This window comes from Adiantum capillus-veneris, chromosome 20, assembly GCF_014529385.1.
Source record: "Adiantum capillus-veneris isolate H3 chromosome 20, ASM1452938v2, whole genome shotgun sequence".
NCBI classification, from domain to species: domain Eukaryota; kingdom Viridiplantae; phylum Streptophyta; class Polypodiopsida; order Polypodiales; family Pteridaceae; genus Adiantum; species Adiantum capillus-veneris.
Window position 1 is genome coordinate 91,256,365 of NC_140950.1, and position 144,179 is coordinate 91,400,543.

The following is a 144,179-nucleotide window of genomic DNA, read 5'->3' on the forward strand; positions in this document are numbered from 1 at the left end:
GCACATCTCCTCCTACTCAGGGACGCCTCGTACTGACACTGGTTGACCACTGCCTCCTTAATTTGGGGTTCAATGCAAGCAGCTTCCCAAAAGTAATGTTAGCCTTCTGATTTTGGACATCTCTTACCATATCATATTCAGGATTACCGCGTCCCAACTAAAAATCCTTCTGTGTAATTCTTTGTCTTCGCCTTCTTTTGCTTGGCTTTGGCTGCTCTCTACCTTTGTTCACCTTCTCTTTACCCTTCTTTGCTCTAGTTCCATGTTCCATCTCAGTCTCTCTTTTGCCTCTTGCTCTTTTGTTAGTCATAATATCAACCTCCTGTCGGTCAACACCAATAATATTAACCCGTTGCACTTCATCATTACCTGAAGAAGCCACTTGTGCTTGGTTTTCTACTGCTTGCTGCTCCCTTTGACCATTAAACTGCACCTGACCCCCGCCACGACCAAATAGAGGATATATGCCACCCCTTTCCCTCGGCAGGTGAGGGAAATCTGGAGAATAGTGGCCCTCCTCTCCGCAATTGTAACATCTGCCAGGCAATGGCCTAGCCCTGCCTCTTCCTATCCTTGCCTGACCTCTGTCCACAAACGCAACTCTTGCATTTTCTCAGATAAATCTTGAGTTGTATGTACCCACCATTATTGAGGAACGGTTGCTACCCCTCAATTAGGTTAATTCTCCATTTGAACTTCATCTCTCGTACTCGAGGTCGGATTGGGAACCATCACGTCATATCCCAATGTACCTTGCTCAATCTTATTTTTAATTTTTCGGCTCTTAGATCGTGCAATAGCAATGGCCCTGTTGTAATTCTTTGGGCCCTCAAAATCCACCTTTTTTTGAAACTTGGGATGGAAACAAGCCATAAATTTTTCCAATTTAAAGTACTCATCACCATTAGCCAATTGCATGGCCACTGCAAAGTCCCTCCAGCACTCTTCAAAGCGAGCGAGGAATACACCTAACTCCTCGTTCACATCCTGCTTCAAATTCTTCAACCTTGCATCGAGATCAATAGGAGATACTTCTTTACAAAAATCCTACAAAAAAAGTGCCCACAATGCCGGTTACATAAGTCTTGTCTCTCCTTCCAAGGCACAGAACTATGTCTTTGCTCTTCCCCACATCAATAGTGGAATCGTTTGCATTTTTCTATTTTCATTTTCCATATGCAGTGATAGCATATACAGCTTGAAATCGGCCATCCACTCTTCCGGATCTTCTTCTCCGACGAAAACTGGTCCGTAACTGTGTGCTACCATCTCTCCTTGATGGCAACAACTGTCCTTGATCAAAACCGATAATCAATCGGTTGATCCTCCGTGGGGGCACAGAAGATGGAGAGGGGGAATAGGGAACACACCCGACACACAACACAAAGCCTCCCTACAGCTCAGGCTATTCACAGAACCCCTAACCTCTCAAACAAAACCTTCAAATTGGCTAATTTTGCACTAACAGATCCACCTTAGCACACAGAAAAATTATCTCATACCTTGCAAAAACACCTTGCAGCACAAATGCACCCACACTGCTCAACTCACCCTTTCCAACTCACAAGACACCCCGATTCTGCCCTCTTGGTAACACCCTTCAAGCCGTAGGCATACCCTCTGCAAGTACTGGCAAATACACAAAGAGCGAGAGAAAAGGAGGGGGATGGGGAAAAGCAACACGAGAAATAGGGGCAAATGCTTAGTAGTATTACATAGGGAGATAGTACAATCAAGTATGTAGCTCCAATGGCCAGCTTGCAATACACAAGCTTGCAAACCTCCAATAACTATTTCTGGCAAAAAAGCCCTCAAAAAATCACTTCTATGTCCTTTTATAAGGCTTGGCTAAGGCTAAAAAAAGAAAAAAAACAAGGACCTATCTAGCTCGTACAATCAACTGAAGCTTTTTTTAGAATTTTCTCTACATTGCCACCACTTGGCTCACTTTTGATTTTTTTGGTATCGCATGGTGCACCCCTCTTGGCTCTTTGTCCACTCAATTTGGCCACCATTGCACTTGCATTTTGGACTCCTCTTGGATTGGTTCTCTCCCTCCCCTTGCTTGATCTTTGTGGTGGGCGGGATATGACCCTTTGCATTTGACCTCCCCTGTTTGCTATGCCCGTCTCCTCATCCTTGCGGAACTGCTCCCTTAACCATGCACCACGGAGGGGGGGCATTAGCGAGGTCGGTATTGCCCTCCCCTCTTAACTCCAAAAGATGGGCCTCCAAGACCGTGGGAACGGGCCCCTGGTGGGTAGGCCACATCACCACTAGGGATCAACCTCCTTCGCCAACGCACGCCACCTGCACCGAACGTCGACGTCCACACCATATAAAACTGTTGCCTAGATGGCAGCGTTGCCGCGCAATGGCCGACCAGAGCCAAGAACGCAGAACCCGCAGGCGACGCCATAGCCAAGGCACCACGCCAAGAAGCTTCTCTCCCTCAACACACTACACAATGGGCTAACGCCCCAGCCCTTATACCCTTCCATCTGGTCTCCATATTGCGCATATGGGGCAATGTGGTGCCATGTGGCAGTTACTGGTGGGTTGGCTCCAATAGCTTGAAACTTCAAAAAAGCTTTTCCTCAAAAAAAAAGTCCCAACTCTTTTTTTTTCCAGTGCTTGCCCTGCTTGCCAATTAGTCACTGGTGGTCCATCTGTCGAGCCGCAAAAGCCGACCGCAAACTCACTGAGCCAACTCTGACTTCCCCCAACCTTGCCGCACTTCGCAATTCCGTGAGCCCCTGAAACGAGGCCGTAAATAATCCAATTCTCATCTGTAATCAACTTCAGACACACGCACCCAATCTTCAGACTTCTGTATCTTTTCGCTCCGGGCTTCCTTTGACATGCAATCAACTGTTAGCTCCATATGATGCATACCCTGCTCTAGAACCTTGTCAAGGCTCTAAAGACACCAGATGGCACACCTCCCCATGCGATTAGGTGGGCACCAAGCTAGCCCCCAACAAAAATTCAATCTGCCATAAATTCCAATCCGTGGTTCCGATCTGCAATCTAAAAAGACAGGTAGGCTCCATAAATAGAGCACTACACACCTATACCCTGACTTCCGGTTGGACCATCTGTCCTCGGCTGACCTGTCCGGCACGAATCTGCAACACTCTAAACCTTCAACCTTCAATATCTTGGACTCCATAGCTCTGCTTGATGAGCCTTCTGGACCTACTCCTTCAGCACTTCAAGCTCTACATTCTTGGACCCAAAGCTGCACCTCGCATCTCCTTCACCTGTTACCCCAATTAGCCCCTTATGGAGCCCTTCTTGGCTTATAAACTGCATCAATCATACATCTCCGCTGTTATCTGTCAACCCATGATCTTCCTAGCTGCTCTAGCCTCTTGCTAGCTTCTGCTAGCCTGCACATATCTACCCATGCCACCTTCTATGGTCGACACACTTTGGTTGTACCAGCGATGTGATGCCAAGATAGTGTGATTCAGCAGTGGTAGCTAAGCCATATGTGGTACAAAGAGAAGTGCAAGTGCAAGAAGAACCAAGGGTTCTTTGGCTATAGAGAGACAGAGTGGTTCCTATGCCAAAGATATCGGCTAGAGTGGTTTCAATTGTGGAGGAAGTGCAGGTGGTTGCAAAGGGGACAAAGGATGTGCTGCCAAGTTTGAGTGCAACTATAGAAGCTCCATTGAAGGGTGGTGAGACCAAAGAGTGGGGTTTGCAGATGAGGTCAAAGCGATGAAGCTAGAGGATATTCTTGAGCTAGAAACAAAGGAAGAGAGTGGGTCGAGTGATAGTAGCTCTATGGATGTGGACACTAGTTGGAAGGCCGAATCGTCTCAATCTAGGTATGATGAATTTGACCTCTTATATGTGAGTGAAGAAGCAGTGAATGTGTGAAATGTTAAAGAATATGATGTTAAATAATATGTCCATTGTGCTATGGGCGGCCGGACACTGTCTATACTATGTTGTAAATATACTTTGGATAATAGTTCAAAGAGAAGAAGAGAAGAGCAGCTCGTTGAATGGCTGTTGTAGGGTAACGATTGTGTGTGTGTGTCTCGATGTGTGTTGGTGTGTGTGCGTAGTCTTATTTCCTACCTTCTCCATCACCTGCGTGCTCTACAAAGTGGTATCAGAGCTCAGTTTAAGGAGCTACAGTCAATACACAGGTTTCCGCAGCTCTGGAAAACAGCAAAAAAAGAGAGGTTTTTTGGTCATAACTCCCTCACCCGAACTCGGAATACAGTGATCTAGGAGTCTATCTTTATGTTTTTGGGCATTTCGGACGCATTGGCATACTCAGATTTGCCCAAATCTGCAATTTTTTGCAGCAAACAGCCAGCTCACACAAGCATAGGAGATGTCCAATTTTGCACTCAGCAGTAGATTTACAGGTTACAGGTGAAGAATTCAGCATTTACACAAGTTTTGGAGAGCGACATAGAGCTTTTGCATCATGATATTGTGTTATCGAAGATTATGTTTGGTTGTTGTGGGTCCGTTATGGACAGCCGCCTATGTAAGAAAGGTTGTGGGAAGAAGTTGAGGCGGTTATATTGTCAGATTGAGTACTTTGTGGTTATGTATGGATATGCGGTCAATGTATTTTGAAAAACTGCAGCCTTTGTGAGGGTCGAGTGAGGTTTTTATGAAGCCTTGCCTTGGGAGCTTTGGTACCTTGGCAAGGTGGATTAGGTACTGGAGCGAACCCCCGACTGGCCCCGCGAAAGACCTCATATGTCGTTTACGACTATGGGAAGAAGGTGGATGTATGGATATGTGGTACAGGACAGCGTATGGATTGCATTTGCATACAGGTCCATGTGGACATTGTTTTAGAGTATTTATGCATAGTATTGAGTCAGTTTGTGGCAAAGTGAGTCAGTGGATTTTCCCTTGGCAGTGAGAGATTTTCTGTCAGTGTTTATGAGCACTTTGGTTGAGATTTTCACTTGAGATATTGTCCAAATACAAACGAAACTCTGCCGAAATTTTGTCAAAATCCTTTGGAAGAAATTGAGAGAGTGAAGATGGCAGAAAGTTCAACTCAAGTCACAGATTGTTGGAGAGAAGCTGACCAGAGAGAACTACAGCATATGGTCTTACAGGATGGAGAACTTTATCATGGGCAAAGGTTTATGGGATTATATTACAGGTGAACAAGAGTGTCCCGAGGTTGGTTTGGAACCAAATAGAGAGAATGTTGAAGCACATAAAACATGGCAAGCAGGAGTAGAAGCTTACAAGAAGTGGATCGAGAATTCAAGGAAAGTGATGCATTGGATTTCACTATGCATTAGTGACTTCTTTATACCACATGTGAAGAAGGCTCAATCTCCAAAGGAAGCATGGGAGATACTAGCAAGAATGAACATCTCCAATACAAAACCACAAAAAGTTCACTTGAAGCAAAGGTTACATTGCGTATGGCAAGGAAATAGATCAATATCAGATTATGTGACAGAGATAAAGCAAATACAGGAAGATCTTGCGAGCATTAATGTTGAAGTTCCAGATAATGACTTAGTTTCAGTGACATTGAATGGTTTGGGACTGGAATACAAGTCATTGGATACATCTATATCTGTTCGAGGACACATGACTGATTTTGAAGAGTTAGTAAACCTTTGTTTGCAAGAAGAGATGAAGTTAGGCAAGTCAGGTCCTTCTACATCAAATAACAATTCCAGAGATCAGGTTTTTTACTCTAGAGGTCGTGGAAACAATAGAGGTGGAAGAGGAAACTATGGTCGTGGAAACAATGCTGGAAGAGGTCAATGGCAAAACCAACAAAGTCAAAGTTACAATGATTATAGCCAAAGAGGCAGGGGGAGAGCTCGACCTCCTGGATGTGGAGGTGGACGATTTGTACATCCTCAAAGAGATGGATATTGTAACAGATGTGGCATTTATGGTCACTTCGAAAGAGAATGTTACACAAGGCTAAATCAAAATCGTGATCGTGGTGGAAGAGGCCGAGGTTATGGCAGACATGGAGGAAACTTTGCTGGATACAATCCTCATGATCAAAATATATATGACAATAGATCAAGTGGACATTTATTTCCTATGGAGCATGTTGTTGGAAGCATGGTGGAGCCACATCATACAGATGATTGGTATTTAGATAGTGGTGCCACAAATCATATGACATATCATGGTGAATGGTTTGACAAAAAAGAGAAATTAGAAGAGGATGAGTTTGTCGCTACAGGTGATGATACTATGCATCGGATTACACATGTTGGTTCAGTTCCATTGCTAGAAAAAGACGGGACATACAACACATTGGGAGATGTTCTATATGTGCCTTCAATCACAAAGAATCTAGCATCAGTTGGACAAATGACAGATCAAGGGTTGCAAGTCCGTTTTAATCGGTATGGCTGCTTCATAGAGGAGTTTCACAAAGGCAGACCAAGCAAGATATTGGCACGTGGAAGAAAGAAAGGTCGCTTGTTCTCATTGGAAGCTGGAGATCCATGTTTACACAGCGGCATGTATGCAAACAAATCAGCCACTCAAGATAATTGGGCAGAGTTATGGCATAAGAGGATTGGTCATGTCAATTTTAGAAGACTAAATCATATGCAATCAAATCAAATTGTACGTGGATTACCAAAGTTTGGCAGATTGAATTTTGATCATGTTTGTGAAGCTTGTCAATTTGGAAAGCAATCTCGTTTACCATTTCCAAAGAGGGGGAGAATTAGCCAAAGTCCTTTGGAAATTGTTCATTCAGATATTTGGGGACCTTGTGATCATGCTACGCCAAATGGTTGTCGATATTTTATCACATTTACGGATGATTACAGCAGAATGACATGGGTTTACTTTCTAAAGGCAAAGTCAGAGGCATTTGAGGTATTCTTGGAGTTCAAAGTTATGGTTGAGAAAGAGAATGGTTTTCAAATTAAATGCCTACGTACAGATGGAGGGGGAGAGTACATGTCACACATTTTTGATGATTACTTACATGAACAAGGCATAAGAAGACAGATTACTTGCAGATACACACCACAACAAAATGGAGTTGCTGAGAGAAAGAATAGAGTCATAGCAGAGATTGCAAGAGCCATGATGAATGAGATGAATATGCCATTAACATATTGGGCTGAAGTAGTTCATACAGAAGTACACATTATGAATCGAACACCAACAGCTGCCATTCATGAAATTTCAAGATGGAGCCAAAGGCAGTGTATATTCTTGGGCTACCCAGTTGAAAAGAAAGGTTACAAGTGCTATGATCCTACGACAAGACAAGTTTAGGTCAGTAGAGATGTCAGATTTTGTGAGCATGAACCATGGTATAAACCAAAGCCAATGATGATAGAAGATGAGTATGAAGAGCAAGAGAATGTACGTCATGTTGTTGATAAGCCAAGACCATCAACAAGAACTATTTCAAGACCACATATGGCAGAGGAGAGTACAGGAAGTGTCAACCCATGGAGTGGTCGTTTGATAGATAAGAAGCAAGATGAGAAAAGCAAGAAGAAAGTGGTTGAAGAGAGTTATGGAGATGAAAGCCTCGATGAAGATCATGGTTTACCACATTTGAGGACACCTGACAGTAAGCATATTGAGAAATATGTACCCCCATATGCAAGAGTTGAAGAGAAGAGTGCACCACATTTGAGAAGATCAGAGAGGGTGCGTTATCCAGTTGATAGATTGACATACAATAGTTACATGCATACACATTATGCATACATGGTTTCACGTGTGCAACATAAAGAGCCTACATGTTTTCAAGAGGAAATTGGAAAATCAGAATGGGAGTCAGCTATGGATGATGAGATGGATGCTCTTGTGAAGAATGACACTTGGGATTTGGTTTGCTTGCCAAGTAGAAAGAAAGCAATTGGTTCAAAATGGGTATACAAAGTCAAGTGCAAGTCAGATGGTAGTGTGAAAAGATACAAAGCGAGGCTTGTTGCTAAAGGTTATGCACAAACAAAAGGTCTTGATTATGATGAGACATTAGTCCAGTTGCAAAGATGACAACAGTCAGATTGGTGATAGCAATGGCAAGTATATTCGGTTGGAAGTTACGGCAAATGGATTTGGATAATGCATTCTTGAATGGTGACTTGGAAGAAGAAGTTTATATGATACAGCCAAAGGGTTATCAACATCCAGAGTTTCCATATTATGTGTGTAAGTTGAAGAAAGCATTGTATGGTTTGAAGCAAGCATCTAGAGCTTGGTGTGAAAAGATAATCAGATTCTTGAAGAAGATTGGATTTAAACAATCTACTGCTGATCACTCATTGTTTTTGAAGCATGTTGATGGAGAGATCGTCGTTATTGTTATCTATGTTGATGACTTGATTCTCACTGGAAGTCATGATGAGCAAATTTTGCATGTCAAGAAGAGTTTGTTGAGAGAATTCAACATGAAGGACCTTGGTGAGTTGAGATATTTCTTGGGAATTGAAATTGTCAATACTTTATCAAGAATTTGGATTATACAAAGACAATACGCGTTGGATATGCTTGAGAAGTATGGAATGACAGCGTGCAAACCGGTTGATACACCTCTTGATCAAAATGTGAAGTTGTTTGATGATGGACATTACATTGAGGATGTCACTATGTATCGCAAGATGGTTGGAAGCCTTATTTACTTGACAATAACAAGGCCAGATTTGAGTTATGCAGTGGGTCCTGTGAGTCAATTCATGCAAAAGCCATGTAAAAGTCATCTTGATGTAGTGAGACGGATTATGAGATATGTGAAAGCCACTGTCAGTTATGGAATGTTTTATGAAAAGAATGGGATTTGGCAAAGAATCCAGTTTACCATGCTCGCACCAAACACATTGAAGTACATTATCACTTCATTAGAGAAAAAGTTTTGGCAGGTGAGATTGATTTGGTGTATGTGAAGACAAATGATCAAGTTGCAGATATATTCACAAAAGTTCTTGGAAAGGAGAAGTTTTTCTACTTTCGTGAAGCATTGGGAATCCATCATATGCAAGCTCACTCTGAGCTTGAGGGGGAGTGTTAAAGAATATGATGTTAAAGAATATGTCCATTGTGCTATGGGCGGCCGGACACTGACTATACTATGTTGTTAATATACTTTGGATAATAGTTCAAAGAGAAGAAGAGAAGAGCAGCTCGTTGAATGGCTTATGCAAGGTAACGATTGTGTGTGTGTGTGTCTCGATGTGTGTTGGTGTGTGTGCGTAGTCTTCTTTCCTACCTTCTCCATCACCTGCGCACTCTACATGCAGGAGCAGCATGAAGTGCAAGTCGAAATGCCTAGGGAAGACCAAGTGGAACGGCCTAGGCCTACATGTGACGATGGGCAGGTAAAGGTGGTGTGTTGCACCATGCTAATGACCATGTTGGTGAAGGTAGTTGTGGAATATTCCATGGTGGTGCAACAGGTGCAGAGTTTTGCCAAGAGGGATAGAGCAGTTGTGCCCGTGGAAGAAGATGAGGATGATGCAATAGAGTACGAGTTCCTCTCTTCCTTGGTAGAGCTTGATGGATGATGCAGTCGACAGGCAGGTGGTGTTGTCTGACCTTGAAGGGTCAGTTGAAGAGGAAGAGCTCAATGATGCTGGAATTGAGTGCATGGCAGGTGAGAAGGGCAGTGTGGAATCAAAGATAGAGGTGCTTCATATGCAGTCAGTGCACTTTATGGTAGGTGATGCAAATTCCAAGGCGGTGTCCAATCTTTCCAAGGATCTTTGTGAGTGGTGGGGTTGAAAGGGATGCTAATAAAAACAGCTGTGCAGTGGGCTATTGAGCAGGTGCAAGATTTTCTAGATGAGGATCTAGCTTTACATGGATGAGAGGGTAGGTCAAGTATGTCAGAACTATTTGGTGCAAGCGATGGTGCAAGTATGTTTTTGGATGGTGAGCATGATGATACTCTATTTGGTGTTCTTGGAGGTGCTTTGTTGCGAGTGGATAGTTTGCAAATGAGTACTTGGAGTGGTAGAGGTATGATGCTAGCAATTTGGCTATGTAGTTGGTTATGTGCCTTGGTGTGGCACTATGCAAGGGTGTTGCAGGTGGACAAAAGAGAACAATGCAAGGTGTTTGACCCAGGCGGTTCATGACAGGTAAAGCTGGGGGTTGGGCAACCCGCATGAACAAAGACAGTGGGTGATAGATGCCAGGTTTTGTACATATTGTAGGCTACAGAGAGTTTGTTTTGGGTGTGCAATTTTTTGGTGCAATAAGCCTATGTGTGGTTGAAACATAAATGTTCAACAAGGGGGTGGGAAATGATGGTGCAGCCAAAGTTGGTCCGAGCTAGAAAGTGGTCAATTCCAGGCGAAGGCTACAGGCAGTTTCAATGCAAAAGGCTAGGGTAGGTATGGAGTCCCTGGGTAGCCAAAGGGTAGCGGGAATGTATGTCTTAAGCGGTTTTTTAGGCCAAAAGATCTAAAGGATGGTCCAGATGGGATGACAAATCAAAGTGCCCGAAGTGCCAAGTTAGTGCTCTAGAAGGTAGTGTTTGATGTGCTCTAGAAGCCGGTCTAGATGGCTCGTCAAACGGAGCCCCAGTGTGCTAGATGTTGAAGTACAAAGTTAGAAGGTTTGGTAGATCCCTGACGGGTAGACCAACTGGGGACAAATGGACCATGCAAATGTCAGCAGCAGATAGACCATACAGCTTGAATTATGGAGCATGCATGTCTTCTTGAATTGCCAATCGGAGCTCGGGATAGCAAGTTATAATCAATTGAAGATTTTCCACGGGCCATGTCTATGCCCACTTGCCCGTATCGGAGGATGCACCATCTGGTATCTTCTTGGCCTTGCCAAGGTTCTTAGTGATAGTATGCATCATGTGGAGCTAGCACAAATTGACAGCTCTTCAATTGGATCCTTGGTCAGTTAGATATGGCGAGTCAAAATTGGCGGCAGGTGCTAGGGAGGACAATGTAGGTAATTTTCTTGGTTTCTTGGCGGCCTCGGATAGCAAGCTCAAAAGGGTCAAAAGGCCATGAGATTGGCACGTCCCTGGACTGACACAATGAGAATCTAGCATAGTTTTGCAGCACGGCCATCGGGCATGGGAGCACTAAAAGGGAGCATGGGGAAGGAGGGTCCAAAAAAGGCTATACATGAAGTTTTTTTTGGAAAATTTGTAAAGCCTTTAGAGGCTTAGTGTATCCAGTGGATGCTAGGTGGCACAGATAAAACCCACATGCACTGATAATGAGTAGCAAGGAAGGCTTTATAGGCTGGGTTGTGAGCTCCAGTTAGTACACAAAGGGGGAGAGAGGGGACCTCCCTCACCCCGTGGCAATGGCGGGCCCCGAGGGGCGCTGCAGGTTGGCGTTGCCAAAACCGCATGTAGTGGCGTAGGCGGTTTTGTCGTGGTCGGAGATGGTGCACGATAGTGGCCGTAGGTGGCCTATAGTTTTGGTTTGGCAGTCGTAACTAATGACATGGCAGACGCCCGAAACGTGCCCGTTCTCGCGGCCAGCCCTTGGAGGCCCCATTTTTGAAAGCTAGGAGGGAGGCAATAGCAACCTCGCTAATACCCCCCTCCATGAGGCATGGCAAGGGGATGGTCCTCCTAGAGAGAAAAGAGAGAGAGAGAGAGAGAGAGAGAGAGAGAGAGAGAGAGAGAAAGAGAGAGAGAGAGAGAGAGAGAGAGAGAGGATGTAGCCAACCAGAGCAGGAGGTCCGAGTTGGGTCAAAGGGTCAAAGGGGAAGGTCCCATGGAAAGTGAAAGAGAGAGAGCATAAAGGAAGTTTGAGGTGAAGTCAAAGGGGAGATGGCACGGTGGGTCCAAAGTGAAGGGTGAGGGGGAAAAAAGACAGAAAAGAGTGTTAAGTATGGAGCCTGATTTACCCCTTGTAATTTTTTGTGGTAAAAGCGCACATTCGTAAGGCCCCTATTATGAAGAGAAGCCATCGTGTGTGAAGGAAAATCACTCGCCAGATACCAAAATTTTCACGGCCAAAAATCAGGGGCAAATTTAGGGGCCTCGGGGGCGGAAGCCCCCGAGACTTTTTTTTTTTTCCCTCGTCAGAATATTCCTTTTTGCCGGACTATTATGGCCGGACGGCGGCCAGAAAGTGGTCGGAAATCGACTGGTAGTCAATGGCCGGTGGCCGGTGATCGGAAGTCAATGGCCGGTGGCCAAATTCAAAAGCGGATTTGTCTACACAAGGGCAGCCACACATGGGTGGATTGGAGGGTCCGATTTGGACTTATTCACACAAGGACGTCTACACATGGCTGCCTCTCATGAGAGAGGGCAGCCCTTTTGGCCTATAAAAGGAGGCCATTTCTACACACATTTTATAGTGTGAAGTTGATGCAACAAGGTGGGTGTGAGGTGGTGAGAGTGAAGCAAGGTGGGAGCTCTATTAAGGGTATAATCCCTTTGAAAACTACTTCTTGTTTTGAAGTACTAAAGCCATTGAGTGGCTGCTTTCCTATGGACGTAGCCCACATTGGGTGAACCACGTATATCGTGTGTACTCTCTCTCTCTCTCTCTCTCTCTCTCTCTCTCTCTCTCTCTCTCTCTCTCTCTCTCTCTCTCTCTACTCTATAATCTCTTGTGTGTGAAATCTATCTCTCTCCATTAAGTAATCTACTCAAATATCTATTTAGCTACGTCTTATTTCCTAACAAACAGGACTCGTGGGATCCGGACAAAGGTGGTCAAAGGGAAAAATCAAAAGGAGAGTGCAAGGCTAAGCTCCCCAAAGGGGTAAAAAATAAAGAAAAAGGAAAAATAAAAAAAGGCAAAGGGGCATTAGTGATGTCTCTAATGCACCCCCCCTCAAGTGCAAAAGAAAGAGAAAGAGAGCAGAGGAGAGCAAGGTGGCTACCTCCCCCAAAGTTACCAAATGTGGATGCAAGGTGGACCAATCAGAGCCTAGATGCCTAGATTGAAAGGGGCACCCCTATATAAACCATTTTTTATCCATTTTTCATGCTTTTTTCCAGAGTAGGCTTCCTACTAGGGCCTTGAGCTGGTGAGCCTGCAGACAGCCAAGATAGAGAGTGTGTGTGAGTTCTTGGGTTGGCTTTTTTGTGCAGAGGTGTGTGCCCTGCAAAGCCCCAAGTGTGCATTTTCTTGCCTGGCGACCATGTGGGTGCACCGTTTGATGTAAATGAGCTGTAAAGAGTGTTCGGGCAGTGGTGAAGCCTCCATTGTGTTCTCTCTCACGTCGTGTCCCCTTCCCCCCTTCTCTTTCTCCTGCTCTTTTGTTTCCCCTCGCTGCCAACAGTGTGGATGTGTGTGCCTCCCCGGACCAACAGTGTTTTGTGTGAGAGTGAGATTGAGCGGCTCGGTGCATGTGCAAGGGTGGAGATAGACAGTGGCAGTAAGTGAGCATTGTGTGGTGGACTTGTGGATTGTGTAGCCTTGGGAAGAGAGCAAGCAATGATCTGCTGGTGAGGAGTGTGTTTTTGAAGGTGTGTTCAGAGAGGATAGGGATGTTCTTGATATCCTGAGCTATGAAGAGGCCCTTGTGTTTGTGTCGGGTGTGTTCCCCCATTCCCCCTCTCCACCGTTACTCATGCTATGTATTTCATTATCCAAAAACTTAATAATAACTTACAAAATTGGCTTTTATACCTTAGCCAATGGTTTTGGTGGTCAAAACTTATAATTTGGGAGCTCTAACTAAAGATGGGTAATGACAGGTTGATACAATCAGGAAGCTTGTAGCCCCGGCTCATCTATTACAAAGTTTATCCAAAAAATAGGAGTTACAATATTCCCAATTTATCAAAATAATAAGTGTTTTACAATGAGAGCTCCAAAAATGGTATTTGAGTTAGCTTGCTGCTAACTTCCCCCCCTCCTCACCTGTGTCATCCCTTGACACAGCTTTATGGGATGAAGTAGTCTTTGGGTTGACGACAGGCCAGGCGGTCTTTAAGCACATTTAGTGCCTTTTCATATTTGATCTTCCTCTCTTTATCTGGCACTGCAAAAATTGCATAGTTACTCTGTTTTTAAGCTCCACTACTGAGTAGCCTACAAATCTTGATGTTAGGTTGCTAATAAGTGGCCCAAATATCTTAGTTCGCCAAGTGAAAAACCTTGTGTAGAATGCTTCCTCAAACGCCAGCATATTGTGAATAGGTAAGAACATACATCTGGCGTAGAAGCCATAGAGGACTTCTTTGAAAGGTTGGCCACTGAGATCGTATCATAAACCTTTATTACCCTCGAGGAATGACATCCACGGGGTGCCTGCTTGCTCTGGTTCATGAAAAACTTTGATGCAAGTGAGCAACATTCAGAAGATTTTATATAGCATTGCACATGAAAGATCCGGTAGACTTTTGAAGAATGACATGGCACTCGTTAGGGTTTTCACCATGTATTCTTCTATCGGTGGTCCCTTTTTTGAAGCAAGCAACCTCGGGTAGTTCAGCTAGGTTGGCCGCTTCTTTGTTAATGCCTCGTGCTTGCTAGGTCCTACTCTTCGTACAAGATAAAAAGTAGGATCCTTTTGTAGGGCCACAGGTGCTCTTGTGAACAAAATCAAATACCTTGGATTCTTGTTCAACCAGCTCAACCTCCACTTTGGGTGGTCTTGATCTGCACCTTCTACTTGCATGTCTTTGTAAAGCCTTTCTTTGACATGGAGCAACTCTACCTTTATCAAAGGATAGGGCAGGGATTGTTGGTGCCATTGCGCATTGATTGGATTGCAAGTGAGTTGAGTAACATTGACGAAGTGAAGAACTCTCAACTCCCAATCCATCACTACCTTCCACTGCTCATCTTCCTCTTGTGTAATATTTTCTTTCAATGCATCTTCCTCAGCTTTTGACATCTAGACCATTGGCACTGTATCAGTTTCTATTATTTGTACTTGAAATTCCTCCTTTCCACCTAGCTCTTCTATTGGTTGTGTCTCCATCTCAATGAATGAAACTGAGGGGATTTCTATTTGTGGCTACTCTGAAGTTCCCACCTCTTCTTGTGTTTCAGGTCGTCCCTCTCTCAACAGCTGGTTGACTCTTTTAAGCTTAGCTATTTCTTTTAGCATCTCTTCTTCTTGTTGCACTCGCATTAAAGCCAGGTCTCTTCGTTGAGACTGCTCCAGTTTAAACTCTAGCTTGAGGTCTTTATTCTTTTTCTCTAATGCTTTGTAGACCTCGTTTGTTAGGGTTGGAGGCAAGATGGGGTGGAAAGAGCACCTAGTGAGGCAAGAGTTTGAAACTCCAAAGCGTGCATGGGAACAATAGCTCGTGGAGCTAAAATGGGCAAAAAAAATGTTTAATGGCCTTTCAAGCCCAAGTGGTAAAAGATTTGGAGCATGGAGCATAATAATTACCCTTACAGACCCAATCTGATGTTCAACCAGAATTGAGTGTTGGTTTAGAAATCTATGCTTGACTAAAAATAGTCTTAACCCACCCACCCACCTCCCCCCCCTCCCCCCCCCCCCCCCCCCCCCCCCTGCCCTCTCCCCCATTGGGGAAACCCACTAACCAAGAGGGCAATGCACTTTTGTGTGGTAATTCTCCCAAGAGATAGAAACTTATCCTTGGCTCTGTAGTGTGGACACACACATAAACTCACATACACACGTGAATCAAGCTAGAAATGGCTAATTTGTTTGAAGGATTTCCCGACCTCATAACGGAAAGATTGAAGGCTCTATGGAAAGATCAAGTAGAGGTCTTTCTTCTCACAAAGAAATCCTTTCAACAATGGACAAGGGGATGGAGTAATTGAGGAAGAAAAACCATGAAAAATTGGCACCAAATGCACTCGAAATGAATGTAAATTTGAATCAATTGATTGGATATGGAGAGAGAGATTTCAGGGCTTGTTGTCTTGTTAAATGCATGTTGGTGTGTGGAGCCTCTAAGAAAAAAAATTCATTGAACCAATGGGCTAGGTTGGCTTGTTGCGTCTATTTGATTAATCAAATTTTGGATATCAATAGTATATGAGTACAGAGAGTGGCCATTCTGCTTCAAGTTACTTAGAGAATTCAAAATATATGTTGCAATTGACTGTCAATAAAATGTGCCAAAAAAGTATTTTTTCAAATCAGTGTAAGTGTTTAGGCCCATATAGAATGTAACCGAGTCTATGAAGGTACAACCATGGTTGTGGTGATGTAATTTTCATTTGCAACACTTTGACGGTTGTGAACATGGTAGCATTGGTAGGTGGGTTATTCTGGTATTAAGTTTTTTAAAACTTAATGCAATAATCATCCAATTTGGGGTCGTCGAGAACTTAGGGTATATAAATTGTTTCATTCTAACTGGTGGCGAGTGCACCCAAATGTTTGTCAAGGAGACGATTCGAGATCTTGCAACAATGCTGTCATGATACTTCACATCTATGATGTGAAATATTGGGGTAGAAGTGTTATAGAATTGGTTTAAGTTTGGTGGATTTTTCAGGGGGAGGAAAGAATCATTTGTGACTCCTTGGCAACGTGCCATCTAAGGAGTCACCAAGGACTCGTTCCTCCCCCTGAAAAATCCACCAAAGTTAAACCAATTCTATAAAAGCATTAAATTGTGGTGCTTGCAAACTTTTGGAGTTAAACTCTTTTGGTGCCTCCTTAGAATTGGTTAAATTTGGTGGCTTATATCTACGTAATCTCATTAATCTTGTTAAACGCCTAAGAGGACTTGTCAAGGTGTTTCCCAACTAGATTTTGAATATGTTGTTGATAAGATCCCTTTGAATTACTCGATTCTTGGTTTTGGGTAAATCTACAATCCTTGGTTCCTAACTTATTTACTGTTCATCTATAGTTAGTTAAATTCTACATTAAATAGCATTTGTACACTCTTAAGTCTTGTAGCCAAATGTCTCTCACACCCAGAGGCCCAGTGCCTACCCAAGCCCTTTCTTGACATCTTTTTGGTGAACCTGACGTGAAATTAACTAGGATGAGAAGAGTAAGCCATGTCAACCAGTAAACAAGAAAATAGTTTGCATTAGATTATGTCTTAGTTTGTATACTTTTTAATTAGCAGCATCTATCAATAGGTGGAAAACAAGAGGTGAGAGTGTGTAGATGGAGACTCAAGAAGAGACGATAGACTATTCAAGGAATGTTAGAAACAACCATGACATGTACGTCAAAAGAGTTTTTTATGATATCAAATCTTCCAAAAAAATTCAATCAATTAAACCTTTTTGATTGAAGATGAGGTTGCAATGATAGAGTGGGAGCAAATAGATGAAGGAGAGGAAGCAACATTATATGCAATACTTGAGAAATATGTTTGAAGGTTATGATCCATCTAAAAGATATCATGCATGCTACGCATCAGAGATGAAGATGAAGGAAATATTGGATGATTAGGTGATCTCAAACTTTGTGTGGTTGTGTACTTGTGTGGGAAAGTTCAAGAGCTTTCCAAACCATATGGAGAATATTGGGAGGGTTCTTGAGAATAGTTGTTCTACAAGTAAGCAAGAAATATGTTTGAAGGTTATGATCCACCTAAAAGATATCTTGCATGCTACGCATCAAAGATGAAGATTAAGGAAATATTGGATGATTAGGTGATCTCAAACTTTGTGAGGTTGTGTACTTGTGTGGGAAAGTTCAAGAGCTTTCCAAACCATATGGAGAATATTGGGAGGGTTCTTGAGAAGAGTTGTTCTACAAGTAAGCAGGCATTATATGGACTTGGAAATGGAGTGCGTTCATAGAAGATTCTCGACATGGTGGTGTTGATGCATAAGTTCTTCATGAGTTTCATATTGCAATTATTGTGGGAAATTAATGTATATGCATCTTGAGAATATGGGTTTGGTGTTCATGGCTAACTATTCGGTCTTGCATTGAGAAATGCTAGGACTAGACATCCTATGTTTTCTTGCTTTTGAATTTTTGTGCTCAAGCTTGTGAATAGGTTATAAAATATGCATGGATAGGTGATTATGGCTATGGTCCTGCAACTTGACTTAAGCTTTTGACTAGAAATTATACACTACCACATGCCTTGAGATTGTGATCATGTCGGGTTAGTGTGCTAGAATTTGGATTGATGGCTATATGTGTTCAGATGATTGTGGATTCTTACATGATGTCTCATAGCTACAATTTGTGGTTGTCATCGTGTGGACTATAGATTGATGTGGGTGAGATGGTGATTTGGTATGTGGTAACTTATAGTCCAATACGGAGTTCATTTGTGGACATCACGCATGTGTGGGTGTGGAAATGTAATGGTAGATTTCATTAAATTCTTTTAATGTGGATTTTGATGATGCTTTGATAGGTAGATCTTTGCTCATGCGATGGGCTGCTTTTCATGACAATTTAGAGTGCATTGCCATAGGCTAATTTGTTTTCATGCAAGTGTGGGTTGCCATGGACTGATTTTGTATGTGTTCTAAGCTTTGTTTTACATGAACCACTTGAGATAATCGTGCCAAGCAGGTGTGGCACTCCAAATAGGGCTTCTCAACAAACAATCTTGGAACATATGTAGGCTACTTTGGGTCATCATTTCAACCTAGTTTTTCTTTGTTAGGGGTTCATAAGTGGCATTGTAAAGCACTCATTGCAAATTGATTTGCTAGCCTCTTGAAAGAGTTTTAACACGAGGTTGATAATGGGACACTTATGTGTGCTAAGACACTTTTATTCTATGTTAAGAAATTTATGTGAATTACTTGAAGAGTTTCAAAAAAAAATCAAGTTCTATATCCACAAAGTCGGATTATGAGGTGAAAACACTTGTCATTTTAGGTTTAGGTTATAGGTTAGGTTAGACTATAGGTTAAGTTAGAGCTAGCGACAAATAGTAGAAAAAACACAAACTGACTTTGAAGATAACTCGTGTACTTCAAAAAATGCAAACGGACTTTGGTTAGGTTAGGTTTAGGTTATAGGTTATGTTAGGTTAGGTTAGGTTTAGGTTATAGGTTAGGTGAGATTATACGTGAGGTTAGAGCTAGCAGCAAATGAATATTAGAAAAAATGCAAATGGACTTCAAAGATGACTCGTGTAATTCTAAAAATGCAAACGGACTTAGGTTAGGTTTAGGTTATAGGTTAGGTTACGATAGGTTAGGTTAGGTTTAGGTTATAGATTAGGTTAGATTATAAGTTAGAGCACAAATAGTAGAAAAAACGCAAACAGACTTCGAAGATGACTCATGTACTTTCAAAAATGCAAACGGGTTTCGATTAGGTTAGCCTATAGGTTAGGTTTAAGTTATAGGTAAGGTGAGATTATAGGTTAGGTTAGAGATAGCAGCAAATGAATAGTAGAAAAAACGCAAACGGACTTCGAAGATGACTCGTGTACTTCTAAAAATGCAAACGGACTTCGATGAGGTTAGGTTATAGGTTAGGTTATGATAGATTAGGTTAGGTTTAGGTTATAGGTTAGGTTAGATTATAAGTTAGAGCTAGCAGCAAACAGTAAAAAAAATGCAAATGGACTTCAAGAATAACTCGTGTACTTCAAAAAACACAAACGGACACTTGGGTTAGGTTTTGTTATAGGTGAAGTTATAGGTTATGTTTAATTTGGTTATAGGCTAAGTTATAGGTTAGGTTAGGTGCACACAAACTTCAAAAACACTAATACATAGTCATTGACCCTGTGGTCCTAATCTCCGTGCACCTCTAGACCAAGGTGTACGGGGATCGGACATGGCTAGAGGTGAGATTGTTAGAGCTCGAGCTAGCAGCAAATAGTTGAAAAAATGCAATCAGACTTCCAAAGTGCACACAGACTTCAAGAACCTTAATATATAGTCATTGACCAATAAAGACAAGATTATTATCTTGTGGTCCTAATCTCCGTGCACCTCTAGACTGAGGTGTGGCCTGGCTAGAGAATGTGAGGTTGTTAGAGCTAGCAGCAAATAGTTGAAAAAACGCAATCAGACTTCGAAAGTGGACACAGACTTCAAGAACCTTAATATATAGTCATTGACCAATAAAGACAAGATTATTACCCGGTGGTCCTAATCTCCATGCACCTCTAGACCGAGGTGTGCGGGGATCGGGCCTAGCTAGAGAATGTGAGGTTGTTAGAGCTAGCAGAAAATAGTTGAAAAAATGCAATCGGACTTCCAAAGTGCACACAGACTTCAAGAACCTTAATATATAGTCATTGACCAATAAAGACGAGATTATTATCATGTGGTCCTAATCTCCGTGCACCTCTAGACCGAGGTGTGCGGGGATCGGGCCTGGCTAGAGAATGTGAGGTTGTCATGTATTGTCATGTACTTAGTAGTGTGTAGTTATAACAACTAGAGTGTTTTAATTATTTGTTGCATCATTGGTAGATAAAGTATGGACGATAGGATGGCGTGTCCTTGTGCGCATTGCAAGCATCAGATCTTTTGAAAACAAAAAATCTGCGACCAACACATACGCAATCACGATCTCTTTTCGATTGAGCAGCTACAAGACCTGCGTTATCGATCTCATGGTCTAGAGACTAAAATTCAAACTCCACAAGTAGATATTGCTCCAACTTCATCCCAGAGTAGCCATCGACTGAGTCCTCCCAACCAATACATGATGTGGCATTTTAAGAAGAGAGATGGAGCAGATGTTGGACGTGTTCTTTGACATGGATTCCATCATTGAAAATATAGAAGACGACAACATTGAACGCAATACTACGGACCCACCTCAGTCATCCCGTTCATATCGACGGCATGATATCAACGATAAAGAGGGCGAGATGATTCAAAGTCTTGCAAGCATGCCGCTTTACAGTGGTGCAAAAATCTCAGTTCTCCGTACCGCATTGATAATTTCTTAATTTGCAGTCTGTCTATGGTTGGTCCGACGCCTCAGTCAAACCCACAAGGCTTTTCAAGTAAATAGCATTGTATCCTAAGTATGATAAACTGTAAATTACAGTTCAATAACGTGATCAAGGGTCTGACTTGTTCATGTAACGACAGGTTGCTCAATGAGCAAATCTTGCCAGAAGGGAATCACATGCCCCTACCCGTCTAGCCGCTAAAAATCTTCTTACTAATTTGGGCTTAGATTATCAGAAAATACATGCATGTCCTATTGATTGTATACTTTTTCGCAATGAGTATGCAAATTTGGAACAGTGTCCCAATTGTGGATCAAACAGGTACAGGGAGGACAAAAAAGGAAAATTTATCCCTGCAAAGGTCCTTCGACACTTTCCTATCATTCCAAGAATAAAGAGCATGTTCAGGTGCAAGTCCATAGCTTCTTTGATGACATGGCACTCAAATACTAGATTGGCAGATGATGTGATGCAGGTACCTGCTAACTCTCATGCATGGAAGCACATAGAGGAAAGTTGGCCTACATTTAAGAACAAGACTTGATATATCTGCTTTGGTATGGCAATGGATGGAGTCAATCCATTCAGATTACGGAGTTTTTCATGGAGCACGTGGCCTATTTGTCTGGTTAATTATAATTTTCCACCATGGCTAGCTATCAAGAAGGGCCATTTGTTGTTGTCATTGATCATCCCAGGAAAGTACAAAGCAAAGAACATGGATGTCTATCTGGCACCACTGATAGAAGAGCTCCAAATCTTGTGGACAGGAGTCGATGTGGTTGATATGTCCCAACCAATTGGATGAAGGAATGTACATGTGCAAGGCATTCTCATGTGTACCATGCACGATTGGCCAGGCTTCGTTGAGTGCTTAGGTAAGTGCCTTTGAAACCCTCACACACATGTGATTCCTAGCTATGCCAATGCTTTTATATTTTGTGATGTTTAAGGCTTGAGTTACTCGGACAATCATGCATGTCCAAAATGTGGTCCTCGACATGGCTTCTGCCGCTCAGAGCATTTGAGCAAGACAGTTTACGAGGAGCATGGTAGATTTTTTTCTGAAGGACATGAGCTATGTGTACCAAACATATGCAAACATGACATGCATCCACTGAAAGCGAGCGATTGGAAAAACATGTGGCTGGAGAGGGGAGATTGGATGCCACATGGAATGAAAAGACTTTCTATTTTCTATGAACTCCCGTATTGGAGTGACCTACTGATTAATCATTTGCTTAACCCAATGCACATCTTCAAGAATGTGGGGGAGATCATATGGAAAACCATCACTGGAAAAAGGGAGAGCAAGGCCTAGAGAGATGACCTGCAGGTTGTGGGTCGAATGCCAGAGATGTGGCCTTGACTTAAACCCAATGGAAAGTTTGTGAAGGAGTACAAGCGGAAGTGCGACGTGAGAGAGAGTGCGAGAAGAAGAGCACGACGATATGGTGAACTCACTCTATTGTAATGTGTAGAGCATAGTGAGTTCTTATTAGGTTTTAACAAAAGAATATGTGTACATACCTGGCGGCCCGCCCACTTACCTGGGCGACCACATTGGGCTTTATACCCCAACAACTTCCCACTTAAAGTCCAATGTGGTACTTTAAGTGTGAGAGAAGCTACTATACAAGCTAATATACAAGAGATGTAGAGAAGTGATGTACTACCCTACACCTAACTACTTGAAAAAATGCGCAAAGCTCTCTGAGGGAAGTCCTTTTGTAAGTAGATCAGCACGATTTTTTGTGGTGTGAACTTTGACAAGCTGAAGTTGCTTATCCTCGAGCATTTCCCTGATGAAATGATACTTCGCATCCACATGCTTTGTCTTTGAGTGATAAACTGGATTGCGAGCCAATTCTATAGCACTTTGACTATCACAATATAACACAGGCATCTCTTCTTTGATTCCCAAATCTATTACTAGTCGATTAAGCCAAATTGATTCTTTGCATGCCTCTAATGCTGCAACATATTCAGCCTCTGTAGTAGATTGAGTAACACAATCTTGTAATCTAGAACGCTATGATACTGCTCCATCAGCCAATGTAAAGGCATACCCTGACGTAGACCTTCGGTTGCCTAAGTCACCTGCATAATCTGAGTCTGTAAAACCCTTTACACTTAGCTCCTGACTCCCATAGCATATATGCATACTCTTTGTAGCTTTCAGGTATCTCAATATTCCTTTCACTCCCACTGCAAATGCAATGTATGGGTGAGTAGCAATCATTGCATACATCAAACTACCCACTACAGACGCATATGGAATCTTATCCATTTCAGCCTATTCTTCCTCAGACACAGGACAATTATGTTTGCTAAGTTTCACATATGGTGGCAATGGAACACTCAATGCCTTTCCCTTCTCCATATTGAAACGTTGAAAAACCTTGTCACTATACTCTGTTTGAGATAACCAAATCAACTTCTTTGATTTGTCTCTCTCTGTTAGGAAATAAGACGTAGCTAAATAGATAATTGAGTAGATTACTTAATGGAGAGAGACAGATTTATATACACGAGATTATAGAGTAGAGAGAGAGAGAGAGAGTACACACGATATACGTGGTTCACCCAATGTGGGCTACGTCCACGGGAAAGCAGCCACTCAATGGCTTTAGTACTTCAAAACAAGAAGTAGTTTACAAAGGGATTACACCCTTAATGGAGCTCCCACCTTGCTTCACTCTCACCACCTCACACTCACCTTGTTGCATCAACTTCACACTATGAAATGTGTGTAGAAATGGCCTCCTTTTATAGGCCAAAAGGGCTGCCCTCTCTTATGAGAGACAGCCATGTGTAGCCGCCCTTGTGCGAATAAGTCCAAATCGGACCCTCCAATCCGCCCATGTGTGGCCGCCCTTGAGAAGACAAGTCCGCTTTTGAATTCGGCCACCGGCCATTGACTTCCGACCACCGGCCACCGGCCATTGACTTCCGACCACCGGCCACCAGCCATTGACTACCGGCCACCGGCCAACCGGCCGGTTGTTTTCCGACCACTTTCCGGCCGCCGTCCGGCCATAATATTCCGGCGGAAAAAAAAAGTCTCGAGGGCCTCCACCCCCGAGGCCTTTAAAGTTGCCCGTGATTCTTGTCCGTGAAAATTTTGGTTTCTGGTGAGTGATTTTCCTTCACGCACGATGGCTTCTCCTCATAATGGGGGCCTTCCAAATGTGCACTTTTACCACAGAAAATTACAAGGGTAAATCAGGCTCCATACTTAACAATCTCCCACTTGGAGACTGATCTCCAAACCAAACCTGTGACTGCTTTCCATTCTGGCTTCTTATCCTTGAATGCCGATTGAAGATGAGCAAAAGCTCAACTTCTCCTTGTTGACCACCTTTGTAAACATGTCTGCAGGATTTTCACTTGTATGCACCTTTCCTAGCTTTAGTTGTCCCTCTTCCAAAAGAGTGCGTATGAAGTGATATCTCACCTCAATGTGCTTTGTCCTTGAATGAACGGCTGAGTTCTTCGCAAGATGGATAGTGCTTTGGCTATCACTGTACAAGACACAATTGTCTTGTTTGAATCCAATCTCTTCTAAGAATCTGTGAAGCCACAGAATTTCTTTGCTTGCCTCCGTCATTGCTACATACTCTGCTTCCGTGGTAGAAAGTGAAACCACTTTCTGCAGCTTTGAAGCCCAACTTACTGTTGTGCCTCCAACCGTGAACACATAGCCAGTAGTGCTCCTTCGAGTATCTTTGTCACCTGCCATATCTGCATCAGCATACCCTTCTAGAAAAATATCAGTTCCTCCAAAATACAAAGCATTTGTTGTTGTCCCTTTTAGATACCTAAGTATCCACTTCACAGCTTGCCAATGCTCTTTACCTGGGTTGTCCATGAACCTACTCACAACTCCCACTGCATGTGCAATGTCTGGCCTTGTCCAGACCATAGCATACATTAGAGAACCTACCGCTGCAGCATATGGAACTTTAGACATATAGGCTATCTCCTCTTGTGTCTTTGGACACATATCCTTCGTTAGTTTAAAATGACCAGCCAAAGGTGTAGAAACTGGTTTTGCATTTTGCATTGCAAACCTTTCTAGTACCTTCTTGATGTAATATTCTTGAGATAGCTTTATTGTCTTCTTCGTCCTGTCCCTTGATATTTTCATACCAAGTATCCTCTTTGCAGCACCTAAATCTTTCATTGAAAAAGATTTGGACAGCTCCTCTTTTAGGTCTTTGATGTCCTGCATGTTAGCACTTGCAATCAACATGTCATCAACATACAACATTAGGATGATGAATTTCCCATCTCCCAAATTCTTCGTGTAGACGCAGTGATCCGAGTTGCATCTTGTGAATCCATGATCCCACATCCATCGATCAAACTTCAAGTACCATTGTCTTGATGCTTGCTTTAAACCATACAAGCTCTTCTTTAATATGCAAACCATTTTCTCCTTACCTTTTACTTCATACCCCTTTGGTTGAAGCATGTAGATTTCCTCCTCTAAGTCACCGTGAGGGAATGCCGTATTTACATCCATTTGCTCGAGATTTAGATCATGACCAGCCACAAGGCTTAAGACAAGCCTAATTGAGTTCATTTTTACAACATGAGAAAATATTTCATTGAAGTCAATACCTTTCTTTTGAGAAAAACCTTTTACCACAAGCCTAGACTTGTACCTTTTCTTCCCACCTTCTTCTTCCTTTAGCTTGTACACCCATTTGTTTTGAAGTGCCTGCTTACCTTTAGGCAACTCAACCAACTCCCATGTTTGGTTGCGATGTAGTGAGTCCATCTCCACTTGCATGCTCTTCGTCCATTCTTCTTTGGATTCATGTTGCATAGCTTCTTCATATGATTCCGGCTCTCCAGAATCTGAGATCAAGGGATGGTTGAAGGAAGGAACAAACATTTCTGGAGGTCTACTTGCTCTTGTAGATCTTCGGGGAATAGGTTGAGGCTCCTCATTTGGTTGACGTTGTTGCACATTGTCACCGTTTGCAGTCCTTGAGTCTTCACCGTCCTCAAGCTCCATGTACTCATCACCTGTTTCTTTTGTTTGTTTTCTTTCCAAGTAATCTTTGTACATATTTTGTTCGTTAAAAATTACATCCCTACTCCTTAAGGTTTTACCATCTTCAGGATTCCATAGGTGATACCCAAAGTCTCCTTCACCATAGCCAATGAAGAAACACTTTTTGGACTTTGCATCTAACTTTGATCTTAGGCTTCTATCTATGTGCATGAAAGCCTCACATCCAAACACTTTGAGAAATTCATAATTCACCGGTTTACCTGTCCATGCCTCTTCTGGAACTCCCCCATCCAATGCCGTTGAGGATGAACGATTGATTAAGTACACAGACGTACTTACAACTTCCGCCCAAAGCTCAAGCGGTAGGCCTGCATGTAGCCGCATGCTTCGTGCTCGTTCCATGATTGTCATGTTCATCCTTTTCAAAATCCCATTTTGTTGAGGTGTCCTTGGGGTTGTCCTTTGCCTCCGAATGCCATTGCTAGCACAAAATCTTTCAAAAGCTTGGCTGCAATATTCGCCTCCATTGTCGGATCTGAGGCATTTAACCTTAGTACCTGTTTCATTCTCCACAAAGGCTTTCCACCTTTGAAATATGGAAAATACATCGGATTTATTCTTCATGAAAAGAACCCATGTTTTTCTAGTCGCATCGTCTATGAATGTTACATAGTACAATGAGCAACCAAGTGATGGTGTACTTGCAAGACCCCAAACATCAGAATGAACCAACTCAAGTTTTTTATTTTTTCTTTCATTTCCTGATTTTTGAAATTTTACCCTCTTTTGTTTACCATAAACACAATCTTCACAAAACTCTAAGTCCACTTCTTTCAAACCCGGTAGAAGCTTCTTTGTTTGAAGGATTTGCATTCCTTTGGCACTCATATGCCCAAGTCGGTAGTGCCACACCGCACTGTCAACTTCTGTAGTTGCTGCACAAGCTGAAGGTTGCGTGCTAACAGTACACAAGTAAAGTGTACCGACTTTTTCACCCTTGGCAACCACCAAAGATCCCTTTGAGATCTTCCACCGTTTGTTTCCGAATGCAATGTTGTGACCTTCATCGTCCAATTGTCCTGTAGAGATCAAATTTTTGCGAAGAGAAGGAACATGCCTAACATCTTTAAGCTTCCATTCATTTCCGTTAGCAGTTTTGACAGAAACTGTACCTTTGCCGACAATCTCACAAGCTTCATCATCTCCCAAGTATACATACTAAAAATTACCTTTGGTGTAGTCTTGGAAATGTTGCTTGTGTGGTGTCGCATGGAATGAAGCCCCGGAATCTACTATCCAGGAATTAGACACATTGTCTAATGAGAGAATTAGAGCATCTTGCTCTACTTTACTTGCCACATTGGCCTCCGATGTTGGCTTGTTGTCTTGAGACTCTGTCTCCTTCTTCTTCTTGGACCAGCAATCCTTCTTGACGTGGCCCTTCTTGCCGCAGTTCCAACATTCAAGAACTGACTTTGTGCGTGACTTGCTCCGCCTTGAGCGATCACGACCCTTTTGGTTTTTGAACCTCTCCTTAAGCATTCCTCTTGTTTCCACTGATAGTGCAGCACTTGATGATTCTCCTGTGATTCTCCTTCGCATTTCCTCGCTTAGGAGAACACCCACAACATCATCAAACTTAAGAGTATTTGTGCCAGAGATAGAATTACTTACAGCCATCACAAGGCTGTCCCAACTATCCGGTAGAGATGATAGTATAAGGAGAGCTCGCACTTCGTCATCGAAATTGATTTTCACTGATCGAAGTTGACTTATGTTTGTGTTAAAGTCATTTAGGTGTTCTGCAACTGAACCATTCTCTGCCATCTTTAGATTGAACAAGCGCTTCATAAGAAATACCTTATTGGATGCCGATGGTTTCTCGTAGAAGTCGTCAAGTGACTTCATCAAGTCCTCCGTGGTCTTCATCTCCGAAACATTGAAGGCCACCGTTGACGCCAAGCTTAACCGGATTGTTCCCAGTGCCTTTCGATCAAGGACAATCCATGCTTCATCTGCCATTGTTGCGGGCTTCTTCGCAAGACCGCCTAGTGGCAAATAGAGGTCCTTCTGGTAGAGATAGTCTTCAATCTGCATCTTCCAATGTTGGTAGTTTTTGCCGTTGAACTTCTCAATCTTGAGCTTCCCTTCCTCTGCCATAACTCCCACTCAATTCAAGGAATCCTTTCCTTGAGATAATTTAGCTACGAGAAAACCTTGCTCTGATACCCGTTGTTAGGAAATAAGACGTAGCTAAATAGATAATTGAGTAGATTACTTAATGGAGAGAGACAGATTTATATACACGAGATTATAGAGTAGAGAGAGAGAGAGAGAGAGAGAGTACACACGATATACGTGGTGCACCCAATGTGGGCTACGTCCACGGGAAAGCAGCCACTCAATGGCTTTAGTACTTCAAAACAAGAAGTAGTTTACAAAGGGATTATACCCTTAATGGAGCTCCCGCCTTGCTTCACTCTCACCACCTCACACTCACCTTGTTGCATCAACTTCACACTATGAAATGTGTGTAGAAATGGACTCCTTTTATAGGCCAAAAGGGCTGCCCTCTCTTATGAGAGACAGCCATGTGTAGCCGCCCTTGGGCGAATAAGTCCAAATCGGACCCTCCAATCCGCTCATGTGTGGCGGCCCTTGAGAAGACAAGTCCGCTTTTGAATTCGGCCACCGGCCATTGACTACCGGCCACCGGCCAACCGACCGGTTGTTATTCGACCACTTTCCGGCCGCCGTCTGGCCATAATATTCCGGCAAAAAAGAATATTCCGGCGAAAAAAAAGTCTCGGGGGCCTCCGCCCCTGAGGCCTTTAAAGTTCCCCCTGATTCTTGTCCGTGAAAATTTTGGTTTCCGGTGAGTGATTTTCCTTCACGCACGATGGCTTCTCCTCATAATGGGGGCCTTACAAATGTGCGCTTTTACCACAGAAAATTACAAGGGTAAATCAGGCTCCATACTTAACACTCTCAATGCGCATACCAAGTATATGACTTGCCTCACCCATGTCTTTCATGTCAAACGATTTTGCCATCATTGACTTCAAAGCTGAAATTTCTTCCAAGTGCTTGCCAGCAATCAACATGTCATCCACATACAAAATAAGGATCATCCAACTGCCATCCTTAGCCATCTTTGTATATAGACAGTGATCGAACTCACTACGTTTGTAGCCTTGAGAAAGCATAAACTTGTGGAACTTATGGTACCATGCCCTCGGTGATTGTTTTAAGCCATAAAGACTCTTTAACAACTGGCATACCAAATCTTCCTTGCCTTTGTCAACAATCTGGCTGTTGCATGTAAATTTCCACATCTAAATCACTATGCAAGAACGTTGTCTTGACATCCATTTGGTGCAACACCAAATCTAATATGGCAACCAATGCAAGAAAGCATCTCAATGTAGTCACCTTGACCACCGGAGAGAAGACTTCATCAAAGTCAATTCCTTGTTCTTGCTTAAAGCCCTTGGAAACAAGCCTTGCTTTGTACTTTGGTTGACTATCATGAGTGTGATCTTATACCTGTAAACCCATTTACAAGGTAGAGTCTTTTTGCCCTGTGGTAATTTAACTAGCTTCCATGTCTGGTTTTTATGCAGAGCTGTCATCTCTGACTGCATGGCAAATTTCCAATTCTGGAGTCCTTCATTTGCACTGCTTCCTTGTAACATGAAGGCTCATTGCAATCAGTCAACATGACATAGTTCATAGAGGGAACAAACCGATCAGGAGGTTGTGAGATCCGTCCCAATTTACGCAAAATAGGTGGCTGAGGCTCAGCCACAACCTGTGGTTCCACTCTATCCTGTCCTTTCTCCTCTTGAGCCCTGACATTTTGTCTTACACATGCAGGTCCATCTTCTTGGAAGACAACTCTTCTAATCTCCTCAACCCTCTTTGTTTTAGAATGATATTTGGCTTCATTAAAGTGAACATCATTGCTGCGGATAACCTTTTTGGATTCGGGATCCCAAAGTCTGTACCCCATCTCACCAGAATTACCATAGCCTAGAAAGATGCACTTTCTACTCTTTGGCTCAAGTTTGTTCCTAAATTCCTTTGAAACATGAGTATATGCCTCATAGCCAAAGACTCTGAGATGCTTGTATGAGGGCATTTTGCCTGACCATACCATCTCTACCACCACTGAATCCTTCTGAAAACCTTGCTAGGAGATCTATTTATAAGATGAACAGATGTTGATATAGCTTCAGCACAAAACCCATTTGGCAGTTGTGCATTAGACAACATACTTCTGACCTTCTCTTGTATGGTCCTATTCATCCTCTTAGCAACACCATTTTGAGGAGGATTGTAAGGAGCAGTAAGTTCACGTTTTATACCTTTTGACTCACAAAAGTCCTAAAAGGCCTTTGAAACATACTCTCCACCATTGTCAGTGCGTAAGCATTTAAGCTTCTTGCCCCTCTGATTCTCCACAAGTGTCACAAATGTTTTGAAAACACTAAACGCTTCATCCTTGTGCTTTAGAAAGTAAACCCATACTTTCCTCGACTAATCATCTATAAATGTCATAAAGTAAGAAGCTCCCCCTAGAGATAGGTTAGGCATAGGTCCACACAAATCACTATGAACAAGTGCCAACTGTGTATCTCTTCTACTGCTTCTATGCTTATGTGGCTGCTATGTTTGCTTACCATACAGACAATGTTCACAGAATTCAAAATCATTAAATGAAAAGCCAGGAAAATAACCAGAACGAGACAAGATTTCCATTCCCTTCTTGGACATATGTCCTAACCGGCTATGCCACAAAGAAACGTTCGGCTGCTCGGTTACATTGATTACATTTTTAGAGACATTTGATACATAAATCATGTAAAGTCCTCTAGACTTTACTCCATGTGCTACTGTCATAGAACCCTTGGATATCTTCCACATGTTTAGTCCAAAAGTGGTGACGTAGTCAGCATCATCAAGTAAACTTGTTCTGATCAAGCTCTTTGTAATTGCGGGAACATGTCTCACATTCTTCAGCGTGAAAGAAGATCCATTCTGAAACTTCAATTGAACATCTCCAACACCTAAGATCTCACACGTCTGCCCATTGCCTAGCCGAACATGATCTTTAGTGGTCACATAAGAGGTAAACCACTCCTTGTTTGGAGACACATGAAGTGATGCCCCTGAGTCTATAATCCAGTCACTCAGTGAATTTCCATCAGATGCTGTAAGAAGAGCTGAGTCCATTGTATTCTCCAAGAAGTAGATGTCTCCTGACACTAGACTGTCATCCTCTGCAAGAGTGTTTGTCACATTTATTTCTTGAATCTTCACTGAGGACTTGTTCTTCTCACCATGGTCTTCAGATTTCTCTTTGCCTTTTTCTGCTTTCCATTCTCTACAGTCTCTTTTCATGTGACCCTTCTTGACACAATGGTAGCATTCTATGTCACTGTTGCCTTTAGCACTGCGGGACTTGCTACGAGACTGATTCCTGTTTCCACCTTTGTACTTTTCTTTGGTCCTTCCCCAACTAAGGTTGTTCCTTTGCCTTTGTCCATTGTCTTTCTGTTGGTTTCTTCAGTAAGTAGACTGCCTTCTACACCTGTTATGGTCAAACCATCTGGAGGTGCAGAATTACTCAAAGCTGTGCGAAAAGTGTCCCAACTTTTCCGGCAATGTGATTAACAGGAACATAGCTCTAACAGGTTCATCAAACTTGACACCTTGAGCTGACAACTGACTGTAGATGGTGTTGAATTCATTCAGATGATTGGACATAGGTGTCCCTTCTTTCATCTTCAAGTCAACAAGCTCCTTAAGCCAGTATACCTGTGAAGATGCACTCTGCTTCTCATAAAGATCACTCACCTTTGTCCATGCTTCATAAGCCGACATCTCGTCTGCTACATTGAAGTAAACGCTTTCTGCCAAAGTCAGCATAATGGTAGAAAGTGCCAATTCATCCATTTCGCTCCATTCATCTTCGTCCATATCTTCTGGTTTTATCCCCTTGAGCTTTATAGGTTTTATCTGCTTCTTTTGTACCAACACGTGCCAAATCTGCTTCTTCCACAATGGGAAATTGGTTCCATCCAGCTTCTTGATATTGTAAAGAGCAGTGTCCTGTGATCCAGCCATAGCTACGCTTCACAGTAGTTTACTTTCCTGGGGAAAATTCGGCAGAGTTTCCCCTGTAAACTGACCTCTGAACCAATATCAACCTGTCAAATGAACCAAGAAAGCTTCAGATTCTGCAAAAATTTTGGCAGAGTCTCCTTTGTAAAATGGCTCTGGTGTACTCAAAAAACATACCAAAAACAGCTCAAAAAACCACTGTCTCTCTACCACTGTAAGCTGTGGGTAAACCTGTCCTGCACCTGTATTGTCTCTCATTGTCTTGTCATTGTCCTGTAATCGCATAGACTGCGACAATGCCTCAACGGCAGTAAAGCAAAGATGCAATCCCAACTGTCTAACTCACAGTCAATACATCCTAGCTGCCAATCTAAGGGTGCTCGAGGGATCTCTCCAAGACCTGTATCACCGAAAGGATCTCAACATTCGAGAATCCCCCAGCTCAATAAAACCTCACTCGACCCTCAACAAAGGTTGCAGTAAATCTGATAGTACATAGACTTCCCACAAAGTCATACATCCACAAATTTCCCATTGTATGCTGTAACCGTTGCGGTGGTTTTTTGTTGCGTGACTCACAGCCAGCAAACCCTCAACAGACATACATCATCTCTGACAATACATCCCATGTGGAAGTATCTGCAATGTCAGGATGAAATCTGGAATATCAAGCAGCAAACAGAAGCTACCTGATGAACTAGTGGATGTCGCCTACAGTCTGTGTGTAGGTGCGCCCGTGTCGTATGTGACACGCCTCTAAGAACTGTGAGCCATCCTTCGTTGTGTAGACAGCCACAAATCAGCACTCTGGAAGTGCAAATATCCTCAGCACTTGCAGTCGTAGGCCGAAACCCCAAATTTGCAGAGTAGGATATGCACCCGCCGAGACCACGTAGTCGAAAATGGCCTGCGTAGAACTTTGTCGAAGCCGAACGGTGGTCGAGATGACCTCAGAATGAGCTGTGTCTTCGCCTTTCAAATCTCACTCCAATCTGAGCAGGTGAATCTGGCTACCTGCAAATGCTGCCCCGAGCCTCAATCTGAGCTCTGATACCAGTTGAAGGAGTACGAGCGAAAGTGCGACGCGAGAGAGAGTGCGAGAAGAAGAGCATGACGATATGGTGAACTCGCTCTATTATAATGTGTAGAGCATAGTGAGTTCTTATTAGGTTTTAACAAAAGAATATGTGTACATACCTAGCGGCCCGCCCACTTACCTGGGCGACCACATTGGGCTTTATACCTCAACAGTTTGCTATACCAAAAGGTCCATGGGTTTTGAGTCTTGCAGAAGAGCAACAAGTGAAGAAGACTAAATCTTCATTCAAGACTCCCACAGGGTGCATGCGATGTTTGAAAACGGCTTTTACGAGAGATGACAATCTCAGTGGTCGTAAGTCCCACAATTGGCACAAATTTTTACAGTTCATCTTACCAATTTCCATAAATGTTTGTTTGACATATGACATTAGAAAAACAATCTACAAATTAGTGAGTTGGTACGCTGGATCAGTTCAAAAGAGATAAGAGAAGACACCATCGATGCAGCACGCTTAAATGCTACTTAAGCAGTGTGCATGGTGGAGAAGTACTTTCCAACAAACATTCTTACCATCCAAATGCATGTACTTGTGCATGTGGTCGATGAAGTTGCAGTTGTTGGGGTGGTCCATAGCAGATGGATGTTCTTCTTGAAGAGATTTATGAAGACTTAAAGGGGTTTGTTCATCAAAGGGCTCGCCCCGAGGGTAGCATGGCCGAAGGATGACTTATACAAGAGTCTCTTGTCCTCATCAGTGAATTTTTTGTCTCGATTGATCCAAAGATGCCCCAAAATGTGGACTACTAAGGTCAACGTCAAGCTGATAGGGGATGAGCCACAGGGACAAGGCATCGTTAGGAAGATAGGCATCACAATGCGAGAAAATGTTATGAGATTTTGCCTTCTCAACTCAGACATCATGCAAAAGTGGCTAGAGAGGTTCAAAGGGGAAAAGCAACAATTCTTGATAGATCACCTGCAATTCAAGCGCAATCGTGCCACTAGAAACCTTCTTTTTCTAGATCATCTTCAAAAATTGCTTGACTTTCCAACTGGGTGGTGGTTAGATGCGACAATCTCAGAGGCAAAGAGGAATGGAGTGCTAATTACTGAAGAGAAAGAGGAGATGTCCAGGGGTTACAATTGGCATGTATGTTTTCACAACTTCCTATTCGAGCTCCACATGATCACATTGCTTTAATAACTTTTAGTATGTTTCAATTTTGTGGCTGCAGTATCACAAATATGGAGCTTTGTGGTCGCATGGGAAACACTTCAGAGTGCAATGGATTGACAAACAAAGGGTCACTTTTGACAGTGGTGTTAGGGCAAGCTTCATCCAAGAAAGTAGGAGTAGTGCCAGGGATGAGAACACAGAGACTAGACAACTTGAATACTTTGGCTACATCCAAGACATCTTGAAGATTAGCTTTATAAAGTTTGATATGTTTAACTTTGATGTCAAGTGGTTCAAAGTTATTACCATCATCCCTAATGCAACTGAGAGTAAAGACAAGAGTGGATTGATTCAAGTGAACTCTAGGCGGGTGTGGACAGATATGCGAGATACATTCGTACTTCTGCAGCATTGTGAGCAAGTTGTGTTCATACACAATCCACTATGGATAGAAAATTATGCGAATGATCTGTCTAAACCCTGCTAGCTCTATGTCGTTCAAGTTGCTGCTTGGAGCAAGCAAGTGTGTGAAGGATTGGACATTGAGGTCGAAGAGGTGGTTCATGAACAAAGCGCAGGACCGACGGAAACTTTAAGTTTAGATTTTGAGGTGGATGTCAGCAGTGAACAATTGTTTGAACCTAGAGATGAGGTGTTAAAAATATTGAAGCTGATGCGGAGAGTGACCAAGAAGTAGAGTTTGATGACGAAGATGCAGAAGTACAGATTGGGATAGACATCTTTGGTGCATCAGATCTCATAGAAAATGAGAGATTAACTAATGATTTTTGTTAAAAACTTTTTTGTAAAACTCTTTTTATTAGTCTACTATACAGTTTAGATTCATTCATTTGTGTTGAAATTTTGTTTATTTGTTATTTGTATTGATTAAGCGTTTCTTTTGTAAACTAACATATTTTGTGGGTGTTATTTGTGTATGATTAGCCATGGCCGATGATGATGAGCCATACTCTCTTAGTTTTAGTTTTCCTATCACTCCGGATAGCATGTCACCCGAGAAGATGAGCTCGTCTTTGTCTCAGTTCACACCAGAGAAGATCGCGATGGCACAGCACCTTTGGGAAGCAGGTCCCTCTAGACCTACTATAGCAGACCCTACGCCCAAGACTAGTGTGGTCCCTACAACAAGCGGCCCCACACCTCAGTCTAGTGTGTCCCCTACGCCTAGGACTCATGTGCCCCCTACACTGATGGGTGGTTCATCCTCGAGACGAGGTAGGCATCGTTATGGAGGTGGTTGTTGTGGTAGTGGTTCTACTGATGTGCCCACACCACCGAGAGAGCATCCACCACTCTCTTCAATAGATAGTTCCCCAATTGGCACACCACGTACACCTTGGGGATCACACAAGCATGATCCTAGCAAGGTGTACAAGAGCAGAGATGGGACTGTTGTGGCGGATAGGGTCGGAAAGGCCATGCGACAGAGGATTCGGCAGCTCTGTACCATTCAATTTGGTCACTCTGTGATGGAGGTTTGGGATAATCTCGATCTTGAAAGAAAGAACTACATCGTCAAGGCCATTCACAAAGAGTACAGGCCGGCAGAGGGGTACGATCCAGTCTCGAATCCCTGGATTTTGAGCGTGGCAAAGGCCACATTGTCACACCGTTGGTCAGAGGTGAGAGACAAATACAATGCCGGTAGTCCAAAGCTGGCATGTTTGGATGCAAAGGAGTGGGTGGGGATTGCACGAGAGACACAAGACAATCCCGAGAGATTTCGACAGCAGAGAGATGTAGCCAGAGCACGTTCAGAGTCTATTGGAGCATCACATCTTGGGAGTAGACGCTACGACACGCTTCGACATGAGTTTGTAAGTATTATACGTATGCTTTAAATTATTGAAAATATATATGTTATTTGAAGATTTATCTAATGATTAAATCATTATTTCGTAGGAAGTTTCCGTGAAGCGCCCTCCAACACGCCGAGAGCAGAAATATGGGTACAAGCATGGACTTGTGGCCCTTTTGACACAGCTCCAGGAGGAGGGAGAGGACGTCGACTGGGAGGCATTACCATGAGGGTCTTCTTGATACAGTTTTACAAAATCATCTTTATACATTCTTCTTGGTATAATCTTTTTTGTAGTTGTGGCCTTCTTGATACAGTCTCACTCAGTCATTGTTTGCATATGTACAATTTTGTACTTCTATGTTTATGGTTTATGGGTATGTTTATGGTATGGCACAGATGTTATGGTTAAGGTTTGGTAGTCAAGATAAGGTTATGGTTTTTCTATGATGGTATGGCAATCATGTGATGGTTATGGTTGTGCAATGATGGTATGGCTGTTATGGTTATGGTATGGCAAACAGGTTATGTTTACGGTTTTGCAATTTTTGACTCATGTTTTAATTATGTTTATAAAATCTTGATGCCGTTATGCCATGATCAAGCTTTTGATTTTGTAATTATGTTATTTTTACAATTTTGCTAATTGCCATACACTCGCTCTTTAGCGTCAGCTTGTAGGTGGAGTGTGGTTGCTTGTGCACTCTTCCTTTGGGCAGAAAGGGCTGTTTTCTTTTGTTGTAGTACGTGCAGCATCAATTCCCAGCCCTCTTTGCCCAAAAAAAAATTGCAAGTTTCGTCGTCAGTACAGGCGTCGGTATAAACTTCGGAGGATGCGTCGAATATCCTTTATAATTACCCACGCCTATTTCTAAGCTGATTTTGACGTAAAGTATACCAATGCTTATACCGACGACACGAAACCGGCGTCTTTTTTGAGGCCTATTTCGGTGCTTTTTAGTTTTGAAAATAACTTTATTTCTTCGGTATATGTGCTGATTTTTGCACGACGTGTTGTAGTGCAATTTGCTGGATGCATCTATGAGGGCAAAAAGAAGATATGGAATCGTAGAACTACAGAAAGGGAAAAAGAAGAAATTAAAGCAAAATTCAGATTCTGAGGAGGAGGAATTTCATGATGGTGAAGATGATTATGATTCAAAATTGAGAGTGTCATGCAAGAGAAAGTTTTTTTCAAAGATATGAACAAACCACTGTCACAATTGAATGTAGTGCTCTTGGTGAAGGAATTTCCATTTGGGGATGCGGAGGAAGAGGAGCACAAATCCAAAGATAAGGAATCAAAACCAAGCATGATTTCACCAGTAGTGCAAACCTTAGTCATTAAAAAATTTAAAGCTAAGGGCAAAGCTAAAGTGGTTGGCCAAGGGGATGCATTGAATGGACCTCTTGATCTGGAATCCAAAAACAACATATGAATGTGAGTGTTAAGGAGATTCAAGAAGCACAAGGAAAAGATAGGAGAAGAAAAGAGATGGACTTGAGAAAAGATGAATTTGATGTTGAGAAGTTGGGGGAAATAAACCAAGGAACCTAGTAAGTATAGTTCCTAATTCAGGGAGTCCTTCTTGATGAAGGGATGACACCTGAAAAGAGGAAAAAGATAGCTTGGAGAAGGTCATTTTCTATGGTCCTAGGAGTTCTCTATGTAAGAGGATTGGATCAAATAGGTGTGTTCCAAGGGGATGCATTTAATGGACCTCTTGATTGGGAATCCCAAAACAACATATGAATGTGAGTGTTAAGGGAGGAAATCCATACACCGAGCATAAAAAACCGAGCACAACATTTTTTCAAGAAAAAGTAAAGAGAATTGTAACACAAAAAACATTTTTGTATTAAGCCCTACCATAATGTCAAGTGCAGGCAGTCCAACAAATTGGTCAAGGTGATCATTGTGACAATATAAATTCCTAATTGATTGATTAACATAAGCTATTGAATCATTGCAAGTACAAGTATAATAGGTACCCATCTTGCGATGGAAATTGCATGGAATTCAAAAAAATAGTCAATCCATAGAGGACCATAAAACTTAGGTCAAAAAGCCGATGCTATGTTAAAATTCTGGCCCCACACAAATTCACAATCCCTAGAACATCTCTACTTTTGTCAGTGCTGCTTGATGCACAAACTCATGAGCTACAGAATCCAACCCAAGGACTTCAAAATACACAAAGTACATGTGTTTGCAAGGAAGGTATGTGAGACGCTTGGTTGCTGTCACTTTTTTGGAAATCCTCACAAGTACATCGAGGAAAGTCTGCAATGCAACACATTAGGTACCAATATAACCTCTCTCACTAGCTATGCTTGCATGCTTTGTCCCAATGCTATCCTCTCATTAAAGTCTTTGGTTAATTTTGACCTCCATCTAACATGCTTTCCATCTTTGAATCTAGCACAAAAAGAACTAGGATGTGTTCCACATTGCCCACTATTTAGCTCTGGACTTGGTATTTGCATTTCCAGAAGTGTTGATTGAGATGTATCAACAAGTTTTCTACTCGATGCAAAAACTGACTGATTGTTGATAAAGCTGGCTACTGCCAAGTCTACCACAATGGTCATATGGATGATTCAACATAAAATATTGTGCTAGAATTTGTTACATGCACCATCTCAACATGCAATGAAGTGTGCAAGGACGAACTCAAATAGTTATGGAGAATAGGACATGCTATTTTGGATGAGATTCCAACATTGAAAACTTGGTTGTCATGGTGAAATGTTGTAGTGCCACACTGAGGAGACATATTTGTTGCTCAAGACAAGTGAGGTGCTTTTGTCCCAAGAACAAACAATCTTTTCGAGGCTAAACATGCAAGTATGTGTGCTTTTGTTGGTTATAAAAAAGACATTGTTCTTTATGAAGTCACTTGTGCAGATGTGACACTAGTAGTTCTTTAAAGTGTGAATTACAACACCTACTCAAAGGGCATGGAGCAAAACAAAGACCACTTTTTACAAACCACAATCTCTTGGAAAAGACAACCATCGGTGTTTTTTTATATGTGCCACGCTCTTCAAGATACTAAGTTTGAAAAGTTCAAAACCTTGGGAGAGAAAATTTCAAGGGGTTGTGTTTTTTTCCCCAAACCTCAATCGACTACACCTCTCTCAACTTATTCTCTGGTTCAATTTTCCTCCATAATGTTGATGAACTACACCTCTATGCTCCATTTTCCTCCTTATCTGTATTTTCTCAACTTATTATCATTAAATCTTCTTCAATGTCTCAAGCTACATCTATGTTATTTTCATCTAGTCTTGAAAGAGCTGCAATTTTTTTCCAGCCCTAGCCATTGATAGCCTTTTTTTGGCTCTCCGTAATTGCCATAGTGAGTTACCCCACCCTACCAAAATCACCTAAACACTGTGGCTATTCTTACCTTTTCATTGTACATAGGCGTGTGTGAGTTAGGGGGCTTTTCCCATATCTTCTTAAAACCCTCAGCTAGCTAGTCATGGGCTAGTTGAGCCAAAAAAATTAAAAATTAAAAAATAAGATACATTATGGCCCATTTGTGTGTAAATATTTCATTGTATATAGAGCCTAAATATAAGAAATTTTCATAATTATTTTGGTATTTATTTAAATATTTTTTCCTAGGTGTGTGTTATTTGTCTATGTATGCTATGTACATTGACTCACCATTACCACAATTTTCTTACCATTTTGCATGCTCTTTATTCCTTATAAAAATATCTTCACACAAGATTCTCTTATTTTTTGTGTGAATCCACTCCTAAGAAAAAACCACAAAAATACTTTCCACCATCAGTCATTGCCTTTCACTAAATTCCTATTTCTTACAGGTATTTTTTCTTTCCTCTGGTAAATAAATATACATCAATAAAAAAAATGAGGGCCCTCTTCATTTGATTCCCTATATTTTCATATATTTATTTTTTATATATTTATAGCCCACACTATTCTAGATTCCATAAATTGTTTATATATACTAGCCTGTCTTTTTTTATCATATCCATGTATTATATTTATGCATAATCCACAACCATGCACATTTTCAAACCCCTAGGAATCAATTATGTCATGCTCTCATGAAAGGAGAGGCTCACATTTGGAGCCATATGCAAATTCAACAAGAGGGGGGGCACTGAAGACTTTTTGTGAAGAAAAAACAGGTCTTTTGGTGGGATTTTTAATATCCATCTCCACTCCGAATTTGAAGTGGTAGTCAAAAGAGAAAATGTGGACCAAGAGCTGAATAATCACCTCAAACATTTTGGTGATTTTTGGAGCAACCATTGGTAAGCTAGGATTTTTTGAGTGGATCCCAATCTACCCACTTTTCTCACAAGTAGCCCATAGTCTTCTCTCACCTCTTTCCACACTTCTACACACACACACACTCATTCCTCTCAATACCTCACTCAAACCTGCACCTTTCATGGTTTCTCTCACCTTCTTCACCATTAACCTCTCCTCTTACTCCCATAGCTCTCATATGAGCTCTCCATGTGCATACACCATATCTATGCCTCTCTCTATTATTTCCAAAGTACAATTCCATCTTACCCCTTCTCTATATATATAAAATTCAGCATATAAACCATGCTTAGCCTCTGAAAATTAAGAGATATCATCAACCAAATTTCCAGTTTCATCAAGATTATCAACCTTGGCGGCGGTGGCATAAAGAAGAGAAGAAGAAGAAGATGATCGATAGTCATTTTGGGAACCTACACAAGTAAGTATTTCTTCAAGCTTCACCATCACAAGGATTTACTCACTTCATTCAACCATCTTACTTCAACCATCCACCCCATTCTACCCATTGTAAATATATCATTAACTTTCTAGTGATTACTAACACTAATCACTAACATACTAACACAAAATAGCCATTGACCTAACCATAAAAGACACCTCACCTCAAGACATGTGCATAGTAACTCTCTCACTCTCTTTCTCTCTCTCTCTCTCTCTCTCTCCCCTTACTTAAAACTCTACTTTCACCTTATCTACCATCAATAATGCTCTCTTTTGAGCCCACATCCATTACTCAAGCAGACAAAGAAGGCTCGCAATGTTTTGATATTCAAAACATTCATAATCCTGATTTGTTAGCTTGTAAATTAGGATTTTCAATAATCTTAATGAGGAGACTCCAACCTATAAATAGGCCCCTTTCCTTCTTGTAAAACAACCTCCAATATCTCACATAGCACCCCAACACTCTATGCGTGAGGAGAGACTTAGGTGTAGCAACCACTTTTGAGCTTTACTCTTGGTGTGAGAGAAGCTTTCAAGCTACACATTGCAAGTGAGAGAGCGTGAGTTCCACAAATCTCAAAACCACTATTGTATATGCTCCTTCATCATCAATAAATTGAGGTTTGGTGCATCAAAGGCGTGATTCAACGTTCAAATCTTCGTCCTTTCATTTGTGCAATACGGTTTGGTGAATTCAAGGTGACTTGTGTATTTTGAGTTTCTATCGGTTCATCTTGATTTTAGAAAGTGTTTTAGTGTGTTTTTCATTGCCAATTTTGTGTCCATTGTAAGAGGGTATTGTGGTGAGAGGTCTCCCACACCCTAAGACAGTGTGTGTGTGTGTGTTTTGGCAATGTTTAGCAATCACTAAGCATTGAGTGAGTTTTTGTACAAGATCTACGATAGCATCATAACGAACCATCTCCATTTGCAAGTCACAAATAAAGTATTACGCAAGATCCATTCCTCTCTCTCTTCCCTTTGCTCTAGCTCTCTCTCTGGTCCATTTTGTGTGTGTTTTGGTATGAGGTTGCTTGTGTGTGTTGTGTGGTGCATCTTCTTGGTTGTGCCAAAATCTCTCTTGCGTCCTAGTTCGCATACCATAACTAGGTGGTGCCCTTTCACTTGTTTGGCTGTGGGTTTGTTGTTGTTGTTTCTGTGCTTGTGGTTGCCCCAGCCCCAATTGAGCAGCACGGGAGCCTTGAGGGGTGTTTAGAGGTCGCCTCTCTTGTTGCCCTCCCCGGACCACCTCACCATCATCACGTCACATTGTTCAACTATGTGTAGAGCATGTAATCCGCCAAAGCAACACCAAAGCATGGCTCTTAATGTTTACAAATGTAACAAAAACTTGATTCTTTTCATTTTAAAAATTGTATTTTAGGGTAGCAAGGGATTAGAGCACGCGGTTAAGCAAGGTAAGGGGGCCTACCTGGCAAACTTGCTTCTTTTCATTTTAAAAATTGCAGGCTCATCAACGAGTTAGAGCGTAAGGAAAGGTTTATATGTGGTAGATGAAAGAGTAAATAAAGATTTTTATGCCTTTTTGTTCATTTGATTGATGATTTACTTTGAGAGCATTAGCTTGTGTTTGTTAATTGGGATTGTGCTTTAAATTATTTTGCATCAACGCGGTATGTTGATTGGCCATGTTCAGATAGATAGGATCAAGAAAATTAACTCAAGGACGACAATAAGCACATCAAAGTAATTTCACTTGTCTAATAGCCTCCGTGCCACTAGGAATGCTCAAGAGTCAAGGGTTGTACAGTTGCCTAATAGCCTCTACGCCGACTCAAAATGCTCAAGGGCTATTTAGATTGAGATTAAATTTTTTAAAGCTCAATACGCTTTTGGGTGACCTTAAGTGGGACTCTATCTTCATTACTTCGTTAGCATAGGAGCCAATTTCAAGTCCCTGGCACCTCAGTAACCCACGTGACGATACTTTTTAACAAGAACTATTAAAAAGCGTGTAGCAAAACTGTTCTCATTAAGCTTCAAGTTAAGCTCGAAAAACTCCTGCTCTGCCAAATGATTGGTGGGCAGAGGCTGCCGGTGGGTGAGTAAAGCGCTTCATGTCAAGCTCGGAAAACTCCTGCTCTACCAAATGATTGGTGGGCAGAGGCTGCCGGTGGGTGAGTAAAGCGCTGCTCGTACAATGTCTGGCGGGAAATCGGTGCACATACCAAAGCTTTCCGCATTGACTACTTTGCAGTCGTTGTCCGGACATTGAAGTGTGCAGGAACAATGATAGAGGAGTTGTGAGAAGAGATTTCATCCTCTCCACCCAGCCATGCACTTTCCCAAGGCTCTGTTTAGGCGCCCTACAAGGCCACAGGCTCGTCCTTGAGTCGCTTGTTCGAATCCTGTAGTGACATTTAGTGTTTCTTTTGAACAGAAATATCGTGGGATCATTAAAGAGCTCATCATCAATTCGAGCGGGAGCGCATCGACGGGCTATGATCTTTGAATGATGTGGGCCGTCCGTTTATTCCTAGGAAATGATTTTCATATAGAATGCCAGTCCTGTGTGTGTGCATCCATGGCGTACTCCAGCAATGCCGACGACGATGAATTCTATTGTGATAAGTGCGGACGAAGCTTTGTGTCGGAGCAGGCGCTACAGGCTCACCTCACGCACTCATCGCGCCACGGCCAGTACTGCGATAAGTGGGAACGACGCTTTGTATTCGAGCAGGCGCTGCAATCGCATCCCACACACTCATCGCGCCACCACTATATTGGCGAGATGAGAACTTCAGCTGCGCTAAGTGCAAATGAAGCTTTGTATCCAAGCAAGTGCTGCAGGCTCACCTCACGCACTCATCGTGCCACAAGTACGCCTCCTACTACGATAAGTGCGAACGAAGCTTTGTGTGCGAGCAGTCGCTGCGGGCTCATCGCACGAACTCATCACACCACCACTACTATGCTGATTGCGAGCGTGATTTTACCAGCAACAACGACTTGCGTCATCACCGTGCTTCCAAACGGCACTGGGCCCCTATATCTCCTGCCCTCGTTGTAAAGTTGGCTTTGTCTCTGCCTTCACCAAGCACGTACGCTCTTATTTAATTGTACCCTTCATGCGTTATTCTTTACAAGCTCGCAATCTCATCAGACATCTCTCAGCTAGTTTCGGGCTGAAATGGGTAGCTATTACAACATAAGCAACCAATAGATGTTGCGCCTTGCTCGACAGTCTGAGGTAGATTGTGGTGTCCCCAATCTCTTGACAACACCACGAATAGCTGGATCGCAAGACTGGTAAAGATTTTTTTCCTTGTGCATTGCTTTACTGTCTGAGTTTGAGATCTCATTCGCATGATCCGCAGGGATGATGTTGATGAGTCATGCGATAAATCAACAATTTATGCTACTGAAGCTTCTTATAATGACAGCTGCTATGTGTGCCCAATTTGTGACAGAGGTTTTGAAAGACTAATGAGCCTAAATCAGCATCTTAACTCCAATACTCATGAGCTGCAACAAATTTATAGGTTTGTAATTGGAAACGCTCTCTTGTGCTCTCAAATTCTTGTTCTTATTCCGATCCTCACTATGGCTTGCATGGATATGCTTGTAGTACATAATTGGGCTATGATTACTCCGTTAGCGTAGGAGCCAATTTCAAATCCATGGCCTCTCAGTAACCCACATGGTAGAGCTTTAAAATGCCTGTCTCCCTTTATTTATCATCGCGTGGCTTTTTAAATTGCGGTGAATCTCAGTGCAAATTTATATAGCAATTGTTGCAATTCTCCATGCACTCGCAGATTCAAACAACGATTGCGATAATCAATAGCAGTTTCACCTCAGCTCTCCACTCCTATGAGCAGATTCTAAGTGATGGCGTCTTTGTTGATGCCGTTACTTACTCTTTGCATCTTGAAGGCCTGCAGCATCACCCAAAATCTTGACATCGACACACAAATTCATGATGAGATTTCCAGCCCCAAGGGCTATTGAGAGGAGATATTGTGCTTGGCAGTTCTTTGGTCGCATGCCAAATGTAGTGCGCTTGAGAAAGCACAAAAACTGCTTGAGGAGCTTCCTGCCTGAAATTTTGCCTCTTGGAATGTAGTGATTCAGGATGCTCTAGATTGTTCTCAGCACACGCAATCACCTGCACATGCATCTTGAAGGCATGTGGCTCTACGCACAACGAGAGAAAGGCTAGAAAGATTTCGTGCTTGGCACTACCTTGGTCGATATGTATGCCCAATGTGGTGCGCTTGAGAAAGCACAAAAACTGCTTGAGGAGCTTCCTGTCTGAAATGTCACCTCTTGGAATGCATTGAATGTGGGATGTGCATAACAAGAGCAGATCCATAAAGCTCTAGGCTATTTTCAGCGGATGCAAATGCTTGGAATGCATTGGTCGTGGGATACGCACTACAGAAGCAGGGCCAGAAAGCTCTAGTCTATTTTCAACTTCCTGTCCAGAATGTCAACTCTTGAAATGCACTTATTGCGGGATGTGCGCAACAAGAGCAGCGCCAAAAATCTCTAGGCTGTTTTCAGCGGATGCAAAAGCAAGTGTATTTTTCAAAATACAGTCACCTCTACTTTTGTCTTGAATGCTACGCTTACATCTTAAAGGCATGTGGCTCTACACAAGTGCTCGAGGAGATTCCTGTCTGGAGTGTGGACTCTTGGAATGCACTAATTGCAAGATTTGTCCCACGTTGGCAGGGGCAAAAAGCTCTAGTTTGTTTTCAACTGATGCAAAATGAGGGCCTCTCTACAGATGTAATCACCTATGCATGCATCTTGAAGGCATGTGGCTCTAAGCAGGATGCTGACATGGGCACAAAAATTCACAATTGTATTGTTAGTCAAAGGCTGTTGAGAAAAGATGTCGTGCTTGGCATTGTCTTGGTCGATAAGTATGCAAAGCGAGGGTCTCTCTCCATATGCAATTACCTTTGCACGTACCTTGAAGGCATGTGGCTCTACACAATATGCTCATATGGGCACAAAAACTCAAAAGTATATTGTGAGTCGAAGGCTATTGAAGAAAGATGTCGTGCTTGGAAGTATTGTTTTGGTCGATATGTATGTCAAATGTGGTACGCTTGAGAAAGCACAAAATGTGTTTGAGGAGCTTCCTATCTGGAATGTCATCTCTTGGAATGCGCTGATTCGACATGTGCGCAACAAGAGCAGGGCCAGAAAGCCCTAGGTTGTTTCTAGCGGATGCAAAGCAAGAATCCTTCATCCATGTGGCATCGACCATCCAACAGCAAGTGCTTGCTCACTTTTTTTTATGGCCTTCATTAGTCGACTTGTCAAGACATGCAGCTATTCTTGCTCTAAACTACACTTTCGGCCCTATGATGACTTTCTCATCGCAAACAGAGAAATCGTCACAAATATAGCCTTTCAATGAAAACAAGAGATCGGCTTCCTTTGTTCTTTCTTGGTACCTTCATAGGAAAACCACAAGATGGGTAATCACTTCGAATCGATGCAGGATGTTGGCAAGGAAGCTCGTCAAGGCTGTTCTAAGCATATGCAAGCAGAAGGCATTTCTCCAATGCAATCATCTATGGAAGCAAGCACCTATGCTAGCATCTTGAAAGACTTTGTAATATGCTGACATGGGTGAGAGAATTTATGATGAGATTGCTAGTCAGCCACAAGCTATTCAGAAACAGGTTGTTCTTAGCAGGGCTTTTCTTTATATGTACGGCAAATGTGGTGTTCTTACAATGTCCACAGAAAGGCAAGAAATCCACTAAAAACTCTAGGTAAGAAGCAATACCCATGAAACACATCAAGCAGACTCACAAAAGCATGAGAAGTTCTCATGTCCGAATTGTCATCACTATTACAGATAAGCCCAACGTGGCTGTTTCAACGAAGTACTTTGTTGTTCTCATGGGATAGCGAAGGCCTCTTTCCAATTGTCCCAATGCAATCACTTACGTGAAGGTGTGTAGTCTTATGAAAGACGTTGACATGGGTGAGAGAATTAATGATGAGATTACTAGTCACAGGCTGTTGCAAAAAATTATCATGCTTCCTGTGATCTGGAGTGTGGACGTAAGATTTGTCCCACAGGGGCAGTGCCAAAAAGCTCTAATTTGTTTTCAACAGATGCGAAGCGAGGGCCTCTCTCCGGATGCAATCACCTATGCACGCATCTTGAAGGCATGTGGCTCTACGCAAGATGCCCAATGTCATTGATGCAAGGAAGTGCATCAACGAGAGACATTCAATCCTACGGTAGGCATTATCATTTTTTTACTTTTGACACTAAGAACGCAGTTAATGAATGCACTGAAAATTGCACGCTGCTGTGGAAATGGCACGTTCCCTCGTATTATAAAAATTGGAGAGGACTGTGCAAACTCCCCCATGTAAGGAAACTTGCATCCTTTTAAAACATGAACATGGAACAGCAAACAATTAATAACATTGACATCTTGTATGATCACGAACAATGAGCTTGACAAAATTATAGCCCTCCTTGTGGTTTTTTGTGAGGTACCCCTTTGAAGCACTACGATCGGTATCCCATTTCTGCAGAACGCCTCTAAACCACGACGATCGGTATCCCAAACACTCTTAGGTAAAAAAAGGTTAACATGCTTTGATGAAATCTCTCTCCATGCTTCATTTTCTTCTATAAAAAAAAATCAAACACCTTTTGATGAACTCTCTCTCTCTCTCTCTCTCTCTCTCTCATTTTGAAGTCTCTCCTCCCATTTAATAAATATCTTAGACATAAATTAATAGCATCAAATTAACGATTTTTTTATTCATTTGAGAAATGCTAAAATGGCATATACAGTTTCCAATATTTTACTTAATCTTAATTCGATACGAACGCAGCTAACGAAGCACTCTAGTTGCTTTTGCGCAGACTCGGAATAGCTAAGGAGTGTGTCCGATTGAACTTGTGTGCTCATCCTACAATGACCTACACCAGACAGGCTGCAAAAACTGGCTGCTTCTCTTAATCAGGACTCTTCCGCACCGATGCAGAATAGTTAAGGAGTTTGTCCGATTGAACTTGTGTGCTTGTCCTACACGAGGCAGGCTGCGCGAACTGGCTGCTTCCCTTAATCATCAGGACTCTATGTTAATTGGTTCCACGCCACCGTGGAGCAGTAGCGAGTGTGTCCCGTGCTATTCCTACACGTCCAAGCCTGTTGCGCGAACTCGCTGCCTATGTACTAGTCCTCCCACCTCCTCAGTGCCCATGCTTGGGACTCTGTGTTAACTGCTTCTGCGCCGCCACGGAGTAGTTAGGGAGTGTTCCCCAATTGAACTCTTGTGTGATTCTGAGACCAAGCCTACTCCACGAACTCGTGCCTATGTACTCGAAGGCTAGTGCTCCCACCTCTTGATCGGTGCCCATGCTTGACGACCCACCTCATATAAACTTCAAAATATTTTCATCGTTTTGGAACAAGGACGTCAAGTTATGGAGCAAGGTTGTCACTAACGTGCCAACGTTGGTATAGAGAGAGAGAGAGAGAGAGAGAGAGAGAGAGAGAGAGAGAAACCGAGAGACCTTTTGCAGCTTCATCGATCCTATGTGCACTCACCGGCCAGTTCTTTCATGAAGAAGGTCACCATGGCAGCAGCAGAGCCACTGGAACCCATCCCCAAGCTTGCCAAGCTGGAGGTACTGTCTCCATTAATGGCACCACTCACCATACACAAAAGCTCCTTTTCAAGAAGCTCTCTACTAACGTGATTACCCCCTCTTGTGGCTCCACCTTGGCTGCAGGTTATGACGTTTCCAGTGCATATGATGATGTTGTACCTGCTCGTGGAAAGGCTCTTATCAAAACTGACGTCTCCATTGCAATTCCAGAAAGAACATATGCGCACAACGCATGGATTTGGTCTTGCACGGAAACATTCCATTGATGTTGGGGCAGCAATGATCGACGTCTCCATTGCAATTCTAGAAAGAACATCTGCGCACTTAACGCATGGATTTGGTCTTGCGCGGAAACATTCCATCGATGTTGGTGCAGCAGTGATCGATGCCGGTTATCGTGGTCGACCAATTGGGGTGGTTCTCTTCAATTTTCTGATCATAACTTTACTACGAAGGCCGGTGATCGTGTTGCTCACCTTATTTTGGAAAGGATCATTCAAACCAAAGGTTATGGAGGTGAATGATTTAGAAGCAGTTGTTATACTGTGAGAGGGCGGGTTACACTTGTTCTTCCAAGCTCATAAACTTGAAAAAAGATGTATGAGGGGGCTTTGATCCCCTCCAAACTAACTTATACATGCTAGGCACATAAGAAGACACATAGGTTTCTTTCTCTTGTTTGTGGTGGTTCTTTTACCGTGAATCTTGAAATCACGTTCAGAGTATGTAGCCTCTTCATCTTGTTATATACAGCCAGCTCATAAATGAGCTCTTTTTAAGAGATGAGAGAGAGAGAGAGAAAGAAAGAATTGCTCGTGCACTCAAAGAAAGAGACAAAAAGAGTCTTTGTTTGCATGAGAGAGAGAGAGAGAGAGAGAGAGAGAGAGAGAGAGAGCACAGTAGCATCATACCTTGCACTCCTTGCTCTCATCTCTTTGCGCTTCTACTATTGGCAGTTTAGCTTTGCGGCACTGATGCTAGAAAAGAGAGAGAGAGAGAGAGAGCAATGTAGCAGCATACCTTGCACTCCTTGCTCTCGTCCCTTTGTCCTTGACAAATTAGTTTCTTATGCGCATGCTATTTTTATTAAAGGCGTCGCTCCAAAGGAACGCTAAAAAGCAGCATCTTTTAATAGCCTTAACATTAGGAAGAGAATGGGGTCTAGGAGGGCCTCTTTATTCGGCAGTTTAAGAAAGTCAAACCTTTCATATTAAGAAAGTATCCAAAGGACAGCTTTTGAATTCAAACAGGAAAAACAGCTAGTTTATTTGAATTCTAAGTTTTCCCCCAAAATGGATTTTTTAATCTAGCTGGTAAAACCATATCACCGTAGCATATCTATGAAAAGAGAGTGATGTGTACATTGCAGATCCATGATCTCCACTCAAATTGAAGATCATATGTGGGAGTTATGGAAGGCCAAAATCATAAAAGTTTCCACCTCCTTTTTGGGGGGGGGGGGGGGGGGGGAGGGGGAAATGCATCCTTTGACCACTCTTACACATCTCTTACACACCCATCATTCTTGCACACATGGCATACACATATTCGTCAAAATATTAATCACCTCCATAAGCTCATGGCAAATAAAGAGGCCCTCATACACCCCACCCTCTTCCTAATGAAAAGCTTAAAAATTGTTTACAACATTTGATAGGCAGCATGCTTATATCTCTCCTTGCTAGCAGCAATGCCATATAAGTACAAACTTGGATAACCTACCACTACTGTGTGCTTTAATTCAATCAATTGCCTGCCATGGTTAATAATGACCACTTTTAAGGAAAAGAGAATTAAATACCCTCGGGTAATATAACATGGGCTTTGGGGAGACGGGTTGACAAGCGCATGGATTAGAAATTTAAAACCATGATATTATTTCCATAGGGCTCTCTCTCTCTCTCTCTCTCTCTCTCTCTCTCTCTCTCTCAATTTTTGTGTTTGCTCGGTAAAATTTGCTCGGTGCTTGGTAAGACTCGTGTTAAGGAAGCCTCAAGAAGCACAAGAAAAAGGTAGGGGGGAAAAAGAAATGGACGTGAGAAAAGATGAATTTGATGTTAAGAAGTTGGGAGAAATAAACCAAGGAACCTAGTAAGTACATTTCCTAATTCAGGGTGTCCTTCTTGATGAAGGGATGACACCTAAAACGGAGAAAAAGCTAGTTTGGAGAACTAGGACATTTTTTGTGGTTCTGGAAATTCTCTGAATAAGAGGATTTGATCAAATATTAAGAAGGTGTGATCCAAGATTTGAGAAAAAGGTTATTCTAGCAGAAGCACATGTAGATGATGCAGGAAGCCATTTTTTAAGGAGTGACAATTGCAAGAAAGATCTTTCAAGCTACACTATGATGGCCATTAATTTATAAAGATGCCCATCAATTCAGTCTATGCAAATGTACTTTTTTATGTTCTACTCTCTAATTTTGTGTTTATTCATGATTAATTAATGCAATAGATAAGGGTATTTGACTAAATTTTGTGTATAAATTGAATGTATGAAATCGATAATCTGAATGAGAATCAATTTTGATTGTTTTAATCATATTATGGACTCTAATAATAGAAATACTTGGAGACAAGGGGGTATATATTTAAAATGGATCTTGTGTGTGTGTGTTTTTTTCTTTTTTTTTTGGGGGGGGGCGGGGGGGGGATCACTGTAGAATAGCATGTGAGTTAAACAAAGGGGGTTAATTTTCTCTGGTGAACTTACAGAAAATATACATACAAAAGGGTGTTTTGAATTGAAAAAGTGAAATTTTTGGTACATAAGAGGTCTTTTTATTGAGAAAAGCAGTACATAAGTGGTCTCTATATACTTCAAAAAATGTAGAATAGAGGGTTTTATAAATACCTCTTGAATGCACGTGCTATACAAGATCCCTCGGAAGGGAAAAGGGGGGAAGGGAGGGGGGGGGGGGTAGGTATATTGCTCATGGGATAAGTCCTCGTGGTGTCATTATTGTTGGGGTGTTTCGTGTGTCGTGGCTAACTTGACTAGAATAAATTTGGACAGGTGGCTTGAAGTTCGAGGGAGCTTAAAAATAGACAACCCTTTTTTCCTATTTTTGAGAAAGAAAGTAGAAGAAGGGAAAAAGGAGAAGTTTTTGGGGCATTCAATTTTTCAATCTTTTTTGTCAGCTTGGAATGTGCTTGTGAAGAATACGTTAAAGGTTATGCATCTGAAGTGAATACCCATAGTGATCCCATTATTTAATTATCTTATAAGTAAAATAAATATAAATTTTCCTCAAGGAACCAAAGCCAGTGATTCCACCAAGGTTATGCATTTCAAGTGAATACCATAGTGATCCCATTAATTAATTTGTCTTATAAGTAAAATAAATATAAATTTTCCTCAAGGAATCAAAGCCAGTGATTCCACCATCAAAGAGACCGACATGGCATGTGTGGCAACAACCACAGTTTCCTTGGCTCTAGCTTTGTAGTCAGTGGAGTTTTCCACTACATGCTTTAGTCACAAAGAGAGACACGTGGCAATAGAGAGGAACAAGTGGATCTCTCAATACTTGATTTGGAACCATGTGTCAGAGTTCACTTCATTGGTGTTTGAACTCGCGTCAAAGTTCAAGGCACATTGCATCTGACAAGGAATCAATGCAATGTATACAAAACATTAGGGATGTGATGTAGACAATACATTGTTGTTCGTAGGATTATGGACAGTATGTGTTCCAAAGTTCATTATCTTGAAAACCTTGGAGATAATCCATTCACAATTAACGAATGGGGATTCTTAGATGTAGTGTGGTCTACTATCCAACCTTATACAAGGCAATGAGTCATCAAGATGGTATTCTTTTCAAGTGACAAGTTGGTGGCTAGTCAGCACTACTGGGCTATCCATGGTAGCTTCTCCCATTGACCTAGTCTTCCTACATATATCCACGATGAGCTACACAGAGGGTATTAAAGTTTATGGATCTCAAGTGGCTGCCCAAGGAGATCCCATTACTTAATTTGTCTTTTAGGTATTTATTTTACTTATTTGACATAATTCTAGGTAGGGCAATTTGCTAACGAGGATCCATAAGGCCCCCAAGGTAGTATCTAAGAGACCACTATGTCCCCATTGTATAGTAATTAATTCATTGACAAGTCCATTGGTTCAACAATCTCTATCTCTCTCTCTCTCTCTCTCTCTCTCTCTCTCTCTCTCTCTCCATCATTTAATAGAGTGGATTTTGTTGTCATCGGATAACCACCTTTATATGCAAATCTTGCAAAGTCTTTTTTTATTGGAGGTTTTTTAGCCAATTTACATTTTGTACATGGTCTATGGTTAACATGTAAGTATAGGGTTTTATGAATTACCCTTTGAACACACATTATATAGATGATTTCTTATAAGTGAATTCCCCCATTTTGCCCCCTTTCAATCAAATTCCTCCCATACAACTAATGGTTGTGAGTGTTCATGGGATTTCAAAGGCCGTGTAATATGTAGCCCTATCATGCAACTCAAAAGATGAATATGCACAAATACAATACGTGAAGGCTTGTATTCTTGTGCAGTAAGCCCAAGAGTTTTTGTTGGTGAGGCTTATCATTTTTGTTGCCAGTAATTCAAGACAGCTTTTCACAAAGAAACATTATATAGGCTTTCAAGATCTTTCCTTGATTATTGAGATAAGAACATTACCTTTATACTTGGTTGAGTTGGTTGTGACACTTTTGGTTGCCAAAATAGCTTAGGTTTATGTGCTTGTGGTGGTTGTCAAGATGTCTTGTCCCTTACAACCATTCTCCTTGCTTGAGGTGATTTGGGAATCAAAATGTTAGTTGTATGTTGTTGAGCTTGGAAGCTTCCTTTGTTCAACAAACTTGTCAATTTTTATATGGTTGTGGTGCTCAATGAGCTTTTGTTTCTTGTCTTCTATTGCCTCTTTAAATGGCTTGATTTATGTGTGTTGCTATGGGATGTTTTTGAAATCCAGAGTCATGCATTGTGCTTGACTCAAGCTGGGGATTTGGTATCCATAATTGCATGGTTCTTGGCATGCACTTTGATTTATTATGTAAAATGGAATTGGATAGTTTATGGTTTGATGAAGATGATCGAAAGATGTATTTGACTTATCATCTAGATGAACTGAAGGTAGTATCATTGTACGTCTGATTGTGGCATCTCTTGAAACATGAAACTAATAGACTTTGAGTTGAATCATAGATTGAGCCTAATAGACTAAAAGATATTTTCTCCTTTAGTAGAGCTTATATGGACTTCCTTTGTAATAAGTCTATGCAAAGTGTTTTAGTGAGAAAATATAAGCAGTTAGAAGACAAGGAAACATGCACTCTCTCTCTCTCTCTCTCTCTCTCTCTATATATATATATATATATATATATATATATATATATATATATATATATATATATATAGTTAGTTAGTTAGTTAGTTAGTTAGTTAGTTAGTTAGTTTCTTCCATTCTTTTTATCCAAACCTTATATCAGATTCATCTGTAACTCTCTGGTCCCATAGGCCAGTATGGTCTTTAGAAGATGTTAATATAACATTTCATCTCTCTCTCTCTCTCTCTCTCTCTCTCTCTCTCTCTCTCTCTCTCTCTCTCTCTCTCTGTTTTATTTCAAGCACTCTAAGCTTCTAAGTTCTGAAAACTTTCACGCGCTTTGAAGCATCTTCCTATTGGTTAATCATATATATCTTAGTTTTAAGAATGCTAGAAATTTTTATACTAAGATCTAAACATCACTTTCGGTACTTGTTGTTAGGATCTTTTAGTCATGTTCATTTATTGAAGATTGACTTTTATTGGACGCTCTTGGAAAAACACCCCAAAATCAAGATCCCGCTTTAATGCGTTTACAAACTCAAGCCGTATGTTTTGTGCAAGTTGAAGGACTCCAATACTTGTTGTTGTGAATACCATGTGCACGTATTCTATTCCATTTAGGCATAGGCATCAAAGAAGGCTTGTTGGACACCCTCAATTTTCATGTATACACAAATGCTAAGTTTTCCCTTCTAGCGAATGTAATTCTCCATGCATTATACCTTTCTAGGTTTATTAAGTATATGAGAATATTTACTTTTTATGGAGCCATTTGACTCGACCTTTCCCTGGAACAAATACTTTTTGGGTGTATGGGTACAATGTGGCATAGGCAAGTTAGCATTGTGTCCATGTGAGGAGTGCAATGACTGTTGTTTGGTGACTATTGAGGTTTTTTTTTATGTTGACATACAATAGGTAGAGGACCACGCCAATCAAAAAATAATAAAGATCTTGTATTTCAACAAGTAGGTGACAAGAGTTTTAGAGAGTGGCTAGCTACTTTTACCAAACGTGATTACATATGTAAGTGGCATGTTGAGAAAATCAAAGAGTGTCTATGCCATCTTATTGATGATGTTGTCGTCTCATGAGTGGATGTTGTAGAGAACGCATTCAAGGTGCAAAATGAGATCTAGTCAATGCATTGCTCCTATATGCAAGCTATCATCCTGGTTCACATCTCGTATATACATTCAAAGGTTGAAAACTTTTAAAAACCATCCATTCCTATATTTTCTGGAGACAAGAATCATGGCACTTTGTTTTTGCGGCATTGTTTCCTACTACACAATGAGTGGGAGGCTCATAATAACAAGAGATTAGAAAAATGGATAGGATTAGGTTATTGGACCCACTTTGAAACCATGTATGGAAAGTGAGAAAGACAAAGAATATTCAAGATAGAACAAAATCTCCATTAAATTGTTAGAGTGAAACAGATACAAAGGAGTAAGGAAAACCTGGAGAGTGATGAGGAGGATAATAAGTGATGATATCATACAAGTAGTGAGGGAAGAGACTTTGAAATCAAGAGCACAAGCTTTGATTTTATTCATACCTGACTTCCCTTGGAATTTACCAACAAAAGCAAGCTTTTGACCACATGATAAGTTCACAATCCCTTTGTATAATTGTGGCGAAATCAAGGTCAATCAAAACATCCTCTCCATTTTCACCACTTAAATGGATCTTTAATGTTGTAAATACAACTGCAAAAATGCACTCAGAGATGGAGAAGATGAAGGAGAAGCCTAGAGCGCAAAACACAGGAAGTGAGTGTGCCAATACAAAGATAAGGCTTGCCCTAGAGTGATAGGAGTATATACAAGCTAGGGGGGAAACCTCGTAAAAGAGGGAAAAAAGTGCCCTGGAAATCCTTGGTGATCTCATATACTTTACTATCATAACATGGTATTATTTAAGCCTTGCTATAATTTGCGAGTCCTAGGTGATTTCACATACTTTATTACCATAATATGGCAACATTTAAGTGTGGCTATATTTGGTAAATTATGAATTCAAGACTTTATTTATTAATTGAGGAAGTTCACGGTGCTTAGTTTTCATATTCAATTAGGAAAAAGTGGAAACATTATTTGAAAACAAAATTTTCCCTCCAAAAATAAAATTTGAAATCTATTGAGAAGAATTTTCTTGTAGACATGGAACATTGCACCAATGAAGGCTAGAAGCCGCACAAGTGCAACACCCCCCCCCCCCCACAACTCAGGGTTGTTGAGTAGGCCAATATCCCCTTGCTTAGATCTAGATTATCACAAAACCACTTATTTTGAAAAGCCTTGGAGACTTTGTTTTAAAATGGCCCATCACCAACCATTCTTCATGTATGTCATCATGCTTGTTTTTATAAGAAAATTACAAACATTATCTAAAGTAGTGATGAGGTCTTAATAAGTACTTGAAGAAACATAGGTCCACCTATGAATATTAAATTTTACAATACTAGAAAGCTTGCAAGTGTGGTGGAGTTTTGTTAATGTAAGCAGTTTTCTCGTGACTTTTCCACATAAAGTTGTTTTGAGGATGTAAGTTTTGTGCCTCTAGCTCAATATCAACCACTTGAGGGACATGAACTGACATATAATCATGAATTGGCTAGATTATCTACACCATCTAATCAAGAAAAAGATTCAACAACTAAAGGGATGAACAAATGTACAATCACTACATGAGACACCCCAAAATCAATTGAATGGGCAAGCTAGAGGTCCAAGTATGTGACGTAGTAGACAGTAAACCCTACTTTCAACCAAAACCTCTGCAACACACGAACATGTTTAAAGAAAGCAAATATGTGATACGTGCACCGGCACGTAAGCGCATATTAGAACACCATCACCTTAGATAAAGATGCTTGCCAAAGTCATGGACACTTACATTTCAAGTGCACAACAGATGTATTCCTTTTCTTGTGATGGCTAGCAGAGATATGGTTTGCTCAAAAAGTATTGATTTTCACAATAACTCAAGATGTCCGTGTATGTTGATCAAGTGAACATTGATTTTTCTCTCGATTTAAGGGTCTTTAATTCTTATGGTTGAAAGGACTCATAAGCAAGTGGTCATGTACAAATGGCAAGCTTTGAGCAGTGAGCCTTTCTAATTGTGATCTAGAAGTCAATTTGATTTACAAGCGTTGAGCAGTAAGCCTCGTCACATTCTAGGCTTGCTGATGCATTCTTGTATAGCCCCCACTTGTTTATGCTACCCAATATCCATTCGAGTGTGTATCTTCTAAGTTTTTCGACTTTGCAGCATGTCAACCGCAGTATCATTTCATTCCATGCCCTAACCTTTCTGGAAGACTCAAGGCATTGAAGCAACTTATGAGATCTGACAAACAAAAGTAAACCAACTAAATTTTTTAGAGCAACTCTCAGCAACCTTGCCTCTTCTTCAGAAACCCAAGCGAATTCTCACCTTTTGAATCACCTTACAGTTGAAACCAGTAGTATTTTCAATCATAAATAGTACTCACATGCTCTTCAACATGATAAGGTTTTCTACCAACACACATGATTCTTAGAGCTGGTACAGACCAAAACCAGCGGTCTCTTTGAGGCAATTACCAAATCCCACTCTGCAAGTTAGCCATGATACTATCACTCAAATCAGCTCGATCTCACTCCATAGCCATGCAGCATTATACATACCAGGTACAAGCCAGACAGCTTGATGTATATTAAGTACAAACCCTGCGTACGACAAGGTTAAGGTAGAACCACATTTCTATAATCTCCAATTGACCAGGTGACAGCTAATGATTCAACACGTACGCCTATGCTTCTCAAACTACACGTCTGAAAAAATTACAAGTTTGATGCTCACCCTGCTATCCATACTATACTTGCTATAGAAAATCACTCAAATTCAAGCTACAACCACAAAAATGTGAAACTCTTTAAATTCCAAGCATTGTTGGCCTACTCCAGAAGCTAACGATCGATCTCTTGGAATCCGAAGAGGATAGCTTCTTACACATCTAGAGTGGCAAAGCATGCCCACTAAGCACTTGTAGTGCTTGCTATGATATAAATATTGCTCATTTTGATTTCATCAGTGTAAGATCTCACCATTGAATGCTCTTGACAGCATTGGTTGTGTGTGTGTGTGTGTGTGTGTGTGTGTGTGTGTGTGTGTGTGTGTGTGTGTGTGTGAGAGAGAGAGAGAGAGAGAGAGAGGATTTTAACGTCGTCGGAACAATCCCAAGAGACCCGTAAGATCTTGGGTGATAGCAAGGTTATTCCAATATCCTCTTCTTATTCACACACACACACCCATGGGAAAAGTTTTTAACGTCATAGGAACCATCCAGAGAGAGAAAGAGAGCCACGAAATTTCACACTGCTGGACATGTAAGATCTCTATTGACTTTCTCATGCAACATTTTACTGTGGTTTCTCATGAGCATAGTTGCTGCTGAACACATGTAAGATGTGACATTCCCAGTACTCTGAGGGTTTTCTCATGACCATAGTAACCAACCAAGCCTTTGCTTTCTTGCCACCAGGCTGATAAAATGTAAAGCAATACCAAAAACCAGCCTTGAACAAATTATGAGGCTGAGTTAGCCATTAAAGCTTGGGACCATCCAGCAGAGTATGAAATGAGAGGTGTCAAAACAGAGATAGCCAGCTCCAGCCCAAAACTCAAAACCTTGATGGACTTGGAAATGATATTGATGAATGTGTGTGTATGCGTATACCGGACTGCGAACATAGCAGATAAATGTCACTCTTCTGCTGCACTCGCAGCAGCTAGATCAACGCTCAAGTCAAGATCCTGCAACACACACCATCTCCACCATTGCTGAAACTACCCCTCCATTCACATTTACACTTCAAAGTAAAGACAAATTTGGTGACCAATTTGGAACCACAAGGGTCCTAAGTTACAAAATGTAATCTAATTTAGAAGAAACGTGACCATCTGGGAACTTTTTATTACGAAATATTACCAAATGGTTACTAGAATTTGTTTAGAAAAAATTACAATTACGGTTTTTCTCCCACCATGCTTAAAAAAGGCCTAAAATTTCAAGGTTGTTCACATTCAACGTACGGGACAACTTGTACGTTTTGTTCTTGTACCATGAACTTGTGCGTTTCGTTTTTCCAGTCTCGGGGCGGCAAAAGTAACTTTTTTTGAACATTGTGGGCTGCATTTTGGCCTTTGTCCATGTGTGTGGGCTCTAGCTTTTTCAGCCATTTATCCTAGTAAGCTCGTTTTCCTCATGTTTATTCTTTAAAAGCTAGACTCTATGCTAAAATAACAAGTATTCTATTTTTTTGTACATAACATCCACAGTACATTATACTTTATGAAGTTCGATTAGTACAGCATGTCTCCATACGTGTATCAACCCTAGACCAATTTGATGGGTTCTTGATAAATAGAAGTTCTTGACTTAATTTTTTTAGTTTCTATAGAAAAAAATAAAAAGGGTTTTAAAAATACTTGGTATCTATGAATAGAAAATGAGAAGAGCTTTGGTGAATTTGAAAATCTACAAAGTTACCAAATGGGAACTCGCCCTCTGGGAGATATTACCAATAGTAATTTTAGGAGAATTTCAAATTTATTCTATGATATGAGACACCCACAACAAGAATGCTAGGAATGCAAAACAAACGAGGCTAACAACAGCTACATAAACATGCTTCTTATTGATTGCAAAGTTCAAGAACAAACAAAATCTTACACAACTTGAGGAAAGAATAAGAAAACGTACCTTCCCCGTAATGGCCGTATACATTGCAAGCACATCTTGGACGGTGGTCTCGAAATGTGTCGTTGCATCATAACTCTACATATTGATTAAGAGCTCATATTTTAGGCATTGGCATTCTTAATATCGAAAGTCCAAAACTACTTGACATAAAGCAAATAAATGTCTTACTCTGGATATGTAGCAATTGTCCAGCAAAGGCTCGTTCACTGGTTCGTATGTATCGTAAGCATCAAAAAAGAGCTCGTCAACAGGTCCGAGAAGGCTGATCCCAGGCTGCAATTCCTCTTGCGGACTGTCTGTTTCAGCTTCAGCTGAAACAAAGGCGATGAATTTTCCCCTTGGCGCCACATTGTGAGAATAAGAACAGCAGAAAACATACCTGAAAAGTAAAGCCAGCATGCACATCAAAAATACAAGACCAAAAAAAGAAACTGAATATGCAAGCATTTTGGATTTGAATGATACATGTCTGATCTTCTTCCCAGCTGCTTTTGTGGCAGAATAATTTGAACTGACGGTGAGTCGCCGGTATTCGGTATAGGGTGACTCATGATGCAAATTGCCCGTGCCACTTTCCCGACTTTCCGGACCTGAACATTTTTTAACAGTATATATAAATTGGAAAGTACGTACTTTCAGCAGCGGCCAGTATTATTTGTTCCTATATTTTCACAGGAAAATTCCTTAAGGCAAAACCCAATAATCATAGTCAAGTAGTGGGATAAATCCAGGTTCAACTTATAGGAAAGTGCCAATTATCTGTCACTCATGGTAGTCATCCACTATACAATATAACCATTAGCTACATCATGAATAGTATTGACTAAATACTAAAATGCTTCAATAATTGGTGTGGAATCAGGCATCAATATATGCTCCCATATACACAAGCACACCCGCCGGCCGCATGTCACCAATATCCAATGAGAGATGTAGAATTAGGCATCAATATGCATGCACGAACCCCACACATGCGCGTGCATACGCACACACGAGCAAAAATTAATACAAGCACCAAAACACCACTCTAGGTTTGGAAATTCCCAAAATACCCCTGTACTTTCTTTACCTAGATTGCTTCCATTTTCACATAATTGATTCTTTGCAATACAAAGAAAGCATTGATAAACCTGTTTTAAAAAAAATTATAACCATTGGAGCAAGAAATATGTCATTTGAATGTGAAAATCATGAGTTATTTCATCTCTTTTGTCCCAAAGACGCCTAAAAATCCTCACTAGAGCACAATTGTTTTAAGTTCTAAAATGTAATGTATTCAGAGAAGTTTTTTTTAAAATTGATGGGTATTTTGGGAATTTCGGTAAAATTCAAGGCCATATTGGAAAGATTTGTACAAATTTAAGGGGCATTTTGGGAATTTTAAAATTACAAAGGGTATTTTGAGAATTTCCATGAATTTTAATTTTCCCTTAATAGAACGGTCTGCATACTGAGTATCTGTGACGGCTCCTTCCGTATGCTGGCTTGGCCTTTTGTACACAAACACCAGCAATTATTTACATAGTATACTACTAGAGTCCTTTCCAACCCAAAAAAAAAGGGGGAATACCTTGTTGAGAAGATAGGAGGGATCACAAACAACTTTCTTTGTCTTTGCAGTCTCACCATCCGAGGTAACACCACAAACTTTCCCTTCCTCATCAAACTCCACCTAATCCCAAAAAGAAAGGAGATCACCATTGATTGAAAATTCAGAGCTGTGATAAAATAAAACTTATACCTTAATCAGTGGTTACCTTGCACCCCGGTTTTGATAGCATGTAAGTGCCACCATAAACTGCACTCAGTCTCGCAAAAGCCTGGAAACGTGTAATCAAATCTGTTAGCAATTCCAACAGGCAACATGCAAAAAGGGCAAAAGTATGTAAGAGCAAGCACTCACTTGCGGCAGTTCACCGAGCCCATACAATGGGTATATATAGGGAGAGCCCCCTTGAAACCGGGCTAAAGATTCTGAGTAGAGCTGGCAAAAACAAGAAGAAACCTTCTTGTAGTCCAACCAACATTGAAGTCCTCTCTAGTTTCTTTGAATGTAGTCAAATAAGTACCTTGACTCTCTTGACAAACTCAAGAGCAGGTTGATCGAGATAAGCATCATCACGATATAAAGCTAAAGCATGACCAATAAAATCAACTGTATTGGCATCCAATCCATATTTCCTGTTTAAAGGTAAACAAGATTCATTTTATGTTGGAGAAGTTTCCAGTGGAAACTTCCATAAAAGCACCACTATCACTTTAAATAACAAATAAGCTTGTAGCAGTACTCAAAGATCTCTCGAGGAGTGACTCTTGTAAGATCTAAGCCCTCGTGAGTCTTTGGATCGCTCTCGCTATAATCTTGCACAAAAATAATGAACTTTCTTGCACGCCGCTTTTCAAAAAGTCCCATTAAAGGAGATTTCAAGGCCTCAACGTCCGCTGCTGGAACCTTGTGTACCTGAGACATTTAGAAGTTATGTTAGAAGGTACCGATCGCACACAACAATCACAATATTTATCAACACACAAATTATGTATGAGCAGATACCTTCCCCTTGTTGAACACATAACTTCCATCAACAGCTTTAAACATCAGATATTTGGTGACATCTGTATGTATCAGAACACGAACAAGAGCTCCATTGGCCATCATAAACTGCAAGCATGAAACGTGTTGCTTTTAGGGAGTATACTTGCATCTGCTCCTCTCTGCAAGACCCCATATCAGGCAGTAATCTATACATTTTTGCCATAGACAAATGCAATATGTTTGAAGTCATAGGTTTACAGAGATCTATTTTACTGCCTCTCTAACAGCCCGCCATATGATGCTGGACAAATTTTATAGACTTTTGTTTACAAGATTTTCACAATACTTGAGAGAGTGCGCGTGTGCGGAAGCGTGAGAGAGGAGAAAGAGAGAGACAATAGACCACAAACGCTATGTGTAGGAAAGGGGGCGATCAACCCCCCACTGACTACCAAAGCAAGAGAACCTCCGTACAACAGATGATGGAAGTGGGTACCCCCTTGGCCCCATAAATAGGTGCCCAAGGGGACGTAGGGCAAGGCCTAATAAAAATCCCCACAACCCAACAGAAAAATGATATATGGAATATATGTGGGCGCCCGGACAAAAGTGGGAGGCCGGTCCCAAACTTGGGCGGCCGGGGACCAGGTACAACCTAGACTATGGGTGGCCAGCCCGGAGACATACTAGCCGTACAAGTATGCCCGAGACCTGTGAAGCAGCAAAGTGGTGTAAGTCTAACACCCCCTCTCAACACCTGATGTTGAACAAACCGCATGAAGCCAAAGATGTGAGGCAAAGGATGAAGATGTCTGCTCCGAAGTCCATTAAAGGACGGTACTTCATGAGTGTAGCAACAGTCTCGGGTGTCCCAACCTCCGAGTGTAAGGTGCAGCGGAAGTGAATGTTGAACTTTGCTCAAGATGAGTGCTCCAAACTGTGCTCAAGGTTCCTTTTACTTACGAAAGGGAGAGCCTTCCGTTCCTTTAGTGAACGAGTGCAAATAATCACAAACAAAGCGGGAAACAGTGTGAGTGAAGGTGTTGAGAATGAGAGATAGAGAGAGAAGAATACGACACCAGAATGTTGTCAAACCCTCCTCCGAAGGCCCCACTCTCTATGGCAAGAGCGGTCTATTATTGATTGCACAAATCTCTACAATGCTTGGACTTGCCAACGATGTCAACGACGATGAGGGCAACAACGAGACGGGCTGGAATCTGAAAACGCTAAGGGCTGAAATCTGCAAATCTTGTATCTGCTGAATTCTGACTCTATGTCAGTGACGACGGTGATGACGACGATGCAACAACGACGCGCTGAAAACGCAGATGCTGAAATCTGCCTTTTTCGGGCTGAATCTGCAAACTTGACCGTGCGGCGAGGATTTGCTGCGGGAAGGTGAGATCTGTGAGGTTCGGAACTTCTACTGCGGTGTCTTGATGCTGAAAATTGAAAACGCTGATGGTACTTGTGGTTCTGACGCGGAGGATCTGCAAAACGCTGGGTATCTGCTGATCCAAAAACGCTAGGGCTGAATGCTGTCCAGATGCAAAAACGCTAGGTGTCCTGTTGTGGTCTGCTAGCGCCAAGTAGATCTGCAAGTTGCAAAACGCTGGCTGATCTGCAACTGTTGAAAAATGCTGGTTGATTCTTGTTAATGGCTGAAAACGCTAGGCTGACATGCCGGGGGGGGGGGGGGGGGGGGGGGTCTTGCTGAGAAGGTGCCTGTTGGATGTCTGGTCCCTACTGCCTCTTCTGCCAGAAAGTGCTAGCGCTAGGGTTTCTTATATACTTGCATGGCTAAATTGCCCTACCCAGTTTCCAACAAAAGTCACTTCAAAATAATAAGTGAAAAATGGCTAAAATAGGATAGGTCTATGCACTGTAAAAATGCTCCTGATGGGTTCTGATGGTAATCCGATGGTCATGTTGTGTGCAACCAGAGGATATGCATCTACTCTAAGTGTCTGGACATGCACGATCTGCGAACAGACTCACAAAAGTGCCAGAACACTTCCTAGGCTAACTGACTGAATTGAATTGAACCCTTGCCATGAAGTAGCTTCTCCACATACACATAGGGTTAGATGTGCACGTGACATCCCCTCCTTTTCAAAGTGAGGTACTGGTACCGAACTGTATGGCGTCGAGGGAGATCGCCAGCAGCGTCTGGAATCCTGGAAAGGACTCTTCGCCGGCCCACTCTGATGCGTGGGTCATGCAATACTTGAACTTCATAAAGGTCTGCAACGCTTGCAACAAACTGCTGACGTGTCAAAGCCCTAAAGAAGGGAGCCAACTTGCAGATGTCGGCCGAGGGACCTAAACCCTTAGAAGAACAAGCAACAGAAGAAGAAGTCCTACCAACTTATGGAGACCCCGTCCGATGGGCCCCCAAGTGACAAAGGATTAAAATATAGAATGAGCTGCACACACACACACAGACAAACTGATGACGTGGCAGATTTTCGAAAATTGCGCTGACATGATGATGGGGCAAGCTATACGGATTTCCGCGTTTTGTACTGGCTAATGACGTGGCAGGCTGTACGGATTTCCGTGATTTATGTTGACAGCTTTTTGGCTTTGCTTTTGGACCAGATGCTTTTAAGTTTAAAGGCTTTTTACTGTAAACTGCTTTTGGGACCTAGGGCCTTTAAATGTGAGGTTAAGGCTCATTCTCTGGCATGCTTCCTGGCGAAGTTGCAGAGTCTGGAGTACCGGCTTGTACTGTGTTGATACAATATAAAGAAATACTGAAAGGGGCGCCAAGGTTTGGGGCCAATACTCTATGGGGTGGAATTCCGCCACTCCGTGTCGCGTGTCGTCTCTCTCTAATTCAATTCAGTTGTTATTGAAGTGCTAAAAGTCTATTCAGTCTGTTCTTTTTCTATTGGCACGTGGTGCCCGTCTTGTGACAACGCTTGCTTCTTTGGGCCGCGTCAAAAGCGACACAAAGTCATTTGTGGCTGCGTCAATGCTTCAACTTCGCCTATAGTCATGAGTCTACTTTCGTCAAGAATCTTCGGAGGATGAAAATTCTTGACACCACTTCCAACACAAAAAACATGAACCTACCCATTCCATGTAAAGTGACTGGAAAAATACTAGTCATCTTTAAAGACTGTGCATGCAATGTAGATGAACATATAGACGGAGTGCCAAACCGTTCATCAAAACACACGCAAACAATGAGGTCGAAACTTGTCTTTCTAATCTAAATCAATCAACTGTGGCAAATCACAATGGAAATGCCGATGCTTGATGCTTAATCCTTCTTGTGCTCTTTCAGATACTGTGTCATGCCAAGGAAGAGACATGGAATGTGAATTCCTTGAATGCAAACATTTCATCTTTTCATGAGTAATCCGCATATATTAGTGCTTATCCATGAGTGAATCGTGTTCATCATACCATATGTCATGCCTATGAAAAGGGATCACATAAGGACGGTGACTAAAATACAAGAAAGCATCACGAATGAAACACTCGAACAATGCGTGTTGACTAATCATTCGAACACATAATACTTCATGTGGGGGTTCTTTGGATCTCGACTCGAGAGCCAAGATCGGTTCTTCGTGATTGATCGAATCTTCCTGTGGGGTTTCTTTGGACCTCGACTCGAGAGCCAAGATCGGGTCTTCGTGATTCATTGAATCTGCAATGAGGTTAGCTTCACTAGAAAAAGTATCAACTAAACCAGCATCCTTGTGAACAATCACATCTTTATCCTGCAAATCATCATGCTCGTGAATAATCACATCTTGATCGTGCAAATCATCATGCTTATCATTATCATGCAAATCATGTGTGTCATGCTTTGGAGAAGAAAAGACTGAGAGAGTCTCCTTCTCCTTATTCTTGTCAATCTGCGCATGCACACTAGAAAAGAGTCGGAACAACTCTTGCATGTGTTGGGCTCTCTGTGCTTCACGCTCTTCGCGCTTGCGATCCAATTCTACTATTCTTTCTTCGGCCGCTAAGCATGCTTGCTCCCGCTCACACTCTATGACTGTCATTCTTTCTTTGTATTTACGCTCTATGGCTGTCATTCTTTCTGTTTGTCTTGCTTCACGCTCGCGCTCCAAGGGGATACGTTGCGCTTCTCGTTGTAACGTTTCCCTATCCATCATCGTCTTGACCAAAGCCGCCATAAGATTTGGTGGCAACCGTCGCGTAGATGGGAAAGGGGGAGGGTGGGAAAAACCTCCTGGTTTCTTCTTCGCCACTTCCATGCTCACCACCTCCATGCGAAGTATCCATTCCGCTTCGGATAATGACCATGCATTGAAGTCTGGGGTTCTTAAGTTCATGAGGAACTTGGGTTCTTATGGTTCTTGGTTCTTTAGGTTCTTGAGGGTCTTGAGTCTTGAGGTTCTTGAGGTTCTTGAGTCTTGAGGTTCTTGAGGTTCGTCTCTAGCTCGCAATCTATGTTAGAGAAGGATCTTCTCTTTCCTGCGGGCACACCTCTTGGCGGCCTTGCGATCGCACCAAGGTTGCTTTTTCCCACCTCACGTCAATTGGCCGGCCGCTAAGTGCATGGTCCGCTCTCAATGATGGAAAGAGAAAGAAGGAGAGGGTGGACAAGACCTTCTTTCTTGGGTTTCCTCTCACTCTTCAAAACACGATTAGGAATCAACACGCCCAAGAGGACTTGGGTTACGTGCGACCGCAACAAGCAAAAAAAAATTATTGTGGTTCTTTCCTTGAGTGATACATAACACTACCAAAGCTCTCATACCAATATAAGGTGCAACGGATGTGAATGTTGAACTTTGCTCAAGATGAGTGCTCCGACTTGTGCTCAAGGTTCCTTTTACTTACGGAAGGGAGAGCCTTCCGTTCCTTTAGTGAGAGAGTGCAAATGATCACAAACAAAGCGGGAAACATTGTGAGTGAAGGTGCTGAGACTGAGAGATAGTGTCACAAATTGATGACGTGGCTGCCACTAGACCCCGGATACACGAAATGCTGACATGGCAATCACGGGCAGCCTTGGCGTGAGAAATTACGGCAGCTTTTGGGCTACGCAAAGCTGGAGATTTTTACGCTGAAGCTTTTGGGGGAAGTTGCTTTAATTTCCTAAGGGAGCTTGTGAGAGAAAATCTTTTAACTTGCTTTAATTTATGCAAGTTACAGAGAGGGAGAATTTTACTGAATTGCTTTATTTTACTCAAGAAGGCTTGAGAGAGAAAGCTTTTGGATCACTTGCTTTATTTTAAAAGGCTTTTGATTTTCAGCTTTTAGGCTCTGCTTTTGGCATCCCTTGTAACTTTTAAATAAGCAGGTAGGCCTCTCATAGCTCAGAGCATCTGGACGCAGAGTATGAGTGTGAGCGCCTGCCCGCACTCTTGTACTTTGAACATAGATTAATACAAAAAGAAATACCGAAAGGGGTGCCAGTCTTTGGGGCCAACATCTCCAAGCACGAAACTCCGCCGGGCCAATGTCGAATCAATTGTGAACTGTGAACTGTTTTGAAGTGGTTATTTGTGTTGTCGCGGTAGATTCTCGACTTGGAGTGTCCAAGTCTGTTACAGTGGTATCAGAGCACGGCCGATTTCTCTCCTACGGGAAATCTGATCCCTAATTTTTTTTCCACGGCACCTATGGCTTCAAGCAAAGATCAGTCGACTCCCTCTGCATCCGGAGATGCGAGAAGGGATCACAACGAAGATTCACGCAAGGAGTATGGCTCGCCTCGGCCTACTTCGGTGGGGCGTCGAGAGATGGAGCGTCAACGATTGAAAGGCAACGCAACAAAGATGATGCTCAATTTTGCAAAGGATCCAAAATTTGCAAAATATATAAGCGAGACTCTTTCGATGAGGTGCATACGCAGTGGCAAAAGACCACAAAACCACCCCCCAAATCCGCTCTCAAGGAACTTTCTACTCTCAAGAAGTATACAGAGAAAGAATTAGAAGAGGTGGTTGATGCAAGAATTGATCAGCTTGTTGGCGCGTAGAACAAAGCTAAAAAGCACGGCAAAAAGCAGAAGAAAGGCACTGACTTCCCAGGTTATTTGGGTTGTCAGTCTACATTTGAAAAGGCAAGAAAGCAGAAGACGCGCGTTCGATTTGAAGGAGTACCCACTTCTTCTTCTTCTTCTTCTAACTCATCTGACTCGAGCGAAGAAGACAGAAAAGGCAAAAAGCGAAGCAAAAAGCAACGCTTCGGAAAGGGCAAGAAAAAGGCAAAGAAGTCTAAATCTCGCCCAGTGAGTGACAGTTCTACAGAGGACTCGTCTTCAGATAGTTCGGACTCTGATGACAGTAGCTTTTATGCAAAGAAGAAGAATTTTTACAAAGCTAACCAGTATGACTTTCTAGAAGACAGAAGCAAGAAAGTCCGAGAGTTTAAGGAAGGTGAACAGTCAATTAAATTTGACACATTTTCTGGTTATAGAGATGCTTCAAAGGCTTTGTCTTTTGTACAACAGTTTGACATCACTTTCGCGGGAGGGCGTTACTCAGAGCACTCTAAGATTCGCAGAGTTGCCTCTTACTCTAAGGGGAATGCTCGAACTTGGTGGTCCACACTTCGATTAAACAAGACTGCGCCAGTTAAATGGCTGAAATTTAAGAGGCTTTTTATTTCTTCTTGGCTGACTCGAGAGTATGAACGCGATATACGAACTGCTTGGAACCATCTTCGGATGACCAAGAAGGATACAGTGGACGCTTATTGCGAGAGATTCTGGAGCTCTTTTCTACCCGCCTCTTCATTTAAGAAAATCTCGTTTAAGGAACAGATTAAGCGGTTTACCTTGGGTCTTTCTACAGAGATCCGAGATCACTACTTAGAACAAAAGTCAGCTTCTATTCAGGAGTTGATGAGTCATGCGAAACGGGGTTTTGCAATTCACTCTAGCAGTTTGACCTACCCCACCGATGAGATCATGACACAAAGAGCTAAATAGACTTCGACAAATGAAAGTAGAAAGAGGAAGAGCAACCCAGTAAAGAAAGATGCACGACCCAAACTCACTCCTCAGGAGAGAGCTCGCTACATCAAGGAAGGGAAGTGCTTTGGATGCGGGGAAGCTGGACATATCTCCGCGAAGTGACCTAAAATGGCGCAGAAAGAACTGAACGACAACGACGACGAAAGGCCTGAGAGTTCGAGAGCAACTGACAACAGTGGAAGAAAAGGCAAGATGAAAACAGGACTGGTTCCAGATTGCGTGGGTACTGATCCCAACACGTTGGACGAGAGTACAGAACTTTGTCGAGCTTGGGGCAAAGTGAAAGACCAAGAAGCCTTGATCTTCTTTGATAGAGGAGCCAAGGCAAACTTCATTTCACCGGAATTGGCGGCGCGGCTCGAGATCACTCCCAATCGGATGGGACCACTTGCGGAGGCAGTTCTAGCGGCACCCATCAGGGACGTAGCCATTACACTTGTCATTGGCAAACTTCGGTTGCATTGTCAGGGGTATTTGGGGCATGAGGACTTTTACATAATGCCTTTGGAAGGTTGTGATGTCCTCTTGGGAATTCCTTGGTACCACAAGAACAACGCCATGGTCGACTATTGGGCGAGGAAAGCGACATTGACCACAGAGAAGGGCAGAACCATTGTACTTGATATTAAACTTAAGGCGAGTCTGTCCCTATTGTATCGGCTTCGGCCATTTCAAAGCTAATGAAATCCAGTCTGTTTGTTTACTCGATCTTTTTGAAAGAGTTGAGTGATGAGGATAGGACAAATATGTCTGAACTTGATAAAGAACGCCAAGATTTTCTCCACTCTCATGCCGATTGCTTCTCAGAAGGCCTGCCAAGCGAGTTACCACCCGCTCGTCCTGAAGATCATACCATTGATCTGATACCTAGAAGCACGCCACAGAACCGGCCACCTTACCGTGTGAGCCGAGCCCAGAACAAAGAGGTTATGAACCAAGTGAAAGACCTCTTGGAAAAGGGTCTTGTCCAGCCTAGAACTTCACCGTATTGCTCTCCAGTGTTGTTGGTTTTGAAGAAAGACAGATCTTGGAGAATTTGCATTGATTATAGAGCTCTCAACAAAATCCCATCAAGAGTAGATTTCCAATTCCTAGGATCGATGATATACTTGACAAGTTACAAGGATCCTCGTGCTTTAGCAGGATCGATTTGAAGAGTGGATATCATCAGATCCGAATCGCGCCGGGAGATGTCTGCAAGACAGCCTTTGGGACGACTTTTGGGTTATTTGAGTTTTTGGTGATGCCTTTTGACCTAACCAATGCTCTTGCAACATTTAATCGGATAATGGACAAGATTTTTCGAGAGTACCGGCTATTTGTTGGCACTTTCTTTGACGACATCATTGTTTTCTCCAAGGATGAGGCAGATCATAGAGATCATCTGCTTCAAGTCTTTCAGGCATTACGAGATCACAAGTTGGTGATTAATGCGAAGAAAAGTGAATTTTTCCTACGAAAGACACTTTTTGGGACACATTGTGTCAGTAGCAGGAGTGCAGATGGATCCAGCCAAGATAGAGACTATCCCTGATTGGCCCGATCTGAAGAATGTCCATGAAGTTAGAAACCTCTTGGGGGGATTGTGTTCGTACTACAGGCGGTTCATTCAAACGTTTGCAGAGGTTGCTTCCCCTTTGCATATCTTGACACAAAAAGGAGTCCCTTTCTTGTGGGTGACTGCCTTTCAGACTTTGAAAGAGAATTCACTACGGGACCAGTTTTGACTTTGCTGGACTTGCAGAAGTCATTTTGAAGTATATTGTGATGCTTGTGGTCGAAGTCTGGGTGCGGTCTTAATGCAAGAATACCATGTCATTGCCGATTGTTCTCAAGGCCGGAATTGACAGCACAGATTTATGCAAAAGAGCTTTTGGCGGTTATCCATGCTCTTACTCAGTGGTGGCACTACCTACTCGGAGCGGATTTTACTGTCTTTACAGACCATCAAAGTTTGCGCTACTTCTTGTCACAAAAGCAGCTATCGGAAAAGCAGATGCGGTCGGCGAACATCTTGTCACAGTTTCACTTCCAGATTGTCCATGTGCAGGGACAGAAGAATTTGGTGGCAGATGCTTTGTCTCGGAAGCCGTTGGTTCTGGCTATTTCCGCGATTCATTATAGGAGCTTCGATCCGTATGCCACGGATACGGATTTGCAAACGTTTTCACACGGATACGGGATGGGGAGACAGTAGCGGGATATTCCATTCGGGATGGCTACTTGATGAGGAAAACCATGTTGTGCGTTACACAGCCGTTGAGGGAAAAGGTTATGACCGAATGCCACTGTCCGCCTTTTACGGGTCACCGCGGCATTGCTACCACCATGAAAGGGGTAGAGAGACACTTCTTTTGGCCGAGACTCAACAAGAATGTGGACGAGTTTGTGCGCAGTTGCTTGGTATGCCAAAAGGTCAAGTTTGACAGGCATAAAGCACGGGGATTGTTACAGCCTTTGCCCATATCCACCCGCCCCTGGGAAAATATTGCAATGGATTTCATTTTTGATCTCCCGAGAACACAGAGTGGTCACGATGGTATCTGGACTGTTATTGACATATTTAGCAAGCAGGCTCATTTCATTCCAGTGAAGAAAACAGTCAAGCCGGATCACTTAGCGAGACTGTTTGTGGCCCAGATTTTCAGATTACATGGCATGCCTGAGACGATTGTCTCTGACAGGGACCCCTGATTTACAAGTTTGTTTTGGAAGGCAATTTGGGAGAACATTGGCACGCGGTTGCAATTCTCGTCATCTTTCCACCCGCAGACTGATGGGCAATCTGAGATTGCCAATTCAGTGGTTTTAGATTTATTGAAGTCTTACATCTCGGATCAGAAGACTCGATGGGAAAAGTATCTACCTTTGGTGGAATTTGCCTACAACAACACAATACACTCTTACACGTGGAAGGCACCATTTGAGATTATTGAAGGTGCTCCGAAGGTTCCACCCTTCCTAAGCACGAAAGATAAGATTTTTGAAGCTGATGAGTATACGCGCGACTTAGACACGGCTTTTGCCAAGATCTGCGAGGCTTTGCAGAAATCTCAAGAAAGACAGAAAAAGGCAGCGGATCGCCATCGTCGAGATTTGAAATTGAAGGAGGATAATTGCGTGCTCTTACGTTTTGAGAAGGCACGCCTGGAAAAGAAAAAGGAAAAGCAGAGGCTTTTTCCAAAGCTTAGTATGAGATACTACGGACCTTTCCAAATCTCCGCAAAAGATCAATGATGTCTCCTTCCGACTGAAACTGCCTGACACTTGGAGGATTTGCAATGCATTTCATGTGAGTCTCTTGAAACCTTTTAATGTGCTTGAAGATGGGGAGCCCGATGAGCAACCCGAAGTGGAAGAAAACGAGGAGATCCTTGATCCTGAAAAGATTTTGGCACATAGGACAGAAAGAGTAAGGGTAAAGTAAGAAGGCAGTTCTTGGTTAAATTCAAGAACTATCCTGCATTGGATGCGAAGTGGATGGAGGAGGAGGACCTAGCACATACTCCTCATATGTGAAACTTTACCTTGAAGCTTTTGGTTTAGCATAGTCTATTCAAAATGAAACCCAGAATTCAGCTTGGCCGGAGATCTGGTGCAGAGGGTTGCACAAGAGGGGAGTTATTCCGCTCCTTTGTCAACAGATGCCTTGATTTTTGAATACTAGAGTCACTGATGTCTCTTTGAGCTTCAGGGATGCTGAGAGCTAACAGTATTTTGATGTATGACTTTATGAAATGGAATTCCGGAATATGAAACTGATTTGTTCTTGACTTGTTTTTAAGTGCAAGAACTGATAGACGAAATGACTGCAGCATTTTGGTATAAATGATCTCGAACAGACATGGTTGCAATAGGGGTTAGTCAATCGGGCATCGATGAGGTCCAAAGTGGGTCTAGATACGATTGCTAACTGCATTGCCATTAAATCATGGTCTAAGATCCGAATGAATGTTCAATGTCATGTGATGTCTACTGATGTCCTGTGATGTCGTGTGATGTGATTGTCGATTGGTACATGTACTAGATGTGTGTTCCTAGTGCGTCGGTACTAACAGTCAGTGTCTGCTAAAGCAGCTTATGGCTTCTGTCTGTTTTGCAGGCGTAATCGAGGGTGATTACAATGCTTTCAAGGGGTGGGTATGTCACAAATTGATGACGTGGCTACCACTAGACCCCGGATACGCGAAATGCTGACGTGGCACTGTCCACCGTACGAACCCTGCTGACGTGGCGGTCTCCGCGTTTTGCGGCGCAAATCACGGGCAGCCTTGGCGATTACGGCAGCTTTTGGGCTACGCAAAGCTGGAGATTTTTTCGCTGAAGCTTTTGGGGGAAGTTGCTTTAATTCCCTAAGGGAGCTTGTGAGAGAAAATCTTTTAACTTGCTTTAATTTATGCAAGTTACAAAGAGGGAGAATTTTACTGAATTGCTTTATTTTACTCAAGAAGGCTTGAGAGAGAAAGCTTTTGGATCACTTGCTTTATTTTAAGAGGCTTTTGATTTTCAACTTTTGGGCTCTGCTTTTGGCATCCCTTGTAACTTTTAAATAAGTAGGTAGGCCTCTCATAGCTCAGAGCATCTGGACGTAGAGTCTGAGTGTGAGCGCTTGCCCGCACTTTTGTACTTTGAGCACAGATTAATACAAAAAGAAATACCGAAAGGGGCGCCAATCTTTGGGGCCAATATCTCTAGGCACGGAACTCCGCCGGGCCAGTGTCGAATCAATTGTGAACTTTGAACTGTTTTGAAGTGGTTATTTGTGCTATCACGGTAGATTCTCGACTTGGAGTGTCCAAGTCTGTTACAGTGGTACGAAAGCACGGCCGATTTCTTCCCTACGGGAAATCTGATCACTAATTTTTTTCCGCGGCACCTATGGCTTCAGGCTCGATCAACTCCCTCTGCATCCTATTTGCGTAGGAAAAGCATCCTATTTGTGTAGGAAAAGCTGCCAAGAATCCGTACGCTGCTGCCACGTCATCAGTCCCGCAAAATCCGCCGCATTTTCTGGGAGGCTGTACGGCATGCCACGTCAACAATCCCGCGAAATGCACCGTATTTTTCGGGATCAACAATCCAACAGGACACAGACCGGACAGCCACGTGTGTACAAGGCAGCCACGTCATCAGTTTGTGACATACCCCCCTCTTGAAAGCATTGTAATCGCCCTCGATTACGCCTACAAAATAGACAGAAGCCATAAACTATCTTAGCAGGCACTGATTGTTCATACCGACGCACTAGGAACAACACATCTAGCACATGTACCAATCGACAGTCACATCGCAGAACATCACATGACAAATCACATTCAACATTCATTTGGATCTCAGACTGTCACAAGGCGAGCACCACGTGCCAATAGAAAAGAACAGACTGAACAAACTTTTAGCACTTCAATAACAACTGAATTGAGAGAGAGAGAGAGAGAGAGAGAGAGAGAGAGAGACGACACGCGACACGGAGTGGCGGAATTCCACCCCAAAGAGTATTGGCCCCAAACCTTGGCGCCCCTTTTGGTATTTCTTTATATTGCATCATCAAAGTACAAGCCGATACTCCAGACTCTGCACCTTCTCCAGGAAGCATGCCAGAGAATGAGCCCTAGCCTCATATTTAAAGGCCCTTGGCCTAAAAAGCAGTTTACATGAAAAGCTTTCAAAATCAAAAGCTTCTGGTCCAAAAAGCAGTTTACATGAAAAGCTTTCAAACTCAAAAGCTTCTGGCCAAAAAGCAATGCCAAAAGCTGCCAGCGTAAATCACGGAAATCCGTACAGCCTGCCACTTCATCATGCCAGCGCAATTTTTGGAAATCAGCCACGCTGTAGCAGTTTTAGGATTAGGGTTTCCAAAATTAGGGTTCGCAGGTTTTAGGGCTAGGGTTTTCAGAATTAGGGTTTGCAGGTTTTAGGGTTAGGGTTTTCAGAATTAGGGTTTCTGGCAAAAATTAGGGTTTAGGCCCCTCGGCCACATCTGTAAGTTGACTCCATTCTTTAGGCTTTGACACGTCAGTAGTTTGTCACGTCTCCCCTTCTTGAAAGAGAGTAATCATCCGCGATTACAACATATCTGCAAAACAACTCAAGTTAGTTCAAAAAAAAATTCCGAGGGTCATTCCGAGGGACATTCCGAGGGACAATCAGTTTGCTCTTTTTATTAAGGAGTTAGCTTCTCCTTTCTGCTCTTTTGATCAAGGAGTTAGCTTCTCCTTTCGGCTGTTTTGATCAAGGAGTTAGCTTCTCCTTTCTCCAGATCGAAACTCTTGATATTCCGGTGTAGTAAAATTAGCCATCACACCCAGACCGTATTGATCTTCCATGGGTGTCTTGATGCACTAAAATTACATACCCAGGCAATCTCATCCAATGAGGAATATTCAGTAATTGGCACATCACAATGCAACACAAATGCTTAGATATGCATGTTACAAGACATAGAAACATAAAGCCGCCAATGAACACTCCTCCCGCATAACCTAACAAGGTCCGGGCCGGGAGATATTCAACGACTCCCTCATCACTCCTCCCGCATAACCTAAAAAGGTCCGGGCCGGGAGATATAGAGGCCTTTTACAACCAAACGCCCCCCAGACCGCAGCCTGCGTCGTTTCGAGGTGCTGAGAGTAACCACTGCTCAGACTTCTTAATACTCCTCCCGCATAACCATCCAAGTCCGGGCAGGGAGTCACAACAATAATTATTTTACAAGCATACAACCAAACGCTCCCCAAGCATCGGCCTGCGTCGTTCGGAGGTTTTCAAACATACAACGAAACGCTCCCCAGGCATCGGCCTGCGTCGTTCCGAGGTTCAAACAATATCAAAACAGTATTTCTCACTTCTCCACCCGGGAGTAAAATCACCAATCATTGAAACCAGTATCAAACCAGAGTCAAACAATTCAAATCGGCAATAAAACGGGTTCAAAACAGATACCATCCATTTCAAACAAATTCCAAACAGGATCACCAAACAAGATCAAACAGAACTCAAACTTAAAAAGCAATCTCGACATCAGTCGAGCTCAAACTGACTTTCCATCTTGAAACCTGCACCAAAAATTAGGGTTAGGTTCCTTCCATGAGGTCGTAGCCGAGCACAGCATGGTCCATCAGCTCTTGGACAAACAGTGTTTCTTTAGCGGTGATGGTAGTCCCAAGAGATAGCAATCACACCGAACCTCCAAGGTCATCTGATCGTGAAGAGACATCTACTGGGAGATGTCGAGAAACTTCAAGTTATAAACTGTTAGGGTTTCCATGGCAAGCATTTCAGGATACCCCACTCTGCCAGAAGTTGCACTTCGAAGGAAGATGTCAAAAACCATATAACTTCGGGTAAAAATTTTCTTGAAAGCTTGCCAAGTACTTGGAGTATGCTGCTTGGTAACTTAGACATCAACATCTGCATGGCACTGCTTCTGAGAAAAAATAAACAGTGACTTGAAACAAATCTGGATCCTTCTCTTGCAAGTGATCTTAATTGACTTATGCCCTGTAAGACACTGCGGTGAAGACGGGAGCGCGCCCGATGCGCGATGAAGTAAGGGTGGGAGTGGCTACTAAGTCCGGGTTGGAGGGCGAAGATACCTCGAATCAAATTCCAATAGCTCTGTCTGCTCTTTTGTAGGACCGGTATGCTTTTAGAAAAGCACACGCCTGATGCTCTGATACCACTGTCACAAGGCGGGCACAACGTGCCAATAGAAAAGAACAGACTGAACAAACTTTTAGCACTTCAATAACAACTGAACTGAGAGAGAGAGAGAGAGACGACACGTGACACGGAGTGGCGGAATTCCACCCCAGAGAGTATTGGCCCCAAACCTTGGCGCCCCTTTCGGTATTTCTTTATATTGCATCATCAAAGTACAAGCCGGTACTCCAGACTCTGCACCTTCTCCAGGAAGCATGCCAGAGAATGAGCCCTAGCCTCATATTTAAAGGCCCTTGGCCTAAAAAGCAGTTTACATGAAAAGCTTTCAAAATCAAAAGCTTCTGGTCCAAAAAGCAGTTTACATGAAAAGCTTTCAAACTCAAAAGCTTCTGGCCAAAAAGCAATGCCAAAAGCTGCCAGCGTAAATCACGGAAATCCGTACAACCTGCCACGTCATCATACCAGCGCAATTTTCGGAAATCAGCCACGCTGTTGCAATTTTAGGGTTAGGGTTTCCAAAATTAGGATTTGCAGGTTTTAGGGTTAGGGTTTTCAAAATTACGGTTTCAGCAGTTAGGGTTTCTGGCAAAAATTAGGGTTTAGGCCCCTCGGCCACATCTGTAAGTTGACTCCATTCTTTAGGCTTTGACACGTCAGCTGTAACCGGCCCGTAGGGCGGTAGGCGTTGGCTTTCACGCGAAATTCTTTACTTAAACACACACACAGAGCACTTTGCAAGGAAAACCTGCGACGGGAGTTAACACTTGAATACACACACGGCTCGGAAGCTAGAATGCTCCAAGCAGACGCCGACAACCTGTAGGCCCCAAAATTGGCGCCCCTTTCGGTATTTCTTTATTCTTTAGGAGGGTAAATTACAAGGTAAGGTCCTGGGAATCCTTCACGTGTATCCACCTAGATACCATTTGATTTGGCCAAATTTCGGCAACATAACAACCCCAAAACTTGCGCGAAACCAATTCCCCTACTGGAACTCGCTTGCACTGTCGTATACCCTCTGATTTCTGTCCAAAAACAGTAAATTCAGCACGCTGTATTTACTGGTTTTTGCCCTGTTTTCAGCCCCAAACCGTCCCCTAACTATCCTTTGCCAGTGGGGCACGATTCCCAATGATCCTGGCGTCCGTACGGCTGAAAAACAGTGAATTTACAGCGCATACACAGCGCTGATTTTGCACCTGTACGGTGAGGTTATGACCCTCACCAGTGCCTGCTTTGGAGCAGCAATTAGCTACCCGTGTTCCTGCTCAAGGAGGCTCTTGCCTCAGCACAAAAGCATGAACCCACACAACTGTACATCAGTCAAATGAGTAGCCCTCTTGTGGGGCATCACATAACTGCACGTAGGGGAGAGAGAGAGCAGTGTGTAGTGTGCAGGGCATCACTCCTAGCACCACACTGTACATGAGAGGGAAAGAAAGCACTCCATAGCTCTTAACCTGTGACAGGTTGCAAATGAGGCCTCTCCCAGCATAAAAATCAGCGCCCATTTTTCTGCAAGAGGAAAGTTCACCAAAATGTGACACTTGGCGCATTTTCAAGCATTTTCCCGTTTCGGGTTCGCCGCTTAAAAATATCCCAACCGACGCGTCAGTTGACTTCGCGGCAGAGTTATAAAGTGTTCCCCTAGTCATACCGGAGGTAATGACGCGAACACATTTCGTGGCCCAAAATAGCAGTTCCCTAAATTTTAGGAGATGCTTCCGTTGGGCTCCCACTGGTCTTCTGACCATCTATCCTCATTGGGACCGCATCCAAAAATGCAATGTGGCCCAACTGTCGGATACTTTTTGTTGGAAGTCCCACCTTGACTTTACGCCTTAATTGAGTTCACTTCCTAGTATCCACCAACTTGCTAAGTGCGACGGGGGGACCTATATGATCTTGCTCTGAGCCTAGACATCCTCTTACCATACGAATTCCAGTGCCGACCACTTCCCGTCTGCGGGTGAATCTACCGTTCACATTGGCCATACAATGTCCGACCGTTTGCTACTTCAAAAAGAGGGTCTTAAACAAATAAAATAAACCCCATTGGAAAGAAACCAACAACCAAGGTTAGCAGTTGCCACATCTCTGTGACATGGTTAATAACTGCCACGTCCTCGTGACATCAGCAGTTTGTTACACAGACCATGATTTGTCGGCAACACAATTAGCAATCGCATCTAGATCCACTCAGGACCTCATAGATGCCCGATTGACTAATCCCTATTGCAACCATGTCTATCGAGATCATTCAGACCAAAGTGCTGCAGTCATTTCGTCTATCAGTTCCTGCACTTAAATAAGTCAAGAATAAATCAGTATCATATTATCGAGAATTCGTATTCGTAAAGTCATACAACAAAATATTGTCATCTCATAATATTCCTGAAACTCAAAGAGACATCAATGACTTTAGTATCAAAAATGAGGCAATCTGTTGACGAAGGAGCGGAGCAACTCCCCTCTTGTACATACCCACTGCCCAAATTCGGCCCAAACTGAGTTCGGGGTTTCATTTGAAATAGACTACGCTAAACCAAAAGCTTCAACATAAAGCTTCACAATCTGAGGAGTATCTGCTAGGTCCTCCTCCTCTATCCACTTCGCATCCAATGCAGGATAGTTCTTGAATTTAATCAAGAACCGCCTTATCACTTTACCCTTAATCTTTCTGTCTTTATGTGCCAATATCTGTTCAAGAACAAAGATCTCCTCGTTTTCTTCCACTTTGGGTTGCTCATCAGGCTCCCCATCTTCGGGCACATCGCCTTTAAAAGGCCAAGAGACTCACATGAAAAGCATTGTGAATTCTCCAAGTATCGGGCTGCTTCAATCTAAAGGAGACATCATTTATCTTTTCGGAGATCTGGAAAGGTCCGTAGTACCACATACTAAACTTTGGAAAAAGCCTCTTGTAAGGTGCACCGGAATGAGTGTTTGAACTTTGCTCAAGATGAGTGCTCCGAGCTTGCTCAAGGTTCCTTTTTGTTCTTAGGGAAGGGAGAGCCTTCCGTTCTTAATGAGAGAGTGCAGTGATCATAACAAAGTGAATGGACACTGTGCATGCAAGTGTATGAGACTGAGAGATAGAGAGAGAAGAGAAATACAACACCAGAGACGTAAAACCCTCCTCCAAAGGCCCCACTCTCGTCGGCGAGAGTGGTCTACTATTGATTGCACAAACTGGTAATGGGAATGCATGTGACTGATGCAAGTCTAGGCTATGTCGACGATGACAACGGGGATGGCGACACCGACCTAAGGGCTGAAATCTGCAATCTTTTATCTGCTGTCAAAAAACGCTCTGGGCTGAAATCTGCTGTTGCCGAAAACGCTGGTTTTGCTGGTCTTTAGGGCTGAAAATCTGCATCTACTGTAGGCTGAAAACTGAGATTCTTGGGGCTGAATCTGTTACTCTTTTAGGGCTGAAACTAATGGTCTTTCATTGCTGAAAATCGCCAAGGCTGAAAGCTGTAAAGGCTGAAAACTGCAATCGCCAGAATCTCCAAAAACGCTGGGGGTGCAATCTGGAAACGCTAGGTGCTGGGAGTGTGTGGCGATAATCCTCCTGATGGAAAACGCCAAGCTGATGCTGATCTAGGGCGATGATGCCTAATGATGCAAAACGCTAGGTTGAGTCCTTCTTGCTTGGAGGGGAGACCACCAAGTTCTTGCTTGAGAAGTTGCTTGTTGAGCTTGGCTCCTGTTGCCTCTTCTTTCATTTAGTGGTAGCTTTGGTTTGCTTATATACAAACTTACTCAATTTGCCCTACCTACTTTCCAACAAAAGTCACTTAAAAATAATGAGTGAAAAATATCAAAAATAGATAAAAAAAGGCTAAATGCACTGGAAAATTCCCTTGAAGGATTCTGATGGATTCTGATGGGAATGCTTATGATCATGCTATGTGCAACCAGAGGATATGCATCTACACTAAGTGCCTAGGCATGCGCGGTCTGCGAACAGACTCACAAAAGTGCCAGAACACTTCTAATCTAGACTGACTGGATTGACGGAACCCTTGTTATGAAGTAGTTTGTCCACGAACACATAGGGTTGGATGTGTCACGTGACACCTCTCCTTTCCATTTTTGTTTCTCAGGCGTGCCTTCTCAAAACGTAAGAGCACCCAATCGTTCTCCTTCAATTTCAAATCGCGACGATGGCGATCTGCTGTCTTTTTCTTTCTTTCTTGAGATTTCTGCAAAGCCTCACGGACCTTGGCGAAAGCCGTGTCCAAGTCACGCGTGTACTCATCGGCTTCAAAAATCTTATCTTTCGTGCTTAGGAAGGGTGGAACCTTCGTAGCACCTTCAATAATCTCAAATGGCACCTTCCCCGTCGAAGAGTGTATCATGTTATTGTAGGCAAATTCCACCAAAGGTAAATACTTTTCCCATTGAGTCTTCTGATCCGAGATGTAAGACTTCAATAAATCTAGTACCACTGAATTGGCAATCTCACATTGCCCGTCAGTCTGCGGGTGGAATGATGACGAGAACTACAACCGCGTGCCAATGTTCTCCCAAATAGCCTTCCAAAATAAACTCGTGAATCTTGGGTCCTTCTCGGAGACAATCGTCTCGAGCATGCCATGTAATCTGAAGATCTGGGCCACAAACAGTCTCGCTCAGTGATCCAGCTAGAATGTTTTTTTCACTGGAATGAAATGAGCTTGCTTGCTAAATATGTCAATAGCAGTCTAGATACCATCGTGACCACTATGTGTTCTTGGGAGATCAAAAATGAAATCCATTGCAATACTTTCCCAAGATGGGTGGGTATGGGTTAAGGCTGTAACAATCCCTGTGCTTTATGCATGTCAAACTTGACCTTCTGGCATACCAAGCAACTGCACACAAAATCGTCCACATCTTTCTAGAGTCTCGGCCAATAGAAGTATCTCTCTACCCCTTTCATGGTGGTAGCAATGCCACGGTGACCCGTAAAAGGTGGGCAGTGACATTCGGTAATAACCTTTTCCATCAACGGTTGTGTAACGCACAAGTAGCCATCCCGAATGGGATATCCCGCTACTATCTCCCCATTCCATATCCGAGTGAAAATATCTGCGAAATCTGTATCTGTGGCATACTAATCGACCATATCCTCGAAGCTCCTATGGTGTATCGCGAAAATAGCCAGAACCAACGGCTTCCGGGACAAAGCATCTGCCACCAAATTCTTTTGTCCTTGCACATGGACAATCTAGAAGTGAAATTGTGACAAGATGTTCGCCCACCGCATCTGCTTTTCCGATAGCTGCTTCTGTGACAAGAAGTAGCGTAAACTCTGATGGTCTGTGAAGACAGTAAAATCCGCTCCAAGTAGGTAATGTCGCCACTGAGTAAGAGCATGGATAACCGCCAAAAGCTCTTTCTCATAAATCTGTGCTTTCAATTCCGGCCTTGAGAACAGTCGGCTCTCATAGGCAATGACATGGCCTTCTTGCATTAAGACCGCACCAAGACTATGACCACAAGCATCACAATATACTTCAAATGACTTTTGCAAGTCCGACAAAGTCAAAACTGGTCCTGTAGTTAATTTCTCTTTCAATGTCTGAAAGGCAGTCACCTCTGTGGGTCCCCACGAAAAAGGGATTCCTTTCTGCGTCAACAAATGCAAAGGGGAAGCAACCTCTGCAAACTTTCTAATGAACCACCTATAGTACAAACACAATCCCAAGAAGCTTCTAACTTCATGGACATTCTTCAAATCGGGCCAATCACGAATAGTCTCTATCTTGGCCGGGTCCATCTGCACTCCTGCTGTGCTGAGACAATGTGTCCCAAAAAGTGTATCTCGGGTAGGAAAAATTCACTTTTCTTCGCATTAATCACCAACTTGTGATCTCGTAATGCCTGAAAGACCTGTAGCAGATGATCTCTGTGCTCTGCCTCATCCTTAATGAAAGCAATGATGTCGTCAAAGAAAGTGCCAACAAATAGTCCGTACTCACGAAAAATCACGTCCATCATCCGGTTAAATGTCGCAGGAGCATTGTTTAGGCCAAAAGGCATCCCCAAAAACTCAAATAACCCAAAAGTCGTCCGAAAAGCTGTCTTGTAGACATCTCCTGGCGCAATTCAGATCTGATGATAACTGCTCTTCAAGTCGATCCTGCTAAAGCACGAGGATCCCTGTAGTCGGCCAAGAATATCATTGATCCTAGGAATCGGAAATCTGTCCTTGATGGTGATTTTGTTGAGAGCTCTATAATCAATGCACATTCTCCAAGATCCGCCTTTCTTCAAAACCAACAACACTGGAAAGCAATACGGTGAAGTACTAGGCTGGACAAGACCCTTTTCCAAGAGGTCTTTCACTTGGTTCATAATTTCTTCGTTCTGAGCTCGGCTCACACGGTAAGGTGGCCCGTTCGGTGGTGTGCTTCCAAGTATCAGATCAATAGTATGATCCTCCAGACGAGCGGGTGGTAACTAGCCTGGCAAGCCCTCTGAAAAGCAATCGACAGAAGTGTGGAGAAAATCTTGGCGTTCTTTATCAAGTTCAGACATATTTGTCCTATTCTCATCATTCACCTCTCTCAAAAAGATCGAGTAAACAAACAGAACTAGATTTCATTAAGTTTCAAGCTCTCTCTCTTCCTACATTGCGTAGAATAAAGCAGGCCTATTTGCGTAGGAAAAGCTGCCAAGAATCCGTATGTCGTTGCCAGGTCATCAGTCCTGCAAAATCCAGCGCATTTTTCGGGAGGCCGTACGGCATGCCACGTCAGCAGTCCCACAAAGGGCGCCGCATTTTTCGGGATCAGCAGTCCAGCAGGGCACACATCGGACAGCCACGTGTGTACAAGGCAGCCATGTCAGTAGTTTGTGACAAAGAGTCCAAAGAACTGAAGTCCCACTCCAGTCTATAGATCCAAGCAATGAACCTGTCCAAGAAGAGATCCAAAATCATCTCCCCAAGTCCATGTAGATGCTCTTGTGTAAGCAAGTGATCTGATGTGTCGAGGTCAAGTGGTAAGTGTCTGTCCACCAAAGATGGTGGTGTCTTCTCTAGGAATGTCGGAATCCCATATGCCATGAGCATGGCCATATCTCGTGTGAACTCCTCTGATGAGTGCATAAGTGTGTCTAAAACAAACCACAAGTCACCACCCCCTCTGGAATGCGCAACTGTCGAATGATGGTTGAAATAAATGGGTCTCCCAAGGATCGTACGCCCGTAGATGATCAAGCCGATGTCCAAGATACCGAGTACTGCAGCAATCACTAAGAGACCGCATGGACCACCACAGGTTGGTGTCCTGGCAAGAGCTAACTTCATCCTCTGTGAAAAAGACAAATCAAAGAGGCTGTTGTCCACCCAAAAATGCAATTGCGAGCAAACAGAAGGTTTTTGGTGCCAAAAAGTGCAGCAAAAGTGGGTTGCAAATTGACCTGCGTTTTGCAGCAAGAGGGCAACGCTCAGCTTTTGGACCCCAGATCTCGCCACCACCTACCTAGCTTTGCATCTCTGCATTGCCGGCGAGTATCCTCTCCGTCTTCATCAGATTTCAGCCATTACCCCTTGCTGTTTTCTCTGTTTTCAGTCCATCTGGGGTAGTGACAGTGATTCACCCGAAACCGGCCTGTTCAATCCAAAAAGGGCGGTAGACTTTACTTCAAACCTTGATTTAGCTTTCACCCATTATTAGTCGTCTATTCTACCTGTACTTTCAAGACACAACAAAAGGGAGAGGGATACAGGCTGCTAGATTGCACCTGTATGAGTAGACCGACACCAGATTGGCCCCTAACTTAGGCGCCCCTTTCGGTATTTCTTTATTGTTAAACAGAGGGAATAAACGTTGTGGTTCCCTACAAGCTGCCCCGCACACACTTGGCTGAATTTCAACTGTTCCGGCCCGATTTCGGCAACATAACTGTACTAGGACCCTTCACAATCAGTATTCCCACACATTGACTGACTTTCCAGACGCATACGAGCACTTTGCAAAACCTGGCGAGAATCTGCAACACGCTGAATTCTCTGTTTTCAGCCCCGAAAATGCGCCAGATTACCTGTACAGCGGTCCCCTCGCGTCCCCGAACCTCCTGGGGGTATTAGGGACCGTTCAAGGCCAAAACCCTACACTTGCAAAAATACACAACGGGCTGTAATTTACTGTTTCAGGCTCCGTTTCGCGTGCCGGTCGCATCCGTAGCAAGTCCTCGAGCTCCTGCACCTGTAGGGCTACTTGACCTTTGAATCGGACGAGATTTCTGGCGTGAAACCTCTCCGAATTCACCTGTACCTGCGGGGGGATTAGCCGCTAGCTAATCCAGTACCTGTGCAAGAGGCTCTTGCCTCGGCAATCGCGCATGAACCCACACAATTGTACATTGGTCAATTGAAAAGCCCACTAGAGGGGCATAACATACTGCCATAGCAGAGAGAGAGGGCAGTGCGTAGCGTGCAGGGCATCACTCCTGGCACTGCACTGTACATAGGAGGGAAAGCAAGCACTCCATAGCTCTTAACCTGTGACAAAATCTGAAAATGAGGCTCTTCTCCCTTCAAATTCAGCGCCACCTTCTCTTGCATGAGGAAAGTGCACCAAAATGTGCCACTTGGCACATTTATAAGCATTTTCCCGTTTCGGGGTTGCCGCCTAAAAATCCCCCAACCGGTTGCCCAGTTGACTTCACGGCAGAGTAAGAAAATGTTCCCCTTGTCATTCCAGAGGTAATGACGCAAACACATTTTCAGGTCCCAAAATAGCAGTTCCCTAAATTTTAGGAGATGCTGCCATTGTATCTTTCTAGGTCATCTGACCCTCTTTGTACACTGCAGCCACACCCAGAACTGAAATGTAGCCTCTGTAACAAAGGATTCCAGTTTGGCTAGTCAATGACCCCACTTGGCTAACCATAGTCCTTGTCCAACCTTAGTGCTCTCTTGCCCTTAGGCCTAGACTCCCTCTGGACAATTCCACACTAGCTATGCAATGCAGGGCAGTTAGATTTCCCGAGGGGTGTTTCCAAAAAGTGAAAGTAAATAGATAATAAGAAAGAAATCAACAAAAAGGATAGATAGTAGTCACACGCTGGTGACATACCCCCCTCTTGAAATCTCAAACGTCCTCGTTTGCATCTATGTCGTACATGCTCACAGTCAACACTGATGTATTCAACACCTGTCGACACATGTACGACACATACATGCTCATTGTCAACCCTGGTGTATTCAACACCTCGTCGACTCATGTATTGCCTGCGTGTGAACCCTGTCCCAATGACATAGTGGTAACTTCGCACTCTGCCATTGCTTTGAGTCAGTAACTTTCCAATGACAAAATGGTAGCTTCACATTTTGCCACTGTCTTATAGTACATGTTGGATCCCGTAACACTTTCGAGCATACCCAAACCGACAGTTTAAGAATGCAGTTACACATGTACTCTTTAATAGAAGCAATTACTGTATCCTTGACAAACTGACAAGAAATACTCACTTCTATAGCACTAAGCACACTTTTGGACATTCCATAAGAGCAATTGCCAAACTGACAATCTGTACAGCTCTAACATTCATGTAACAGGTATTTCATTTGAGCTCACTTTAAATACCATGTACATCATTTGTTTCAGAAGCCATTGTCACAATGACAATCCATGTAGCTTTGAAACTCAAGGAGTCAAGGTAGGTTGCAAACCAAAGGCTTCAAGGTAAAGTGATAACACAGTTGGTGACTCTGCAAGTTCACCTTCTTCCATCCACTTAGCATCCATTGGTGGATAGTTTCTGAACTTTACCAAGTATCGCCTAGCAACCTTGCCTTTCACTTTTCTTTCCTTATGTGCCAAAATCTGTTCGGGGACCAAGATTTTGTCAAGTTCCTCGACTTCCGGCTGATCTTCAGCTAGCATATCTTCTGGCACATCACCCACATAGGGTCTGAGAAGACTCACATGAAACGCATTGTGAATCTTCCAACTGTCAGGCAATTTCAGTCTATATGCAACATCACTGATTATGTCGCACACTTGATAGGCCCATAGTAACGCATGCTGAGCTTTGGAAACAGTCTTTCCTTGCCCTTCATCTTCTTTAACCTTGCCTTTTCAAAGCGCAAAAGCACCCAATCACCAAGTGAATATACCACTTCACGATGGTGACGATCAGCTGCTTTCTTTTGCTTTGCCTGAGTCTTTTCTAAGGCCACTTTGACCTTTTTGTACATTTCATCCATGTCCTGAACATACTTATCTGCTTCAAATATCTTGTCCTTTGTATGTAGTATGGGAGGAACTTTCTTGCCACCTTCAACTATCTCAAAAGGTGCCTTGCCAGTTGATGAATGCACTGTATTATTGTATGCATACTCCACCAATGGCAAATACTGCTCCCACTTTCCTTTATGCTCTGACACATAGCACTTCAGCAGATCTAGGACAGTAGAATTTGCCTCTTCTGACTGCCCATCTGTTTGAGGATGAAATGACGAAGAGAATTTGAGTGTTGTACCCATATTCTCAAACAAGCCTCTCCAGAACAAACTTGTCATGCGTGGATCACGGTCGCTAACAATCGACTGTGGCATGCCATGATACTTGAAAATATTGCTCATAAACAAGCGTGCCATTTGATCTGGCTTTATCTTCTTCCTGACAGGAATAAAATGAGCCTGTTTGCTGAATTTGCAAATGATGGTCCAAATACCATCGTTTCCTGTCTGCGTTCTCGGAAGATCAAAGATAAAATCCATAGCAATACTTTCCCATGGTTTATCTGGAATAGGTAGTGGTTGCAATAACCCTGGTGCCTTTTGCCTGTCAAACTTGACCTTCTGGCAAATTAGGCATTCTCACACAAAGGCATCCACATCTCTTCTCAATGTAGGCCAATAGAAGAATGTCTCAACCGCTTTAACTGTAGCATCGATACCACGATGCCCTGCATACGGTGGGACATGACTCTTCTATAAATTTGCGTCGCAATGGCTTTGTGACACACAATCTGCCATGCATCATCATGAACCCATCTTTAAGAAGATAGTGTTCATGACGTTGTCCATCCATTAGTTGCTCGAAGACCCTTGCAAAATCTTCATCATTTGCATACTGTTCTCTCATATCATCAAGTTCATGATGATAAGGAATTGACACAGCTGAAATTTGTGGCTTCCTTGACAAGGCATCAACCACAACGTTCTTCTTGCCTTCCACATGCACAATCTGAAAGTGGAACATGGACAAGATATTTGCCCATCGCATATGCTTCTCAGATAACTTTGTCTGTGTCAAGAAGTATCGCAAGGTCTGATGGTCTGTTTGGACAACGAAATCTGCACCTAGCAGGTAGTGTTTCCAACTTAAGAGCGCATGAATCACAGCCAGTAACTCTTTCTCATAGACCTGCATGGTCATCTCTGGCCCTTGCAAAATTCTGCTCTCATAGGCTACTACCCTGCCATCTTGCATTAGCACTGCACCAATGCTACTACCACAGGCGTCACACTGGACCACAAATGACCTCCTAAGATCTGGCAACACAATGACTAGATCTGAAGTCATCTTTTCCTTTAAGAGATTAAAAGCTGAAATCTCTTTCTGTGTCCATCTAAAGGTGACTGCCTTCTTTTGAAGAGCATGTAAAGGTGAAGCAATCTCAGCGAAATTTCGGATAAACCTTCTGTAATAGGAGCATAGTCCCAAGAAACTTCGGACATTGTGCACCGTCTTCAAATCTGGCCATGACTTGATCGCTTCAACTTTTGCAGGATCCATTCTGACACCATCCTTTGAGACAATGTGTCCCAGAAAGTGGATCTCTTCCAAAAAAAATTCACTTTTCTTTGCATTGATGAGCAACCTATGACTGCCTAGCTCTTTGAACACAATGGTCAAGTGATGCCTATGCTCCTCTTCATTCTTTGAGTAGACTATCATGTCATCAAAGAATGTACCAACAAACTGCTGGTGTGGACGGAAAATTCTGTCCATCATCCTATTGAACGTAGCAGGAGCATTTGTGAGACCAAAGGGCATCACTAAAAATTCGTAAAGGCCAAACGTCGTTCTAAAAGCAATCTTGTGCACATCCTCTGATCTAATGCGGATCTGATGGTACCCACTCTTTAGATCTATCCTGCTAAACATAGCTGCTCCTTCTAATTTGTCCATAATATCATCAATTCTATGTATAGGGAACCTATTCTTGATGGTATTCTTGTTCAGTGCACGGTAGTCGATGCACATACGCCATGAGCCATCCTTTTTCTCCACCAACAACACTGGAGAACAGAATGGAGATGAACTGGGCTGAATCAGCCCCTTTTCTAACAGCTCTTGTACTTGGCCCATTATCTCTTTCTGATGAGCCGCACTAACCCTGTACGGAGGCTTATTTGGTGGGCTATTGCCCGGCACCAAATCTATCGCATGGTCTCTCTGGCGGTAATTGAGACGGTAATGAATCGGAAAAACAGTCACTATACTGTTGTAAAAACATTGACCTTTCTTTATCTAGCACAGATAAATTTGATTCATCACAATCTGACACTTCACGTGCAAAAACCAAGTACGCAGAAAGATGCTTTTTCATTACAGAAGTAATAGCAAAAGCTGATACAGTGGGAATAGACTCCCCTCTAAGCTTTACATCCAGAATGTGAGTCTTTCCCCTGCTCTGTACAGTGATCTTTTTGTTGTAGGCATCCATGATTCCCTGTACACGAAACAACCAAGGAATACCTAACAACACATCACATCCGTCCAGTGGCATGATGTAAAATTCTTCAGCATCTACATAGGACTGGATATGTAGGCGCAACTTTCCAATGATGGGTGTCACAGCCTCTGTATGGCCAGGACATGCCAAACCTGCCTCTGCTGTATACCCCATCTCTTCAGGTCTGATTTCCAACTTTGAAGCCAATTCTGGGGAAATGAAGTTGGCTTTGGCACCGGGATCAAAGAAGATAAGCACTGTTTGATCCCTGACCTTTCCCCATGCTCTGCAAAGCTCACTTGCATCTGAATTTGGCTTATCGCCCACCATATCTGGCACTAGACCAGCCATGGGCTTCTTTCCTTTCTTGTCCTCCTTGTCTTCAGAATCAGCTAGCCTTTTCTTTGTAGGACAATTGTAAGCAATGTGGCCAGGCTGCTCACAGATGAAGCATTTGTTCTCTGACCTCAGGACCTTCTTTTGCTCTTCAGACTTGCGAGGAAAACGTCTTTTCCATTTCTTCGCTGGTCCCTTTTCTGATTCAGCCGTAGCTTTGTCTTTCCTGCGTTGGCTGGCTCCTGAGTCCCTTTCGGAGCCTCCTTCAGAACATACTTCTTTGCTGAATTTTTCTTGGCTGATCCTTCCTTGACGCCAGTATTGAATTCACAGTCTTCTCCCTTGAGCAAACCATTGTAGTGTTTGCTACCTCGATGAGCTACGTCAAAGTAGTGACTTTGGTCTTCGTGCAGTATTTTCTCAATCCTTTGGGTAGGCCACAACAGTATTTTTCAATCTGTTCTGTCAATGGCAAAAACCTATAGGAAGTTACTGGAGGTAGAGCTTTCCAAAACTTCCGATTGTAGTCATTCAAATTCTTGCAAGTAGCAGCATTAAGCTGGTGCCATTCTGTCATGACATCTGCTTCAAAGTCATCAGATAACCATGCTGCTGCAAAAATCTACTTGAAGTAAATCCATGTGGACGGAGCTTGCCCTTGCAGCAATAAAGTTGTCCACCATTGTCCCGCATTCCCTGTCAAGAAAGTGGCTGCCTTGCGGACCTTTGAAGCCTCTGTAAAGTTTCCCCCTGCATAGGCCTGTCAAACTAATGGAGGAATGAGAGAGCCTTCTTCCTGTCATCAAACCCTGTAAAGGTCGTGAATGTCACACCTTTGCCACCTTCTTTGTATGGAGTTGGCCTCTCCAGCGGCGTTAAGTTGTCATATGGAAGTGACTGAAACATGGGAACACTGTTAGGGTTCATTTGTGTTCCCTGACCGCAATTAAGTTGACCTGGAAATGCCATATTTGGCTGCTGATTTGTAATTCCAGCCATACCAAAATTTGTTTGTGGCATCCCAAATTGGCCCTGAGTGCTTTGAAACCCTGGTAGCATGCCCGTGACACCATACATGGGGTTAGGCATCATCGTTTGAGCACCCCCAAACACTGATCCTGGCATGTAAAACTGATTTCCAGGTGCATGACCAGCCATGCTCTGGAATACCGATCCACCTCCAAAATAGCCAGGGTGTACTGAAGGTGGTGGGAAGACTTGTTGCATAGCCTGTAGGTTGCTTCCCTGCCCATTAGAACCAGCTATAGGCTGCTGAAAGGTGGCGGGCTGAACTAGTACAGCTTGATAGAGTGGCATCTCAGCCACCTGTTCTTGCACCTTAGGCACAGGTTGTGGAGATTGCATGTTCTCCCTCAAGTGTACAGGTGTTTCCATTGACTGTGCAGTATGAATCACCTGTGCTCGAGCCTTAACGGGCTTTTGAATATGATCCAGTGACCCAACTTGCTGAGACGGACGAGGAGGTTGAAGAAAGGCTAAAAACCTCGGGTTCTGCATTACTTGTGTGAACATAGCCACCGCAGTAGCCAACTGGGTCCTGAATATATCATCATCCGTCTGTGGTGGTCTTGAAGACTCACCCACTTCATGTGTCTGTTGACGCTGTGAAGAGGAAACCTCTTCAGTCACATCATCTGGTCTGTCAGCCATAATTGCAATTCCTTGTGTCTGGTCTATGATCCCCTGTGTCTTCAAGCCCAAACTGACCAAGGCTCACTTCTATAGGAAAAAATAATTTAATCCCGACGATGGAACCATGAAACCGGCCTGTTCAATCCAAAAGGGGCGGTAGACTTTACTTCAAACCTTGATTTAGCTTTCACCCATTATTAGTCGTCTATTCTACCTGTACTTTCAAGACACAACAAAAGGGAGAGGGATACAGGCTGCTAGATTGCACCTGTATGAGTAGACCGACACCAGATTGGCCCCTAACTTAGGCGCCCCTTTCAGTATTTCTTTACTGTTCAACAGAGGGAATAAACGTTGTGGTTCCCTACAAGCTGCCCCGCACACACTTGGCTGAATTTCAACTGTTCCGGCCCGATTTCGGCAGCATAACTGTACTAGGACCCTTCACAGTCAGTATTCCCACGCATTGACCGACTTTCCCGACGCATACGGGCACTTTGCAAAACCTGGCGAGAATCTGCAACACGCTGAATTCTCTGTTTTCAGCCCCGAAAATGCGCCAGATTACCTGTACAGCGGTCCCCTCGCGTCCCCGAACCTCCTGGGGGTATTAGGGACCGTTCAAGGCCAAAACCCTACACTTGCAAAAATACACAACGGGCTGTAATTTACTGTTTCAGGCTCCGTTTCGCGTGCCGGTCGCATCCGTAGCAAGTCCTCGAGCTCCTGCACCTGTAGGGCTACTTGACCTTTGAATCGGACGAGATTTCTGGCGTGAAACCTCTCCGAATTCACCTGTACCTGCGGGGGGATTAGCCGCTAGCTAATCCAGTACCTGTGCAAGAGACTCTTGCCTCGGCAATCGCGCATCAACCCACACAACTGTACATTGGTCAATTGAAAAGCCCACTAGAGGGGCATAACATACTGCCATAGCAGAGAGAGAGGGCAGTGCGTAGTGCGCAGGGCATCACTCCTGGCACTGCACTGTACATAGGAGGGAAAGCAAGCACTCCATAGCTCTTAACCTGTGACAAAATCTGAAAATGAGGCTCTTCTCCCTTCAAATTCAGCGCCACCTTCTCTTGCATGAGGAAAGTGCACCAAAATGTGCCACTTGGCACATTTATAAGCATTTTCCCGTTTCGGGGTTGCCGCCTAAAAATCTCCCAACCGGTTGCCCAGTTGACTTCACGGCAGGGTAAGAAAATGTTCCCCTTGTCATTCCAGAGGTAATGACGCAAACACATTTTCAGGTCCCAAAATTGCAGTTTCCTAAATTTTAGGAGATACTGCCATTGTATCTTTCTAGGTCATCTGACCCTCTTTGTACACTGCAGCCACACCCAAAACTGAAATGTAGCCTCTGTAACAAAGGATTCCAGTTTGGCTAGTCAATGACCCCACTTGGCTAACCATAGTCCTTGTCCAACCTTAGTGCTCTCTTGCCCTCAGGCCTGGACTCCCTCTGGACAGTTCCACACTAGCTATGCAATGCAGGGCAGTTAGATTTTCCGAGGGGTGTTTCCAAAAAGTGAAAGTAAATAGATAATAAGAAAGAAATCAACAAAAAGGATAGATAGTAGTCACACGCTGGTGACATTCACCACCCTTCCCTAGACCCTCTGCATCGCTCTGGACCCTGCCGGGAGCATACGAGAACGACAGCAGTGTTGGAAATTTTGCAACATTGAGAGATTCTGTTGAGAATGCCACGAAAGTATGTTGCGAAGCTCGTCGAGAAGAAACTGCAAGTACTCTGCCGAATCCATCAACGCTATGATGCTCTGTCTATTCTTAGAAGGACCAGCATGCTTTGAGAAAAGCACACGACTGGAGCTCTGATACCACTGTAATGGAAAGGCATCACAGATTCACATCATCGGTGTTGTGCTTCAGCAACATGGCCGTCCAGCTACATTCCTTAGTCGGAAGGTCAATAGTGCAGAAAAGAACTATTCAATTTATGATAAAGAACTTTTGTTTGTCATTCACTCTCTTAAGCATTGGAAGCATTTTCTGTATGGTAGAGAGTTCACAGTTCGCACAGATCACCAAGCCCTCAAGTGGCTCCAATCTATGTGTAGTGCACATTGGAGTGATCGCCAAGCACAGTGGTCACAATTTTTTGAGCAATTTGGAGATTTGATTGAGTATGTGCCTCGAAAAGCTAACCCTGTTGCATATGCGTTAAGTCGCAAAGGACAAATCCTAGCTCTTGAGTCAAGATCCACAATTTCTCTTCAGGGAGTGTCTCTCGACAGCCTGAAGAATCAATACGCAGATTCCGAGTTTGGTAAGCAATGGTTGCAGGCTCTTGCTTCCCAAGGGCCTAGCAACTATCTCATTCGTGAAGGTTTGTTATATTTTCGTCACCGTCTATGTGTGTTGCCCTCTTTGAGGACAACCGTATTGCACCATGCATATGACTCTCACAGGTGGACACAGGGGAATGAACACCACTCTGAAAAAGTAGAAAGATTCTTTTATAGGCCTAAAATGCGAAAGGATGTTATGTCACACAGTGCACTATTTGTCAAATGGTAAAAGCTCCTCGGGGTAAGCAGCAAAGCCTCTTGCTTCCGCTGCCTATTCTCGATGGACCTTTTTAGGATATTTCCATGGATTTTGTGACTAGCCTTCCACCTAGTTTGCTGTTTGTTAGGTGCAGCGGAATGAATGTTTGCGCTTTGCTCAAGATGAGTGCTCCGAACTGTGCATCAAGGTTCCTTTTGTTCTTATGGAAGGTAGAGCCTTCTGTTCTTAATGAGAGAGTGCTATGATCACAAACAAAGTGAATGGACACTGTGTGTGCAAGTGTATGAGACTAAGAGATAGAGAGAGAAGAGAGATATGACACCATAGACGTTGTAAAACCCTCCTCCGAGAGAGAAGAGAGATATGACACCATAGACGTTGTAAAACCCTCCTCTGAAGGCCACACTCTCGTCGACGAGAGTGGTCTACTATTGATTGCACAAAGTGGTACAATGATGATGCATGGAAACTGATGCAACTTGGGACTATGCCGGTGACGACGACGGGGATGACGACGACGACTTAAGGGCTGGAATCTGCGGTCTTCTATTTGCTGTCCATAAAAACGCTATGGCTGAAAATCTGGGACTGATTCGGCGTGGCTGAAAACGCTGTTTTGGCTGCGTTTTTGAAGGCTGAAAATGACGATCTTCTCCAAGTGGCTAGGGCTGAATCTGCAGGTTTCCTAATGGCTGAAAACGCTGGTCCATCTGCTTCACATTCGGCTGAAAATGAAAACGCTGAACCTGACTTGTAGCGTTAGTGAAAACGCTAGACCTGTGGGGATGTTGGCGATGAAAGCAAGGCTGAAAAATGCCAGCCTAGGGGACTGTGAGGCAGGCTTGCGGTGGCAATCTGCTGGAAACAGAAAACGCTAGGGCTGGGGAAAACACCAAGGCAAGGGAGAGGGAAATCGCCAAGGGCTTGAAGGTCTTGATGGTTCTTGCTGAGAAAGAGGGAGTACCTACTGCCTGAGGGCCTGTTGTGCTCCTTGCTCATCTGCCAAAGAGTGCTAGCTTTAATTTGCTTATATATTTTCTTACCCAAATTGCCCTACCTACTTTTGTGGGGAAGTCACTTAAAAATAATAAGTGAAAAATATCAAAAATAGGGAAAATAGGCTAAATGCACTGGAAAATCCCCTAACTGATTCTAATGGATTCTGATGGGAATACTAATGAACATGTTGTGTGTAACCAGAGGATATGCATCTATGCTAAGTGACTGGGCATGCACGGTCTACAAATAGACTCACAAAAGTGCCAAATCACATCTAATCTAGATTGGCTGGACTGACTGAACCCGATCATGTTGTAGATTGTCCACGGACACATAGGGTTGGATGTGTCACGTGACATTTGCATTCAAGGAGCACTCAATGTTTGACAATTTATATACCTAGATGAATCCAGGATAAGCCCAAATTCACCCTTGAAGGAAAGTGCAAGGTATAGACCCATGGTAGTCACCCACAAGACAATATAACCATCAGCTCCATCATGCATAGTATTGACTAAATACCACGACATCCCCACTAATGTCGTCAGTGCCCAATAGTGGGTGTAGAACTAAGTACTAACATATGCTCCCCAACATTTCAGCAAGTTTTACATATTGATTCCTTGTAAAGCCACAATCACCGCACAAGATGTAGCACCGTTATTCATAAAGCATTGGTACCCCTCTGTAGTTTGCCAAAGTCGATTGTTTCAGATAGGGATGTTAAGTTTACGTCCAATTTTTGGCACGCCTCTTTGAAAATTTTGACACTAAGTTAAATTTTTCATCGGCTTTTCATCCACAGTCAGATGTTCAAACATAGATTTACAATCAGTTGGCTTTTGATGTTTTAAAGTCATATGTGCATGATCAGCAATCTCATTGAAAGCTCTAGCTCCCATTGGTTCAGGCTATTTTGAATGACTCTTATTCCTCTGCCATTGGTCGAACTCCGTATGAGGCAGCTTTTGGCCGTCCGTTCCAGTCACTTTTGACTCGCTTGGTCAGTCAAATGCCTGATGCCAATGCTGAAAGTCAGTCGTCAGATTCGGCTAAGCAAGGCTCAGGAGTCTTACTCACGACAGGCTAACAAGCATTGTCAGAATGTTTCTATCAAAGAAGGGGATTGGATTTATTTAAGAATCATAAACAACGTCTTAAGCAAGTTGAAGAGAAGTGTCCTAAGTTGTCTTTCAAATTGTATGGTCCATTTCCTGTCATTAAAAAGATAAATAAGGTTTCTATGAAATTACAATTGCCTAACTCATAGTCAATGCACAACGTTTTCCATGTTTCTTGGTTGAAAGTGTTTCAGGGAACACCTCTGAAGGACATTTCCAAAGAAGAAGAGTCCGAGATCATCGATGAAGCTGAAGTCATGGAGCCGGAGCAAGTGTTGTTGCGTCGGTTTCGCCACAGCTCAAATAAGCAAGTCAGACAGTACTTTTTGAAGTTCAAAGATCGAGGAACCCATGAGGCATTGTGCGTCGATGAAGAGTTTTTCAAAGATTGCACAGAGTTGTTGGCAGAGTACAAGGAAACCATGCAGCTCGGTATCAATACCTCACTTTGAAAAGGAGGGATGTCACGTGCACATCTAACCATATGTGCATGTGGACAAGCTACTTCAAGTCCAGGGTTCATGTCAGCTTAGGAAATGTTTTGGCACTTTTGTGAGTCTGTGCGCAGGCCGTGCATGTCGAGGCACTTAGAGTAGCTGCATATCATTTGGTTGCACACAACATGATCATCAGCATGACAGTCAGTACCCATCATGAGCATTTTACAGTGCACAGAATCCATTTTTCCTATTTTATCCATTTTTCACTTATTAATAAGTGACTTTGTTGAGAAACTGGGTAGGGCAAATTTACTAAATTCTATAAAAGAAACCTAGCGCTAGCACTATCTGGAGAAGAGGCAACAGAAGTCCACCAACTTACAGTGCACCTTCTCAGCAAGACCGGCAGGTGACCTAGTGTTTCCAGCCAACAGCAAATCAAGACCAACGTTTTGGCAACAATCCAGCCTAGCGTTTTCAGATTTACCAGATCAGCCTTGGCGTTTTGCAGATCCCAGATTCAGCCTGGCACTTTTGCAGATAGCATCAACAATTTGCAGATTCCTGGCGACAGATCAAGCCCTAGCATCGACGTTTTCAGCACTCAGACACAGCAAATCCCGCCCCTAGCCTCGCAGATCTCACCTACTCACAGTAGATCCTCGCTGCACGGTCAGATCAACCAACGTTTTCATTTTCAGCCTGCTGTCTGCAGATTTCAGCATCTACGTCGTCGTCGCGTCGTCGCCGACACAGTGTCAGAATTCAGCAGTTAGCAAATTTGCAGATTTCAGCCCCTAGCGTTTTCAGATTTCAGCCCGTACTTGTCGTCGTCATCATTGTCGTTGACTGGGAAGTTGGTGATATCACTTCAAACATGCATCGACTTTCCTATGAATGCTTTTAGCTTTTTATTGATGAACACTTACATGTTCTTGCTTTTGTATATGATCTTTTCCGTGGGTTTTCCTCACCTTGAGGTTTCCCACTTGTAAATTAATCCCAAAGATTTACGGAAAAAAAAAGTGTGTGTGTCTTTTATCCAAGAAGAGAAATCGCATCAACCTTTTATGCTGCTCAAAGATCAATCTCATATACAATCTCCGTGACAGATGTTGACAGTTTTGAAAAATATAATAATTGGAGCATATCAAAGTGTAATGCTAACCTTTGGAGCCATGTCCACATTATAATCCCTGCTTGAACCCAAATGTGGGGGGGGATTATCATTGCCCCTGAACTTTTTCCAAAGCTGCATTGAGAGGAGTGGCATTAATTAAACAATTATCTCAACGGCTTTTAAAGATCTTGATTCAAAAGAGGGTACCTGATTAAGACTCAAGGAAGCGGATTCCCCTCCATAATAATCATTTCTATCCATATGTAGAACCTAGAACCAACGAGCAAGCAATGATCTGTGAGAATTTTTTTCATAAGAAAAATCTATGCAAACTTAGCCCTCGTTTGATTGTGTATCTTTTGGGACTATTGGAGTTCCACAAATGCACGGCACCCATAGGCGAGCACTATTTGAACGCAGGGGTTCTGCGAGGTGGGTTGATGTCTCGCTTGATTTAGTACATTGCTAAAATCGGTGCAGCATCAGAACCAAAAGAGCATAATCCAATCACCAGATAGAGTGTTACCTTGAGGCGATCAACAGACAACAGACCACTGAGGATGCACTCTTTTAGGCCAGTTCCGAGCACAATCACGTCATATTCTTCATCCATGACGGGCGAAACTGATCTGATTGTCGAAGCTCCAATGGGAAGAGCAGGCGTACCCTCCTATATCAGCGCTTCTGCAAGCTCTTGAGTCTTGATGTGTGTGTGTGTGTGTGTGTGTGTGTGTGTGAGTGAGAGAGAGAGAGAGAGAGAGATTTATTGATAGATTGTGTATTAAGGCTTCCGTACCCTTAGACCTTCTTTAATTTTCAAGACTTGGAAAGTTGAAACTAGTGTCTGCCATGAGCAGGGAGTACCAGCTCCAAGAAATTCAACTAGAGTGCTTCGTTGAGTCCGAGGGTAAGAGAAAATAAGAACCTAGAATAGAAGAGAGAGAGAGAGAGAGAGAGAGAGAGAGAGCTTGTGTTTTCCACAGATCCTATTACCTCAAGATGACATGGTCCTGTATTTACAACGCCACGATGTTGGTGTCCCGATTTTAATGTGTCTAAATATTTCCTTAGCTTTTAATTTGTATTAATTTTTTGATTTAATATTGCTTTATTTTGTGCATTCTTGTTATTTGTGCAAGTTTGGTTACGTCATTCGAAGATTCAGCAAGTGTATATATATATAGAGAGAGAGAGAGAGATTGCTTGTTACCTTTCGTTTAAGCAAGTTTTGTTGTTTCTTAATTGGTACTATCTCAAGTGTGTTACGATTGTGATGCAACAGTTTTGAGCCGTGTACCTCTCAAAAGAACCGAAAGAAGGGTTAGAATTTATATAAAGTGATACGAATAGTTTAAAATATGTTCACTTTAGATGTTGTCACCTTTTTACATTTTGAAGAAAAAGAAAACATGATGCCCTTGAAAAGAGGTGGCATGCTTGGCATTTCCTTAGTCAATATGTATGCCAAATGTGGGACAGTTCAGCAAGCACAAAATGTGCTCGAGGAGCTTACTATTCAGAACAACGTTGTCAACTGACTACGGAATACGCACGACAAGATTACGCTGTTCCAAACTGTAAGCTCCTCAAGCACCTGCTAAAAACATCTGAAAGCTTGCTAACCCGGCCCTTGTCGGCGGGCATATTGTGCAATTGATGCGTTCCAAAAGACGACATCCCGCACCACATTTGGCATACATATCGACCAAGGCATTGCCAAGAGCGACAATTATTTGCAACAACCCCTGACTAACAATATCAAAATGAATTTTCAAGCCAATATCGGCATCTTGTAGGCCTGTTGATATTTTTTTCGCTTTTGACTCCTCATCATGGTCTTCCAAATTCTAGTGTATATTTGTGTAGCAAATATAATGGATATGTTGACGCTCTGTAGACACAAAATTGGTGCTATTTACAAGAGATTCATCAACCCTCAAAATTTGAGAAATGACTAGGAGTGGATGTGCATGAAGAGTTAGCAGAGGGGAGGTGTGTCTCACAAAAATTATTGTAGTAGACTGCACAGTCGTAGTGGCCTGCATCATTAGAGGCAAATAATTAGACAGATATTGTGATCCATGGTGAAAGCAACAAAGAAGAGCAAACTCTTTGGAAAGGAAGCTTTAGTTGACATTATCGTGTTGATTAGGACAATCGACAAATGAATGTCGAAACAGAAGGTATGTAAATACTCTCTATTCTTTACTCATTACTGAGAACACAATGAAACAAGCACACTGGAAATTGCACGCTGTTGTGGGAATGGTACGTTCCCTCGTATTATGAAAATTGGGGAGGACTGTGCAAACTCCCCTATGCAAGGATGATAGCGCTTGGAGAAAGGCCCTCGCCTTGCACCTACTGAAAACAGCCCAGAGCTTCTTGGCATATGCCCTTTTTGGGCATATCCTGCAATTAGCGCATTCCAAAAGACGACGTCCCACACAGGAGCACCACATTTGGCATACATATTGACCAAGCAACAACCCCTGACTAACAATATCAAAGTGAATTTTTAAGCCCATATCGGCATCTTGAGTACAGCCACATGCCTTCAAGATGCACAAGTATGTGATTGAATCTGGAGAGAGGCCCTTGCTTTGCATCTGTTGAAAATAGATGAGAGCCTTCTGGCCCTATTCCTATTCCGCAATCAATGCACTCCAAGAGAGGGCATTCAGGACAGGAAGTTCCTCACGCACGATTTGTGCTTTCTGAAGTGCACTACATTTGTCATACATATCGACCAAGGCATTGCCAAGCATGATAATTTTTTGTAACAGCCCTTGACTAACAATATCAGAGTGAACTTTAAAGCTCATATCAGCATCTTGCATAGAGCCACATGCCTTCAAGATGCATGTGTAGGTGATTGCATCGGGACTGAGGCCCTCACTTTGCATCCACTGAAAACAACCCAGAGCTTTCTGTTCCTACTCCTGTTGTGTGTATCCCGTAATCAGTTGATGTCATTATGAACAGTAAGCTCCTCAAGCACATTTTGTGCTTGCTAAAGTATCCCACATTTGGCATACATATCGACCAAGGCAATGCCAAGCACACATCTCTTTTAAAGAGCATCTTGCATGGAGCCACATGCCAGCAAGATACAGATGAGGGTGGAGAAAGGACCTCGCTTCACTCCTGCTCAAAACAACCCAGAGCTTCCTGGCCCAGCCCTTGTCAAGCATACCTTGTAATCAGTGAGTTTCAAAATATGACATCCTGCACAGGAGCACCATATTCGGCATACATATCGACCAGGGCATTGTCAAGCACGGTAGTTTTTTGCAACAGCCCCTGACTAACAACATTAGTGTGAATTTTAAGCCCATATCGACATCTTGCGCATGGACACATGCCTTCAAGATGCACGTGTATGTCATTGCATCTGGAGAGAGGCCCTCGCTTTGCATCCGCTAAAAATAATAGAGAGATTTTTGGTCGTGCTCCTGCTGCGCATGTCCCACAAATCAATGCACTCCAAGAGAAGGCATCCGAGACAGGAAGATCCTTAGGCACATTTTGCACTTTGTGAAGTGCACCACATTTGGCATACATATCAACCAAGGCATTGCCAAGCACGACAATTTTTTGCAACGGCCCTTGACTAACAATATCAGAGTAAATTTTAAAGCTAATATCAACATCTTGCATAGAGCCACATGCCTTCAAGATGCATGTATAGGTGATTGCATCAGGAAAGAGGCCCTCACTTTGCATCCGCTGAAAACAACCCAGAGCTTTTTTGTTCGTACTCTTGTTGTGCGTACCCCGCATTTAGCTAACATCGTTCCGAATAGTAAGCTCCTCAAGCACATTTTGTGGTTGCTGAAGTATCTCACATTTGGCATACATATTGAGGCAATGCTAAGCACGCTATCTCTTTTCAAGAGCATCTTGCATAGAGCCACATGCTTGCAAGACGCAAACGTAGGTGATAATGTCTAGATAAAGGCCCTCGCTTCACTCCTGCCTAGAGCTTCCAAGCATACCTTGCAATCAGTGCTTTCAACATATGACATCCCACATAGGAGCACAACATTTGGCAAACATATTGACCAAGGCATTGCCAAGCACGGTAGTTTTTTGCAACAGCCCCTGACTAACAACATCAGAGTGAATTTTTAAGCCCATATCGACATCTTGCGTATGGACACATGCCTTCAAGATGCACGCGTATGTCATTGCATCTAGAGAGAGGCCCTCGCTTTGCATCCATTGAAAAAAGTCGAGAGCTGCTCCTGTTGCGCATATCCCGCAATCAATGCATCCCAAGGGAAGGCATTCGGGAGAGGAAGCTCCTCAGGCACGTTTTCTGCTTTCTGAAGTGCACCACATTTGGCATACATATCAATCAAGGCATTGCCAAGCACGATAATTTTTTGCAACAACCCTTGACTAACAATATCAGAGTGAATTTTAACCTCATGTCAGCATCTTGCGTAGAGCCACATGCCTTCAAGATGCACGCGTAGGTGATTGCATCTGGACAGAGTCCCTCACTTGAGAATTAAACAACCTTGAGCTTTTTGTCCCTATTCTTGTTGTGTGTATCCCGCAATCAATTGACGCTGCTCCAAATTGTAAGCTCCTCAAGCACTTGCTAAAAACATCTGAAAGCTTGCTAACTTGTCCTTGTCGGGCATATTGTGCAATCAGTGCGTTCCAAAAGACGACATCCCGTACCACATTTGGCATACATATCGACCTTGTCGGGCATATTGTGCAATCAGTGCGTTCGAAAAGACGACATCGTGTACCACATTTGGCATACATATCGACCAAGGCATTGCCAAGCGCGACAAATATTTGCAACAACCCTTGACTAACAATATCAGAATGAATTTTCAAGCCCATATTTGGCATCTTGGAGGTCTGTTGACATTTTTTGTCGCTTTTGACTCCTCATCATGGTCTTCCAAATTCTAGTGTTTATTTGTGTAGCAAATATTGTTTGTTCCTGAGATGTGTCAATGGATTTGTTGCCGCTCTGTAAATTGGTGCTATTTACAAGATATTCATCAACCCTCAAAATTTGAGAAAAGACTAGGAGTGGATGTGCACGGAGGGTTAGCAAAGGGGTGTGTCTCATGAAAATTATTGTAATAGATTGCACAGTCGTAGAGGCCTGCATCATAAGCGGCAAATTAATAGAGCAGAGTGGGCGTGCGTGGCAAACTGCTGGAATCGTGTGGGTGTGACTGCTATTGAGAGAGAGAGAGAGAGAGAGAGAGAGAGAGAGAGAGAGAGAGAGAGAGAGAGAGAGAGAGAGAGAGAGAGAGAGAGAGAGAGAGAGAGAGAGAGAGAGAGAGAGAGTTTATTGCACAATCGTAGTGGCCTGCATCATAAGAGGCAAATTAATAGAGCAGAGTGGGTGTGCATGGCAGACTTCTGGAATCGTGTGGGTGTGACTGCTATTGGGGAGAGAGAGAGAGAGAGAGAGAGAGAGAGAGAGAGAGAGAGAGAGAGAGAGAGAGAGAGAGAGAGAGAGAGAGAGAGAGAGAGAGAGAGAGTTTATAGGTAAAGCCGCTATTTTGAATGAGGCTACGTGGATGATTGAGAGAGAGAGAGAGAGAGAGAGAGAGAGAGAGAGAGAGAGAGAGAGAGAGAGAGAGAGAGAGAGAGAGAGAGAGAGAGAGAGAGAGAGAGAGAGAGAGAGAGAGAGAGTGTTTAGGTAAAGCCGCTATTTTGAACGAGGCTACGTGGATGATTGAGAGAGCGAGCTATTGGGGGAGAGAGAGAGCGAGCTATTGGGGGAGAGAGAGAGAGAGAGAGAGAGAGAGAGAGAGAGAGAGAGAGAGAGAGAGAGAGAGAGAGAGAGAGAGAGAGAGAGAGAGAGAGAGAGAGAGAGAGAGAGTGTTTATAGGTAAAGCCGCTATTTTGAACGAGGCTACATGGATGATTGAGAGAGCGAGAATCCAAAACAGGCTGCTACGCTAACAAAGTAACTAGATTGCTTCATTAGCTATGTAAGATCGAATTGAGATCGAACAAAATATTGGAAACTGAGAGAGAGAGAGAGAGAGATTTCATGAAAGAGTGTTATATTTTTTTACCTGAGTGTGTTTGGGATACTGATCGTCGTGGTTCAGTGGTGTACCTCCACAAAAATTGATTACTGATCGTAATGCTTCGGAGAGTATTGTGAGAACACCACATTTTGTATACATATCAATCAAACCACCACCAAGCATGAAATTGTACTCCCAACAAACGTTGACTAGCGATCATATCGTGAATTCTAATATCTATGGCTGCGTACGTGATTGCATCTGCTGACCCGCATGTTCCGCATAGGAAGGTCCTCGGGCGCTTTTCGTGCGTTATGAAGATCACTATATGTGACGTACACATAGTCCTAGCCTAGAGCTTTCTGGGCTTGCTCTTGCAGTGCGTATCCCGCTACCAATGCATTTCAGGATCTTGTGTCCAAACTTATGCCTTCAAGATGCACGTGTATGTGATTGCATCTGGAAAGAGTCCCTCATTTCAGATCCACTGGAAAACATATCAACCAAGGCATTGCCAAGCACGGCAATTTTTTGTAACAACTACTATTAAAGAGAATTTTCAAGCCCATATCGACATCTTACGTACAGCCACAAGCCTTCAAGATGCATGCGTGTGTGATTCCATCCGGAGAGAGGCCCCCACTTTGCATCCGCTGAAAACAACCGAGAGCTTTCTGGCCCTGCTCCTGTTGCGTGTATCCCGCAATCAATGCACTCCAAGAGACGACATTCGTGAGAGAGATCCCACAACCAGTGCATTCCCATACTTTGCATCCCTTGAAAATAGCCTGGAGCTTTCTGGAGATGCTTCTCTTGTGCACATCCCGCAATCAATGCATTCCAAGAGACAATATTCTGGTTAGGAAGCTCCTTAAGCACTTTTTGTGCTTTCTCAAGCTCAACACATTCGGCATACATCTCGACCAACACAGTCCCAAGCATGACATCTTTTCTCAATAGCCTCTAGAGCCACTCTTCTTGCGCACATCCCGCAATCAATGTTGGCAGACAGGAAGCTCATCAAGCACTTTTTGTGCTTTCTCAAGTGCACCACATTTGGCATACGAATTGACCAAGATAGTGCCAAACACGCCATCTTTTTTCAATAGCCTCTGATCAACAATATAATTATGAATTTTTGTGGCAATATCAGCATCTTGCATAGAGCCACATGCCTTCAAGATGCATGCGTAGATGTTTGCATCTGGAGAGAGGGCCTTGCTTCGCATACATATCGACCAAGGTAGTGCCAAGCACGACAATGCATGCATAGGTAATTCCCATTTGCAGAGAGGCCCTTGAGCCCTCGCTTCACATATATATGGACCAAGACAATACTGCTCTTGCTGCGCACCTTCCACAATCAATGCATTCCAAGAGGCCACATCTGCTGAAAACAGACAAGATCTTTCTGGCCATAACACTGGGGAAAATCTTGCAATCAGTGCATTCCAAGAGTCCATACTCCGCACAAGAAGCTCCTCGATAACTTGTGAGAGACACATACCCAAAATGTAAGCATGGCCTTCAGGACGAAAGTATAGGTGATTGAGTTTATGGAGAAACACTTGCTTTGTATCCGCTAAAAACAGTCTCGAGCTTTCTGGCCCTGCTCTTATTGCGCACGTCCCGCAATCAGTGCATTTCAAGAGGCGACATTTAGCATTCATATCGACCAAGACAATGCCAAGGACGACATCTTTTTTTAACAGACTGTAACTAACAATATAATTGTGAATAATTTGCCCATATCAGCATCTTGCGTAGAGCCACATGCCTTCAAGATGAATACGTAGGTGATTGCATGTGGCAAAAACAAACTAGAGCTTTCTCCTATGGGCAAAATCCCACAATCAGTACATTCCAATAGTCCACACTCCGGATAGGAAGCTAAAAATAGCCCTAGATCTTTCAGGCACTGCTCATGTTGTGTGTATCCTATGACTGATGCATTCCAATGCTTTGCATCCGTTGAAAACAGCTTAGAGCTTTCTGGCCTTGCTCTTGTTGCTCACATCCTGCAATCAGTGCATTCCAAGAGGCGACATTTCAGGACCGTACCACATTTGGCATACATATCAACCAAGCACTGCCAAGCACGACATAGGCTTACCAACAACGCCAAACCAGGTATCTTCTCATCGTTAATTCTCTCACCCATGTCAACAGCTTGCATAAGGCCACTGGCCTTCAAGGTGCAAGCATAGGTGAATACATTTGTAGAGAAGCCTTTCGTTTGCATCTGCTTCCTGTTGTGTGTATCATGCAACCAATGCATTCCAATGCTTTGCTTCCGGTGAAACAACCTAGAGCTTTCTGGCCCTGCTCTTGTTGTGCACATCCCACAATCAGTGCATTCAAAGAGGCGACATTACTTGCAAGAATCTCCTCAAGCACTTTTTTGTGCTTTCTCAAGCGCACCACATCTGGCATACATATTGACCAAGGCATTGCCAAGCACGACATCTTTTTTCATCAACACCTCATGACTAACAATATCGATCTCAATTTTTGTGTCCATATGAGCATCTTGCGTAGAGCAACATGCCTTCAAGATGCATGCGTACACGATTGCATTTGGTGTAAATAGACTAAGTTTTCTCATGTGGAAAATACTACAATCAGTGGATTCCAAGAGTCCACACTATGCGTAGGAAGTGGAAAAATTTCTAGAGCTTTCTGGACCTGCTCTTATTGTGCATATCCCGCAAACCTATGCATTTCAATGCTTTGCATCTATTGAAAACAACAGCCTAGAGATTTTTGGCACTGCTCTTCTTGCGCACATTCCACAATCAGTGCATTCTAAGAGACAACATACAAGACAAGAAGTTGCTCAAGCATTTTTTGTGCTTTCTCAAGCACATCACATTTGGCATACATCTCGACCAAGACACTGCCAAGCACGACAGCCTCTTGAGATGCTCTTGTTGCGCACATCCCACAATCAGTGCCGGACATAAAGCTCATCAAGCACTTTTTGTGCTTTCTCAAGCGCACCACATTTGACATATATATTGACCAAGATAGTGCCAAGCACGACATATTTTTTCAAGAGCCTCTGACCTCTCTTGGCATACATGTCAACCAAGACAGTGCCAAGCACGACACCTCTTATCAAGAGCCTCTGACTAACAACATAGTTGTGAATTCGTGTGCCCATATCAGCATCTTCTGTAGAGCCACAATCTTCAAGATGCATGCATAGGTGATTCCATCTGAAGAGAGGCCCTCGCTTCACTTGGCACTCAAGCCTCCAAGACAGTTCCAAGCACAACAGTTTTTTTCAACAGCCTCTAGCGGTCGGGCTGCGTTCCTGCCTTGGCTTTACAAAGCTATAGAGAGCCCTATTTTCAAGAGCCTATGAGTAACAACATAGTTGTTAATTTTTTGTGCCCACATCAGCATCTTGCATAGAGCCACAATCTTCAAGATGCATGCATAAGTGATTCCATTTAAAGAGAGGCCGCCCTCGCTGAGCCCTTGCTTCACTGGTTGTTTTCAAAACTTGGCCCTTCAAGACAGTGTGAAGCAGGACAACTTTTTTCAACAACCTCTAACGCGGGCTGGGCTGCGTTCCTGCCTTGGCTTTAGAAATCTATAGAGAGCCCTGCATCTCCCTGCAAGCTTGTAAAAATAGCCAAGAGTCCACGCTCCGGCCCTTCTCCATGTGCGTATCACTGTCCTAGGTGCATCAATAAAACGATGGAGCCTGTGTGAAAGTCTGCCACGTTGGCCCGCCCTTGCTGGGCATATCCTCCTATAAGTGCAGTCCAAGAAACTAAATTTGGGGAGAAACCCTCCCTACGCATTCGTTGAAAACACCCCTTAGCTTCCTGGCCCTGCCCCTATCTGGCATATCTTGTAATCAGTGCATTCCAAGAGACTTCATTCCGGACAGAAAGCTGGTCAAGAACTTGTTATGCTTTCAAAAGTACACCACACTTGGCATACATGTCAAGCAAAGACTTGCCAAGCACGACATCTTGTTGTAACAGCCCCTGCCTAACAATCTCATCATGACTCTGCTTGCCCATGATAGCGTTTTGCATAATTCCACATGCCTTCAAAACACAACCATAGGTGACCGCATCCGGAGAGAAGCCCTCACTTTGCATCCGATAAAAATAGCCAAGCACTTCCTGGCCCTGATCGTGTTGGGCATATCCTGCAATCAATGCATTGCAAGAGACTGCATCCCGGACATAAAGCTCGTCAAGAACTTGCTGTGCTTTGGAAAGTACACTACACTTGGCATACATGTCAACCAAAGCATTACCAAGCACGACATTTTTTGCAACAGCCCCTGACTAACAAGGTCATCATGAATTTGTTCCTGTGTCGACGTCTTTCAAAGTGCCACATGCCTTCAAAATGCAAGCATAGGTGACTGCATCTGGAGAGAAGCCCTCGCTTTGCATCCACTAGAAACATCCCAATGCTTCTTGGCCCTGCCCCTGTTGGCAAGAGACTGCATCTCGATCAGGAAACTCGTCAAGAACTTGTTGAGCTTTCAAAAGTACACCACACTTGGCATACATGTCAACCAAAGCATTTCCAAGCATGACAGTTGTAAACAATAGCCCCTGATTGACAATCTCATCGTGAATTTGTTTGCCCATATCAATGTCTCGCATAATGCCACATGCCTTCAAAATGCAAGCATGGAGAGAAACCCTCCCTTCGCATACAATGGAAACAATTCAAAGCTTCCTGGCCCTGGCCTTGTTGGGCATATCCTGCAATTAATGCAGTCCAAGAGATGACATCTCGGTTGGGAAGCTCGTCTAGAACTTGTTGCGCTTTCCAAAGTACACCACAATTAGCATACATGTATACCAGCACATTGCCAAGCACGACATTCTTCTCCAACAACCTCTGATTGCATCCGGAGAGAGGCCCTCGCTTCGCAAGCGATGAAAACAGCCCAGAGCTTCGTGACCCTGCCCATGTCGGGCATATCCTGCAATAAGTGCAGTCCAACCGATGACATTCTGGACTGGAAGCTCATCAACAACTTGTTGTGCCTTGACAAGTGAACCACACTTAACATACATACTGGCCAACAAGCTTTGTAACCTACGAACTGCATGTGGAGAAGGTCAGGTAGCTTTTGACGGCGTAGTTTTTTTTGAGCTTGTCAGCGCTGGTTACATCTTTGAAATTAATTTCAGAGCTTCCTCACCTGCCCTTGCTTGACATAACTTGATATAAAAGCACTCCAAGAGACTTCAGTTGGTGAGAAACCGTCACTTTTTTGAAGTGCAACACACGTGTCATACTTATCGACCAAGAATGTGCCAAGCGCGACATCTTATTTCAACAACCTCTGAACAACAATAAAAAGCAAAATTTTTGTGCCCGTATCAGCCTCTTGCATCTGTGGACATGTAGGTGATACCATATGGAGAGAGGCCCACATTGGCATCTTGTGTACAGGCATATGCCTTCAAGATGCAAGTGTATGTAATTGCATCTGGAAAGAGGCCCTCACTTCAGATCCGCTGGAAACAGTTGAGAGCTTTCAGTCCGTGCTCTTGTTGCGTGTATCTTGCAATCAATGCACTCCAAGAGATGGCATCAGGGATATGAAGCTACTCAAGCATGTTTTGTGCTTTCTGAAGTGCATCACATTCAACATACATATCGACCAAGGCATTTCCAAGCACGAGATTTTTTTGCAACAGCCCTTAACTAACAATAGCAGAGCGAATTTCGGCATCTTGCATACAACCACATGCCTTCCAGATGCATGCGTGTGTGATTGCATATGGAGAGAGGCCCCCGCTTTGCATCCGTTGAAAATAGCCAAGAGCTTTTTGTCCCTGCTCTTGTTGTGCGTATCCCGCAATCAATGTAATCAAAGAGACGCCATTCCGAACATGAAGCTCAGGCACGTTTTGTGCTATCTGAAGTGCACCACATTTAGCATACATATCGACCAAGGCATTGCCAAGCACGACAATGTCTTGCAACAGCCCTTGACTAACAATATGAGCATGAATTTTCAAGCCCATATCAACAGCCCATAGCTTCCAGCGCGGCCCATGTCGGGCATATCCTACAGTCATAATGTTCCAAGAGACAACATCCCGCACCACATTTGGCATACATATCGACTAAGCCATTACCAAGCACGGCAATTTTTTGCAACAGCCACTACTAAAGAGAATTTTCAAGCCCATATCGACATTTTGCGTACAACCACATGCCTTCAAGATGCATGCGTGTGTGACAGCATCTGGAGAGAGGCCCCCGCTTTGCATCCATTGAATACAGTTGAGAGCTTTCTGGCCCTGCTCCTGTTGCATGTATCCCGTAATCAATGCACTCCAAGAGACGGCATTCGGGAGAGAGACCCTGCCTGCGATTGCATCTGTTTTCTCGTATACCTTCGAGATGCCTGCATAGGCATAGGTGATTGCATCTGGAGAGACCCTGCCTGACATTGAGATAGGAAGCTCCTCGGGCACGTTTTGTGAGGCCCTCTCTTTGCATCCAACAACCTCTGACTAACAATATAATTGTGAATTTTTGTGCCAATACAAGCTTGTGTAGAGATACATGGCTTCATGCATGCATACATGATTGCATCTGGAGAGAGGCCCTTACTTCGCATCTGCTAAAAACATAATAGAGATTGCTAGCCCTGCCCTTGTGGAGAAAATCATTCGATTAGCGCATTCCAAGAGTCCACACTCAGGACATGAAGCTCCTCGAACACTTGCGTAGAGCCACATGCCTTGACTGAATTTGGAGAGGTTTACTTGCTTTGCATCCGCTGAAAACAACCTAGAGCTTTCTTGCCCTGCTCTTGTTGCGCACATCCCGCAATCAATGCATTCCAAGGGGCGACATTCTGGATAGAAAACTGCTCTAGCACTTTTTGTGCTCTCTCAAGCACACCACATTCGGCATACATATCGACCAAGATAGTCCCAAGCATGGCATCTTCTTTCAACAGCCATGTTCTTGTTGTGTACATCCCTTATTCAATGCATTTCAAGAGGAAACATTCTGGACATGCCTTCATGCATGCATACATGATTGCATTTGGAGAGAGGCCCTCGCTTCACATCTACTAAAAACGGAATAGAGCTTGTTGGCCCTGCCCTTGTGGAGCAAATCATATGATCGGCACATTCCAAGAGTCCACACTCAGGACATGAAGCTCCTCGAACACTTGCGTAGAGCCACATGCCGTGACTAAATTTGGAGAGATATACTTGCTTTGCATCCGCTAAAAACAACCTAGAGATTTCTTACCCTGCTCTTGTTGCAGACATCTCGCAATCAGTGCATTCCAAGGGGCGACAGTCCGGACAGAAAACTGCTTTAGCACTTTTTGTGCTCTCTCAAGCACACCACATTTGGCATACATATCGACCAAGACAGTCCCATGCATGGCATCTCCTTTCAACAGCCATGTTCTTGTTGGGCAGATCCCGTGATCAATGCATTTCAGGAGGCGACATTCCAGACAGGAAGCTGCTCAAGCGCTTTTTGTGCCCATAACAGCTTCTTCAGTAGATCTACATGCCTTCATGCATGCGTACGTGATTGCATCTGGAGAGAGGCCCTCACTTCGCATTTGTTGGAAATAGAATAGAGCTTCCTAGCCCTGCCCTTGTGGAGAAAATCATCCAATCAACGCATTTTATGAGTCCACACTCAGGACACGAAGCTCCTCGAGCACTTGCATAGAGCCACATGCCTTGATTGAATTTGGAGAGATATACTTTCTTGCATCTGTTAAAAACAACATAGAGCTTTTTGCCCCTGCTCTTATTGCGCACATCCCGCAATCAATGCATTCCAAGAGCGACATTCCGGACAGAAAGCTCCTTAAGCACTTTTTGTGCTCTCTCAAGCACACCACATTTGGCATACGTATTCATCAAGACAGGCGCAAGCATGACTTTCCTTGCATAGAGTCACATGCCTTCAAGATGCATGCCTAGGTGATTGCATCTGGAGAGAGGCCAGATGCGAAGCATTCCAAGAGTCCACACTCCAAAAAGGAAGCTCCTTGAGCTCTTACGTAGAGCCACATGCCTTCAAGATGTAAGCATAGCCTTCAAGACGCAAGTATAAGATGCTAAATTTGGAGAGATACACTTGCTTTGCATCCGTTGAAAGTAGCCTAGAGCATGATACGCTTCCCTAAGAGCATCGGACCAGCTATGGGCTCATTAATTCTCTCACCCATGTCAACGGCGTTGCAAAAGGTCAATGGCCTTCAAGGTGCAAGCATATGCATTCAGCAGCCTCTAACTAACAATATAATTGTGAATTTTTGTGCCCATACAAGCTTCTTGCATAGAGCTACATGGATTCATGCATGCGTACATGATAGCATCTAGAGAGAGGCCCTTGCTTCGCATATGCTAAAAAAAAAATAGAGCTTTCTGGCCCTGTCCTTGTGGAGCAAATCATGCAATCAATGCATTCCAAGAATCCACACTCATGACATAAAGCTCCTCGAGCACTTGCGTAGAGCCACATGCCTTGAATGAATTTGGAGAGATATACTTGCTCTGCATCCGCTAAAACCAACCTAGAGCTTTCTTTGCTCTTGTTGCACACATCCCTCAATCAGTGCATTCCAAGGGGTGACATTCCGGACAGAAAACTGCTCTAGCACTTTTTGTGCTCTCTCAAGCACATCACATTTGGCATACATATCGACCAAGACAATCCCAAGCATGGCATCATCTTTCAATGGCCATGTTCTTGCTGTGCACATCCCGTAATCAATGCATTTCAAGAGGCGACATTCTAGAAAGGAATCTCCTCAAGCACTTTTTGTGCCGATATCAACTTGTGTAGAGCTACATGCCTTCATGCATGCGTATGTGATTGCATCTAGAGAGAGGCCCTCGCTTCGCATCTGCTAAAAACAAAATAGAGCTTGCTGGCCCTGCCCTGTGGAGCAAATCATGCAATCCGCGCATTCCAAGAGTCCACACTCAGGACACGAAGCTCCTCGAGCACCTGCGTAGAGTCACATGCCTTGATTACAGGATGTTCTTGCTTTGCACATCCTGCAATCAATGCATTTCAGGAGGCGACATTCTAGACAAGAAGCTCCTCAAGCACTTTTTGTGCTTTCTCAAGTGCACCACATTTGGCATACATATCAACCAAGGCAATGCCAAGCACGACATCTTTTTTCCTCAGCCTCAATTTTCATGCGTAGAGCCATGTGCCTTCAAGATGCATGTCTAGGTGATTTGCATCTAGAGAGAGGCCCTCGCTTCGCATCCGCTGAAAACAGATGACATTCCGAACAGAGGGAGCCTTTGACGGCGCTGGTTTTTTTCAGAGCTTTTCAGCGCTGGTTTTGACGGCGTAGTTTTTTTTAGAGCTTTTCAGCGCTGGAGCCACATGGGCTAATGACAAGCCAGAGATTGAGAATTGCCCATTACGCTAACGAAGTAAAAAATGATGGTGTTAGTTTGAAATAGAAAAGGGAAGGGTGGAAATAAGAGGATTAGTGAAAGGCTGAGTGAGAAGGGGGTAGACAAGACACGTGGATGGTCAGCTGATTTTTAATGGAAAAAATGAAATCTAGTAAAGATCTTGTTTGTCTCTCGCATAGAAGGCAGGGAGCTGATTGATTCTCGCTCTCCCTCTCTCTCTCTCTCTCTCTCTCTCTCTCTTTCTGTGTGTGTGTGTGTGTGTGTGTGTGTGTGTGTGTGTGTGTGTGTGTGTGTGTGTGTGTGTGCAGGACCAGGGCGGGGGCCCCTCCAGGCTCGTCCTCCATCCTAATATCTCTCTCACGGCGGCTGGATTCTCTGGCCTGTGTGCCTTGGGTGGATGAGGTGGGTGCAATTGATGGGGTCAATATTTTGAGGTAGAACAGATACCTAAGCTGGCATGCGAGGTTACAATGCTCCAAAAATTGCAGCAGAGTCGAGGCTTGAGGGCAGAGTCGGTATCCTGGTGGTCTGTGACATGGAAGATGGCGAGGGCGGATGAGTAGGGCAAGGAGGAGATGGAGAAGGACATGAGCAACATGGGGGGAGGCTTTTATGCAAATCGCAAAGTGGAAGCAGGTGCTTGCGATTCTCTCTCTCTCTCTCTCTCTCTCTCTCTCTCTCTCTCTCTCTGTGGACATCCTGCAATCCCTGTGGCAATAGGCATGGGGCAAATACGCTGTGAAGGAGGAAAATAGGCGGCTACGGAGAGCTCTTGCACTGTGGAGAGTGTGCATGCATGTAGAGGAGACAACCAAGGTAGGGCCAAAAATAAGGGAGGAGAGAATATTCGTAGCTATTTGCATTTTAATATAAAGCGACCCAGTAGTAGGGGGTGCAGCCTCGTGACAAAATGGCAAAATGGCACGGGGCTTGAATGAAGACCCCGCCATAGGATTCAACCGCGGATGGCGACGACGTGGATCTTGAGGACATATGATGGCAAATAAAAAATCGACAACGGGTTTCCCCTTTGGATTCAAACCAAGACGGGTGTTGTGGCAACCCAATGTCCTAACCAGGCGTGCACATGCATTTCGTTGAAATGGGGGTGTGTTTATATTTACTTATGCTTGTCGAAATTTACTTTCTGAATGTCCGAGCTTACAAAATTTGTCCTAGTTTACTTTTTCAAAATCGGACGGCATCGTGTGTAATGAAATTAGCCTATTAACTTGAGAGTAGCGGAAATCAGAGAGTACTTTTGTGAAGTTACTTTGTGAGCATAGCGGGTGAACATAATTGGTGGTAGCAACATAAACATAGCATTTAGTTAACTTGGCATGAACAATACTTTTGCAAGAGAGAGAATTTAGAGAACATGACAACAATTGAGGACCCGATTTATGTGGAGCTGGTCCCCCCTCCAATAGGCGTTTGTATTATATTTTCTCCCATCAAGAGAGACTTGTTACAATACAATCTTTGTGTTCCTTGTGACCTAGGTGATGCAATGAAGATGGAAAGCTTCATGCATCACGAGCATAACATAAACTTTGTGGAAAGCATTAACTATCCCAAGCCTCAGTCCCAAGACCTCAAACACCTTCGAAGGTGGAGAGAGCTAGCAGGGAATGAGGGTAGGGAAGAGGAAGAAGAAACATTTCATAGGAGAAAGAACTAGTTCCTCACTTATCATCACTCTTCTTGCTAGCATACATAATAGCATAGTAATGAAGATGGAGAAGATGGTAAGCTTAAGCATTGAAGCATGGCTCTTGGTTGGATTTGCATTTCATAGCCAAGAGTGTTGGTGTAGGCTCTCAACCTCTCTACTTGCTTGGAGAAGGAGAGGGAACTCTTACACTTTGCACTTCATACAATGAGTGTGTGTGTGTGCTGGGGGGGGGGGGGGGGAGTATACCCCTCAAGCATGCCCCCTACTTGCTTTGGTCGACCCCTCCTTGTAGTTTATGCTTGAAGCTCATTGGATCCCTCAGGCCTAGCCAATCACAAGCAAGAGTCATACCAAGCATGCATACTAGTCTAGGGACAAATGTCCCCCTTTTGAGAGAGAGGACTTGAGAAGTGAAAAAGCAATTAATTAAATTAACTAATTTGTCATTAGACCCCTTGGGAGGCCAATCAATAGGCTTTAGGCACACCATGAGGGCAACGTGAGGAGGAACTTGACAAGTGATCCTTTTGCTTTCTTTGTAGTACTAAGCATGCCGTGTGTGTGTGTGTGTGTGTGTGTGTGTGTGTTCTCTCTCATCCCCCCTCTAGTAGGGCTCGCCCCCTTCTTGTAGGGATTGATGTTGACTTTTGTACACCTCCTTACCCTGAAGCACCTTAGTCAGCAAGTATGACAAAGCACCTCAAGCTTGGGTGGTGTTCCCACAAGCACCTCAAACTCCCTAGTCCGCAAGCACGACAAGCACCTCAAGCACCTTAAGCTTGGGCCGGGTTCCTACCTCAAACACAGCCCTAGCTTACCTACTTTAATACTAACTATCGGAGGTCTTCAATGAAGCTAACCCTAAGGTCTTTAAGCTCCATTGGCTAGCCTTGCTCTTTGACATACCATCTCTCATTTGGGCCCCCTAACCATTTGCCCTATGTTGAGATAGATCTATAAGCACATGTTTATATCCTAACCCTTGTTCCCATTTATTCTCCCACATTAAATGATCAATTTAATATGAGGAAATCATTTGGGTTGGTTAGATATTAGATTTTATGACATTACCTCTCTCTTGAAATCATAGTCGTCCTCGACTCTGAGGTAGAAGAGATAAAGCCTTAGTCATTAGTCAATCTTTCTTAACGGGTAGAGGATCCCTTTTTACCCTACGACATCTTTCCAAGATGGATGGCTAATCCATTTGGTGCTTGGGAGACATAGCTGCCGCAAGCATGTCTGCTCTTTAGTCCATTTCATTCTCCCAAAGTAAAGTGACAAATTCTACTTGGTGTTTGAAAGACGTCCTCATGACAAACATGATTCTAAGCATACATACTATTTAAATTTGTGCACAATGAAAAAGAGAACTAGTCTTATAAGACAAAAACATGGGTCATTTAAAAGAAATTTGTACATTTGCTTACTCTAACGTAGCATTGTAAGCATTGACAAAGTTCATACTATCCTTAAGTTGTATTCCTTGCATCCATCTAGCATCTTCAAAAGGATAATTTTTGAACTTAACGAGATACCGTTGGATAATCTTTATGCCATAGTACCTTGTCTTCATGCTGAAGGATAGCTTCGGGTTGTAGCACCTCTTCTTGGTCTTCAACTTCGGGAGGGTCTTCAATGATTGGTTCACTTGGTGGCTCTCCTTTGTAGGGATTAAGTAGGCTCACATGAAAAGCATTTTGTATCAGCCAATGGTTGGGCAACTTGAGTTGGTAAGCCATCTCATTGATGGGCTTCAAGATTTGAAAAGTACCATAATATTTTTTTGCTAGCTTAGCATAATTGTCTGGACAAGGGTTCTGTAGGGGCAAGGCCCAAACCTAAGGACTAGGATGGTCATGGACTACGGCCAAGGGCCGGGCTAGACAGTGTGGACAGGGGATCCGTCTAGGGCAAGGGGCTAGGAGCCCGCCTATATAATGGGAGGTTGGGAGGAGGATCTCTGGTCTAGTTTTCCTAGTTCTTACATTGGTATCAGAGCTTAGGTGGCCTAGGAGGTTTCCCTTCCACTCTCTCTCTAGGCGTTCTCAAATTTGGCTCCTAAAAGGAGGGCTTTAAGGTGTGAACCGTGCTCTTTTTAGAGCTTTTCAAAAAATAGCTGCTTTTCTTTACTAATTCGGGTACCGTTTCCCGTTTTGGATGCTGCTGTGTGGTGCACGAAATCGCGCAAGCTGGGGCTTGGGAGGAGCGTCATGGCTTCAATGGGGAGATTCCAGGAGCCCTTGGCCTAATTGTTGCTGTGCAAGCCGCACACACCTCCCCTTGTGCTCACGATTTCTCTGCGCGTTGCCTACGACGAAAAAATTTGTCAAATTGGGTTTCTTTTTCACATGGCAAGGCCAAAAAGTTCGATTTTTTGAGCCTTTCTTCTCCTTGGTGGTCTTTCCCACAGGCAAGGCAAGTCACAAGCAAGAACCTTCGTGCTCGGTGCAAGCATCAAGCCATGTCGGCTTTTACCGGAGCTTGATGTTCCGCTCAGTCCTTGCAGAATTTCTAGATTCCTGCATATTTTTACACTTGTGACAGTTTCGATTGGCGTTTATGCAACATAATCATTTGTCGATTACGGAAACTTTCAACTACCAAGCTTCTTCAAAGCGGTGACGATTCAACCATCTCCACTACAAGATTTCAATCGTCTTGTGAGCCAAGGGCGATTTTTCGAAGTTCGCTTTCTACGCCGATTGTGCAAGTTCTTTCTTTTTCGACGGTCAGGTGCTACGACGCACAAGTGGAGTTAGCAAAGCTCCTATACTTGGCGAGTGCTCTCAACATCAAGTATTTTTTTCTGAGTACTTCTTTCACCGCACTGTGTAGCCATGGATTCGGATATCAATATGACATTCGATTTTGAGCAAAGTACTCCTGATCCTACCAATGACAGCTCATGGCCAGATCCTCTCAAGGAGAGTACCCACGACGCTACGGTAGGAGAAGATACTTACGAATTTCTCGATATTCAAGAATTTCGTACACTTCAGACACGCATGACAGTCATGGACGGCTTGGGACACATGTTCCATGCGCCAATACCCATCACTCATTGAATATATCTCTCACTATCGGGATGTTATCCTCAAGTTGGAAGGCTTGGATACCTTTCAACAAGTACGAGGGTTCATACGCGGTTGACACTAGAGCTTAAGAAGTATGTCAAGACCCAAGACCCTAAAACACTTGAGGAAGCCATAGTGAAAGCACATATTCATGATGACCGTGATGATAAGAACACATAATAGTAACGTGCCTGCTAGTATACATGGTAATACACGCACTCAATACGAGCACAATAAAAGAAAATTTCTAGTTGCTAATTCAGATGTATCTAAAAAACCCAAGGGGTCCAGGGGTCCTCTCTCTCCTGAGGATTTTGATAAAGCCAAGAAAGAGAAGTCATGTTCTCAATGTTTAGGAAGAGGCCATGGCAAAAAGGATTGTCCCAAGGGAAAATCTGCTGCTCAGGGGAAGGAGAAGCAGTGCACACGGTGAAACTATTGCCTCTTGAGTCTTCCTCAAAATTCTCCACAATGGAAGTAACACACAATGAGGTGGTGCATGAATGCTATCTCACAGCTTCCATGTGGCAACAAACCTTTGGACCACATGAGTTAGTACGTATGCACAGATATCTGCAAGGGCACAAGGTGCACATCTTGGTAGATGACGATGCTACTCACAATTTCATGAATTATGGATTGGTGAAAAAGCTAAAACTGCCTCAAACTCCGAGTATCCACCGCTACAAGGTAGCAATGATGAATGGACATGATACTAAAATATGGGATACTCAATGCCGAGCTGTTCCATTGGAAGTACAAGGGTACTCTACTTGTTTGGATTTTCAGGTTATGAATATGGAAAGGGCTGATGTGGTTCTTGGTAGGGAGTGGTTGTATAGCCTAGGACCATCACTGAAGCGTAGCTATGAGCACAACAGCTTGATGTTTGAATCCCATGGCGCACATGTGTTGTTGTTAGGAGAAAAGGATATACCTTCATCACCACTGATTTGTATTGCTGAGCTTATGCAACTCATTTTTGATAATGAAATAGAACAGGTTTTCTTGTGTTACTCACTGTCTCATTTTCTTTCTAACATTGAGTCTTTTGAAAATTCCTCAACGCCGCATGCTTCTCTCTCCTCTATTCCATCAATTGCTAATTCTACACAAGCAAACGTTGCTAATAAATTACAAGAATTATTAAAGGAATTTCAAGATTGTATTTCCTAATGATTTGCCATCAGGATTATCGCTGACACGCTCAATACAACATAGCATTGACATGGCTGCAAGATGTAAACCTGTTAGTAAACCACCTTATCGTATGAGTTACTCAAAGGCTACTGAGGTGGAACGTCAGCTTGCTGACTACCTTAGCAGAGGGTTTATACAACCCAGTTCTTCACCATGGGCTTCGCCTATCCTTTTAGTGAAGAAAAAGGACGGCCGTATGCGTATGTGCGTAGACTACCGGGGCTTAAATGCGGTTACAGTTAAGAACAAATACCCATTACCAAGAGTAGATGAGTTATTTGATAAGCTAACTCATGCTCGCATTTTCACGAAAATCGACTTGCGGTCAGGATATCACCAAGTCCGTATTCGGCTTGCCGATATACCTAAGACTGCATTCCGAACACGGTTTGGACACTATGAGTTTTTGGTGATGCCCTTTGGGTTAACCAATGCGCCCGCAACATTCATGACACTTATGGATAGTGTCTTGAAGCCATATTTGGGCAAATTTGTCATTGTTTTCCTCGATGACATTCTAGTTTATAGTGCTTCTGAAGAAGAACACTTACAACATCTCAGGCAGGTATTTGAGTTGTTACGCGCAAACAAGTTATATGCCAAGGAATCTAAATGTGATTTTCTTAAAGATGAAATTCATTATTTAGGGCATGTTATTTTAGCTAACGGCCTATATATGGATCAATCCAAAGTGGATACCATTAGGAAATGGCCACCTCCTAAAAATCTGAACGAATTACAGATCTTTTTAGGATTTGCAGGTTTTTATTGAAGGTTCGTTAAAAACTATGCTCAAATTGTTGTTCCTATGACGGATCAACTAAAAGGCAAAGGTAAAGCTTTTCAGTGGGGATCCGCTCAACGATACGCTCAAGGATACATTAGCTATAGCTCCTATACTGGCTATTGTAGATCCTTTGAAACCATTCGTTTTGGAAACGGATGCCAGGGATCTTGCTATTGGAACAGTCCCGTTACAAGACGGACAACCGATTGTATTTGACAGTAAGAAGCTTGATGCAGCTCAGCAGAACTATTCTGCTTACGAACACGAACTCTATGCAATAGTATCTGCCTTAAAGACATGGCGGCATTATCTGTATGGTGCTCAGTTCGAGATTGTGTTTGATCATGAAAGCATTAAATGGTTTACACAACAAACAGATTTAAAGGGTCGAAAAGCCAGGTGGGCCGAGATCTTTCGAGAATATGACGCCAAATTAAGGTATCGCAAAGGCCGATACAATGTAGTGGCACGCACTCTAAGTCGAATGCCAGAGATCAATTCGCTCTTGTTCACGGAACTTCGTAGTGAATTTTTAGATTCTCTCAAGGGAAAATATGAGCAAGACGAAGCATATTCCAAAGTGTGGAGCCATGTTCAAAAGAGGGATCCTTCTCACTCCAATGAAGGTAGTGTACAATTAACCTCCACACCTAGTTCTCCTTTATCAAGTGATGAACTACAGCGATGGAAGCATTTTACCATCAACAATGGGTACCTACTCCACAAGGGGAGAGTTTGTGTACCGACGGACACAGACATTCGGCGCCAAATTCTTTATGAATGTCATGATAGTCCAAGTGCAGGGCACTTGGGGATTAGAAAAACTTATTCTCTCGTATGACGATAGTTTTACTGGCCAGGTCTACATGGCTTTGTTCAAGCTTATGTCTTGCATTGTCAAAAATGTCAAGTTAACAAGGCAGAGCGCTTGAAAGCAGGAGGACTCTTACATCCTTTAGAGATTCCCAATGGAAAATGGGAAAGTATCTCTATGGATTTTATTGTAGGTTTACCAACCACTATACGAGGTCATGACTCAGTATGGGTGGTCGTAGACAGGTTGACTAAACTATGTAAGTTTATTCCGACCAAGTCAACTGTTAAGACACCGGAACTAGCCAAGTTATTGGACAATCTATACAAATTGTATGGTTTGCCAAGTAACATTGTTAGTGACTGTGATCCCAAGTTTAACAGTCACTTTTGGAGAGCTGTATTTAAACGATTGGGTACACAACTAAACCTCAGTACAACTGATCATCCAGAAATGGATGGTCAAACGGGACGGGTTAACTAGGTGCTAGAGGATATGCTATGAGCATACGTCAGCAAAAAACAGTCAGACTGGGAAGAATATTTACCTATTCTCGAGTTTGCCTACAACAATTCTAAGCATGTCACAACAGGTTTTAGTCTTTTCATGCTTATGTACGGGTTTCAACCTAGGTCACCGATTACGGTGGGGTTGGCAACCGAAAAACTCCAAAAGGTTAAGGATTTTCTCCAAGACCACATGGATATGCTGAAACTTGCTCGTTAGAATGTCCGGCAAGCACAGGATTGGTATAAGAAATACGTTGATGATGAGAAACGTCGGCAAGTTACCTTCGAAGAAGGGGAGGAAGTATTTTTACGTGTGCCATAACATTCAGAAAGTCTGAAAACTGGGCCGACACCTAAATTATCTCCCGGATATTGTGGGCCTTTCAAAATACTCAAGCAAGTCGGTGATCGTGCCTACAAACTATTACTACCTTCACATTCTCGCATTCATCCGGTTTTCATGTAAGCCGTCTACGAAAGCGGTTACATGGGGACGACAATGTCATTGACCAACATGTTTTGGTTGATTACATTGAACCTCCTACATTACCGCATGAACCTGAACGTGTTCTGGATTATCATGAGTTGCGTACACGACATCACGTACGACAACAAGCTTTAATCAAGTGGAAAGACCGACCTGAAGAAGGTGCCACTTGGGAAAACATTAGTATTCTTAAGAAGAAGTTTCCCACGTTTGTTTTCGAGGATGAAAACTCTTCTTAAGGGGGGATTAATGTCAGGACAAGGGTTCTGTAGGGACAAGGCCCAAACCTAAGGGCTAGGATGGTCATGGACTATGGCCAAGGGCCGGGCTAGACAGTGTGGACAGGGGATTTGTCTAGGGCAAGGGGCTAGGAGCCTGCCTATATAATGGGAGGTTGGGAGGAGGATCTCTCGTCTAGTTTCCCTAGTTCTTACAATAATACTTTTGATGGCCCGTAGGATTTTTGCCCGTCGTTTGCCTCAATCGAGCCTTAGGAAACTTAAGTAAGACCCAATCATTTTCTTTGAACGTTAAGGCCCTTCTGTGCTTGTCAACAACAACTTTTTGCCTTTGTTGAGAGATGGATATAGCCTCCTTGGTCTTTTAAAATATTCTTGTAGGTCATGGCTATACTCATCGACATTGAAGATCTTCCCATGTACTTTGAGTAGCAAGGGACTTTTAGGTCTTCCCTCAATGATCTCAAAAGGTGCTTTTCCCATAGAAGTATGTACAATATTATTGTAGGCATACTCTACAAGAGGTAAGTACTTTTTTCATTGTGAGCATTGATCTACTTCTGTAACATAAGTCTTTAGTAGATCGAGTATCGTAAGATTGTCTATCTCACTTGGGCATCCATTTGTGAGTGATAGGCCGAAGAGAAATTCAATCTTTTTCCTAGATTTTCAAAGAGACCTTTCCAGAAATTACTGGTTATTCTAGGATCTCTATCTGAGTGGATGGATGTTGGTAGTCCATGGTGTTTGAACATCTGTGATATGAAGAGAGTTGCCATTTGGTGTGCCTTAATAGTCTTTTTGACAAGAATTAAGTGTGCTTGCTTACTAAACCTGTTGACTATTGTCCATATTCCCGTGACTTGGGTAATCCAAAGATCAAATCCATGGATATACTCTCCCATGGTGAATTTGGGATAGGCAATGGCTAGAGTAATCCAGGTTGCTTCCCTCTATCATACTTGGTCTTTTGGCATACTACACATTTTGAAACATACTCTTGTATGTCCACTTTCATGGTAGGCCAATAGAAATATGTCTCTACTCCTCGAAGAGTAGGTTGAATGCCTCTATGCCCCGCATAGGGAAGAGCATGGGATTCATCCCTAGCTTTCTCACGAAGGGATTGGGTAACACATAGCCTATTTTCGTGGATAAGATAACCATCCTGCAAGGTGAATGGTTTCTCTTTCTTCCCCAAAGCAAGGGTTGACATTATGTCTGTAAAGTCAGGGTCAGTTGCATATTCATCTATCATAGAAGATAGATCATTGTGAGTAGCTATAGACACCGCATTAACTTTTGGTCATTGTGAAAGTGCACCAGTCACTTGATTGTGCTTACTAGCAATGTGAGAAATATGGAAATTAAAGTGCAAAAGAAAATTTGCCCACCTTATTTGTTTGTCTGAAAGCTTGGTTTGCGTCATGAAATACTTGAGACTTTGGTGGTCGGTTTGTAGAATAAATGGAGTCCCAATAAGTAGTGCTTCCATGTGTCTAGGGCATATAGAACATTTAAATTCTCTTTCTCATAAATGCCCAAGACCCGTTTATCCGTATTGAGCCCTCGGCTCTCATATGCTATGGCATGCCCTTCTTGAAGCAAAAATGCTCCAAGACAATCACCACAAGCATCACATTGGACCTCAAATGGCTTTGAGAGATCCGGAAGCATGAGGACTCGTTGGGAGGTAAGCTTCTCTTTGAGCTTGTCTAAAGCATTTTGCTCCTTAGCAATCCATAAATACTTAACGTTCTTCTTTGTTAAGTCATGTAATGCTTCTGCTATTTGAGAGAATTTTGCTATGAAGCATCTATAGTATGCGCACATACCAATAAAGCTTCTTAGCTCAGGTAGATTCCTTGTATTAGGCCATGCGTTTACTACCTCTAACTTTGATGTATCCATACGGATACCATCTTGAGAGATAATATGACCTAAGTATTGAATCTCTTGAAGGAAAAATTCACTTTTCTTTTGGTTGAGAAAAAAGCTTGTTCTTCCTCAAAGCTTGAAAAATCACTTGGAGATGTTGCTTGTGTTCCTCCAAAGACTTGGAGTAGATGATGATATCATCAAAGAACACTTCAGTGAATTTGCGATAGGATCTAAAATTTTTCTCCATTAGACGATTGAACGTGGTTGTTGCATTAGTCAAGCCAAAAGGCATGACTAGATATTCATAAAGACCAAACGTTGTACAAAACGCGATCTTTAGGATATCTTCATCCACTATCCTTATTTGATCATAGCCACTTTTAAGGTCAGTCCTACTGAAGTAGGTAGAGCCTTGTAGCTTATCAAATAGATCTTCTACTCAAGACACGAAAAATATGTTTTTCATAGTGATATGGTTTAGTGCTCGATAGTCCAGACACATATGGTATGTACCATCTTTCTTTTGCACTAAAAGGACTGGAGAACAAAAGGAAGAGGAGCTAGGCCTCACTGTCCCTTTGTCTAACAATTCCTGTACTTGCCTCATGATCTCCTCTTGTTGAGCTTGAGAAACTCAATAAGGAGGCTTGTTAGGCGGTGAGCTTCCTAGAGGGAGCTCAATGCGATGGTCATCATCCCCTCGTTTTGGAGGTAAGTCCATAGGGCTATCATGGATGAACACATCTTGGAATCCTTTTAGAAAATTAGACAAGTCTAACTCTTCTTGATTCCTACCATTTACATTTCATGAAACATTAGGATCTTTTAGGGACTCTTTGACAAAAATCATGTACGCAAAAACTGAGCTCCTCATTGATTTATCAAAAGCAGGAGCATTTACAAGTGGTATAGTACGACCACACTCACTAGTATCTATATACATGTTCTTTCCCCTGTAGGTGAAGTAGATTCTCCTTTCAGGGAACTTCATGTTGGTAGCCATGTGATCAAACCATGGCGCCCCTAGGATAGCATCCTCATGTTGGGGAGGAGAGATGAAAAAGTCTTCTTTGTCAACATAGCTTTGGGCATGAAGCCTCAACTTCCCAATCAAGGGAGTAACGGAGGCTTGCTATCCCTTGAAAGATGTGTTCGCCGTTACAATATCTCCCATCTCAAGGGCTTGAATGCCCAACTTGGTGGCCAACTCCATTGATATGAAGTTGTGAGTAGAGCCAGGGTCAAATAGGATGAAGGCATCATGCTCCCTTACCTTTCCCCAAGCATAGGAGAGTGATGATCCTTTGCAAGCATCCTCTTTTGGAGCTTCTATAGTGGAAGCCCTAGGAGTCTCATTGCAAACATTTTTCTTGGGGCAAGAACGATAGCCATGTCCTTGCTCCCCACACTTAGAACACTTATGGTCCTTGCAAAAAGCTTCAAGCTCTTTAGGAGAGAGTTTGTTTTTGCCTTTGTAAACTCCCTTCTCCTTGAACCGATTATTGTTGTTGTTGTTGGAAGTGCCTTGGAAAGAATTTTGGGCATTGGTTTTCCCCTTTGCATCATTTTTATCTTTGTTTTCCATGGGCTTGACATTCCGTCTAGCCCCTTGTTGGAAATTGATGAATGAAGCAACCATGGTGTGATGGATTACTTTGGTGATAGAACCAAGCCATTGAGAGTTAACGTATTCGGCCATATCTTCAAGTAATCCCGCACAGAATTGTTGCTTTTGCTCGACGAGTCTATCTTTTGGAAGATAGTAGCCTTGAGATGTAAATCCCACAACTTGTCTACATATTTGTGGATAGACTCATGAAAGAGAGGCTTCAAACTACGCCATTCTGTGAGCACTTTTCCCTTTGCACCACTTGCAAGGAATTACTTCATGATGGAAACTCGTAGAGTTTTCCATGTCTTTGGGGCTTCGCCGTTGCCACGAAGGCTAGCCCACCATTGACGAGCCAATTTCTGGAAGTGCATAGCTGCATGGCGTAGCTTGGAGGACTACGTGAAGCCCTCATCTCCAAAGGCCGCATCAAACTGCTGGATGAAGGCCAACACTTTGTCGGTAGCACCAAAGGTGCTATCATAGGTGAGAAAAGAGATACTCTTTCCTCCCTCCTTAAACTTCTAGAGCTTTTGTGACCCTCGCCATGCAAGGTATGATTTACGATGTTCTCCCCTCTTTTATTCTCTACGAGAATAGCCATATCTTTCGTCAGAAGAGGAGAAAGGTGAAGAAGAAGGAGAAGAGGGTGACCTCTTTCTTGCACTTTTCTTCCTTTGTTTCCTCTCTTCCCTTTTTGGAATGATGAGAAGAAGGGCTGTGTGTTGATCTTTTCCTCTTGGGAGGAGTTGGAGATCGTCTAGACTGTCGTCTTTGTGGAGCCACATCTTCAGAGGAACTTAAAGTTTCATTGCTTTCTTGCTCTTTGGATTCCTCCTCTTGTATTGGAGAGAGTCTTCTTTTGGGGGTCTCTTCAAGAGGCCTCCTAATCTCTCTCTCCTCTTGGAGAGGAAGGGAAATCCCATAAGCACAAAGTTGTTGAGTAACTTCGACTTGCAAAGCAGGGTTGCCCATAGCTTGTTGCAACCTAGTAACAATATAATTGACAAACATGGGGGCATCATCATTAGCAGCTTCATGTGCAAAATCAATGCTATCAATGTTCATTCTACTCTCTTGGTTATTGTCAGCCATGTTAACAAAATTTGTGTACGTACTTAGTGTATGCTTTGGCAATTTAAAACCTTAGTTGCCACTCCTCTTAGCCTTTGAAAATCGGCTCTTAAGTATCTACACCCACGACTCAAAGTGGTTAATTACACAGAGTAGTGGAGTGGGTCTAATATTGTAGAATTGCTGAGGGCTCCTTTTGGACTTTTTATGGCTCAATAATGGTAAAGCCGTAGGCAAGTCTAAAAAGACACCATTCCCACATAGTGGCTCAACAAAACTGATAATAGATCCCAGTCCTACTAACCCTAATATAATCAACAAAATCAACCATTTATAGGCTACTTAAGGACCTCTCTTCTTAAGCAAGAAAAGAGAAACCAAATGCTCTGATACCAATGTAATGGAATTGGCCTATTAACTTGAGAGTAGCGAAAATTAGAGAGAGTAATTTTATGAAATTTCTTTGTGAGCATAGCGGGTGAACATAATTGGTGGTAGCAACATAAACATGGGATTTAGTTAACTTGGCATGAACAACAATTTTGCAAGAGAGATTTTAGAGAACATGAAAACAGTTAAGGATCAAAATTTATGTGGAGCCGGTCCCCCCCCCCCCCCCCCCCCCCCCAATAGGCATTTGTATTATATTTTCTCCCATCAAGAGAGACTTGTTACAATACAATCTTGTGCTCCTTGTGACCTAGGTGATGCAATGAAGATGGAAAGCTTCATGCATCACAAGCATAACATAAACTTTGTGGAAATCATTAACTATCCCAAGCCTCTATCCCAAGACCTCAAACACCTTCGAAGGTGGAGAGAGCTAGCAGGGTATGAGGGTAGGGAAGACGAAGAAGAAACATTTCATAGGAGAAAGAACTAGTTCCTCACTTATCATTACTCTTCTTGCTAGCATACATAATAGCATAGTAATGAAGATGGCAAGCTGAAGCATTGAAGCATGGCTCTTGGTTGGATTTGCATTCCATAGCCAAGAGTGTTGGTGTAGGCTCTGAAGTTAAAAGACCAATGCCACTACATTAATGTCTCTCCTTTTGTGCATGGAGTTCTCCTCCATGGATCCCATGATGGGGTCTTCATTCAAGACCCCGTGTTCTTTAGTCCTAAGGGGGGTAGAGTAGGGGTTCTTTAGTCCTAAAGGGGGTAGAGTAGGGGTACTTTAGTCCTAACTGAAATAAAATTAAAAAATCCATCATTAGTGGAAGGGAGAAAAAAAAAAAACTTAGTGGAAGGGTGCTAACTAGAGTTATCTTTAGAAATTGCTTTACATAGGATTATTGTGGCAGTGCAATACGTGAGTGAAGCTCTCTCTCTCTCTCTCTCTCTCTCTCTGTTTCTCTCTCTCTCTCTCTCTCTCTCTCTCTCTCTCTCTCTCTCTCTCTCTCTCTCTCTAGATGGAAACACAAAGTGTCACAATTTACCGCTTGCATGAAAAGAAAGTGCGCATGAGGGGTGCAGTGCAAAGGAGGCAGAAGCTTTGCACAGGGTTGTAAGGCTATGGGGAGAAAAGGGTGTGGGGAGAAAAACTTAGTGGAAGGGTGCTAAGTAGAGTTATCTTTAGAAATTTCTTTACATAGGATTATTGTGGCAATACAATACGTGAGTGCAACTCTCTCTCTCTCTCTCTCTATCTCTCTCTCTCTCTCTCTCTCTCTCTCTATAGATGGAAACACGAAGTGTCACTTTGTACCGCTTGCATGCAAAGCAATTGCGCATGAGGGGTGCAATGCAAAGGAGGCAGAAGCTTTGCACAGGGTTGTAAGGCTATGGGGAGAAAAGGGTGTGAAGGAGGTAGAAGAGGTGAGGAGAGGAGGGGAAAGCTGAAGGGGATCGGGGAGCACCACAGATGGAGAGTGAGAGAGAGAGAGAAGGAGACACACACACTATGTGGGTGGGGAGACTCAAAGAGTGAGCAGCCCCCTATACACTTATGCTATGTATAAGGTATACAAGTCAGTGGGCGCCCAAACTTTGGGCGGCCGGGCAAGGCACAGACGCCTATACCCCAACAACCTCCCACTTAAACGCGAATGTGCCTTTAAGCAAGGGAACCTAGTCAAAAGACTACAAAAGGTGAGAGAAAACCGCTCTCAACTGATGCCCACTGGCTGGCTGTGATCGTGTGCATCCGGTTGTCCTGCTCCCGTGTAAGTCCATACACCACCAGACGTACCACACACGTACTGCAAGTATGTACGCAATACCTGCATATCTCCCTCGTGCACTATGCCATCATCAGTCAACAAACGACTGACAACCCCAACTGCAAATGCTCCCACTGCAGCTACGATATCCGGTCTCAAGATCAACATCTCATACATGAGACCACGGAATGCCGATGCAATGCTAGCAGGCCATGCTAGCTCTACGGAGCATGCATCAACATATATATCTCTGGCAATAGTCATCTCTGACTGACAAGGCGTGTCAGCCACATGCATCTCCTGACTGTCCACAAAAGACGCATCAACCTGTCGTGCAACCTCAGAGCAAACCAGCTGCTCTAGGTGTCTGCTGGAAGACATATCATGCACAACTATATCCCCATGCTCACTTTCGAGCATAGAAAGGAATGATTGCATAATCGATGACGTCTCAGCCTCCTCTGCAATCATCCACTGTAAACATGACCACTCAATCTGCTGTGACTCACTAGAGCTCTCATGCTCTAACTCCGTATGCATAGACTCTTGCACAACGTCCTCCTGTCGTGACTCACTAGAGCAAGACCGCTCTACCTGTCTATCCTACATAGAAGTATCTCGCACAACTGACTCTCTGCTTTGCTCAGTCACTAGCAAAGCATGCATGTCTGACTTTGTCACCTCTCTGTGTGACTGCTCAAGTCGTGCCCCAACTGTGTGCACAACGAGCTCACTACTCTGCACTCCATGCAAAGTACCCTGCAACCCATGAGCAAAAGAGACTCGCCTGCTCTCTCGCTCTCTACCTGGCTGCATGATCATAGAGACAACACCGTCTCTCCCGTGATCCACATGCAATGGGTAACCTGTACCACTCCTGGCACCTCTCGCAATCACTAGCGAACCCAAATGCATCACAAAATCTCGCTCTCGTAGTGAAATCTAACATCCACTATCCTGTAACTGTCTGACTGAGATCAAATCCCGTCTCAGATCTGGCACATAACGCACATGACGCATGGTAAATTTCATACCACTGGGCAAGGACAAACATACGTCTCCTGTACCCTCAATGTCATACACAACACCATCAGCCATGTGCACATAACCAAGTCTCCCACTAGAAAACGTGCTAAACCACTCACGATGCGACGTGACATGGAAAGTAGCATCTGAATCTAGTAACCAATATGAAGACAATGTGCAATCCGATATGCAATCCGTAGACATAAGATCGTCTGAAGACAAGCTAGATGTAAATGTGACATCGCCGTCACAAGCATACTCAGTAACCACCGTACTGATCTCACTAGCATCTGTCATGCCCAAATCTGCATCACGCATCTGTCGCCTCCGTTGTCTCAAACGCCTGAAACATCGACGCTTAATGTGCCCTCTATGTCCACAATGCCAACATGTCAAGTCTCTATGCCGTCGAGACTTGCGTGTGGGACAAATCTCTCCCATGGACATAGAAGTGGGACTAGACTCCCCTGTAGACATGGATGTCGCGTACATAGCATGTAAACTCTGCCATAAAGCATGAGTTGTAGTCTCCCTCGAGACCTGCCAGTCAACAGACTCAACCAGATGCAAACGAATCGTAGACATTGCTAACTCATCAAGATCCTGCCAATCATCATCACGCATAGACTTGGGCTTCGCCGATAAACCACGCAAGGGTTTATCCTGCCCCAAATCCGCCAATGCAACAAGCATATGCTCCTTCCAAGCAACAAAATCTGCACCATCAAACTGTGTCAGACCATAACGCTGGAAGTCAAATGAAAAATCAGCCATAATGCTCGCAAAAGAGCAACCAACAATGAGTAGCAAATGTCAACCAAATCAGCCCTAAACTGACTCAAATCGCATCAACAAAAGTCTACAAATATGGCTGCAAATCAGCCCCAAAACAGCCCCAAAATTCAGCTCTTAAACAGCTCCATAAACAAGTCACAAACGTGTCCCAGATCAGCCTACAACTGAACCATACACAAAGAGGAAACAATGGCTGAAAATTCAGCACCCAAATAAGCCCTCAAACCTGCCTGTAAACTTGTAAACCTGTATAGCTGAAACCTGCTGAAAAACCTCAAGCCATTAGTGCTCGAATCCGGCTACCTAGCTCGTAGCCACACAAGCATACATCACAATACTCACTCCTGTGAGTGTGCCAAGATAACTGTACGCCTGTCAAACCCGTGAGCTAATCACCAAGCCCACAATGTGCGGTATCGATGCATACACACGCACAAATCTTCCACCTGCAGAGAACACCGCACGCAAATGCTGAGTGCAACCCGCAATCTCTACCTAGATCGCATAAATGATGCGCATAAAACTCCTGGGAAAATTTCGCCAGAGTTTCGTCAGTAAAACGGCCACAAAACCAGTAACCAAACTGACTGCACGCTAAAAAACATGAGCAACCAAAGCGCATCAAACCGTAATCCAAATGCATGCACCAAATCTCCACACTTTGCATACATCATTGCAAACACCTGCAAATCTAGTACACAAATATCTGCTCTACCTATGACTGCCAAAAAACATGCTCGAGGCATACATTGCTGAGCTCAAAATGCAATCACATTAGTCTCCCTGAGCATCAAACCACATAAGGCATACATCGTATCCTCCCACCTGTGAGGAAACTTGCAGCAAATACCACTCTCACATATGAGAGCAAACCATGTGTGGAATCCTCGACACACAATAAACAACTGCTGCTGCAGAAAATTCAGCGTTCAGAATTTTAAAATTCTGATATGATGAGCGCGTCCGGAGCGTGCCAAAACCCCAAGGTAGACTCCTGGATCACATGTATCTGAGTCCGGGTGTGAAAGCTATGCCAAAAACCTCCGTTTCGACCCAAAAACGCAGCATAAACTGCCAAAAGAGGGCTGAAAAATGCAGCTCCTCAACCGTAGCTTGAATGAAGTTTTTGATGGCTCGAATGGCTTCGAAAAGGGGGTAAAACGGCAGGACACCTGTTGGAAACGCTCTCGGAAAGCTGAATTTGCCGATGCCGAAGTCGAAACCCTGTTTGCACTCTTGAAAGTGCGCGTGCGCGCGAATGCGATTTCGGGAATGAAACTGGCTCTCTGCTGTCGTCGTGACTGTGCACACACGCGCTCCCTCTGCACCTACGCTCTGATACCAATTGAAGGGGATCGGGGAGCACCACAGACGGAGAGTGAGAGAGAGAGAAGGAGACACACACACGATGTGGGTGGGGAGACTCAAAGAGTGAGCAGCCCCCTATACACTTATGCTATGTATAAGGTATACAAGTCAGTGGGTGCCCAGACTCTGGGCGGCCGGGCAAGGCACAGACGCCTATACCCCAACAAAAGCAAGACCATGGCAAGAGACGGGAGTCGTTGAGGAGATGTTAGGCATGGAAAGGGACAAGGGCGGTTGAGACAAGGGCAAGGGCAAGGTAACTGTAGCCATAGATGTAGACTTAGGAGCATAGGTTGTAGAGGGTGCAGGCGCAAAGGGAGCCTAGACAAAAAGGGAAGGAGGGATCTTTTTTAGTATCCAATGAATTTTATTTCATAGGAGCCAGTAGGCATGTGACTAGGGGGTACCGACTGTGATAAAATTAAAAATTGGGGTCATTAATTGGGTTGTGAAAGAAGAAGGGTAATATTGATAGCGGGCAAACTTTGAATGGTGATGGTGGGCTTGGTAGCACGCTTGGAGGAGGCGAGCAAGAGGAATTGAGGAGGCAGTCCAGGGTACCTATCGAGGAGGTAGGTGACCTGGTGGCAAGAATTGGCAGCAGGCGCAGGGGGTGCATTGGAACGTTCTTGTCTTTTTTTTAAAATCAAAGAGCTATGATTTTAGCACTGACTTGGGGGCGTTGGAGTGGTCTACTGCAGTTTGTTAACGAGTCAGAAAACTCTCGAGGCTGGGTTGAACTCTTGTGCATATCATTGTTAGAAGTTAAAGCCTTCAACTAAGGCTGGGAGCGAAAATTGTGTTGGGGTGGAAGCATATTTCTAATGAATGAATAAAAGGCGAGATGAGCCAATAGAGAGTATGTGCCTACGATTTTTTAAAAGAAATTTGGAGACAAATCTTTCCAGATGTTGGCGACGGAGTTCTTTCCACATTGCAGTTATGGAGCTGCAGAAAAAGAATTTCAATGATGGCATGGCAATTGCACTGACCTGCATGGGGGGACGATGGTGGAGGCTAGGGAGCGCAAAGTTGGGCTCCGGAGCGTAGGCCTTTTCTTTTTTCAAGAAATGAGGTGCACACCAGGAGCAGCAAACACTTTGTGTGGGCTGATTAGCACAGTGCTAACAATATGTTGTAGTCCATGTGCTAGGTTTAAAACCTCCTTGCAATGGTGATTTTGCTTGCCACTGCAGGTGAAGCACCAATCTTTGGAGGAATCTGCATAGATTCATATGAATAAACTAAAAAAGTAGCCAATATGTAACTGGTATTCAACAATAGCAAAAAGTTCTAAATTCTTGCAGCCAAGTGTAGACCCCTTCTCTCTCTCTCTCTCTCTCTCTCTCTCTCTCTCTCTCTCTCTCTCTCTCTCTCTCTCTCTCTCTCTCATGATGGTCTATGGATGGAAATGCTTGCATGCAAAGAAAGTGTGCATGAGGGGTGTAGTGCAAAGGAGGGAAGATCTTTGCACAGGGTTGTAAGGCTATAGGGAGAAGAGGGTGTGAAGGAGGCAGAAGAGGGGATGAGAGGAGGGGAAATCAAGACCATGGTAGGAGACGCGAGTCATGGAGGAGATGCTAGGCATGGCACGGGACAAGGGCAGTTGAGACAAGGGCAAGGCAGCTGCAGCCATAGACATAGACTTAGGGAGCGTAGGTTGTAGAGGGTGTAGGCGTAGAGGGAGCCTAGAAAAAAAGGGAAGGGGGGGATCTTTTTGAGTATCCAATGAATTTTATTTCATAGGAGCCGATAGGCATGTGACTAGGGGATACCAGATAAGATAAAATAGAAAATTGGGGTCATTAATTGGGTTGTGAAAGAAGAAGGGTGATATTGATAGCGGGCAAAAATTGAATGGTGGTGGTGGGCTTAGTAGCACGATTGGAGGAGGCGGGCGAGAGGAATTGAGGAGGCAGGCTAGGTAAGCATCGATGAGGTAGGTGAGCAGGTGGCAAGAACAAGCAGTAGGCAGAGGGGGGTGTGCTGGAACGTTCCTGTCTTTTAAAAAAAATCATAGAGCTATGATTTTAGCACCGAGTTGGGAGCATTGGAGTTGTCTATTGCAGTTTGATAACCAGTCAAAAATCTCATGCGGGTGGGTTGAACTCTTATGCATATCACTTTTAGAAGTTGAAGCCTTCAACTAAGGCGGGGAGTGAAAATTGTGTTGGGGTGGAAACATCTTTCTAATGAATGAATAAAAGGCGAGATGAGCCGATAGAGATGAATCTTTCCAGATGTCGGTGACGGAACTGTAGAGACAAATTTTTCCACATGCTAGTGATGCAGCTGCAGAAAAAGAATTTCAACGATGGCATGACAAGTGCATTGATGTGCAGGGAGGGGGTGCCTACTTGGGAGCAGAGGGTTGGGCTTGGGAGCATAGGACTCTGTTTTTCAAGAAATGAGGTGCACACCAAGAGCAAAAGACACTTCATACCGGCTCACTAGTGCAGTGCTAAAAAGCTCTTGTAGTCCATGCGCTAAGTTTAAAACCAGTCCACAATGGTGAATTTGCTTGCCATTGCAGGCGAAGCACCAGTCGCTAGAGGAATCTACATAGATTCATATGAATAAACTAATGAAGTTGCCAATATGTAACTAGTATTCAACAATAGCAAACAATTCTAAATTCTTTCAATTGCAGTCAAGTGTAGACAGTTACCATATACATGTGGTAGTGATGTGTGTGAACACACTAGGACCGCCGGGGCTTTTTTTCCCTCTTTAGGAGCTTTTTTCCCCGAGCATTGTATATACGCCCATCACTCTAGGGCTATCTATCTTTCCATTACACATTCTCTATTGTGTGCCTTGAGCTTCCTTCGTCTTCTCCAAGCTGTGTGCATTTCTCTGCAACCCTAATTCCAACAATTGTTTTCAGAGCAGGTTGCGTCCTCCCGGGCTTATTCGACAACTGCTCCAACACATGCCTGCTCAGATTTTTGATTCGGGCTCATTTCGGCCTCCGTTTCCACTAGGCAGGTTTGCAAAGGCAATTTCGTCATTTTGTGCAGAATTTTTGTCAATGCCGTTTTCTACATAACATGTGCCTTACAGTCTTCTACGGTTTGTGCTATATAGCACATGTTGTTCCCGCTCCGTTTTTCCCATTTTCGGGCAGTTTTCACATCAGGTGCAACATTTACCATGGCTGACAACAACAACACAGATGTGTTTAAGATGTTTGCTGCTGAGGACAGGTTGGATGGGGACAATTACCCTATGTGGGCTTATATGATGCAACATGTTCTTGTGTCAAAGGGCGTATGGAATATTGTGCAAGGCATTGATGTACGTCCTGGTTCTGAGGATGCAGGCGATGTTGAGGATGTTGCAGGTCTTGCTGCAAGGATTGCTGCTATTAGAGTTGTTTTGCTGCGGCAGAACAAGCTCATTGGGATGTAAAGGATGCGTAGGCTCATGCATTGATTGTGTTGCCTGTGAAGCGCACCATTGTTCCTCTCATTCATTCAGCAAAATCTGCAAAACAGGCTTGGGATATATTGGCTGGTCTTTATGCAAGTCGCAATGAGGCTAAAAGTGCTTTGCTGCATAAAGAGCTGGAATCGAAGATTATGCATGAGGAAGATGATATGGACACTTTCCTTGCTGGTGTCAAGGATATCAATGAGAAACTTATTTCTGCAGGTGAAGTCATCTCAGACAGTTCCCTTGTGCAGACTGTTCTTGATGCCTTACCAGATTCCTACCAGACTTTTGCTAGTACTTGGAGATTGATGACCCAAGGAAATATTGAAGTTGTCAAGTTTGATGCATTATGCACATTGCTGTTGCAAGAGTCACTTTCCAAAAAAAAAAAGGACTAGGCAGCATGCAATTGAACATGCTTTTATTGCTTCAAAGAAAGGGTGGTAACAACAATGCAACCACTTCTTATGGTTCTACTGCGAGTGGCAAAAATTCTGTTCCTAATGCTTTTGCTGGCAGCAATTCGTATGATAAGGGCAAAAAGAAGATGCGTTGCCATTATTCTAAAGCTAATGATCACTTGATCAAGTTGTGTCCTAAGTTGAAGGCCAAAGAGGCTAAGAAGAAAGAGGGTGGTTCCACTACAAATGCAGCCATTGTTGAGTCTTCTGTGAAAGGAGACTGTGATGCTGATGTTGATGCAGAATGGGCTTTTAGCGCAAAGTGTACTTACAATCCTGCTGTCGATGATGCATGCTTGTCAGTTGCTACAGATTCACACGTGTGGTATTTCGACAGTGGTGCTACAAAGCACATTACCTCACATCGTGAATTGTTTACCTCTCTCGAGTCTGTCCCTCATGGGAATTCAGTCACTTGTGCCAACAATGCCTCTTATCCGGTTCAGGGAGTTGGAAAGATTGTGCTTACTGCTACAAATGGCAGTTCCTTCACACTTGTTGATGCACTTTATGTACCTGGGATCAAGAAGAACCTCTTGTCTGTATCCGCACTTGCTAGACTTCGACTTGTAATCAAATTTGTGGATGACAGATGTACAGTTCACGATCTCAATTTTGGTGATGAAATTGTTGCATCAGGCCTTTTATGCCATGGGCTGTATAAGCTCACTTTGTATGACAAGTGTGGAAAAAATTTTGCAAATGGTGTTGTAGATTCAAGGGCTATTTCAGATGCAAAACTTTGGCATGCACGTTTTGGTCATCTGAATTTTGAGAGTTTGTTGCGTTTGTAGAAATCTGATATGGTTGCTTCTTTGCCGCCTCTTGAAGCACCTGCCAAACATGTTTGTGAAGGCTATATTTTGGGTAAGATGCAGCGTTCTAAGTTTCCAAAGGATGGTTTAGTTCGGGCCACATGCAGGTTGCAACTTGTGCATAGTGATGTTTGTAGGCCCATGCAAACTTCGTCCTTGGGCAATTACCTTTACTTCGTGACTTTTCATTGATGATTACTCCAGGCATGCATGGGTATTTTCGCTTAAAGCGAAGTCCGAAGTTTTTATGTGCTTCAAACAATTTTTGGCTATGGCTGAAAATGTCTCGAAATGTACTATGGGCACCCTCCGTTCCGATCGAGGGGGGGAGTATATGTCTCATGAATTCAATGCATTTCTGGCTAGTCGTGGGATAAAACACCAATGTACAGTGCCTTATACACCTCAGCAAAATGGTGTTGGTCACTTACGGAAATGGCACGATGTATGGTCAAAAGTCAAGCTTTGCCGCATTCCTTTTGGCTTGAGGCCATCATGTGTGCCAGTTATGTACTAAATAGGTGTCCTACGAAAGCTTTGCAGTCTATTACTCCATATGAAGCATGGCATCATAGAAAGCCTTCTATTGAGCACATGCGTGTTTTTGGCTATTTGGCATATGCTTTGGTGCCACAAACACAATGCAGAAAATTGGATGATAAGGCTGTCAAATGTATTTTTGTTGGTTATAGTGCTGAAAGAAAAGGTTACATGTTTTATCATCCGCAAACAAAACGTATTCTGGTTTCACGGGATGTAGTGTTTGTGGAAGATTCTGTTCAGCCCTTGCTGTCATGTACTAGAGACAGTAATGTAAGCTCATAGGACATTTATGACACTTTGTTGCCTCTTTTCAGTGGTGGAAATACAAATGTAAGTTCCAATGAGGCAAATGTACAACCTATGGGGGTTTCTGAAAATGTTACAGATCAGCCTATTACTGATGCAGATGTACATGATGTACTTGATGAGGAAAGGGCTGAAAATGAGTAGGCTAGAGGTATGCCAAAATGGCTGGTGTACACTTTGCGTGACAGTAAATTGGTTGCACCTTTGTCTAGTCGTACTCATTCAGGCTCTCGCCATGCATCTTATGCATCAGATTGTTATGCTTTGGCTGTGTCTAGCTTACATGATGGTGAGGAGCCTCTATCTTTTGTTGAAGCACAGAATTCAGAAAATTGGATGGCTGCCATGCAATCAGAATATGATGCACTTATAGAAAATGACACATGGACTTTATCTGATTTGCCTTCTGGCAAAAAGGCCATTGGTACGAAGTGGGTTTACAAGTTGAAACGCAAGCCGGATGGTGAGATCGATCGCCATAAGGCTCCACTTGTTGCAAAGGGTTATGCACAACAAAAAGGCATAGATTATGAAGAGACTTTTGCTCCCACTTGTCGTATGACTACTATGCGTTTTCTATGTGCATTGGCAGCTCATTTTGTTGGGATGTACATCAATCAAACATTGTTACTGCTTTCTTGAATGGTGACATATTTGAGGAAGTTTATGTACCGCAGCCTCGCGGTTTTGTCATAAGAGGACAAGAGGACAAAGTGTGCAGATGTAAGAAGGCTTTGTATGGGTTGAAGCAATCTCCTCGTGCTTGGTGTGAGAAAGCTGACACTCATTTGGTTAAACGAGGCTTTCGTAATAGTCCAACAGAAAGCACATTGTATGTATAGCTTGAGGGTGATGTACTTCTCATTGTGGTTCTTTATGTTGATGATTTGCTGATCACTGGACCAAATGAGAGACATATTGTTGAATTTAAGGCTGATTTGAATGCTACTTTCAAGATGAAAGATTTGGGGCTGCTGCATCATTACTTGGGTATACAGTTTAAGCAGTGTGATGGTGGTATTGCCTTGTGTCAGAAAAGTTACAAAGAGACATTGCTATGTAAGTTTGGACTTGAGGATTGCAAACCTATTGCCACTCCCATGGAAACAAGTTTGAAGTTGAGTCTACAGGATGCTGGCAATCCTGCTGATGTCACTCTTTACCAAACTGCTATTGGCTGCCTCATTTATGTCTGCAACACGAGGCCGCATATTCAGTTTGCAGTCTCACAGGTTAGCAGATTTATGCATAGCCCAGGGTCTAAGCATTGGCAGGCTGTCAAGAGGATTTTCCGCTACCTCAGTGGAACTTTACATCTTGGCTTGTTTTATCCCAAGGGGGGATCATTGCCGCCATACTTACATGCTTTTTCGGACTCAGATTGGGCTGGTTGTTTTGACACTAGAGTGTCCGCAGGTGGTTTTTGTTTCATGCTTGGCAGTTCATGTATATCATGGTTGAGCAAGAAGCAACCTACTGTGGCCACTTCGAGTTGTGAGGCTGAGTACAGGGCAGTCTTCACAGCTACGGTTGAGTGTGTATGGCTCAAATGCCTTATGGCTGATTTGGGTATTGGACAGGACACTGCCAACACTATCTACACTGATAGTCAGAGCGCATTGGCAGTTGCGAGGAACCCAGTTTTTCATGCTCGCACAAAGCACATTGAGGTGCATTACTACTATGTCAGGGAGAGGCTCACAGCAGGAGAGATTAGCTTGGCTTATGTGCCAACACAGGACAACCTTGCAGATCTTTTCACAAAGGCATTGTCTCGTGAGAAGCTTGAAGCTTTCCGCAAAGCTTTGGGCTTACTCCCCTTTGTGGACTGATCATGTCCTCAGGGCATGGCACTTCCCTTTACTCATGTGCCAGCTCTCATTCACCGCATCACTCCAGGGGGGGATTTGTTACCATATACATGTGGTAGTGATGTGTGTGAACACACTAGGACCGCCGGGGCATTTTTTCCCTCTTTAGGAGGTTTTTTCCCCCGAGCATTGTATATACGCCCATCACTCTAGGGCTATCTATCTTTCCATTACACACTCTCTATTCTGTGCCTTGAGCTTCCTTCATCTTCTCCAAGCTGTGTGCGTTTCTCTGCAACCCTAATTCCAAATCTCTCTCTCTCTCTCTCTCTCTCTCTCTCTCTCTCTCTCTCTCTCTCTCTCTCTCTCTCTCTCTCTCTCTCTCTCTCTCTGTGGTCTACGGATGGAAACACAAAGTGTCTGTGCGCGTCTGTCGCACGTGTCAATGCAAGGGACTTGCCAATACACTATGTGCGAGCCACAAATGGCTGCAAGCACGCAACTAGCATAAACTAATAAGCTCAAAGATGGCAATGGTGTGTCACTCACCCCTCTATGCTTGCTGTCGTGGAGGATTGCTTGCCACGAAGAAGAAGGAGACGCCGCTACACCGCGTTCAACTGCTTGACCACCGTCGTGCCATCGTTGCAATGCTCGATCACACACACTCTCTCTCTCTCTCTCTCTCGCGCATACACACACACACAAGGAAATGAAGAAGAAGAAGATGGAGATGGAGCAAGAGCACTCTTCAATTGCACAAATGAAAGAATGAGTGAATTTTAGGTTTAGTTGACTTTTATATGAGCTCGCCCCATTTACACTTGGGCGCCCATGCTTAGCCAACTAATCCCTTGAATGTTCCAGTTAGAGTGCGCCTCTCATCGGTGATCACTCTTACCCTTTTCCTATTGGACCGACAAGCCCGGGACCTGACTCTACCAAATCAATAATACTGCGTTCGTCTTAGGTGATACGAATGGGTGTGAGGGTTAACATGCCCCCCTTCCTGATGTAGATTCCGTCCTCGGAAGCTATTGAGTTGAAGCTCGTTCGTCGAGGTGGAAGAGCATTTGAGATGAATGTCCTTAGCCTTCTTCAGTCACTGCAAAATCAAACAACATTGGCACAGTAATTGCATTCTCATATACAATTAAAAAGCGTATGCACTTGTAGGCAAACAATTTGATTGGTAACAAAATTTTAAACCATTTGTCAGCAATAAACATTTAAATGCAATATAATCAAACGCATAAACAATTGTAAACATAAAAAATTAAACAAGTCTCGGGTCGTTAATTTAACGGTTGAAAGGCACTAAAGATCGACTAGTAATACCATGGGCAAGCTTCTTAATTTTCTCTGGTCAATTAAGTTGTTTAATCACGAGAGCCAAGTATTTCATGTCCGAGGGTTGACTAGAGGCTATACCTAGAAGACCTCGTAGTAAAGCTACGATAAAAGGAATTCTCATGAAATCATTGCCTGACTTATTTACTTTTCTTTGACCCCCCAAAGTCTTTTCACAGTTGATGATCGTGCTTGATTTGAAAAGTGGATCAGAGAAAGATTCCATGAAGGTCCAAATCCTAACCACAGTAACACGTTCTTGTACACACTAGGAAACACAAAGAATACCTCTAGGAGGCACATCAGTGGGAAGAAAGAACTTTTCTATTCACTAAACTCTAAAACAAAAGCACCCCTATCGTACTAATCCTATCTACCCTCCATCACTCGAGTGATGAGGATCAAAGGTGTTTTATGACATAAGTTTCTGTTTCAGTGTACCGGATGTGAATGTGTAGGTTTGGGTCAATGTTTTGACTTTTATTGTGCATACTCGTTTGCTAATTGCTCTTGCTCTTTATTATTTTTGGTTTTTGTGAGTATAAGGCTTTATATATACATTTCCTAAGATTGGTGATTGAGAGGTCAGGGAAAGAAGGGTAAGAGGGAAATAACTCAATAGACTGACGTGAATGAAGACTTCCCTCCTTGCTTGGGTAGGTCATATTGTTTGAAATGTGCTCGTCACCCTTTGAAACCAATTGTTCCAGTTGGTAATAGGTGAGGATTTTTGCCAATAGCTTTCTATTACCTTAGGTGCCTCGTCGAGTTGCAAGGGTGGTAAGGTACTCTCCCAGGATCGAACTTGAAGTGGTTCATCAGGTGATTCTTGAACACTGGGAGGTGTGGATTCCTTTGTAGCTTTATGGAGGTCCACTAGTGTAGGTGGAGGCTGTGGAGAAGCTTTTACCTCTATGGATGCATTACATGAGGAGCTAGAAGCTTCATGGGACTCCCCCCTTCCTGAGGTAGGTGGAACAAATTGTTCTTTCTTCGGTACCCAAACTAGCTCTGGACCATGTGTGTAGCATTCTGTGATTTTTTCCTTTCACAATCGTCAATTTATTTTGGAGCTACAGGATTGGGCTTACATGGGTCAGGTGACAAGTAAGAACACAATCTACGTTTTGGCACCCAGATTTGATAATTTCCTTGATAGTAGCCTTCGGTTTCCAATAGTTGTTTAGGAATCCAACGCAACCTTTCTTTACATTTCTTGGAGCGAGTGGGACATTTCTTACAAGGCTTCTGTATTTTAGCATCAACCATGGTCACTAAAGAAGATTTAGGGATCCACTTGTATGTTTTCTTTGTTATATTATGATGAGTCTTGTCAAAAGCTATTTGCATCGCTTCTAGCATATTTAAGGGTACGAGCATTTCATACCCCTCAGGTGTTACCCAGGTTGTCCCCCTGTTTCCCCAAGTGTCTATGGCTGCTGCTAGGTGGACCCAATCCACATTGTCCAACTCAGTCATCCCGGGTAGTATATCCATATAAGGAGAATCTTCCCCAACATCAGTTTTCGCTTTACACGTGTAACAATACTGCAATGGGACCGAGTGAACTGTGGTGTCAAATCTATGATCAATTATAAACTTGTTTCCTAGACGATGTGCTCGACTAGTTACAAGATCCACTCAAATGACAGAATCTTGGAACTGCAAGTAGACATGGTTTTTAGACCAGTCATGCACCATTTTTGCTTCCCTCATGAAAGGATGTCCTAAGATCATCTCAGATGCCATAGTGTGCTTGGAGAAACCCATAACAATGAGGTAACTCTTATTTTATGTCCAAAGACCTTGATCTTGAGATCTTCTAGCATTCCAATAGGTTTAACAATAGACCCATTGGCCATCTTCACTACTATGGTTGTGGTCACAAGGTGAGGTCTTCCCATAGTTTCCCAGCAATTTTTAATCACAATGCTAACCCCAGCACCACCATCAAGGATTCCCTTCACAATTAATCCCTTAGTAGTGATTGGTATGGTCGCATTAAATCATCAGCCTAAAAGTATTGTCCCAACTTGTTAGCAGGTATTTCTGTAACAAGGTTCTCATCTAGGTTGGGTTGTGGATCTGAGTGTTCCTCCTCTATTGGCATCTCCCCAGCTCCATCCATCTATGCAAATTGTGGTAGCCCAAACTTCAGTTCTCCATTGAGGAAGGCTCGAAGAGCTGAGACTAGCTCAAGGTCTTTATATAGTTTGGACATGATGGTGGTTTTAACTTCTGAAGACATGAAATCCATCAATTTGGCAATGTTTAACGACACCTTTTGGGCTTCAGCCCCTTGACGTGGGGAAGATGGGATCTCCATTTCTTCGATAGGATCAGGTAGTCTCTCTGTAAACATTCTTTCCATCAAGAAGTGAGTACTCCCACTTTCCCATGACTTTAAGTCACTTTCTTCTTGGATGCCCGGGGGATTCACTCTATATACAAAAGGAGACGCCACCTACGAGCGGACAACTTTCATAAAACCCTTATATACGACTCATATTTGGGAATATGACCCCCCTTTCTACGCTTATACGAGAGTCAATGAAAAAAACTATCATACCCCTAACTTACATATAAAATTTAGGTTTTGCATTATCTAACTTAGTAAAACTAGTCAAAGAGTGAGCACCATAGTGACTGGCAACATGCCAAAGAACCGCTTGTGTTGATAACTAAATAGATGATTTGATGTACTCAATCAGCACAAAAATACTACCCTATGCTGCCTTGCACTCGATTGTTCCCAAAATTCATCCCAGTTCTAGTGCACGGGCTTAATATGTTCAAACTTATCCTACAATACCCTGCAACCTGTGACCAATCGTTGTATGCAACCTGAGTCAAGTTTTTCACAACTTACCGTATCCAACTAGCAAAATTGAAGCATGAAAATGAACATCTAACAATGTAACAATCTACCCACAACCTATAAAGTTTTCTTGCCTTTCACCCCATGAGTCTGTAACCTTGACTTTTTTTTGTCAAGATAGATGCATGAATTGCATTGACCCACCAAAACATGAAAAATTGATCACCCTCAACCTTTTCCTATCTCATAGGTGATAGAATGTTGATGCATAATTTGCTAACCAAAAATTGTTTCAAATTTTATATTGATCCAAGTACACAGTTAGCATGTAAGGGGTTTGCACCTCCCCACATATGCGATAAACACACTCCGAGAGACCACATTGTCACAACCATGTTGAACATATCTTGCAATCAACACACTTCAATAGTCACATCATTTTTCTTTATAAGAGTGAGCCACAATCGGCCATACACATCAACCAAATCAACACAAAGCACATGTTTCTCCAATAGGCCTCAAGTACTGTCCCAATGTTGAGTTCACTAATAAATTTAAACCTAAAGAATGTTCATAGTTTTCAAATGGTGTGCTTCAAAAAACAACAATTTTAACAAAACCTTTAACTACTTTTCCTTTGTTCACAATCAAAACAAATCAATTATATTTTGCTTTTGTTCAAATAGACCACAGGTACAATCAAAAGATAATTAAAGGCCTTTTTTCTTTGTTGAGAGTGCCAGGTTTAGCATAAACGTCACACCATATTTTTCTAGCAATCGCTGTGACAAACAATCTCATCAAGGAGTCTCTCACCCATAGTAATCTCTTTTACAATGCAAGCTTCAAGTTACATAATCACATAAGCTACATGATCACATATGATACAAATAACTCAAACCTTACTTGCCATAGACATGTTCACCACATCTTGCTAGCAACATACTCCAAGACAAAATAAAATGTCGATGCACAAAGCCATAAGCCTTAAAGAAAATGTTGATGCACAAAGCCACAAGCCTATGGTCATATCCTTCTATCAACTCGC

General features: G+C 43.2%; 1 protein-coding gene and 2 pseudogenes across 1 annotated transcript; 2 read left to right on the forward strand and 1 right to left on the reverse strand.

The window, feature by feature from the left end:
• Positions 1-43,234: 43,234 nt before the first annotated feature.
• Positions 43,235-44,313, forward strand: LOC147432877 (uncharacterized; annotated as a pseudogene).
• A 3,964-nt stretch (positions 44,314-48,277) lies between these two features.
• On the forward strand, positions 48,278-48,862 carry LOC147432878 (deoxyuridine 5'-triphosphate nucleotidohydrolase pseudogene; annotated as a pseudogene).
• Positions 48,863-57,894: 9,032 nt separating this feature from the next.
• LOC147432879 (guanosine nucleotide diphosphate dissociation inhibitor 1-like) lies at positions 57,895-98,320 on the reverse strand. The gene is made up of 13 exons (XM_086492643.1): positions 97,974-98,320; positions 97,655-97,717; positions 97,496-97,579; positions 61,937-62,044; positions 61,674-61,846; positions 61,455-61,566; positions 61,289-61,369; positions 61,143-61,205; positions 60,956-61,057; positions 59,851-59,975; positions 59,554-59,764; positions 59,386-59,460; positions 57,895-58,436 (listed from the first exon to the last, which is right to left on the reverse strand). Exons 1-13 carry the CDS (start codon positions 98,058-98,060, stop codon positions 58,386-58,388), a joined length of 1,335 nt encoding a protein of 444 aa, XP_086348769.1. The 5' UTR covers positions 98,061-98,320; the 3' UTR covers positions 57,895-58,385.
• Between the last annotated feature and the right edge of the window lie 45,859 nt (positions 98,321-144,179).

What these genes read in the sequence shown, in the direction of transcription:
- LOC147432879 (XM_086492643.1), bottom strand. Translation starts at nt 98,060, where the DNA reads ATGGATGAAGAATATGACGTGATTGTGCTCGGAACTGGCCTAAAAGAG. An exon ending in ATGTGTTCAACAAGGGGAAG is followed by an intron (nt 61,847 to 61,936) that starts GTATCTGCTCAT and finishes TAAATGTCTCAG; the next exon opens with GTACACAAGGTTCCAGCAGC. An exon ending in AGTTTGTCAAGAGAGTCAAG is followed by an intron (nt 61,370 to 61,454) that starts GTACTTATTTGA and finishes TGTTTTTGCCAG; the next exon opens with CTCTACTCAGAATCTTTAGC.